The 144179-nt window shown below is 41.2% G+C and overlaps 1 protein-coding gene and 1 long non-coding RNA gene across 4 annotated transcripts; one reads left to right on the top strand and one right to left on the bottom strand.

The window, feature by feature from the left end:
• The first annotated feature begins 17692 nt into the window (after positions 1-17692).
• Positions 17693-112622, top strand: EPC1 (enhancer of polycomb homolog 1). 3 transcript variants are annotated; one of them, XM_060162697.1, is made up of 15 exons: positions 17693-17993; positions 83067-83226; positions 93802-93947; positions 94353-94559; positions 94937-95085; positions 96030-96189; positions 97198-97374; positions 97462-97551; positions 97634-97782; positions 99370-99722; positions 107527-107645; positions 107726-107812; positions 108643-108784; positions 108894-109257; positions 111255-112622. In XM_060162697.1, the coding sequence occupies exons 1-15, from the start codon at positions 17991-17993 to the stop codon at positions 111325-111327; spliced, it is 2379 nt and encodes a 792-aa protein (XP_060018680.1). In that variant the 5' UTR covers positions 17693-17990; the 3' UTR covers positions 111328-112622. The 3 variants fall into 3 exon arrangements, with proteins under 3 accessions (XP_060018680.1, XP_060018663.1, XP_060018670.1); XM_060162680.1 differs by lacking the exon at positions 17693-17993 and adding an exon at positions 44677-45169; XM_060162687.1 differs by lacking the exons at positions 17693-17993; positions 107726-107812 and adding an exon at positions 44677-45169.
• On the bottom strand, positions 37956-44386 carry LOC132527279 (uncharacterized). Its single transcript, XR_009542934.1, has 2 exons — positions 43238-44386; positions 37956-38123 (listed from the first exon to the last, which is right to left on the bottom strand). It is a non-coding gene; the product is annotated as an uncharacterized LOC132527279 (long non-coding RNA).
• Positions 112623-144179: the final 31557 nt, after the last annotated feature.

Raw genomic sequence — 144179 nt, forward strand, 5'->3', positions numbered from 1 at the left:
TGACAATCAAATGACTGAAGTCTGTGAAACCTCACTCTCTGGGAAACGCTATAGAGACTGGTGTATAATTATGGCTGTGCTATTGAGATTCCACTGGCATTTACTCTGTTCTCTAATGGTACTTCCTGGGCCTCCTTGTGATTTAGATCTAGGTCACAATGGCAAGAGCCAATCCTACACTTTCTGTTCTGCCTTAATCCAGCCAAGGGCTGACTTCACCACCCTCCGTCCTGGCTGGCGATTAGAGAAGAAATCCTATCACAGGTTTGCAACAGCCAGGGAATACATTGACAGGGGCCGAACTGGGTGACAGACTTCAAGCCCTGTAAAGGCCAGAAAATTAACCCTAATAAAGAAACAGGCAAGTTGGCCAGGATCAGGGAGCATAGATTCACATGCCACCTCACCCTTGAACCCCAGTCTCTGAGTTTCCCTCTTTGCCGGCTCTTTCTAGAAGGTGTCCTGGGCAAGTGTACAACCGTGACAAAAAGAGCAGTGCTCTGGGAAACCCTGAAAGTCCACTAAGGCTACTGTAAGCTGGGGACCATCTTTGCTGGATATTTGTGTTACTGCTGTCATAGCAAGTATTACTCTAACTAAAAAATGATAAATAGCTTATTTAAGCGGCAGATAGTTGGAATGGTAATTTTGTTCTTGGCAAAGCCATAAGAGGAAAAGCCCTGCGGTGGGGGGGCAGGGGTAGGGGAGGGGCGCGGGGGGCACAGAGGTGGGGGAGATGGATATAAAGATCTGGCTGTAGAAGAGGAACTGTGTGTTTTCGTTTAAATTGTTAACAATTTACAGAACCAGAAGTTAGAACAACATTTATTAACCTTGGGAACGTCTTCAAACTTTTATAAGCTTCAGTATCTTCATCTGAAAATAAAGACAGCAGTGACTGAGCGACCTCACACCAGCTAATGTGTGGATTGCATAAGATTGTGCATATAAAGCACCAGGACATACTAGACGCTAAATAAATGTGACTTCTCCACGAAGCCAAAAGAGCTCAGGTCAAGATCTGAATCTTACTAGTTACGTAACCGTGGGTCAGTTTATTGGTTTATGCTCAAAGTTTTCCAATATGGACATGAGGCAGATTATAAGAATTCCAAATAATAAAACAATGCATACATTTTCAGAATCAGAGAAGATATAAATTAGAATAGAAAATCAAGACTAGGAGAGAAAATCTAACATAGCTGTCCACAGCAATAAGTACTCTACAAGTACTAATGTGGACCAACTACGAAATTAGCTCTGGGCCTCCTAGCAACCCAAAAGAAAATGGGGAAAATGTTCAGTTACAAAATATTCCTTCATTCTCCATGAGGGAAAAAAATATCAAATGCTCATGGCAAACACGTTTTTCAGGGCATATCACTTCAACTGTCCAAGCTTTAGTCTCCTCATCTTGATAACAACAAAAAAAATATCATCTAGCTTCCAGGGTAGACGTTGAAGGCTAAGTAGAATAATATATTTGGAAAAGTTTTCTTATAAATGTGATGTGATTTGTAAGTGTTACTTACTATTTTATATACCTTAATTTATCTAATAAAGAAGGCTTCTCACACTGTTGGATCTTCACTTATTTCTGAGCTAAATTTTTTTTTTTTTTTTTTTTTTTTTTTTTTGGTTTGCGGTGCGCGGGCCTCTCACTGTTGTGGCCTCTCCCGTTGCAGAGCACAGGCTCCGGACGCGCAGGCTCAGCGGCCGTGGCTCACGGGACCAGCCGCTCTGCGGCATGTGGGATCTTCCCGGACCGGGGCACGAACCCGAGTCCCCCGCATCGGCAGGCGGACTCTCAACCACTGCACCACCAGGGAAGCCCTGAGCTAAATTTTTTTTAAATTTATTTTATTGAAGTATAGTGGATATACAATGTTGTCTTAATTTCTGCGGTACAACAAAGTGACTCAATTATACGTATATATACACTCTTTTTCATATTCATTACGGTTCACCACAGGATATTGACCTCAGTTCCCTGTGCTATACTGTAAGACTTTGTTGTTTATCCATTCTCTCTCTATATATAATCGTTTACATCTGCTCATCCCAACCTCCCACTCCCACCCTCCTCCCCCACCTCCCCTCCCCCTTGGCAGCCACAAGTCTGTTCTCTGTGTCTGTGAGTCTGTTTCTGTCTCACAGGTATGTTGATTTGTGAGATACTTTACATTCCACATATAAGTGATATCATCTGGTATTTGTCTTCCTCTTTCTGACTTACTTCACTTAGCATGCTAATGAGCTAAATTATTTTGACCATAGGAATACCTAGCAGGCCCAGGCACTATACTAATAATTTACATGCATTCAATTACTCCTCGGAATAATAGTAGGTACCATCATTATCCCTATTCAGATGAAGAAATTGGGGCACAAAGAGGTCCAGCCTTCCCAAGGTTACTCAGAGTTAAGACTGATATCCAGAAATTTGGCCCCGAGTTCATTCTCTTTAACCATCCCGGTCCTCACATGCAACTAGATGTAAACTCCTACTTATAGAGCTTATGTGACTATAAAAAATACCAGTCTAGGGCTTCCCTGGTGGCGCAGTGGTTGAGAGTCTGCCTGCCGATGCAGGGAACACGGGTTCGTGCCCCGGTCCGCGAAGATCCCACATGCCGCGGAGCGGCTGGGCCTGTGAGCCATGGCCGCTGAGCCTGCGTGTCCGGAGCCTGTGCTCCGCAACGGGAGAGGCCACAATAGTGAGAGGCCCGCGAACCGCAAAAAAAAAAATCAGGCTATAAAGTGAATATACACCAAGCAATAAAACCAGAAAGTTTTAAAAGTTTAATTTAATGTGACAGATGATATTGTTTTACTCACCACCAGTTGTAGCATGAATTTCCTCGTCACCAGGTGACGACCAGGTACTGTGAGATGACAATTCTCTATCACTTTTTTTTCATTCAAATCACTGTAAACCATTTATTCCTGCAGCCTGTTTTGATATTATGTGCCCTTCGCTTGGCATAAACACATCATTTGCATGTTAAATCTGCTTTGGTTCTTTCTCATTAGCTCCCTGATTAAAATAGAACTGCTCAGTGCTAACTGAATTACAAACAGAAACCCAAGACTAAACTTGCAGGGTAGCGCTTGGTTATAGGGAAATCATTTAGATGATCCAGAACCTGCTCATATTATCTTTTAAGTTATTATTTAAATGAAAATGAAAAATTTAAAATTTTCACGGTGAGCTCACAGACACCAGAATCTCTAGTTTGAGAAATCCCACTACAGAATATGCTTTAAAAAGCAGGTGAGCAGATGACTTCTAAATAATCTGATGTTCAATCCTATCCCAGTCTGTTGCCTGACAGGAAGCCCTGGAGCATCTCCAGCTAGTAAGAGTGGAAAGTCTCCCAAGTACCACCCACACTCCTTCAAGGTTCCAGCCCTTTCTCTCGTGTACCCTTGGCTCTCTGGGGCACCTGGAGGTGGGGAATCCAGCTAGAGTGAGTGCTAGTTTGATACAGACCACTGGGGAAAGAGAGGAACAGCAGGAAGAGATACGTGTACAATACATCTCTTCTGATGGTACCAGTAGCCACATGCTGGCCCAAGGGGCTCGGGGTTCCCGAAGGCTCTTTGGGGTTCTTTTGGCAACAGTAAATTCCCAGCATCCTAGTCTACTCAGAGTCCCAATCCTAACAGGTTGCAGCTCTCAATGAGAAATCCCACCACAGGGTATTCCTAAAAAGGCAGGTGACCTGAGGACCTCTCTGTACTTATTGCAACCCTATCCCTGTTAGTTCAGCCCCTATGCCTCAACTGGTCCAGAAGCACTGCTTCAGGATTGGTTCAAAGCAGAAAAGAATTTAGCCTTGTTTCCAATTGCATGTATCCCTCAAATTATGGTTTGCAAACTCAGGTTTGATGTACTGGTTTCCAAACATGCACAATGGACTCAGCAAACTGGTTTGAAAATACAAACAGCTTAAGATAGCTGTTAGTGGACATTACATTTTAAGACTTGTATGATGACACTGAATATATTGCAACAGTCACTACAAAGAGGCCAAGACAGAGTCCATAATGCCAGCTTCCGGCTTAAAATTATCATAAATAAAGAGCTAATAGCACAGGTCTTTACCAGCAGTTCTGAGAGTGAAGTCTGGACCCTAAAATAGAGGGACTCTAACCCACTCTCCTGACGACCGAAACCTGATCTTGGCTTTGTCAACCTTTTACAATAACTCCTAGAAAAACAATCTCTTTAAAGAACCCTCAGTGAGGGTCCATAGAACCCACCTGGCATTTCCTTCTGTTTGTGAAAATAAGAGGTGAATGGTGGGGGGTCAAATATTAAGGATGGTGGGACTTCCCTGGTGGTGCAGTGGTTAAGAATCCACCTGCTAATGCAGGGGACACGGATTTGAGCCCTGGTCCGGGAAGATCCCACATGCTGCGGAGCAACTAAGCCCGTGTGCCACAACTACTGAGCCCACGCACCTAAGCCCGTGCTCCGCAAGGAGAGAAGCCACCGCAATGAGAAGCCCGTGCACCGCAACGAAGAGCAGCCCCCGCTTGCCACAAGTAGAGAAAGCACAGCAACGAAGACCTAACACAGACAAAAATAAATAAATAAATAAATTTATTTTAAAAATTAAGGATGGTAATATCAAACTTGTCCTATATATGGTAAGAGCAGCCAACAGTTGACTGCCACCAGAGCTGTAGGTTTGTTTTTTTAAAGTTTACATAAAATGACCACATTTCCTGATTTACCCTGTATAATCCAGCCTGTTGTCCCAGTGCAATTATTGACAGTGCCCTTTTTTTTTTTAATTTTACTGTTTTCTTTTTTGTTTTTTTTTTTAAAGAAGATGTTGGGGGTAGGAGTTTATTAATTAATTAATTTATTTTTGCTGTGTTGCGTCTTCGTTTCTGTGCGAGGGTTTTCTCTAGTTGCGGCGAGCGGGGCCCACTCTTCATCGCGGTGCGCGGGCCTCTCACTGTCGCTGCCTCTCTTGTTGCAGAGCACAGGCTCCAGACGCGCAGGCTCAGTAGTTGTGGCTCACGGGCCTAGTTGCTCCGCGGCATGTGGGATCCTCCCAGGCCAGGGCTCGAACCCGTGTCCCCTGCATTGGCAGGCAGATTCTCAACCACTGCGCCACCAGAAAAGCCCGATGGTGCCTTTTCACACTTTTTTTTTTTTTTTTTTTTGCGGTACGCGGGCCTCTCACTGCTGTGGCCTCTCCCGTTGCGGAGCACAGGCTCCGGACGCGCAGGCTCAGCGGCCATGGCTCACGGGCCCAGCCGCTCCGCAGCATGTGGGATCTTCCCAGACCGGGGCACGAACCCGTGTCCCCTGCATCGGCAGGCGGACCCCCAACCACTGCGCCACCAGGGAAGCCCCCGTTCTCACTCTTGAAAATGTTCTGGGTTTTACTCTATCTGGTCACCCTATGTGGCACCGTCCCATATTATTTTATGCCCCAGCTCCCTCTCCAGACACGTCTTCTCCCTCATCCCCAAGGAATCCCCTATCTTCATTTTTGTCCATTGGCTATCTTTCTCTGTTTTCCAAGTGTTCATTGCCCCAAAATTAGCCCTGTCTTCAACATTCACTCCCATGTAACCCCATTCATTCAGCTCAGATGATCTTGGTAAATGATTAGGAAGCAAAAGAGCAATCTGATTATTTCTTTTAAAGTAGTTTGTACTGGGACTTCACTGGTGGTCCAGTGGGTGAGACTCCATGCTCTCAATGCAGGGGGCCTGGGTTCCATCCCTGGTGGGGAATTAGATCCCACATGTATGCTGCAACTAAGAGTCCGCATGCTGCAACTATAGATCCTACATGCCGCAACTAAGACCCAGAGCAGCCAAAATGGACAAATAAATAAACATTAAAAAAAAAAAGTAGTTTATACTTGTGATTTTACAAATGATTTAGAACTATAGAAGGGACAGTTCTTGCAAAATCTCTGCCCTTTATCAAGGCAGGGTGCAACTGTGTTAATTATGTAATCATTTCTGTCTGAGTTATTTTTGTGACTGCTGTTATATATACTTGTTCAATTATATAATAGGGATCTCTGATTCGGCACCCTTTATTCTGAAAGTTTGCCAACACAAAAAGAAGTACAAGGAAAGACACTGGAAAGAGACCCAAAGAAGCAGGACTGCAGGTGGTTAGTATGGTCTTCATTACACATTTCTACCTTTTCCAAATGGCTGGTAATGAGTTTATATTACTTTCACCATCTGGGAAAGAAAATAAATACAATGGAAGAGAATAATATGCAAAAAAGAGTAAAGGTCACTTAGACTGTTGCTTATTTTTATCAATAAGAAAATCTGAAAGCTAGATTTGAGATTGGATAATAGTCTGTTGAATATAAATATATATATATATTTATTTATTTACTTATTTATCTCACATATGTGTCAAATAATGATTCTTTCAAGGGTCAAAAGATTGAAATGAATTATCACACTAGCAATCCAGGTTTGCAAAAACTGTTTCTCTTTTACTAGTTACACTTAATTAGCAAAATCAAGGCCCCTGTTTCCAGTGTAAGGCCCCGTAAGGTGTTAACCCAGCCAGACAGGAATAAGCTTTGTAAAAGCACATTTTCTGTAAGAGGTGCTGGTCTCTTCACCACCTACTCTGAGCACCAGAATTTTGATTGCAGTTGTCAGTTGAGAGTTCTTCAGTTCCCAAATCTAACTTATGACGGTGCCTATCGTGTTCTTTTAATGCTATACAATATAGACAGTAGGATCCATTAAGAATAACTGACCAAATATTAAGATACAATAAACCCCCCGTGCAGATTCTGTCGTTAACATCCACCCTACTCCCTCCACATGAAGGACTCATAAGAATTCTTAGCTAGATAGAGCTAGGGAAATAATTTACAATTTGATCCTATTAAATTGCTCTTCCTTTGTCATCCTAGGCCTGAATTATTTGCTGACGCTTTTTTTATTCCAATAATGATTCATGTTCCATGACAGTGAATGGTCTTTCTTGTATGGGAGCTGTAGTGATCTCTTATAGAAAATTCTCGTCTCTCTCTCTATGATTGTCCAGGTTCATACTTTAATCCAGAGGCTTTACCAACTGTGTTTCTATTGCTACAGCTATTCCAGTCCCTTTTTGACCTCATAAATCCATGCAATGCTGAAATATTTTTAGTAAGTAAGACATTTTTTTGAAGAGTAGTTGATTTACAATATTATATTCGTTTCAGGTGTACAACATAGTGATTTGACATTTTTATAGATTGTACTCAATTTAAAGTTATTACAAAATAATGGCTATATTTCCCTGTGCTGTACAATATATCCTTGTTGCTTATTTATTTTATACACAGTAGTTTGTGTCTCTTAATCCCTTACCTTTATCTTGCCACTCCCCCCTTCCCTCTCTCCATGGTAACCACTAGTTTGTTCTCTATATCTGTGAGTACGTTTCTGTTTTGTTATATTCATTCATTAAAAAAAATTTTTTAGATTCCACATATGAGTGATATCATACAGTATTTGTCTTACTCTGATTTATTTCATTAAGCATAATACCCTCTAGGTCCATCCACCATGCTGCAAATGACAGATTTCTTTTTTTATGGCTGAATAATATTCCATTGTGTGTATATCGCATCTTCTTTATCCATTCATCTATTTTTGGACACTTAGGTTGCTTCCATATGTTGGCTATTGTAGATAGTGCTGCCATGAACATTGGGGTGCATGGGTCTTTTCAAAAGAGTGTTTTAATTTTCTTTGGCTATATACCCAGGAGTGGAATTGCTGGATCATATGGTAGTTCTATCTTTTAATTTTTGAAAAACCTCCATACTGTTCTCCATAGTGGCTGCACCAATTTACATTCCCACCAACAGTGCACTAAGGTTCCCTTTTCTCCACACCCTGGCCAACATTTGTTATTTGTAGACTTTTTGATGATAACCATTCTGACGTGTGTGAGGTGATATCTCACTGTGGTTTTGATTTGCATTTCTCTGGTGATAAGCAATGCTGAAGTTTTAAGCAGTATGGTCTCTGTAAATGTATGATTTTTTTTTTTCATCAGTAACCTGCAGTCCAGGGTGGGGTGGGGCAGTCAGGGAGGGAGTTCTAGACAGTCCAGTTTTTTAACAGCAAAAAGAATAACTTTCATATTGAATACTAGATGAAAAATTCCTTTGTTGTGTTTTTACTGTGATACTTCCAATACCATATACTACAAAAAAACTCCAACCTGGGGTTTTGCTGTTTAACCACTTCACTAGGTCCACAATAGGTCAGTTACCACAGAGCCTAGAATTCTGATAAGCCATACAGGAATAAGAAATCTGAGTGGCCCAAGACTTAGGGTTCATAAAATGAAGATGACTGCTGCTGATGGAGACATGTGCCTTGCTCTCAAAGAAGAATATAAGAAAAAGAATATTCAGAGAGGGAGTAGTGATGGAATATGTGGCTCTAGGACACTGTGTCAGCAACGTGGTTACAGGGAAACAAGTAGAAATGTAAGCTAACCATTTTTTTAAATTAATTAATTCATTTATTCTTTTGCCTGCATCGGGGTCTTAGTTGTGGCACGTGGGATCTTCGTTGCGGCATGTGGGATCTTTTTGTTGTGGTGCGGGGGCTTCTCTCTAGTTGTGGCACATGGGATCCAGAGCGCGTGGGCGTTGTAGTTTGTGGCACGCAGGCTCTCTAGTTGAGGTGCACGGGCTCAGCAGTCGTGGCATGTGGGCTTAGTTTACACAAAGCATGTGGGATCTTACTTCCCCGACCAGGGATTGAACTCGCATCCCCTGTAATGGAAGGCGGATTCTTAACCACTGGACCACCAGGGAAATCCCAAGAGAACCATCTTTTTTTTTTTTTTGAGAACCATCTTTAAATGAGGGAAATGGGTACTTGTCTTAGGCACTTGTATCAAAGAGATTATTGAATATTTTTTAAAAGAATTGTATCTGTCCAGCTCTTTTACAGTGTCTATATTCAAATTATCAGATCCCACTGATACAGGAGGGAAGGGGGTAGGGCACAACCCTTAAAGAATGACACAGCCATTGAGAAAAATTGGATACAACAAAAAGTGGTCTGAACAAATTAGGCCCAAGATGGCGGAAGTTTCGACTTCCAGCAGAACTTAAGCCTCATTATACGCTCAATGCAACACATCAGCACCTAAATGACACACCACAGGCACCATGATGGTTCCAAGGCTGATGATAAAAGGCCAAAAAGTGGGCAGTGGCCCAATTCCTGGAAATCCCCGCCCCTTCTCCAGAATAGTTGGAATACTCCTCCCACGCATTAGCCTGTGGAATTACAAAGCGCATAAAAACTAACCATCCCATATTTCAGGGCCGGTCTCACCTTCTGAGACAGGCTGCACTCTGTCTATGGAGTGTGTTTCTCTCTCAGTAAACCTGCTTTCACTTTGCTATGGCTCTCGCCCTTGAACTCTTTCCTGCACGAAGCGAAGGGCCCTCACTTGGCGGCCCACCCCAGGGGCTCACGTGAGACCTGAGACAGGACCATCCTCTTGTGCCCCGTTATCCTGCAAACTCTTTGCAAATGATACTGATAAATCCACTTCTTACCTATCAATCACTTTGCTCTTGCTGAATTCCTTCTTCGCCAAGACATAAAGGACCTGAGCTTCAGTTAAGTCCTGACACCAGGCGAGTGATTTTAATTAAAAGACGGTGGGTGGGTTCGAGTCCCAGCCCATGGGTTCAAGTCCGAAACTGAGTTTTGGCTGGTTTCAAATCCCATCTGAGGCGTTCGGTTTCAGTTTCACCTTCACTCTGTTACACATTAAAATAGCTTTCTTTAATTAAGGGATAACATACAATAAAACACATTCAGTGCACGCATCAACGTACAGCTCAATCATTTTTACATATATGATATACGTGTACATACATGACACATACATGGACATAGATAAATTCATATCTCATAACTATGTAATCACAACCCAGATTAAGACAGATTTCTTGCATTCCCTAAAGTCCCCTCATTCTCCTTCTCAGCCTGGTAGTACAAAGCATTTAAAAAGTAGATGAATATAGGGACTTGCCTGGTGGTCCAGTGGTTAAGGCTCCACACTTCCACTGCAGGGGGTGTGGGTTCGATCCCTGGTTGGGGAACTAAGATCCCACGTGCTGTGCAGCACGGCCAAAAAATGGAAAAAAAAAAAAAGTAGATGAATTTAACAGAGAAGATACTTTGAAGATTACTCACACTAATTGTACTAGGAATTGCATTTAGTTATGAGGAAGATACCCCACAAAGCAGTGCTTTAAACAGATTGGTGGTTTTCTTTTTCTTTTTTCTCTCATGTAAAAAAAGATGCAGATGGTAGGAAGGCTCCAGAGAGCCTAGCTTCCTTCTTTCTGTTCAGCTACCCTTGGCCTTGAGCTCTCCTCCCGGTTGTCAAATTAGAGCTCCTGACTTCACCCAGGTGTGGTGACCACACTCCCAGCAGGAAGAGGGCGAAGGTGATGAGCAAAAGGCACCTCCCGCTGAGTCAGCCCCCTTCACAGGCTTTCTCAGAAGCTCAACCAATGGACCTCTGATTAAACCTCACTGTTTAAACCTGTGTGGGAAACACAGGTCTGGCTGGCAAATCCAATATAAAATCCAATTTTAGGGGCTTCCCTGGTGGCGCAGTGGTTGAGAGTCCACCTGCCGATGCAGGGGACACGGGTTCGTGTCCCGGTCCGGGAGGATCCCACATGCTGCGGAGCGGCTAGGCCCGTGAGCCATGGCCGCTGAGCCTGCGCGTCCGGAGCCTGTGCTCCGCAACGGGAGAGGCCACAGCAGTGAGAGGCCTGCGTACCGCAAAAAAAAAAAAAAAAAAAAAAAAAAAATCCAATTTTATTAGGAAGAAAGAAAGGGAGGATGGATATTGGTTAGTCAGTGAGCAGTCTCGGCCACACTGATGGTCTACAAACTGCTCCCGGGAATGACCCTTCTAGAAAATGCCACCTGGCTTGCAGTGGATGAATGCGATCTAAAGTCATCCCACAATGGGCAAAGAGGTTTAAAGTAAACACTCTTAGCCTCTCTGCCAGAGACATATTCAAACATTTGGGAAAGAAAAGGTCTGGTGAGGTGCTGCTTTAAAATACTTTGCCAAAAAGGCATAACTTTCACTATTCCTTTTTTTTTTTCTAGATTGAAGTATAGTTGATTTACAATGTTGCGTTAGCTGCTTCTGTACAGCAAAGTGAATCTCACTATTCTTAAGGAAAATATGGGGGAAATCATCAGGGGTAAAATTTAGAGGATTTGTCCAAGACCGAACAAGTAACTAAAGTAATTTGTTAGTGCAGAGTACCTTCATTTATTAGGGCCCGCAAATGGAAATCTGACCATTTCCAAACTGTAATTTTGTTTATTTCTTTTTATTGGATATGTTTCCCTGTGCTATACAGTACGACCTTGTTGTTTTGTAACTCTGTTTATAATCATTAGGATTATGAGCTTTGATTTAAGCTAAGAATATCTTTTTTTGTCATTCTATTTATTTATTTATATTTTTTCTTCCAGTTTTATTGAGATATAATTGACACACAGCACTGTATAAGTTTAAGGTGTATAGCATAATGACTTGACTTACATACATCATGAAATGATTACACAGTAATTTTAGTGAACGAACATCCATCTTCTATAAATACAAAATAAATAATAGAAATTTTTTTTCCCCTTGTGATGAGAACTCAGGATTTACTCTCTTAATTTGCCTGCCACATGGGTCTGTATTAAGCAATCTGGCAGGCAGTATTCTCATGTTTAGCTTCCCCTTCCAGATATTTTTTCCCTTCTCTGAAGTCATAGTCCTTTATAGCATTATTTCAGACAGACAGAATTACTTTTGAACTCTTTTTTTTTTTTTTTTTTTTTTTTTTTTTGCGGTACGCGGGCCTCTCACTGTTGTGGCCTCTCCCGTTGCGGAGCACAGGCTCCGGATGCACAGGCTCAGCGGCCATGGCTCACGGGCCCAGCCGCTCCGCGGCGTGTGGGATCTTCCCGGACTGGGGCACGAACCCGTGTCCCCTGCATCGGCAGGCGGACTCTCAACCACTGCGCCACAGGGGAGGCCCTGAACTCTTTTTCTTTTAACATAATTTTTTTCAAAGCTCTTACTGAGAGAGCCAACTTTTGGTTTGGCTCAACCCTCCTGAAAATAATAAAATTTAATATTCCACCTATAAATATCTACCACACATGAAAATATTCACTATTCTAGGCCAGACTCAGGTAGGAAATATACAATTTGTTTCTTAAAATATGGAAACCCTTGACAAAAATTTTAAAGGGTCATAAGAATATTTTTTTAAGAAACAACTGGAATGGGATTAAAGTCCACGGTTGCACAATCCCTTATCCACAGTCAAGGATTCTCCAAATCTTTGAAAACTGAAAGCTTCCTCAAAAGTTGTAGTATCTGTTTGGTGACAGAAGCTGACCTGATCTAATATAGGGCTTCTTACGGTCTGCCTTTACCTCATTTAGTGTGACTGATCACATATTTCATTACAATATATTATTTTATTTGATTATGGGGTGATTATGATAATGCATCTATTACTATTTTTTAATTATTTAAAAAATCTGAGTTCCAAAACAAATCTTGCTTCCCCACACAGTTCTGAGAGGTAGAGATCTTAAAAACTGCATTACCTAATTGGTTCACAATTTGATTTGTTTACAGATTCCTATTACTATCAAAGCTCATTCAAGGGATTACATATCATTGATTTGACCTACTTTTAAAGTCTAAGAACCTGCTGTTCTAAGTCTTGGAATCTGAGAAATTGAACACATTGTTTCTGCCCATGTGTGCATAGGATTTTGTTTGCTAACAACCAGTTAGTAAATTCAAAAACAATAACTGTTTTTATTCCAACTATATGAGTTAAATTCTAGCTTTAATAATGCTTTGCCTCATTTGTTTAAAAAGAAGTGTTAATTGAGCTTCGTTCAACTGATATGAAATGTGAGGTTTTTTGAATAAAAAATACCAGAATTGGGGCTTCCCTGGTGGCGCAGTGGTTGAGAGTCCGCCTGCTGATGCAGGGGACACGGCTTCGTGTCCCGGTCCGGGAGGGTCCCACATGCCGCGGAGCGGCTGGGCCCGTGAGCCATGGCCACTGAGCCTGCGCGTCCGGAGCCTGTGCTCCGCAACGGGAGAGGCCACAACAGTGAGAGGCCCGCGTACCACCAAAAGAAAAAAAAAAAAAAAAAATACCAGAATTGACACTGTTAAAGAGAAGCACAAAACTGAGGCACACCGTTGCCTTAATTCTTCCTTTTGGTTTTCCTAGTAATGTATATGGTCTTAGATATTTGTTTCTTGCTCATATTTCTTTATGAACATAGTCATCATCAATGTCTATAACAATGCAAATGAAGTGTGGATTTTTAAAAATATAATACCAAAACACCGCGATACAGCTATGTAAATTCAAAATTAGCGTGGAGGTTTTTTTTGTCACTTCACCACAGCTTCGCTGGATCTTACCCACACTGAAGCCTTCAAACTCTCAAATTCCAACATTTTACTCTCTAAATAAGATTCACTTTCTTCAATGTGGAACTCCTCTCTGTAACTTAAAAACTTCGGCAGGATGTCACTCCATTTCTGACCTCCTCCGATGTCATTTTCCCTTTCTCTCAACATGCTGCAGGGCCATTGAGCTCATTTTACTTCCTGGAATACTCCAAGCTCCACTCTGCCGCAGAGCCTTTGCACACGCTGTAACCACTTCCGGGTCTGCTATTTCTCATGCATTTTTCTTCTCACCCTTTGGCTCCTTCTCTTCCTTCAAGTCTATCATCAATGCCATGTTCTTAGAAATAACTTTCCTTATCCTCTTATCTATGTCTTTCCCTCCCTGTTATTCTGGAAGACTGCACTTTGTTTATTTCTTAGTAGCAATTATAATTTGCAATTATGTATTTGTTTACTTGCTTGTTTCTTTGTGTTCCCACGAGACTGTGAGCTTCATGAAGGAGAGGAACTTCCTGCTTGTCCATTAATGTGTATGTAGCACCAAGCATCACGCCTGGCACACCCTAAGCTCTCAAGAACTATTTGAATAAACAACATGAGAATTATTTATCCTATGTCTTTCAGTGATAATTTTTCCAAAACATCTCACTCTACATTTGACTTTTACCAAAACAAAAGATGCTCAGATCACGTGTATAATGAATATTGTCTCAAAAACTCTGAAGAAAATTCGGCCTTTCGGAAGTGCATAACTTGAAATATGTGTATTGTGGAAAATGCATAGAATATTCTATGGACATGCACATCCATATACTTATATATAGATGTACATATATACTTACATTTACATGTATAACTGTATGTATATATACATATATGAATCTCATGCATATGTAAGGGTGGGGGAAGGGATGGGAGAGAAAAGGACAGGGCTGGGGAGGTGGATAGACAAAATAGTATATAGTGAAAATGGCCCCTAGCAATTTTTTTTTCTGTTGGAAGGACAACTGCGTAGAAATTTCTCAAGAATTGTAATCTACTCTCTTCACTAGATGACTTCTTAAGGATGTTTTCCTGACTGATCACATAAATGTCGTTGAAATCGACTCTCATCAGGTAACTACTGATGAGATTACAGAATAAAACGTTCGAAAAATGTCCTGGTTTAGACAATAAATTGTATAGTCACCCTAGCTATTGCTCTCTAAGAATGTTACCTATTTTTTTTAACATCTTTATTGGAGTATAATTGCTTTACAATGGTGTGTTAGTTTCTGCTTTATAACAAAGTGAATCAGTTATACATATACATATGTTCCCATATCTCTTCCCTCTTGCATCTCCCTCCCTCCCACCCTCCCTATCCCACCCCTCTAGGTGGTCACAAAGCACCGAGCTGATCTCCCTGTGCTATGCGGCTGCTTCCCACTAGCCATCTATTTTACGTTTGGTAGTGTGTATATGTCCATGCCATTCTCTCACTTTGTCACAGCTTACCGTTCCCCCTCCCCATATCCTCAAGTCCATGCTCTAGTAGGTCTGTGTCTTTATTCCCATCTTGCCCCTAGGTTCTTCATGACTTTTTTTTTTTCCCTTAGATTCCATATATATGTGTTAGCATACAGTATTTGTTTTTCTCTTTCTGACTTACTTCACTCTGTATGACAGACTCTAGGTCCATCCACCTCACTACAAATAACTCAATTTCGTTTCCTTTTATGGCTGAGTAATATTCCATTGTATATATGTGCCACATCTTCTTTATCCATTCATCTGTTGATGGACACTTAGGTTGCTTCCACGTCCTGGCTATTGTAAATAGAGCTGCAATGAACATTTTGGTACATGACTCTTTTTGAATTATGGTTTTCTCAGGGTATATGCCCAGTAGTGGGATTGCTGGGTCGTATGGTAGAAAAATGGAGCTGGAGGAATCAGTCTCCCTGACTTCAGACTATACTACGAAGCTACAGTAATCAAGACAGTATGGTACTGGCACAAAAGCAGAAATATAGATCAATGGAACAGGATAGAAAGCCCAGAGATAAACCCACACACATATGGTCACCTTACCTTTGTTAAAGGAGGCAAGAATATACAGTGGAGAAAAGACAGCCTCTTCAATAAGTGGTGCTGGGAAAACTGGACAGGTACATGTAAAAGTATGAAATTAGAACACTCCCTAACACCATACACAAAAATAAACTCAAAATGGATTAAAGACCTAAATGTAAGGCCAGAAACTATCAAACTCTTAGAGGAAAACATAGGCAGAACACTCTATGACATAAATCACAGCAAGATCCTTTTTGACCCACCTCCTAGAGAAATGGAAATAAAAACAAAAATAAACAAATGGGACCTAATGAAAGTTCAAAGCTTTTGCACAGCAAAGGAAACCATAAACAAGATCAAAAGACAACCCTCAGAATGGGAGATAATATTTGCAAATGAAGCAACTGACAAAGGATTAATTTCCAAAATATACAAACAGCTCATGCAGCTCAATATCAAAAAAACAAACAAACAGCCCAATCCAAAAATGGGCAGAAGATCTAAATAGACATTTCTCCAAAGAAGATACACAGATTGCCAACAAACACATGAAAGAATGCTCAACATCATTAATCATTAGAGAAATGCAAATCAAAACTACAATGAGATATCATGTCACACCAGTCAGAATGGGCATCATCAGAAAATCTACAAGCAACAAATGCTGGAGAGGGTGTGGAGAAAAGGGAACCCTCTTGCACTGTTGGTGGGAATGTAAACTGATACAGCCACTATGGAGAACAGTATGGACGTTCCTTAAAAAACTACAAATAGAAGAATGTTACCTATTAAATGCCAGGTGAGAATAGGGATACCAGACCGAGCGTGCATGTGTGCGTGTGTGGGGGGGGGGGTCGGGGGAGGGATATGTAGAATGCAGGCACTTGCCCACTCCTTTCTTCAGCCGATTTCTTTAAACCCGGTTCTACCCTTGGCTCACTAGAAATTTAGCTGGCAAAGAATTTTATACCGAATGTGTTCAATTAACACATGTATGCAGTATTTGACATATTTCCATATTTGCTGACTTTTGTGGCTTTACATTTGCAATCAATCATAGCCTAACGTTCATCTAACGTTAATCCTTTTTTAAAGTTTTCAACTTCGTTTTTATTTAAAAGCCCAGTTGCAACCACCAAATACCTGACTCAGCTCACTGCTAGACACAGAGCGTCAAATTTCCCAGCCCACTTAATTTGAAAGCCTGCCAAGATAGGTGAAAGGCCTTATAAATATGTAAAACAGGAAGTTCAAATTACAGTCAAGTAAATCTCTAGTGATTGATGTTCTTTTCAAAACAGTTTTTTAAAAGAACTAATGAAAAGCAGCACATTTCTAAGACACCCCCCACCCCCACCCCCCCCGCCCCAGACCCCCAAGGCTTCACCGGAGTTCAGCCTGGACAATGTACTTTTAGTACTGTATTTATTTTGGATTTTTACCACTTCCTGGAGGCCTGGAGGAACCACAGTGGGAGGATCCAAAAAAACTCAGTACCACAGCCATTTTGTTTGTAAGGCAGGCTGGTAGAATTCTATCAGCCGGCAGACGTTTCTGAAACAATTTTTAAGAAGGAAAAAAAGAAAAAGTATGCCTATTGTTTGTAATGTAGCCGCTAAAAAGTATTATTTTATTTTTATTTTCTTTACAAATGGAAGTTGTTGTGGCTAAGCAGTTCTATTTTTTTTTTTTTTTCCCAAGGAGTTAAAGCTGCAGACGACATGAATTTTGTGCAAGGCTTCCTTAGGTACCTTCAGGACGTCCAATGGGGAAAAAAAAAAATGTTTGATGGGAATCATTTTTCACCGGCCACATTGGTATCCAAATTAGACATCGATGTCGGTGAATGACCATCTGCTTAAGAAAAGCATGCTATTCCCTAAAAACCCACATGCAAGAAATAAGAGCGTTGCCGGTCGTCAAAGGGACATTTTCCTGAGCTCACGGGCGGTCGTGGGCGCTATTGTTTTGCAGTGTCACTTCGTAGCGAGCTCAGACTTTGTCAGTTGGGGGGCTGTGTGTTTAAAAGCCCAGTGTAAAATGGCACTCACACTGCATTTTTTTTCCGAGCTGCAGAGGCGGGAGGAGAGGGGGACACTGGCCTCCCAGCCAATCAGGGCCTGCCTGCTTGCCATCGCAAAGTTGTTAACCCCAGAGTCTTCTAAGGCTGCCTCGGCCTCCTCTGCTTTTAATCTTCCGCGGATATTTCTCCGATTTCTCCCAAACGCCCACAGATCCTTGAGAAGCCACCGCGAGCAGCCACCGATCAGGGAAGAAAGTATGACTTTTTATTTACCCAATATTGTGAAGATGTTGGAAGATCCGTGTGCCGCCTGGAGGCTGTTGTTTCTAGGGACACAAGTGTCCAGCCTATATTGTTACAATTCTTTTTCCAGAACTGGCTTCTTCTTCGCCTCCGCTGATGGTAAGTTTGTAATTTTAAACATTTATGTCATTACATCTTTGAACGAGCCGCCAGCTAAGAAGGATTTTCATTGTGTTTCTTCTAACAAAACCAATCTTTGTATTTTTCTTTAGCTTTGATCTCTGCACATTTCCAGCTAATCTTGTCTGGCTAATTTTTACCAGAAGAAAAAAAAAATTAGTGTTTTTTTTTTTTAACCCCATGACTAAAGCTAAATATTTATGATATAAATTATACTTTAATTACTGTGAGCTAAGGGAAACTCAGCTATTTCAAGATGGACTTGTTTTGTGCTAGCATGTTGGTAACGCCAAATATGTGCACATCCTCCTTATAAAAATGATGTATTACCTAATTTGTCCAGGACTAAATGATTAGCAGGCGAACTATGGATGTAGTTTGGTTTGAAACAGGCCTATTGTGGTTTTCCTGGTGGATTACTTGGATACAAACTACAGAAAAGCTGCCCTTGGTATAATGAAGGTGGAGATTGACATAACCGGGTTTATATTAAGTTATGGCTGTTACTAAATAGTGGATCTTTTATTTGCTGATCAGATCTAAACTTGTGCTCCATGATAGTAATTCTCTGAGGCTCCTCATTAGATAATCTTTGCAGATCTATCTTGTTTTTTCTCCAAAAATGTATATTTGGGAGACATTTTGTAATTTGGGGCATTTTTCTAATTTTTTTTTTCTCTTTTTGCACACGGTGGGCGATCTTTTTTGTTTTGCATGGATCTGTGCTGGTGGCGCTGTATAGCTCTCAACAATTTACGTCAGTTTCACTAAAAGAAAAAAGGAGGAAAAAAAAAAGAGGTGGGGCAAGATTTGATCTATTATCCTCTCCCTTTATTTCCTAAAAGAAAGTTCAATTTGGTCAGAGGAAATTATTCAGTTGTATTAGTTTAATGTTTTCTGTGAACTGTGAAGGGTGAGAACAGACACGTCGTCACAGCCCGTCCGGGGAGCAGCAGGGCCGAGCATGCAGTTTGCAGTTGTGTTTTTTCTGATCTGATTATCTCTAGATCAGAAAATTTTCGATAGTAAGCTGTCAGCTTACCCTCTCTTTCCTCAGTAACATTTTGCATTTTCCTTCTATTACAATATCATCCATTGCTAATGTCTTCAACTGAACAAAACGTTTTGCGTTTTAGCTCACTGAACGTTGTAAAAGTTGAATTTCATTTTGAACCTAGGAATTTCTTAAATAACTATTCTAAGTTTCTCCTGGGAATTTTCTAGGAGTTTGACATATAAGAATGCCTACATTGTTGTTTGTTTTATTTTGAAGTGATACTTCAGTTGGATTTATGTACATCCTTGCTTTAAAAAGAGCAAATATTTTGGAATAGGATAATTTTTTTAAGAATATGGATACAACTGCTTTTAACTTTAAAAATATTGGTATTTGTATATCTAAATGCAGGGTAAATCTTTTCCATCTTTGTTCTTATTGGGAGTTATCTGATTAGAGAATATGGGATTTAGGCCCAAAGCCTCCCAAGAACAGAAATGTATATTATGATATGACATAGTTTTTACTGGTCTCTGTGAACATTTTAGTTGTTTATGAAGATAGTAAGTATGTCCTTAATTGAAAAAGAAAGTGGGAGAAATCAGTCATTGTACCTAAAAACACATCATTTTGCCAAATAAAACAAACAAAAAAACTGAAATAGTATCCTAAACCACCTTTTCATATGATTGTAGAGATGATTTCTTGAGTAAAAATTTCTGGAGTTATTATTAAGTGTTGTTATTCACTTTGAAATATGTAAATGCTCATTTCACTAATCATTAAAATTTTGAAGTAAAAGAATGTGTGAAAATGACTAGGAATAGTATTTCCAATTTCTGTGTCCCTATAATTTATTTATCTGTGTAGGACCCTTTCCTTGAACTTCAAAAATATTTATATATTATGCCTATATTTTGTTTATACTCTGCTATAAAAATTTGAAAATGTTCACTGTAACATTTTATCTCTTCATAAAATTTAAATGCCGCCATCAAGACTGGTTTTGACGTTATAGATTATTTATAGAATGGAATACTGCAGGTGTAAATATATTATCTAACCCCTGATTGTGCTGGAGTTTAGTTCCCCGAAGTTAATCTACTGAATAAAATATACTGCCCAATATGTTTATTGCTAAAATATTCTGTTATTCGGCTGGTGACGTTTTTCATTTTAATTTGTGAAAACTAAAAATGTTTATATAATGTAGCCCCTCTTTTAAAAACAGACTGATGCTGTGAAGTCCATATGTAGCTATGCAATGTTCTTTGTTCTCCTATATCATTGACTATTACATCATTGATTATGAGTAACCATTATAGTTACATCTTCACTTTTTAAAATCACCCATAGATATTTATGTTAAAGATATTCTTCTATCTGTGACTCTTACATCACTAAATAAGGAGGTTTAAATCTATGAGGCAAAAACAACTCATTGTTTTATATTATTCTCCATTTTTAAATCCACCTTGGGCTTCATTTTAGCTCTTCATTCTTTGGACGTTAATTTTTTTTTTTTTTTATTGACAACATTTTGTAGGCATTTAGTTTGAGTTTGGTGAGATTATGATTAGAATGATTATAATAAACTATGTTTTATCAGAAAAAAATCTTTATTTATTAAATTTGGTGTACAGGGAACTAACTCAGTTTTTCATAGTAACAGTTGCTAGATCATGAACAATAAAGAATTATTTTTTTAATCTTGAAATGTCATTTCAGTCAACAATTACACACTTATTTTTTTCTTGCACACCTTTTTATCAGAGATAGTAGCAAGTAGCAAAATTGACTATGTTAAAATATCGTTATCATTTTTTTCACCCTGCCCATCCCTCTGAGGGAGGGGGAGGGGTCAATGAGTAGTGAAATGGCCAAAAAACAGTTTGCAGAAAGAAGAAATAAATAATGCCAAAGACACGGAAAATCTGTAAATCAAATTCCAAACAATAAACCTCAGAAATACGAACTTGAAATTATGAGCTTGGTCAATAATGGAAATAAACTGAAAATTTTATTAAGACTTCATTTAGTGAACCAACATAATTTCCTAATTTATTAATTTGTATGCATTAGTATTGCTAAAGATTGGGGAAATTTTCAGGTTAGCAAACCTATTAGGAAAGATGAAGTAACAAAGGGAAGAAACATTTGCAGTGATATCAAGATGACATCATAAAATGCTGAAAATATCAATTAGCCAGAACCAATCTAATACACCTTGGAATAAACTTTTTTAAAAGAAGGAAAGATAGCTAAAAATTTTGCCCTCTGAAAACCAAGTTCAATAGAGACCTGAAACTATATATTTCTAATTCCACCCTCTTTTTGTGCGTACTTACCTGTGCTATTTCTTGGACATATCATTACATGTTTTGCAAAGGAAGAGACGGGGAAAGAAAATAAGAGACCAAATGGGTGTTTGTGTTATGACTTTGTTTTTTATCTTTCCCAAAAGATTCTCAAATGGAGACTCTGAAGGGAAAGTAAAGCAAAGATAATGATTTCTTGAAGAAAAAGATGAAAGGAGTATCCTTTATACTTGATTTATTCAGCATTTTTTTCTTTTGGGGGTTTGTTTGTTCTAGTTTTTCTTCCTATTATGTGCTATGATGCTAAAGGGCTGAGATACAATATTAAGACAAAGAGGCAAGGATCCCTGCTCTCAGGGAGTTTACAGTCCAATGTGGTTCAACATTTTAAAGATACTTAAATCTAAGGTCTTGGATGTGGGAGGTTCCCATCTGAGAATAAAGGCAAAGTAAGATTTCTGGGGTAAAAACTTAAAAAAATTTTTTTTAATCTATTTAGATAGGATTTAACAAGTGTCCTTCTGTCCTTCTACTAAAGGACCATTATTTGGGACACAGTGAGGGGAAGATAGCCCTCAGCTTTTAGATATAGCCCAAACAGATGCTATATAAATAGCTGGTTAGCTAATGCAAATTCCTATTGCAAAGTGAGAAATAAAATATTAACTTATTCGCTTGAGAAGAAAGGAGACGGGGATCACTCTGGTTGTAGGAATTTTGGATGTGTCCTTGTGAGGTCCATTTAATGAAAACTTTGTTCTTAACGTGGTGAAGCCTCATTTTGTACATTTTGCTCTCCTTGTCATGAAATAAATGTCAATGTCAATAAAAATTGTGAGATGAAGCAGGGAAATACAATTACAGTGTTGAAGGATTACATCAGAATTAAGATATTTATTTTTATTTTGAAACTGAAAATTTTAGTGATATTTATGTAACAGAAATTTTTATAATAACCTTTGTATTTTAATTTATGAAGGTAATATAATTAGACATTTAGCTAATGGGTAATTAGTTAAGTACATCAGATATGGAGCAGGAAAGTAAGACTGCTGTTATATACAGATGAATTGGAAGGGAAGGAACTCTTCATTAAATCTCTACGTGTGGTTTAAGATCATCTCCAGAATAAAGTCACCAAATTAGTTTGTCATACAGCCAATTAAGACACTAAATGTATTATATCATATAGTTTGCTTTTGTACTAACGTAGGATCCTACTGATAATGGTGTGAAAAAATGAGGAGATTTATTATTTCAACTAAATTAATATCAGGAGGCAAGCCAGTTCTAGGTTTGGTTCAATAGCTCAACAATGTTATCAAGTTCTTGGTAGGTTCTATTCTTTTACATTGCCATAATGTCAGCAGTGTCTTTCCTCATAGTCACAAGATGGCTGCTGCAGCTCCAAGCATCATATCCTGATATTACAATTTCCAGAGGGAGGAGAGTTTCTCTTATGTATCTTTTTAGAAGGGAAGAAATTCTTTCCCAGAGGCCCACAGCACACTGCTTCTTACAGTTCTTTGGCCAGGTTTGTAGGAAATGCTCATACCTAAACCCTTCACTGACCGGGAGATTGAAGTTACCTTAATCGGTTTAGCTAGGGAGGATCTTTTGGAAAGGTGAACACCTGCTGAGTAGCCAGTGCTCAATGTGGCTAGCTCCCATTTGCTTTGTATAAACTTTAATGGCTTTGTAAAAACATTCTTCAACGATAAAACATGAATATCTGTTTTCATAGAGAGCAGACTGCTCATGGATGCAGCTAATTTAGAAAAAAATAAACATTTAATTAGAGCTTACTATGTCCCAGCCTCTAGGTTAAATGCTACCTTTATTAAATATCTCCTTAAATCCTCACACAAACTTTCCTCACAAATGAGGAAACTGAGGCTTAGAGAGGTTTGGCCCAGGTTACACAGTAAGTGAAAAAGGTGGAGTTTGAACCTGGAAAGTCTGAAATCATAGCCTGTATAACTACCTATTCTTCTATACTGTCACACTGGATATTTGTGAATTTATGTTCTGTAAATTGGCATATTTTAAATGCACTGTATGATACCCCTGTTTAAATGAATCCTCTAGTGACTAATTTTATAAATCTAATAATCTTTTCTTAAGATGAGTAGTGCTTACCTAAGTTATCAGTTGTACATATCTGAATTTTTGTATTGAATTTGCAGAAGGCACATGTACTGCATCTCATCTCTTCAGGAATATCTCTGAAATTCTTTTAGAAGTTGCATTTCTATAGGGAAAAAAAGATCAGAGAGTAGAGAGTCAGTGAGGCTTTGTTGAAGTGGGTAAATTCATGATTCATAGCACTAGGTTGAAAGAGAATACTGGCTCCTATTTCACAACTTACAAGGTCGATTTTATGTACAAAATGTTTCCATCTTTGGGATGTATGGAAGTTTTCCCCTCTGGGATATTTTTGGGGGATTCAGTGTACCTCAAACTTGAGTGTGCACCAGAATCACCTAAAACACAGGTGTCTGGGCCCACACCTGGGGTTCCTGGATCAGTGGGTCTGGGGTGGGGCCTGAGAAGTTGCCAGCCCCCAGGTGCTGCCGATGCTTTCAGTCCAGAGACCACCCTTTGAGACACTGCTCTAGAGGATCAGATGGTACCTGCCATGGTAAATATTCTGGCTTGAAATATGCCAAACTGTAAAGGATGTCATTTCATAAATGGCGAATATATGAATAAATACATATGCAGGTTGAATAGGTGGTCAGGATATCCTGCTTGAGAGCTGAGCGATGACTTGAAGGAGGATTCCTCTTATCCTCAGCATGAACAACACATTTGAGACTTATTTTTCCATCAATTCATATATGTGTGTGTTTTTAACTTCAAAAAATATTAGTCCATAATTTACCAATTATTTTTAAAACCAAGTAAAAATAGAACTTAGTTGTACTCGGTAGCAAGTTACATCTGAAAGAGACTTGTGTATCTGTGGCATTTTGATGGTTTTTCTCAAGATTTTATCCCACCAGCCACTAAAGCCCCACTTTCATTAAAAGGACACAGTTTTGATGAGACTGAGAAAGAGAGGCCGTCATGCCAATGACCTATATTTAGCTCTGAAACTCAGGCCGCTGCCCCAATGCACTGGAAACCCTCCATCCTCCCAAGACAGAGGTCACAACCTCCAGCTGAAAAACACTCTCACGTGCCAAGGAGCCAAGAGGGCCTTTCCAAGAGTTTAACTGCTTCACTGCTTTGAGACATAAGAAACAAGTTAGGGACTTCCCTGGTGGCCCAGTGTTTAAGAATCCACCTGCTAATGCAGGGGACATGGGTTCGATCCCTGGTCCAGGAAGATCCCACATGCTGCGGAGCAACTAAGCCCATGCCTCACAACTACTGAGCCTGCGTGCTCTAACTACTGAAGCCCACACGCCTAGAACCCGTGCTCCGCAAGGAGAGAAGCCACCGCAATGAGAAACCCGCGCACCACAACACAGCCAAAAATAAATAAGTAAATAAATAAATTTTAAAAAAATAAATAATTTAGTTCTGGAGGCTTTTGCTCATTTTTCATTAAAGTATAAAGTCCAAGAAACAAACCTCCCACATAAATGAGTAAAAAACAGTCAGCCAATTCAATGTCCTTAACATTTCCAGAAGCCTGTGTAAGTGTTGAGTTATCCCTGTATCCACTGGAGGCCTTGGCAAGAAGCTGGGATGAAGTACCCCGAGGAGGCAGCTTTGTACTGGTTTTGTCCAGTATCAAAAAGCGTCACTTAGCACCTATGTAATAACAGACACACATCATTTAAAATGGCCAGGACTGCCAGAACTGTGCTGTCCAGGATAGTGGCCACTAGCCACACGTGGCTATATGTAAATTTAAATTTGAGGTAATTAAAATTAAACATTCAGGGCTTCCCTGGTGGCGCGGTGGTTGGGAGTCCGCCTGCCGATGCAGGGGACACGGGTTCGTGCCCCGGTCCGGGAAGATCCCACGTGCCGCGGAGCGGCTGGGCCCGTGAGCCATGGCCACTGAGCCTGCGCGTCCGGAGCCTATGCTCCGCAATGGGAGAGGCCACAATAGTGAGAGGCCCGCGTAACGCAAAAAAAAAAAAAAAAAAATTAAACATTCAGTAGCTACACCTGGCTGGTGGTTATTGGACAACAGATTTGTGGAATGTTTCTGTCTTAGTCGTTCAAGTTGCCGTCACAGAATATCATAAACTGGGTGCCTTATAAATGACCGAAATTTATCTCTCACAGTTCTGGAAGCTAGGAAGTCCAAGATCAAGATGCCAGCAGATTCTGTGTCTGGTGAGGGTCCACTTCCTGGTTCATAGATGTGTCCTCGCACGGCAGAAGGGGAGAAGGAGCTCTCTGGGGTCTCTTTTACAAGGGCACTGATCCCATTCATGAAGGCTCCACCCTCGTGACCTAATCACCTCCCAAAGGCCCAACCTCCAAATGCTATCACATCGGACGCTAGGATTGCAATATATGAATTGGAGGGTGGGGGAGGACATAAACGTTCAGTCTGCAGCAATGTCCATAGTTGTGGAAAGTTCTCTTGGAACTTCAGACCACGGTAGGCTCACAATGTAGACCAGTGGTTCTCAACTCTGTCTGCACTTAGAATCAACCAGAAACTCAAAAATAAAATGCCTGCACCCCATCCTCAGAGGTTCTAGCTGATCTGGGTGGAATCTGGGCGTAAGTATTTTGCAAAAGCTGTCCACGTGATTCTATCGATATTACATAGCCAGGGTTGAGAATTGCTGAGCGACACTACGGAAGAGAGCCACTAAACCAAAAATTGGGGTGGTCAGTAGATAGTGTTGCTACTTCTCATCTCAATCTTTCAAAAGCTACAATCCATCTTCTAGGAAGTGAGGAAGGTTCAAACTGAAAGAATAATTGGACAGTCCAACCAGTTCTGTCAACATATTCTGATTGCCTAATGAACAACTTTAGTTGGAAGAAAAATGGATCAACTGCTAGTCTTCAGTTACAAGTTACTTGATGCTCTCAAGGGTGAGTCTTGTATATTGAAAGACTATAGATAGTCTTGTATATTGAAGGACTTTTGGTCTCATATAAACACCTCCCAACTTTTTATATACATTTATACATTTACTACATCTGATTGCCTACTTTGGTACTTTAGCAGACATTTTTAAGTTAAGAAAGTCTTACCTGTCTCATAAATTGAACTTCTAAATATGTTGATTCTTAAGTTCTCTTTAATGTTTATACTTCATATAACTTAGTAGGCGTTCTACTTAAATGTGTAATAAGCTAACCTCTTACTCCATTAGGTCAAATGTTCTGAAACAGAAAAATTACATAGACTAAGAAAACATTTCTGTACTTATCCTAAATCTTTCTGAAGTTGAAAGATTCTTACCTACTAAGAAAAGAGTTATCCTACCAAACAATTTGTGGTGTTGCCTTCTCAAGTTTATTTTTTGTCTGCCTTCTCAGCTAATTGAAGTTTCTTGATGAGCAGAGATTTTGATTAGAACACAATTAGATCCTTGTCTGAGACACTGATGTGACACAATGAGCCTTATTTATGTTCACTGTATCAAAAAAAACAAAAAACTATTCTCAAAGTCTACTTCCCTGAGATATTGAGTCATATCTTTACTTTTTTTCAAGTCATGTCAGAATTGTTGGTCCCCGTACAAGTGGCTACATCAACTGACAAATATTTGGATTTCGCATTCTTAATCTTTTAGAATATATAACTGTCCCTTAGAGACCTTTGAACTTGGCAGGCTTCTACATTCTTTGTTTTTTTTGTTGTTTTTTTTTTTAGTTCTCTTAATAATTTTATCTTCTGTAGATACAAATAAACATGTTTCAGATTTAAGGATTTCAGTTTCCCCCACCACATAAGAACACTCCCCATGGGGACAATCTTGTTTTACTTCCCATCTGCCAAAAATGGAATTTGATAATAGACGTAGCTCAGTAGAAAAGGCAGACGTTACTTATAACTATTCAATTACAATTATGAGAAAACTTAAGAGCTGGCTACTTATACCCATTCCTGTAAAAAATAACAATCATCACAATAATAGAAATAATAGCTACCATTTATTGAGTTTTACTGTGTTTCAGGCACTGTGCTAAGGGCTTAAAGTGAATTATGCTGTGTAACCCTCAAAGCCCTGTGAATACTACCGTCCCCCCAATTTCCAGAGAAGAAGAAAATGGAGGCTTAGAGAAGTACTGTCTCAAGAGCCACAGAATTAGGGAACAGCGGAGCCAAGGTTGCAAGGCAGACAGTCTGCCTTGGAACCCCTGCTCTTAATCACTGCTACAAGCTACAAGCACTCAAAGAAGTCAAATAGAAGTCCCTCCCGTCCCAGGTTATCTTCATAAAGTAGTATGAAAAAGTGGAAGATGTAAATGAAAAAGGCCAAAAAAACCTCCGGTTATCCTATTATGGGGGGAAAACACAAAAACCCAAAAAACCCTTTACTAGTTGATGTTACTTTTCTTTCTTTTTTTTTTTTTTTTTTTTTTGTGGTACGCGGACCTCTCACTGTTGTGGTCTCTCCCGTTGCGGAGCACAGGCTCCGGACACGCAGGCTCAGCGGCCATGGCTTACGGGCCCAGCCGCTCCGCGGCATGTGGGATCTTCCCGGACCGGGGCACGAACCCGTGTCCCCCGCATCGGCAGGCGGACTCTCAACCACTGCGCCACCAGGGAAGCCCCCGTGATGTTACTTTTCTTAATCAAGAAAACAAAATGCCATAGCGTACAGCTCAGAGCAAGTCATATAATAAAAATACCAAGAAACAAAATAAATAAAAATGTACATATAGCATCATTAGGCTCACTTTAGTCTAAACAAATATAGAACATTCAAGAAATCAATAATTCTTGCAGGCTCCTACATTCTTTCACGTTCTGTCTTGTAGGGCAATCAACTCTTGCAGATATTAACAGATTTAACTGACACTGAGTCTCTCTCATGGCTTTGATCTGACTATGTGGTCACAGTTTCCAAGGCGATTCTATTGACAAGGTTTTTTTTAACTTCCAGATAGCTGGCTGGAAGTCTCTCCATACACATTTCTGTTGAAGACATTATGAGAACACTTTAAATACACAGCTTTGACCAATCTGAGTTCCTCGGTCTGCCCTTTACGACGTGTGTAACCTTTGGCCAGTTACTCAACTGTGCAGAACCCCAGTTTTCTCTTCTATGAATCGAAGTGCTATTACTTACTCCCCTGGCTGCTGTGAGATTACAGTGGGGTTCATGCATCTAAAACACCTAGAATGGTGCCTGACATGACATAAGCACTCAGTGTGCACTTTAAGTTCACTTTTTCACAGTCACTCCTGATTTTAGGGATCAAAATCAGTCTTACTTGGTGTGATGGGAATTAAAAAGACCACTCTATTCAGGTGTAAGGTTGTTGCAATATTAGAGAGGCTCCCTTTGTCCTCCCCCAGGTCCTCTACAAAAAGTCAGTGAATCAGCTATCCTCTCCAAGAATTAAGATTCCTTTGCTAACTGCTCTTCACTCATTAAATAAATCCTTATTGAGCTTCTACTACATTAAAGCAACAACTATATTGTGCAGGGCCTTAAAGGATTAAAGGGAGAACAGAAGAGAAAGATCTGGGAATTGGGGTAAACCTCGTGGAGCAGGTACTTTTGACCAGAACCTTGGAAGGTGGGTAGGCTTTCAACATGTAGAAATTGAGAGAAGACATGCGGGTAAAGAAAGCAGTGTGAGCATAGGCAAGGAGGAGAGAAAACTCTGTGGCACTTGGGAATACCAGCTAGAAGTCCAGTGTGGGTAGACAGTAAGCTGTAATGCTTGGGGGCTAGAGACTGGGGGGAGATAGACCCATGATGGTAGCTGGGAAACAGCACAGGGAGGACTTGGGAACCTGGATGTTGGTCATTGCCCATCAAACATCAGTTCAAGTGCTTGTAACTGGCCAGAAAATGGTGATGGGTTAAATAGGGAGGAACTACTTCTTTGATATATAAACCTGTTTACGCATTAGGCTGGTAGAGGAAAACTCCAGTGGTCTGGATCTCCGGCCAGATAAGTTTTGGTGGGAAAAGTAAAGAGAAGTAAAATAGGTTGAAAGTTTGGGACAATTTTCAGTTAAGTGTGAACACTGGGCAGCAGGGGGCAGCAGGGGGCAGCACTGAAGAATTGAAAGAATGCATAAGGGATTTATTTGCTTTTGTTTACTATTTCTTGGCAATTATGAGTTTGTATCTATAAGGCTACTTGTATTGATAATAACTGAGTATTCTTTTTCCCTAAATGAATAGACATGTAAAGAGAAAAGAAGAAAAATAACAGGCTAGCTGATGGCAGAATGACATTACTCTTCATTTGAGACCATAAAAATAGACGGTTGTCTATGTATTATTTCCCTTCAAATGTATGGGAACTCAAATTTCGTATAAAATTTAAAAGTATACATTTCAATTGCAAACACATCTTTATTTGACTCTTTAAGATTTTGTGCTGTTTGGAAGCACACTTGTTCAGCCATACTATGTTAAAGGAACTAGTGAAACAGTGGCGGAAATCTTGAAAATAAAATTTGAGTTAAACAATGAATAGAAATTTTAAGTACACATTCTATTTGACATACCAAATATATGGAATTTCAAATTTTGGTTTTTATGATTATGAAATTTTATTTTAAAACTGTTTATTCTTTAGATCTAAAATTCAAGATTAGCTACACTAAATTTCCTAAGATTTTTCTGGCGTAATTCACCTCTTACTAAACTTTTTAAAAGTTTGGATGGTTAGTGATGTTAAGAGTGGAAAATTGGAAATTTCCAGGTAGTTTCTTTTTAGCTCTGGAATTTACCATTGCAAATGCTACATTACACCCAACAGAGAAACTCTCTCTCTCTCTCTCTCAAGTGTGTGAGGAAGGTGGTATCACGCTGCTTCACACACTTGGGGAGGAACTTTCTTCTCTCTGTTCCTTCGTGATTCTCTCATTGTCTATCATAGATGTTTAGGAGGTCGTGATCCCTGTGTGGGTTCCTCATGTACTGCTCTTTGCTCCCTCGTTTCACCTTTGCTGTAGGTGCTTCTTTCCATGTACTGCCATAACACCATTGTCACTTTAATAGATACATAAATTACTTACTTTACAAGGTTGTGTTAATTTCTGCTGTACAGCAGTGATTCAGATATATATATATGTATATATATATATACATATATATATATATAAATTCTTTTAAAAATATTCTTTCCATTATGGTTTATCATAGGATATTGGGTATAGTTCTCTGTGCTATATAGTATGTGTTGTTGTTTATCCATTCTGTATATAATAGCTTACATCTGCTCACCCCAACCTCACTCCATCCCTCTCCCGACCGCCTCTGTCTGTTCTCTATGTCTGTGAGTCTGTTTGTTTCGAAGATAGGTTCATTGGTGTCATATTTCAGATTCCACATATAAGTGATATCATATGGTATTTGTCTTCTCTTTCTGATTTACTTCACTTAGTATGATAATCTCTAGTTGCATCCATGTTGCTGCAAATGGCATTATTTTGTTCTTTTTTATGGATGAGTAGTATTCCACTGTATATATGTACCATATCTTCTTTATCCATTCATCTGTCCATGGACATTTAGGTTGTTTCCATGTCTTGGCTATTGTAAATAATGCTGCTATGAACATAGGGGTGCATGTATCTTTTTGAATTAGAGTTTTGTCTGGATATATGCCCAGGAGTGGGATTACTGGGTCGCATGGTAGTTCTATTTTTAGTTTTTCAAGGAACCTTCATACTGTTCTCCATAGTGGCTGTATCAATTTACATTCCCACCAACAGCATAAGAGGGTTCCCTTTTCTCCACACCCTCTCCAGCATTTGTTATTTGTAGAGTTTTTCATGATGAATAGTCACATAAATTGATGACTGACTAGTCCATGATGGTTGAATATTGATTTCCAACTTCATTATGGAAAATCTGAAATGATGAATAAACTTTCGGTTTAAGATAGTTAACCTGAAAAATTAGTTCTTAAATATCATGAAAAGAGATGAAAATAAACCAGTTTGTAAAGTAAATTTATGAAACATTTCCAGTATATTTTATTTCAATCATTTGTAAATCTGAAAATATAAAGATATAAAATTATTTTAAATGTTCCTTTCAAACCAGGGTATCCCAGAATATTCACACAGGACATACCCTGTTTGTTTTTACACAAATTAAGTTCATTAAGGACAATGCCATCTTTTTCTTTGTATCTCCCATGGTTCAGAATACAATGCTTGCACAGAGATGGAGTCCCATAAATGAAACAATGTTAGGAAAACTTATTAAAGTATATAAAACGTAACCTAGTTTTTTGATGTAAGATTTAAACGTACTCTTCATACTTTCATCATACTTTTCAAATTGTTATTGGTTAAATTGTTACTATTATTGTTGTTATTGTTGCTGTTTGGTATTTTTTTTCTCAGTGCTTGAACAATAATATTGTGTTAATTACTTTCTTTATTACATAGAAATTCCCTGCCCTTTTCCAGTGGTAATATCAGACTAACTGCAGACGTTTTATTACCAGACTTAATTATTTTGACCATTTCTGCTTCAGCTTTTGTTCCGAAGTTTGTATCTTTCTTTCCATATTAATTCTGAATATTTATTTTCCAGTTTTAATGATATATTTGTAAGCTACATGGATTTCTCAGATCACATTTGACCACACTTATGGCAAGACTACTTCTACTAAGCATTCTTTAAGAACTTTTTGTTTAATCATCAAGTGTTACTAATTACCAACTAACACAGTATAACATCTTGACTCACTCATTGAAATTACTCTCCCTAAGGCATATCTTCTAGGACTTTATTAGCTCTCATAACCTTCATAAGGGCCTTCTATACTATGTAAACATAGAGTCAGGAAATGCTGAAGGCATAGTTTCCATGGAAATCACATATCTCAAATTTAATTTTCTTTTCCTAGCGTTTTACATTTAGAAAATTTCATGTATCCCCATTTTTGTCGACCAACTACAGCAATGGGGAGATAATCATAAAATTTGAGTTGGAACCATTGGAAGGGATCAGTAAGTCTTAGGCCTTTTTTTCAAAGTCGAAGATACTGAGGTCCAGGGAAATTAAGATCAAGATCACACAGCTAGTTGGTGGCAAAGCCAGGATTGGAACCTACATCTTTTTTTTTTTTTTTTTTTTTTTTTTTTTTTTGCGGTACGCGGGCCTCTCACTGTTGTGGCCTCTCCCGTTGCGGAGCACAGGCTCCGGACGCGCAGGCTCAGCGGTCATGGCTCACGAGCCTAGCCGCTCCGCAGCATGTGGGATCTTCCCGGACCGGGCCACGAACCCATGTCCTCTGCATCGGCAGGCGGACTCTCAACCACTGCGCCACCAGGGAAGCCCCTGGAACCTACATCTTTTAAAGTAAAATGCTAATAAATATTTAATACAGATGAGATAGCCTAGTGTGAATTATTTTTTAATTCATTGATGACTCAATTATAAAAATGTAACATGGCTTAAAAAGCTCTTTGCTTTTAAAAACTAGTCCTAAAAACTCACGTAATGGAGACAATATTATTATAAAATTAGACTATTTCCTGTATACTTAAAATTGTTTTGTTTTTTTATTCCCATGGGGAATTAAGAAAGACCATTATATAGAATATTGTTAAAAATTAATGCTGAAGAATCATTGTTTTTCAAGGAGAGCATGAAAGTTTAGTTATTCAAAAAAGGCACAGGTTATGGAACAACCCAAGAAAATAAAGGCAAAGAGAATTCTCTTAAGGTGGAAGGAGGGTAGGGGCTTCCCTGGTGGCGCAGTGGTTGAGAGTCCGCCTGCCAATGCAGGGGACGCGGGTTTGTGCCCCGGTCGGGGGAGATCCCACATGCTGCGGAGCGGCTGTGCCCGTGAGCCATGGCCGCTGAGCCTGCGCGTCCGGAGCCTGTGCTCCGCAACGGGAGAGACCACAACAGTGAGAGGCCCGCGTACCGCAAAAAAAAAAAAAAAAACAAAAAAACAAAAAACATGGAAGGAGGGTAACGAGATGCTGGATAAACACGCAATAGTGTCCCCTACAAGCCTGATGTGAAAAAGTGTGTGTGTGCATGCATGCGCACACAGGCACTGGTATTTTTGTGAAGGGAATGAGAAAGGATGGGGTTTGGAAAATTATTCAAGAGGGAACACTTTTTTATTTAGATAGCATTTCTTTTTTTTAAGGTTTGGGTTTTGAATGTTTTTGTTCAAGAGAAAGGAGGACTAAACAGCTAGTGTAAACCCAGTGTAGCATTTATGTTAAAATGAAAGTAATTTGGACCTGGCTCACCCTACCTGAGCAACCAATTTTCCACCCTCCACTGGAAACTATTTCTTAGTCTATAAGAAAAATACTCAGGTTTTTTTGTGAAATAATATCCAACACTTATTGGAATCTTACTATCACGACAGGAACCGAAGCCATTGTAAGATTTTGTAAGGATTAAATGAGATCGTGCAAACGAAGCACACAGGCCAAAGTAAGAACTCAGTAACTTTGTTTATGTGGCTTATTGATCTATTCCAAACAATACTTGGAAGTATGCATTATCTCAGTGTAGTGTAGAAGTTAAGAATTTTATACAGGTTCACAGAGCTAGAAAAGAGCAGAGTTGAGATTCACACCCAAATCGTGTCTGACTCTGGAGCCAGCACTTGTAACCACTATATTACACTCTTTTAACAATTGTTCTTAAATCTCCTCCGTATCATCATCTGCCAGAAACCTTGAATGCTGTTTTAAAGGTAAACTAGTGAACGAAGTCAAGAAAACATTTTTATTTTCTGTTCTAAATGTGGGTTTAGATAAGGAAAAATTTGAGAAAACTATAAAAATTTATAACCATAAAAAATATAATACAGGTACATTTTTTATCTCAAAATAATTCAAACTTATCATAGATTTCCTAAATTTTTATCTTGCGCTAGACACTCTCTCTAGAATAACTGAAAAAATATGGCAAGATAAATTAAAAGTGGTGAAAGAAAGACTATTGAAAAATAAATAAAGTGGGTGAATTTTGGTGTTGTCTTGAAGATTTCCTAAGAAAATGTCTAAAGGGCCCTAGACTAGCGATAAAATCTTCTGTGATCAACTGCACGATTTGAACAGCTGACAGATGTTCTGTTTCAATGTGTTATTTGGGGGCAAATATACCTATGCCCTTCCTAACCAACTATGGTGAAATGGAAATTAAACAACATATTCTTCCTCATTATATGGCATTTTGCAATTGTCAAAGATTTTTCACAATACTATCTCTTTTTTTTTTAAATATCTTTATTGGAGTATAATTGCTTTACAATGGTGTGTTAGTTTCTGCTTTATAACAAAGTGAATCAGCTATACATATACATATATCCCCATATCTCTTCCCTCTTGCATCTCCCTCCCTCCCACCCTCCCTATCCCACCCCTCTAGGTGGTCACAAAGCACCGAGCTGCTCTCCCTGTGCTATGCGGCTGCTTCCCACTAGCTATTGGTTTTACATTTGGTAGTGTATATATGTCCATGCCACTCTCTCACTTTGTCACAGCTTCCCCTTCCCCCTCCCCATGTCCTCAAGTCCATTCTCTAGTAGGTCTGTGCCTTTATTCCCGTCTTGCCCCTAGGTTCTTCATGACCTTTTTTTTTTTTCTTAGATTCCATTTATATGTGTTAGCATACAGTATTTGTCTTACTCTTTTTGACTTACTTCACTCTGTATGACAGACTCTAGGTCCATCCTCCTCACTACAAATAACTCAATTTCGTTTCTTTTTATGGCTGAGGAATAGTCCATTGTATATATGTGCCACATCTTCTTTATTCATTCATCTGTTGATGGACACTTAGGTTGCTTCCATGTCCTGGCTATTGTAAATAGAGCTGCAATGAACACACAGTACTATCTCATTTGTTCTTCATAATGGTCGAAGAGGGAGGAGAAAAAGTGTTCTCTTAGATCAGGCATACAAGAAGCTGAAGGTCCAGTAACGAAATCATTTCTATAGGCTCATGCTGCTGGTAAATGGTAGGACTTACATGAGCATCTGGATCTTCCAACATGGAAGCCAGCGTTCCTTCCAGTACATAATGCTGTGTCTCACTACACTATGTTGCTACTTTGAATGCAAAATGTTACATAGCATTGGACTCTTTTTTCACACAGCACTCACCCTGAGAGAAACTGTAGCAACCTGTGCAGAGAGGCCCTGACCCCCTGGGGAGGTGGCTTGACCAGATTTGGAGATTAAGCAGTCACTGGGCAACCGCCTGGTGAATCAATTGGCAATGGGGGGAGGGGGTACTGCAGAGGTCCTTGTAGATTTCAACATAGGAAACAAAACTCCGAAATGGAAACGAAACAAAAAGATGAGTGTAAGAGTTTACATAGATTAGTTTATATATGTATCTCGGTCTCTGGTTTCATTTGAGGATTTCTTAGTTTTGTTTCCTTAGCTAAGAGTTTTGAAGCCTTTACAATGAATGTTATGTTTTAGACTGTATGTACAAAAATAAAGCTCAGAAAAGTAGAATGACCTATTCAAAGGAATAGAATAAAAAAATCCTTAAAAAAATAGCTCGGGCTTCCCTGGTGGCGCAGTGGTTGAGAGTCTGCCTGCCGATGCAGGGGACACGGGTTCGTGCCCCGGTCCGGGAAGATCCCAAGTGCCGCGGAGCGGCTGGGCGCGTGAGCTATGGCCGCTGAGCCTGCGCGTCCGGAGCCTGTTCTCTGCAACAGGTGAGGCCACAACAGTGAGAGGCCCGCGTACCGCCAAAAAAAAATAGCTCGTGGGGGTTGATCGTGACTTTTGTGTCAGGTCCCTGCTAAACTCTTTGCATTAATGATTTCATTGAATCAATGTAACAACATAGGTGATAGATTGTATCATGATTCCTATCTTATGGACGGAGAAACTGCAGCTCCAAGAGCATAAGTAAGAGTAAAAAATAAAATTAAATTAAATTTAAAAACCTCTCTGAATCAAAGTTCAACATGCCCTTTTTAGTGGAGACACTTTTGGAAGGAAATGCAGCTAAATATTTTAGTTAATTTAGTATTAAACACCAAATATATTGCCAAAGTATAGCAGCCTGCTCTGTTCTAGTGCCTGTCTTATTTGCACTGTTTTTACCAGGATAAAAATCTTAAGAAGTGTTAATAAAGATACATTTATAAGAACTTTATGTTTTTTCAAAGTTCACATGTGAGACTTCTTAAGTAATTAGATAACTTGATCAGATAAAACTTCTATTTCCTTGAATTGCCTAGGTTAGAATTTCCCAAGGTGTGCTTTTATAAAACTAAAGGTAATAATTGATAGTATATGCATGGTAAGGGGTTGCAAGGTGAGATAACTTTGGAAAATACTGTTCTAAGTAAATAAATTTCTGCAGGACTTCTTTGAGCCTATACATTGTGAGCCTGTATGTATTTTAAAGAGAAAGATATAATTGGCAGTATTTCCCTCACTTATTGGTTTTATATGGAACTCTCATCTTAGAACATAACTTCTGGGATTAGTGTTTTATGAAACATACTTCTGAAAAAAACGCTAAGCTAACATTTGGGAAGAATATTTAATGAGGTGGTACTATCTCAAATTACACTGAGAAGTGAGGACCACAAAATAATATACAGTATTATTCCAATGTTATAAAATAAGAAAGTGAAAAACAGAAACAAAGCCAGAAAGACTGGAGGGAATAAAAACATCAAAAAGTTAACTGGCTAATGAATAAATCTATTAACACCAAAATATATATCCAAATATATGTGTTACCACAGTGTCCTTGTGCTGCTTGTAGCTAATGAGCCTAGTGTTTGAGAAACCTAATTCAGAAGAAATTTTAAGATCTGGGTGTGGCGTATGCTCTTGTCAATAACTCACTTCAACAAGTCAGGTTGGTCGTTTGTTTACTATTTCTGCAACTTTAAAGATGGAAGATGTGGTTCACTTCCTCCTGTCACCAGGATTTTGTGAGGACTCGAGAAATAACGCAATATATTCTCTTCTAATGGGTCACGTGGTGGCGCGGTGCTGCTGATATGTCCCTAGGCTAAGCTGTCCTGAGGCTAAGCTGATTTCCTTGCCTTCAGGGTGCTCTCACTCCTGTGAGCGAGTACCTAGAAAAGTCTCGTAAGGAGGCACTTATGAGGCACTTGACCTCGCTTGACTTGCCTGGGAAATGACTGATGAGCACGTTTCAGGCACCACTCAGCCCGTGACTCCTTCAGTTTTCCGCCCACGTTGTCCTGTGGCAATCGGGATTGCTGCGTCTCCAGGGACCTCCTCATCGATCGCCGCCTTGAATAGTCATCTGGCTTCTCCCAGCCTCCTCTGCTCTTCTCCTGGCCCTTCCGCCTCTGCTGTCTTCTAGATGTTGGTGTTCCCCGCGGTTCCATCCCCGGCCCCTTCTCCTCATTCCATGAATCATTCTTCACACCCATAACCACACTCCTCAGGTTTGAAACCATTCACCTGCCCTTCGCATCTCTGGAAGAGAGGAGGAACCGGACCCGGAGTGCTTATCTCGGCAATCGGCACAACGTTACTCAAAATGTCATAAAGAAGAATACATGTAGTGAAAGTAAAAGTTTTATTTCGCTAATATTACGTTTCAGATGAGTATAGCAATAAGTTCCTTCCTTGGGTCATAGGAGCAAAGGCAGTTCACGCAGTCTCTCTCTTGAATGCCTTCCTCCCTGTCAACGTTTCTTTGTCCATCACCCACTGGTAACTTTGACTTCAATCTTTCAACATAAATTTCGACTTCATTAAACAGCTTTTTTTCTTGTTCCTCTAAGTTTCATCCCTTCACCCCTCACGTACCATTTATACCATACTGATCTGTGTAACACTCAAGTAGTATGTTTCATATGCTCAAGACTGTAGGGCACCTAAAGGTTCCTACATTTCCCTCTCTCCTCCCTCTCGTTTATGTCCTTCTGCGCCTTACATTGGACCTACACGTAGGCTACAGACAGTGTCTATCAGTAAGTGCCAGTCACTGGATTAAATAAAGCAACCGTAATTTAAGGGGCTTCCCTGGCGGCGCAGTGGTTAAGAATCCGCCTGCCAATGCAGGGGACACGGGTTCGAGCCCTGGTCCGGGAGGATCCCACATGCCGCGGAGCAACTAAGCCCGTGCGCCACAACTACTGAGCCTGTGCTCTAGAGCCCCCAAGCCACAACTACTGAGCCCATGAACCACAACTACTGAAGCCCGTGCACCTAGAGCCAGTGCTCAGTGACGAGAAGCCACCGCAATGAGAAGCCCACGCACGGCAACAAAGAGTAGCCCCCGCTCGCTGCAACTAGAGAAAGCCCGCACGCAGCAACAAAGACCCAACACAGCCAAAAATAAATAAATAAGTATATTAAAAAAACAGTAATTTAACAAAATCCAGTTTAGATAAATACTACCAAATACATATTTATTTTTTATATTTATTTATATAAATACATATATATATTTATTATGAGCCTCCGGACGCGCAGGCTCAGCGGCCATGGCCCACGGGCCCAGCCGCTCCGCGGCATGTGGGATCTTCCCGGACTGGGTCACGAACCCGTGTCCCCTGCATCGGCAGGCGGACTCTCAACCACTGCGCCACCAGGGAAGCCCCCGTTGCAGCATATTTAATGGGGGTCACAGAAGAAATATCCGAACTGCTGATTTCTCTACAGAGTTGATTTATGCATGGAATTCTGTACATACTATTTAAGAACTATGTTTTGTATAACATAAAAACAGTTCAGAATATATCCAGAAACAGTCTGCCTCTACCTTAAAAGAATAAAAGGCGAGGGCTTCCCTGGTGGCGCAGTGGTTAAGAATCCGCCTGCCAATGCAGGGAACACGGGTTCGAGCCCTGGTCCGGGAAGATCTCACATGCCGTGGAGCAACTAAGCCCGTGCACCACAACTACTGAGCCTGCGCTCTAGAGCCCGTGAGCCATGGCCGCTGAGCCTGCGCGCCCGGAGCCTGTGCTCTGCAACGGGAGAGGCCACAACAGTGAGACGCCCGCGTACCGCAAAAAAAAAAAAAAAAAAAAAAAAAAAAATGCTGCAACGCAATTTCAACATTTACTTTCTAACATACAACACATCATAAAGGGCTCCCAGTTTTTATTTTCCTAAATGTTATTTTGGAAGAATTATTTGATGCCATTTCTTTATAGCTTATTATGAAAATAGAAAGTGAAGGAAAATGATTACTGCAGGTGAAGATGTATTTCGTACTTTTGCACAATGCTCTCAATTACAGCACTGTATCATTTTTTTTAATGTTGAGATCATTGTGCATCACACGTCTTGAAGAGATTAACTGCACATTTCCCAAGTAAATACAAGCGTGGTATCTTACTTTATTCTTAGCTCTGTGAGGCTACAGGGATCATGTCTTGTTTATTATTGTTCTTCTGCACAAACGGCTTTGCCTAGCTGTCTGTAACCATCCAGGAAATATTTGTTGAATGCTTGAAGGAGGGAAGAATCTGGACTCCTGCTACCCAAACTGGTATCAGGATTTATTATTATTATTATTTTTAATCTTTTGGCCCATCAATGAGAGTTTATCTTCTTTGGAATTCTTCTCTGAGAGTTTAACCTCAGAGGAAGTCGGTCCTAAAGTTAATCCATTTACATGATTCTTTGCTGTCAGCAAACAAATATGCCCACGCCTCTCCCACCCTCAGAAACAACGCAATCGGTGGCCCAACACGTCCCGCTTTCCTTCTCTCTGCCTCCTGCCCCGATTGCCAAGCCTCTCTCTCGGCTCACTCCCAGTTCATGCCTCACTTCACTTTATCATCTGGTTTCTGGGGCTCCACTCTGGAGTCAGATCCCAGGGATTCTGGTCTCAGCGTTGCCTCTCACCAGCTTTGAGAGGCAGAACTTGCAACCTCTCTTAACAGGAGGCACCTCATAGATATTGAAAATTAAGTGAGATGATGCATTTAAAATGTACTTCAGGGCTTCCCTGGTGGCGCAGTGGTTGAGAGTCCGCCTGTCGATGCAGGGGACACGGGTTCGTGCCCCGGTCCGGGAAGATCCCACGTGCCGCGGAGCGGCTGGGCCCGTGAGCCATGGACGCTGAGCCTGCGCGTCTGGAGCCTGTGCTCCGCAACGGGAAAGGCCACAGCAGTGGGAGGCCCGCGAACCACAAAAAAAAAAAAAAAAGTACTTCTGCGCTGCCTGGCACATAGTAAATGCTCGATAAGTGGTAGTTACCGTTCTTGCTGATTGAACACTCTAATAGGAGTTCAGAGATGAGAAAGATTGGCGAAGGCTTAAAAATTAGTTTGAATTCACCTAACTACTTACTCATTCTTCAGATTAGGAAATTAGAACCCAGAGAAGTGACGCCGTCAAAATTTCATGAAGGAAGATCACTGAGTTGCATTTTGAAGGATAACAGCAGTAGCTTACATCTATTGAATGTTTACTGTGGACCGGAGACCGTATGAATGCTTGACATGGATTGTTTCATTTGATCTTCAAAACATGCCTGTGAAGTAGCATTTCAGTAGCTAGAAGTAGATGGTCTGAAGCTGGACAGGGAGAATAGACAGAAAGGAATAAAGAAAAGACCTGGAGACAGGAAAGACTTGGCCGATTTCTAAAGCTGGTGATGAGATGTAAAATCCAGAGTGAAGAGCTTTTTTGTCTTACGCAGTAAGGAGAAATGATGTTGGAGAGAGTGAGGCAAAACTATAAGGCCTCGACAGCCATGCCAAAAAAAAAAAAAAAAAAAAAAACTGGCTCTATCTAATGAGCAAGATGAATCAGTGAGCTGGGGAAAGGAGGATACAGATGGAAGTGGGGCTTCAGGTTCACTGATTTGGGGGCCTGCACTGCACCGTGAATGCCTGAAGGGCAGTCTGTTCTGTATCGTCATATCCCCAGGGATCCACAGCCTCAACAAGCCACCGTTGGTTCCCAGCAGCCACCGTTAGGAGAGCATTAGCCCCGTTGCCTATAAAGTAGGAGTTGCATCGAGGCTTATTGAAGGAAGGAGCGAAATCAAGGAGACTTGGACTTGGAGGTTGTTTCTAGGTGGGACGTGATGAAAGCTGAGGTGATGGTGAAGACAGTGGGAAAGGAAATAAGGAGGCAAATCCTAGAAACAATTTCAAAGAGCATTTAATGGGACTTGGGCACATACTGGGCATAAACTAATATCTAGAGCTGCATTTCAGGTTTATCATCTATAGCAAAGTGCAGCGTCAGCGCTCTAGCATTTGACATATTCTCGTTGTTGTTTAAGCAGACGTTTTGTATGTGAGATCAATCGCAATGAATCACGTTGCAAGGTGATGATCTTATAAGCGATTATTATTACCGTTAAAACGTATGTCTCTTTCCTTTCTACTCCTTCTCCCTCCACCCAGGTTCTTGCCAGTTTTATCTTATACCTGTGTTGTTATCATCTCCTACTGAACCCTGGCCAAGTCCACCTTCTCATCTCCACACACACCTGGCAGTAGCCTCTGCCCCGCTTTCTGTCCATAGAGTTGCCCTCTCCCATGAAGACCTTTTCCTCTACCATTTCACTCCCGTTACCAGTTGGAATATTAGCCATCCTTCAGAACCGAATCACACGCTATCTTCCCCATAATGTCTGATCAACCCACCTGGAACTGACTGCCTTCTTTCTGAACTCCCAGAGCACTGCAGGCCACCATCCTGCCTGGTCATGGTCATTTTGTTAACGGGGTGACCCCTTAGCAGGATCTTATTTGTATCCCCGCCATGATCGTACTGTGTGTTGCCTACTTATTCAATAAAGATTTGTGGCGTGAATCAAAACTGTTTTAAATACTGCACGTCCCTTCCCAACCCAAAGCTTCCCTTTGGGGAAAGGCTAGTACATACAGCTTTACATTAGTATGTATCTTTTGCAACATGGCGAATGTCATCTCATTCTTGTTGTGGGTACTTAGAAAAAAAGGGAAGTTTGAGTTGGGAATAGAAAAAGTGAAAGGCAGTGCAGGATTAGCCATTTTTGCAAGGGACCTTTGGGTTGGATAAAGGATGCTGAGGAAAATTAAACCAGAGCCTTTATTGCTGCACTCCTGCCCCATAGGAGGGAGGGAAGTGAACTGAATGTAAGAGGCTTGGGACTCCAGCCTGTGGGTCTTTGGGAAGCAAGTAAGACCTACAAGTCAGAAATCCAGGGCATTGAGCTGGATGGGGACCGGTGGCAGAAAGAAAATGTCTCTCGGCAGGCAGATCACCTGCAAAAGGCAAGCAGAATTGGAAAGCATGTCTCTGAACCTGCCATGGAGGGTGAGTCTAGAATTTCTAGAGAACAGGAAATTAGTCGTATAGTGCCCATTATTACTTGTCTAGGATATGGAGAATGTTATCAATAGGCTCTTATTTTAATGAAAGTTTTATATATATATATATATATTCACTTTCTTGGTGGTTCACTCATGACTTAAGACTCTATTTTAGTTCTTAGGTTCCTCAATCAACCGAATTCTACTACTAGGATTTTCAGAAATCTAATATAGTAGGCTGGCGAGGACTACTGTACTAATATCCAGCCAGTATTTTCGGAACTGTTCAACCTGGCTAATTAAGTGTCATGGTCCACGGTGCGGTGAGGATCCCAGAAGGTGACACACCCACTCAGGGCTCTGGGTTTTCCCACGTGCTGCTCCCCTGGCCCAAGATACCTTTCTCCTCTTCATTTTTGCAACCTTGGCCCATACTTACCCTACACAGTTTTTACCCCGATATCATCTCCTCCAAAAAGCCTTTCCTGAATGCTTTCATTAGAGCCACTCACTCCCCACGGATTGGGTGCCACTTCTGCCTGGTTCCAAATAGCCTGAGCTCTCGCCCTCACACTTACCCCAGGTGTGGCAGTTGCCATCCGCCGGTCCTGCTCCCACCATGTAATCTCCTCCGGGAGTCCTGTGGGTGCTGAGTAATTAGCAGCATACTTAGAGGGCCGTGAAGTCTCAAAAAATGTTTGTTCACTGAATGAATAAATGCATCGTCTTAGTATAGGACATGTAGATGAATGTCCATCTGCTGCATGGGAGGTGAGCTGTCAGTATTAGAGTTTGAGGATAATTTTGGCGACCTGCAATCCGTTTTCTCCCCACCCCAGAGGGTGGTAGCGAAGCCAGCCTGAAAGATAGCACTTTGTTTCTGTGCCTTAAGCCAATAACAGTTCCCATCCAATTCAGTAATTAAGAATAGTGATCATTTTTACTAGGTATCCCCCGGGGAGAAAAGTGGAGATACAGGACATTTTTGTATCTTGGCAAGTATTTGAAAATTTGCTGTCAAACCTATTAAAACCACCGCAACAGTCTTCCGGATTTTTAAAATATTCTGCTGCAAAGAGCTCTCTAGATACTCATTTTCGTGTGTAATATAAGCCACATGGTAGCCATCACATCTATCTAAATCTCTTCTAACAATACATCTTTTCCTCTTTTTTTAAGTCTTCTTTTTTTGGTTTGACAGGAGCATTATAGGTCTTCATATAATTCAATTGTATAAAGTTTTTCAGAGGACAAATTATAAGTGTCAACCCATGGCTATGTTGAAGCAGCATTTTCTTCCAGTGTAGAAAAATCATCCGGCTCTCAAATTTTGAAGTGTCTTGCTTTAAAAAAATTTTCCCTGAAGGTTACGGTGTCCAATAATAATTATTCTCTTTGCTTCGATGACAATAAAAGAGTGCGGGTCGATAAAATGCAGGATGAAAAAAAAAAACCCACCAAAGCCCTACTTTGGAGCAACGTAGGACGCCTCCTGTTTACACGGAGCGCAATGATGGGAACTGACACAGGATCCACGCGGAGCCCATCAAATACAATCCAGAGTTTCATTAGACGTAAAGATAATGGCTGGTAAAAGTTCCGGCAAAGTAGCATCCTGCCGCGAATGCCGTCTGCATTTTCGTCATAAGACCTGAAGCGCCGCGCCGGCCCGGGCTGGGGGCGCCCGCTCTCCCACTGCCGGGCCGGGCCGCCGGGCAGTGACAGGTGCCCGGGCCGCCGCCGCCGCCGCCGCCGCCGCCGCCGCGCCGCGCCGAAAGCCGGCGCGCGAGGGGCGGTCGCTTCCCTGCACCCTCGCCTGTCAGCCAACGGCGCCGGGCGGGAGCGAGCGCGGGCGGCGGGTAGCGGGCGCGCAGGGCGGGGAGGTCGGCCGTGGCCCCCGGCGTCCGAGGGCCCCGCGCGTCCCGGCCCGGCCTGTTGGCGGCCGTGGGGGCGGGGGCCGGGCGGCCCGGCGCGGGGAGCGGGGCCGGGCGCCGGGGGTTGGCGGGACGCGCGCTCCGTGCCGGCGCCCGGCCTCGAGCCCGCGCCCCCCCCCCCGCGTGCCCGCGCCGCTGCGCGATGCAGTGTGGGGAATGGCTGGGGTTGGCTGAAGAGCGCACAGTGGAGTTTTAATGTCCGCCATGTTGGCCATGGCGTATTGAGGAGAGCGAGCGAGAGAGGAGCGGAGCGGTTCGGCCTCCCACCTCCCGGCGGCTCTGAGTGCCCGGACGGCGGGCTCCGCGCTCCGCCCCTCCAGTCCCCGGCAGCGGCGGGCGAGTGGGGACCGAACCCCCGGTTCTCCATGATCCCGCTGGCCGGGGCCGTTTCCCCAGAGCGGAGAGGTATCTGCTGCGCCTGAGATGAGTAAACTGTCGTTTCGGGCGCGGGCGCTAGACGCCTCGAAGCCGCTGCCGGTTTTCCGCTGTGAGGATCTGCCCGACCTGCACGAATACGCCTCGATAAACCGGGCCGTGCCGCAGATGCCCACCGGAATGGAGAAGGAAGAGGAGTCGGTACGTGTTAACTCCCCTGTCCGACCCACCGCCGGGCCCCGCTCCCTCCGCTGCCTGCGGCGGCGGCGGCGGCGGAGCGCAGACCCACACAAAATGGCCGCCATCTTCTCTCCGCCGCCGACTCCCGTCGCCGGCGGGGCCTTTACCTCGCCGCCCCCGGCCTCTCCCCCCGGCCGCGGCGGCCCGGCGGGGCCTCCTGTTGGGCCACCCGCTGACCCCGGCCCCTCGGACCCGGGCCCCGCGGAGTTCAGGCGCCCGCAAGGCACAAAGGGGTCACGTGACGAGGCTGCCGGCAGCCATTTTGTGGTCGGAGCGCTTGGGCTGGGCCTTGTGCATCCGGAGAGGGAGCGAGCGAGCGAGCGAGCGGGCGGGCGGGCGGCGGGGGGTGCGGCGGCCGGGCCGCGGAGGCCCCGCCTGCAGACCTCTCCGCGGGCCGCTGGGTGGCGCTCTGGGGCCGGCTCGGCCTTCGCGCTCCGCCGGCGCCGGCAGCGCAGGTTCCGGGCGCTTGGGGGCCGTGCTCTCCCGGCGGCCGAGGAGGCTGGCGGGGCCGGCGCGGCCCACGTGGAGCCGCCAAGGGGCCGGGCGGGGGCGGCGGGAGCGCTGCCGCGGAAGGTCGCGGCTCCCGAGCCGCCCGGAGCCGACTTAGGTGCTGCGTCCTCTTTGTGGGACTTGTACCTCCATCCCTCCCCAGTCCTATCTGGTCGGACTCCTCCTCCTGACTTTTCCTTTGATCCTTGAGAATATGTTGCGGGTTTGGGGGAGGGTACTACGTGGCTCTTCTGGAGCCTGTAACGTTATTAGTTGCTTCCCTAATAAAACCTGAGTCCGCCCGATGGCTGGGTTTCTCGAGCTAGGGGAGAAAGGACCCCATGTAAGCAGGTGTTAACAGATCTACCTGTTGGAAGAGGGCTTGCTTTCTTACCCGCCACCGAACTCAGGTTAAGTGAACCCCTTCCTAGAAATCTTAACCTGGAGGTGTTTCGGTTGGGTGGGCTTCGGCATGTAAGTGTCGACGGCTCCCGAACGCCGTACCGCAGCGGCAGCTCTCCCTGGTCGTGGAAGTTGGGCTCAGACCCACGGATAATAGGCTCTTCCCCTCGTTCCCCCAGGTCCTTGGCAGGGTCACTTGATGGCTTCTCACCCTAAGGAATTGCATACCTTGGTTTTCAGGTACAGCCACTTAAACAGGGGGCAGTGTGTTGACAGTTCCAGGAAGTCGAGGAGTCGCTGGATTGGTGCTACAGTTTTGTGGTGGAAAATCGTTCTGTCATACCTCTGTTTGGTGCTGTAAGAATTTTCTAAATGCAGAAATCCTGCTCTGTAATGTCGATTTCGAAAAATAAAGCTGTTTATACTCTTTGGGTTGTTTGACCTTTCAAAGTCAAATAGTGGTGACCGTCGCGTGCTCCTTCCGAGAGTAGCGTCTTAGCGTGTGGAGTAGTTGAGATTGTCCAGCGCGGTCCTGACCTTTAGCACGTTGCCTGTGAGACACCACCTCTCAACGTTTTCCTTGTATCAGCGGCAGAGTAGAATGGTGCCGCTTGTTTATTTTTAAATAAGTGATTTGTTTTTAAAAATTAAAGTACTTGTGACTGCAGAATCTCGTCTTTTGGTTTTATTTTTGTTTCCAAGTTTTGCAGGTAATACTTTCAAGTGGGGGTGTCGTCGTTACCACTGCCCTGGAAATTAATTGGTAGTTCCTGTTTTGCAGCCGAGGAAGGGGAGAGCTTTGATAAGAACAGATAACCCTGCAGTACACTTTGAAATTCAGTGAAGTCTTGCTCCTCGGAGCACATTGGACTGTCCCAAGGGCCCCAACCTGAAATCAGAGCTGAGCTCAACTGAAGTATCAAGGCTTATTAGGTTTTTACGGATCATTTCTGTTCACTGAAATGATTTTGACATTTTGTAGTTCATTGTTTTCTAACATGTTGAGTCCCTATTTTTGAGGGATTGTTTTTTTTTCCCCCTTCAGACTGACTTTTCCCATTGTCCGTGTAGAATTTGTTTCACTTCACATCCAACCAAAACTATGACCAGTGAAACATAGACTTCAGGAATAGACACTGAACTGAACAGAAGAATGTAAACAGTCCCAGGCAAACAGCTGCTGTCCAGTCCTGCGGTTCGTGCTGGCCGGGGGTGGGGGTGGGGGGAGGCTCTGTAGATCATAGGATTGAAAGTAGCATGTTAGCGCTGAAATGTATGCCAAGCACAATTAAAGGTAATTGAATTCCGGGTTAGCCTGAGGAGAAGAAACTTTTTGATAATTTGCTGAAGAATGATGTGCTTCTTATAAAGGCGAACTCATGCCTCCGATTGACATGTCAGGGTCAGGAGTGATCTAGAAACCTGAATTGAGTGTCTGGTTTAGAAAATGTGTAATCCTATGTTGATTATGAAAGATAGGGCAGAATTAGATGAGGACTGTATTGTATATATGTCACCTCACTAAGAAGGCATTTTATGATCAAACATATCTGGAAAATTGTCATGTGAACTGTACCTGCTAACTGTTACCATATTTTGTTTCTGTGGTAAACGTGGCAGAAATGCTAGGTCTAAACACAGGGAAAATAACACTTATTAAAGTATTCCCATTTAATTTTAATTTAAGCTGAACGCACTGCCTTAATTAGGCATGCCTCTTAATTTTTAAGAAACAACTTTCAGTAGAAGTCCCCTCCTCCCCTCCAAACATGAATTATACTCAACTTTAGAACTTAGTTGTTAGTCCTTTTTTGATGAGGATTGAGAAATAACTCCAGATTGTAATAAACTGAAGGACTTGACTGCCAAATAGATGTTAGAGATTCAGTGTCTCAATCGGTATAATGTGATACATTGTAACTTGCTGTATCAAAAAGTAACAGTTGATAAAGGCTTTGATTTAATGAATAACAAGTAATTTTCAGATCATGGGAAATCAATAGGATGTCAGCTCTAAATATGAAATAAGTCCCTTAATTTAAACACATGGGGGTGCAGAGGTTGCACCATTTTAATTTTTTACCATTTTAATTTTAAGATTATAATCTTAACTTTAAGGTTAGAAATGTTGAAATATCCTACTTAGTGCCATGGCTTCACCTTTAAATGAAAGGGTAGTTTTTCCAAGATATCAGTACAATTGAATGTTTTCGTTACAATTGGAGCTTTACGTTTTCCTTTATGGTTACTTCTCACTTCAGCAAAGACATTCTGAAAAAGTTGGTTTTAAAGTGATACTCAACAAAGTGGAGCTGCTTGGTTCCTCTAGTAGTTTAACTTTTTTCATTGGGATGCCAGAGTGTGTGACTCCATATACTGTAAGGGGTGGAGGCTTAACCTCTTCTCCAGCCGAGGAGAAGAGAAGGAAGTGTGACGGTAATTAAAACGTTAATGATGATACCGCCTTTAATGATGATACCGCCTTGTTACTGCCCTACGCAGCCACCTTTGGGACTGTTGGGTGTAGGGCCCAGCCGTCGCAGTCCAACACCTGGTTTTAATAGTGTTCTAATCAGACGTATAGTCCCAGACCCCTGTCTTTCCTCTGTTCAAACTGTATCCTTCATTAGTGGCCAGTATACAACGTTATGAAAACCAAGTTTATAAAGTAGACAGGTAGGTGTTTTTTGTCTTCAATTAGGGGTTAAAGTGGAAATACGTACATATCTCTGTTAAGAGGAAAAGTAGTTAAGCACTACATTTTCAAAACGATAAAAATCTAGTTCGTTTTATAAAAAGCTTAAATCACTTTAAGTGATACGTTTAAAAGTCCGATTTTTCTGACAGAAACTAAGAATCCTTTCTTTCCTTTAAAATTTTGTAAACCAAGATTTCTTAGTCCTTAATCTAGATTCCTCCATTCTGTCCACCGCATTGGAAGTGAAAAGAAATATGTGAAGTCGCACCTGTACTAGAAGCAAAGCTTAATTTTTACAGCTAGTTTGAATTAGAAAGGAATTGAGGTTATTTGGGGTTTTCCATTAAGTAGCAAATAATTTAAGTCAAAGATAATTGAGAAGCAATAATGAAGTCTAGTTCCAACTTTCTGTCCTGCCCAAGATATTTTTGAGTGTATCAGCTGGGTTCTGAGGGTTATGTGGAAATGATGCTAGAAGTAGTGAATTCCCATGATACGCATATACAGTTTTGTGACAGTATATTTTTCTCGGGACAAAATTCATGTTTGTCATGAGTTTCTCAAGGTATCGATAAAGGCAGAAAACCCAAGGTTAAGATTTGCTGTTCTAGAAATTTCAGCAGTCATTTTGGTTTCATCAGTATGGAAGTTATTACATAGACTTAATCAGAGAAGAAAAATTAAAGGCAAAAATTAATCGGCAACTCGGGAAGACTGAGGGCTCTTACCTACAAAAGGAGCCTCTTGAAAACTGTAGGGCCTGGTGCCTAAAGTGTTAATATTAGCTCTTGTTTCGGTGTGCTGTTTGATATTTATTATTTTGGATTAGTACCATTTGTACTTAGACTTCATTTTCTTATAAAACAATAATGAAAACTAATGGGCTTATGTGTCTAATGGTGTTTTGTGGGTGCTTGTGATCTGTAATGGAATTTATGCAGAACTACCTTTTCTTTCTGTTAATCAACAGGACTTAATTAAAAGTGCCATCTAAATACAGGAGAGCTTAAATCTTGTAAATAAAGAATAATAATCTGTGCTTACAGGTTCATGAATTTGTGGATAGGATTAAATATTAAACTAGCCATTCCTAATAGAATCTACGACTAGGTTTGGATAAACTGGAGGTGTAGGTTTTAGTTTAGTCTATATATTGCATTCGACCATATTGTGGTCTGTAGTAGTAGTAATGGGAGAGAAACAGATGGAAGATGTATGTGTATCTATGTACATACATAATGGCAAGAGATGAAGGTGTGGATTCTGACTATGTGATTCCATTTTTCTGAAAAGTTAAGGGTAGTTGTTATCAGCAATTGGTTAAAACGTAATTTTAAAGTAGAGGGTAGCATTTTATATAATGGAATGATGGTATGGTTTGTGATTCTATTTCTTAGAAGAAGACAACCCACAAGGAAATGAGAATTTTATATTGTAATTTGGGAGTAAAATGACTTCTGAGTCTCCAAGTGCAAAAGTAGTATGAAAGTATGAAATAAATACATAGGCAGAACTAGATAGTGTCTTTTACTTTTAAAGTAAGCTTTTGAACCCTTGAAGTGTGACTTATATTAATATGTTACAATAACTCCTCTGTAAGAATAAATCAATTTACAGGGAAATCACCGAGAAAAGAAGTGATTCAGATGTTTTAAACAACTTGCTAGAACTACTTTCAGTGAATTACTTGAAGCTTAACTGTTGACTTCTGCCCATTATCTTGGTCAAGTTTACTAAAGCCTCTGATAATAGTTAATGATTTTGAGCAATTTCGGTATTTTAAACAGAGTGGATACTTAACTTTTCACCTTTAAATATATGAATTGAATTTCATCCACCAGCCCCACTGTAGGTAGATGAAAATCAAAAACAAACGTGCTGTTCATAAATCTACTGTGACCCATGATCTTAGTTGTCTCTTTGATGAGTAGGGATATAATCAGTTCTTTAAAAGATAAAGCCCTTCTTCGATTATTTGTTGTCATGGAGGTTATCCTTAAGAAGTTGGTTCAGCTTCAGATACGCCTGGTGACAGTTTGCTGAGTTTTGCAACACATTATTAAAGCAAATCATTTTGGTTGAATTTCCTTCCGTATAGCAAGTGCTGGCTGAAGAAGTATGACGCAGCCTTAGGGTAAAGCCAGGGGCAAAGGTAAACTGAGGTTTGAAATATCCTGTGGGTGATTTACTAAAGGTTCAAATCTTCTTTCTATATTGGGATGAATTATTTTGATTATCTTAGAATCACAAGTACCAGTTGTATATCCTCTGAGAAGAATGTACTTTGGCATTTGTGGCCTTTGACAAGTCAGTTAAGCTTACTGGATGAACTTTAGTTTCTTCCTGTGCCAACGCTCTCCTGACCTACCTTATTGAGGGAGGTATAGCTCTAGGGAGTGAATCAGACGGTATCCGTGAAAATGCTGTACACATGCATTTCATTATTACCAAATACTAAGTGAATGTTCACGATGGCCTTGCTTTTTGTTGCTGTTCAAAACTACTTACATTTGTACAATCCCTTGTATTTAGGATTGTCTGGTATAAATTTGTTAGATGTGTTGTCTATCCTCAGAGGATTGTATGATGTAGTTGTGAAACGTTGTGTCTTTAAATTTAGGTAATTATTAATTGGGAAGAGCATCAAGTTGGGAGTTACTAGACCTGAGACCTCAACCAGCTTCTGACTGTGTGTGCACACGCGTGTGTGTGCGTGCACACGCGTGTGTGTGCGTGCACACGCGTGCTTGCGTGCTCTCACACACCCGGATTTTCTTAACTGCAAGATGAAGTAGGGCCGTGATAGTTTCCTGTAGTAGTGAGCATATTATGTTACCAGTGCATTTAGGTCTGTTAACTCATGTATTTTATGTGTTTTTAGAGTAATCATTACATCTTTAATTAGTTGATGGCTTCATTTGCACTCTACATAAACACAGTTTACACAGAGGTAAAGGTAACCTGGGTGCATGGATAATTGGTTCCAGTTTAGTCTAGAAGGCTTGTGTTTTTTAAAGCACTTAAAGAATATAAGTCGGCTGCAGTAGTCACAGAATGCTTTTACTGTTATGAGAGTTTGAAATTAGAATCAGAATATTGTATTGAAGGTTGCAAATTTGTGCTTTACATATAAGATAATAAGAGTCTGAAGGGGAAACAAAATATAAATATGGCTGTTTTGAAGTCTAAAGCAAGAATTTGATCATTGTTCTAATGGCTAAGTGAAGATTTTTGAGGTATATTGTACAAAGACTAAGAAAATATAGATAAATCCAATTTCATTCACTTTTGTAGCAAATATTTATTGTGCACTTACAGTGAACTAAGGCCTCCTGTGGGCTCTGTGGATCCGACAGTCAGCAAACAGCTCCCTTTTTCATGGAGCTCACATTCTAGCACCTAGGCTCTATGAGGGCAGGACTTTTTGTTTGCTTTGTTCACTGGTGTTTTTTCAGCACCTGAAATAGTGCCTGGCACATAGTAAGTGTTCAGTATTTGTTTAGTTGAATGACTGAATTCTAATGGGAAAACAGACAAAAAGCGAATGAATGAAAGTGGTGGTGGATCAAGACAGTATAGAATTTCAGGTGGCAGGAGGAGGATAGAGATTTCTTTGTGCAGAGGGTCAAGGAACGGTGGCTCTGAAACTTGAAGTGGGAGGAGCCAGCCCTGCGAAGGCTTGCATGGAGAACGTGCCAGGCAGAGAGACTGCAGATGCAGGGAGCCCAGGTGAGGGACAGAGGCCAGTGTGGCCGGAGGGCAGCGAAGAGGGTTGAGCAGTACGAGGACCCAGAGGACCCAGTCAGGGGCCTGTATCTGGTGAGGTATTGCAGGCTACTGCACGGAGCTGGGGTAGTTTTGAGGCGAAGTAACAAGCCTTTAGAGAGTTTCAGGCAAGGCAGTGACATGATCCGATTTATGTCTTTTCAAGGTTATTCTCTCTACCATGTGCAGAATGAGTCGTACTGGGCAAGAGTGGCTGTAACTAGGGTGGTGGTAGGGAAGAAGAGAAATGGATAAACTGGAGGTATAGTTTGCGGGTAGGACCAACAGAACTTGGCTGACAGATTAGAATGTACTAGACGGAGAGAAAGAATCAAGGATTAATCCCTGATCTTTACCTTGAGCAGCTGGGTGGATGGGTGATTAGGCCCCTGCTTCCTGATGTAGGGAAATTTGGGGGAGGGAGGGTTTATAAAGGATGGATTTATTACTCAGTTTGAAGTGCCTCTTACTCATTTGTGTTTAGCTGGGTACGCAAGAATGTAAGCATTAGAGCAATCTGCACTAGAGGTGCACAATTCAGAAGTCATGGGCTCTACGATAAATTTGAAGGTCTTTGGGTTACAGGTGTTTCTAAAGCTGTTCATTGAGGCTCAAGAAGAGGAGGAGCTGTTAGAGAATTAGGAAGAAAGTGAGGGTAAAGGTGTCTCAAGAAGGAAGGACATTGGTTAAGTCCGTCCACGGAGAAGATGAGTGAGGGGAGAGGGACCGTTTGATTTGATTAGATATGTGCCATTGGCCTATTTTGACAGCGTGGTGGGAAGGAAAGCCTGAGTGGAATAGAAGAAATGCTGAAAGATAAATAAAAGGGTCAGAGCAAGTATAGACGACTCCTTGGAATAGTTGTGCTGGGAAGAGGCACTGAAAAAATAGCTGGGGGGGATTGGGGGCATCAACAAATCATTTCTTTTAAAAATTAGTTACAAAGTTTAGGCAGACGCAAAGTAGGGAAGCAAAGCTGAGTCCTCCATTGCCCAGGCCGCTACCTAGAGAGTTTCCAGGCTACAGGCGCAGGTAGGGGAGGCCCCAGATAGAGCCTGCCAGCCTCCTGGAGTTGAAGAGGCAGAGAATTCAGTTTGGGGAGGCTACAGTGGCTTCAGGGCTAGGTACCAGAGATGCACCGAGGTCTGCAGAGAGGTCCCCTGGAGTCTCTAGCCAAAAACTGATCTGAGCCTGTCTGGGGGCGGGGGGGTGGGAAGCACCTGGAAAGAAGTAGGAGGGACATTTCTGGGAGCTCACACAGGGCTGGGAATATGTTATGTCCTCAGTGACCAGAGTGGAAAGACCTCCTAATGCAGAGGGCATCAGATAAGAGTTCTCAGAGGGTCATTTCCTTAGTGGTAGGGCCAAATTAGCTCTAGACTAAACTGTTCTGGACTTACCCTCATAAAGACTAAACGCTGGCCTCAAAAGGAGCCAACTAATTTCGGATAACTGTGTCCCAGAGTAAAGCCCCACAGCGTTTAGAGGAATACTAAAAGATCCTACGACATAAAACTTAGTGCTTGGCATCCAGTTAAAAAAGAATCACCAGGTATGCAAAGATGCTGGAAAATCTAACCAATAACTAAGGGAAAAGTTAATCAACAGAAAGAGATGTAGAAATAACCCAGGTAATAGAGTTAGTAGACGAAAATGTTAAAATGGCTATTATAAATAAACAAGTTACTAGAACTAGTGTAATCGTTGGAATGATGTCATTAAAAAGGATGAAATAATCCTGTTTCCTCTCCTACTCGAGGACTTTGTTCCTAAAAACTGTTTCCTATCTTTTCCTGGATTGCTTTCATGGAGGGCTTGGTCACTGATTTAAGCAGAAGTACTTTTTCCTTTTTAGAAGTAAGGAAGGATATGATATGACCAGTGGTAGAGTTGGCAGTGGGAGGGTGGGGTATTTATTCTATGATTCTATTGCCTGTATGCAGTATGAGGTGATGTCATCACCTGAGAGCAAGGGGGGGCCTTGAGACGAAGGTATGTGTGGGAAGCTCACCTACTAGAGAAGTGTAACAGGACTGATGGGCTAGCTGGGGGCTCAGGGTTTGTGATCATTTGAAGTGAGACCAGTCTGCTCACTTGGGCAGTTGAATGCAAGCATTCAACTTGAGTTCAAGAATAAAGCAGGTATATAATAAGGTCTTTCTAGGGTTGAGGTTTGCCCAGCAAGTACAAAGGGGGGAAAGAGGGATGAGGGCATTAAAAGTATGTGTGAGGTAGATGATCATGATAGACCTGGATCCAAACTGGTTAAGCAGGGAAAGGAAGGCCTCAGGGAGCTGGTGTGGACCGGGGAAGTGGTCGGACACACTGGGATGGCTCTGCGGGGGAGGGGTGCCGTGCTGGAACAGGGGAGCCTGAGCCAGGAGGGTGCCAGTTAAAGAGAGGGATGCTTGAGTTTCGATTTCAGCGGTGGGTCGTCCACGTAGACGTCGTTACTCAGGGTGATGCCGAAGGTGTGGGAATAGTTGAGAAGACGACCGTGAGCTCTGCCTGAGCAACAGAGTGGATACGGCAGCTCCGGGGAGAGGGAGTGAGGGTGTGAATAGCTGAGGGGTTAGGGTTTCTGAAAGGACAGTGGAGAGGAATGGTGTGGCCTGGCAGTGGCGGGCAAGGAGGACACTTAGCCCATCTGTAAGTGTGTGGGATGTGGGAAGATACACAGCTTCTCCTTGGAAGGGCTCCGGGAGTGCTGCTTCTGGAAGACACTGCCAGGCTTAAAATAGAGCAAGGGGATGAGGGAACGTTGAAAGAGGCTGAGACTGTGGAGAGGAGTTTACTGATACGTCTTATTCTAGAGAACAGAGTGGAAGTGTGGGGGAGGGGGGAAGACCAGAAGATTGGGTCAGATTAGGGGACGTTGGGTCAGAGTGGTAGTAAGAGCTAGAGTGATGCTGTCAAGTCGTGAACTCTGGTAATGGGTGTGAAGAACAATGGGATTTATCCGGCCAACCTCAGATGCACAGATGGTTCAGAATCCCTTCCTGCCGCTGGGGACGGGGGGAGAGCCCAAAGGAGGGGCGGCCCCACCAGACAGACACTGGCCCGATGACCTCCGAGGCCTGTCACTCCTGCCGCTCAGGTGTGTAATAATCTGTACAGAGAAGAGCTTTTGTTCAGCGCGCCTGTTTCAGGACCCAGGAAATGGGCCTTTACGGTTGTTACTGAGCGCCTGAGAACTCTCCCTCCTCTGCAGTGCTTCTCAACACTGCACCAGTCGCTCACCCTCAGAACATTCTGGAAAATGGGGGGGGTTTGATTGTCACAGGTTTGGGGGAGGTGCTTTGGGGGACAGAAACAATGCAAGTGCCACCACGCAGAGCACAGCCCGGCAAAACAAAGAATTGCCTGTTTGACTTTTTGACTGTCCCGCAGAACATCCCAGTTGGTGAGATTTCCATTTACAGATTATCTGAGTCAAGAACCTAATTCCATTTTACTTGTACAGTGTTTTTTGTGTAGTTTTGGTATACGCTAGCATTTCCAGGGCTGCAACTGTATATAAAGTAAGGGAATGTTGTACTTTATGTTGTAGAGAACTTTTGCAGTCACTGTTACCGTTTTGGAAATAGTAATAACTTTATCAACACTGTTAGTGGTATTTGAGTCAACAGTAGTACAGGCCTGCAAAAAGTCTGGTTTTTTAGCTCTCTGTAGACATCTCAGCTTCTGTAGTTACTTCCTTTGGTCTTCCTGGGTACATATCCCAATTATTTACATGTTGAAACACATAGTATTTTATTATAACTTACTTTCCTTTAATTTCCACTTGGTTTTGCAGTTAGATCTTTGGATTGATTATATTAAAACGTGCATAAATAGAAGAGTGGAGTAATGTGAAAAAAGGGAGCATTGGGTCTGACAGGGTTGAAAACAGCTGTTCTGCTGGGTTCAAAACACGAGCTAAGTTGTGGTCTGTGTTACTTACATTTGCCGCAGGTCTCTCTAAGTGTGGTATGAGAATGAAATGAGCCTGTGTAAAGTGTATAGCGTGGTGCTTTACTTACAGTAAGTGCTTGGATCTTTTTTTTTTTTTTTTTTTTTGCGGTACGCGGGCCTCTCACTGCCGCGGCCTCTCCCATTGCGGAGCACAGGCTCCGGACGCGCAGGCTCAGCGGCCATGGCTCACGGGCCCAGCCGCTCCGCAGCACGTGGGATCCTCCCGGACCGGGGCACGAACCCGTGTCCCCTGCATCGGCAGGCGGACTCTCAATCACTGCGCCACCAGGGAAGCCCGGATCTTTTTTACTTATTATTTTAGTTTAATTTTTGTCCTTGAAGGATGGAAATGTGTTTTTTAGGTAGGATTTTAAAATTTCAACAGATTTCCATCATAGCAAATGATTTTTGATATGGAGTGTTTTGATAGTGAGTGGGTATGTTTTTTATACGTATCTAGTTGTATTTATGTCAGAATGTGAGATAATAAGCAAGGTATCAAAAAACAAGGTCTTAAGTCATGTCAAGGAAGTCAACTCAAATGGATTATTTTCTCAACTTAAATACATGCTTGGTTTCCCAGCCTCAAATGTATGAAATGTGTTTCAAAGAATTTGCTGGAAAAAAATGTTTTCTGTACTTTTTAACAGGTTCTGTACATTTTAGTGATTTTTGGTTCTGTTTTTAAAAGATGTTTAAACGTTTTTAATCAATTTTTTTATTGAAGTATAGTCGATTTACAACGTTGTGTTAATTTCTGCTGTACAGCAAAGCAATTCAGTTATATATATGTGTGTGTGCGTATGTGTATATACATAAATATATATATACACACACGTACACACACACATTATTTTTTAAAATATATTCTTTCCCATTATGGTTTATCATAGGATATTGCATATAGTTCTCTGTGCTGTACAGATTTTTAGTTCTGGAGGCTGCTCTTTCACGTACATCCGTGCGTTTGGGTCTAAGAATTTCTGTTAAAAGATTAGGATGTGCTCTAATTCTGAAAGGTTTATAATTGCTTTTTAACCAGTCTCTGTACTCTAGTTTTCAATTTTACACCCCCCTCAAAGTTGTCAGGATGATATTTTTGAGTCTGGTTGTTATTTTGCTATCTAAAATTCTTAAATTGCTCCTTTTTCTGATAGAATAAAATGCAAAAACCTTTCAGTGGGGTTCCCTGGGCCCTGCAGGATCTGACCGCTGCCTCCATCCCCAGTTTTTCCCCTTTCCCCTCCTTCAGCCCTGTATTCGTTGTTTGTTGCTGCATAACAGATTACTCCCAAACTTAGTAGCTTGAAACAACGAACACTTAACTTTCTCACACGGTTTCTGAGGGCCAGGAACCTTAGGAGCAGCTTATGTGGGTGATACTGGCCCCGGATCTTTCACAGAGTCCCAGTAAAGTTGTTGGGACAGCAGCCCAGTAGGGCTGCAGCAGGCTTCCCCCAGAGGAATGGGTCCAAAAGAGAGAGAGAACACACAGTCTTCTGTGACCTAGTTTTGGAAGTTACACGTCGTCACTTCTATCTCTTGCTGTTGGTCACACAAACCAACCCTGGTAAGTGTAGGGGGCGCCTCACACGGCTGTGCATGCCAGGAGACAGGGATCATTGGAGGCTGGCTACCACAGTTGACCACATGCAGAATACTCTCCCTCCCTCCCAAAGCCCCCAAAAGTCTCGTCCCCTTACAGCGTAAGGATCTCATCCAGATTGGTTTCAGGTACAGCTGAGGCGTCTCAAATGTAGTTCATTACGTATAGCTTCTCAGGTACAAATTCCTCTCAACCTGTGAAGCTAAAGAGACATCTGCTCCCACCCTCTGCCACCACCAGTATACAGTATTGGGTCAGGCTTGGGATAACTGCTATAAAACGTTCCTATTCAAGGGGAGTTCTTGGGCCACAGCATTTCTGAAATCCCGCCAGGCAAATGATGGTAATTCCTTGGCTGAGTGTCAACTCCCGGGTATAATTCACGCAAGCTGTCAGTTTTGCCCTTTGGGCATTCGGTTCACCCTTCCTTTTTCACGAAGGTAGAACCTAACCTGTTTGCTACTGGGTTTTCTTAACTTGCTTCCTGCCAGCAAAGCCCTTAACTTGTTTTTAGGACTTTGAAGGCCTCTTCTCATTTTGTATTGTCTCTTATCTCCATTAGTTCAAGCTGGTAATGTTTCTGTCTATATAATTCTTTTAAAAACTTTGTGGGTCTTCCATGCGTTGTATTGGTCTTCTATTTAATTTTATTCCACTAGCCAAAAGCCACGCCCATGAACCTCTTTGAGGTAAGCCTTTTACTACCTCGAGCTCCTGCTGAGACAACGCCCTTAAGCTTCCTCACAGCCTTATTGTTTGAGTGAGAGAATCTTTGAAGCACACAGTTCTGTGTAGCAGCCTTTGGTCTGACGGAAGAGTACTCTGAGACATCATCTTGGATCTTTCTGAGGTCTTACAGAGGACTTCCTAGTCACTCCCTCAGCGTAGTGTTTAGGCCGTGTTTGTCTGTCAGAGCCCTGGATTTGATCTTAGGTCAGAATCCATTCCTGAATTTGAGCACCGTCTTCAGTCTGGTGAGACTGCAAATCGTCCAGACCTTCGCGTCCTGGCTCCTCTATAACGGTTCTTCATTTCATCTTCTCATTTTTTACCATATATGGCAGAAGAACAGGGCAGCACTTGCAGCTCTCTGGTGGAAAGCCTCCTTAGCTAAGTCGCCCAGTTCATTAGGCAGATTGCCCACTTTTCACACACCTGACGGGGTCGGTGTCAGTAAACCGTCTGCTCCTTCCTGACGGGGATACCCCTTCCTCTGGTTTCCAGTAACGTTCGCCTCACCTTGTGAAACACCGCAGGGCTTTTACTAACAGCTTCTTCGCTGACAGTGTCCTCAGAGACCGGGGCCCAGTGCCAGACCATTCCAACAGCTTAGGGTTGTGTTATTCAGTGAGGACTCTCCGTACTCACGTATGTGCGCGTTGTCCGTCGCTGCGTGACAGCTTATCCAGAGTTGCGCCGCTCACGACCGCAAACACTGATCCCGGCTTCTGAGGATCCGGAATCTGAGAGCGACTTTACCGGCTGGCTCTTGTCGGCAGAAGCTGTTGGCGTTGCAGCCATCACCGGGCCTCTCTGTGACTCCCTCCCGTGTGTCCACACAGCCTGACACCTGCACCCCGCCCCCCCCAGCAGGCCAGCCAGGAGCAGGTGCGCGCCCGCCCGACACGGGAGTGCCCTGGGCGTGGCCGCCATCACCTGTGCCACAGCCCTGGGTCACACAGGCCAGCCCTGGTACGTGCGGGAGGGCCGCCCCGGGCTGTGAGCACCAGGGGAAGGTGTCTGCATCGCTTGGAGCCTGGCCGCCCGCCGGGAGCCCGCCGCTCGGTAAGGCGGGCTCCCCGCCCTCAGCTCTCGTAGCTCCCCTGTCCGCGCGTGCTCGCTCCACCCCCCTGACCCCACGTGCCTTTCCAGGCGCCATGCGTAGTCAGCTTTTCTGAAGCCCTTCTTGACTTAGCCTCCCCGAGTGACATCACCGGGAGTTTTAGAGAACAAATTCAGTTATACGGCGGTTGCTTTCACCGCGCTTGAAGCCCTCGGAAAGCGAAGCAGTGCTGTAGCGCGGGAACTTAGCGCTGCTCTGGTACGGATGTTTCTGTAATCAGTGTTCATGTAGCTCTGGAAAAATCGAGGCACTTTCTGATTATCTGCACTCTAAAATGGTGGTCAGTTACCTGCTTTACCTGCCTTTGAGCTTTTGGAGCAGGCTGGTAAAAGTAGGATTTAAGCTATGGCTTTGCATGTTTTTCTCTGCGATCGCGAGGGACATGAGACATTCTAATAATCAAAATTTTAAGCCAGAGAAAATGTCTTGGCCTTTCCAGTGGTAAGTTTTGTGAAATGCTCTGCTAAAAGCACTTATTTTATATGGTGTTGATGTATCAAATATTTGTAAACTTACACTTACAAAGTATAATGCTAAGTATTATAGGGTCCACAGACATGTCTTTTCCTTTAAGGAGCTTAGACTTCATATGGTAAATAAACCATAATCTGAGGCAGTCGTTTTAAGTCCTGGTTGTAAAGATCAGAAATGTCTGTTTTTACTTTGGGTAAATTTGTACGTTATCACTCAGAGTCTAACAAAACTGTGTAAGCCAACTTCTAACGTTGAGTTCCTGAAAAGTCATCTCTTTTTTCGCCCCCCCCCATTTGAAGTAAATATAGGTAGAATCATGCAAAAATCAAAATCAATTATTTTACTGAAAGTTTTTACATTAACATTTTTACATTAAAGATTTTTACATTAAAGGTAATTTTTTACATTAAAATTCTTTCTCTCTGATCTGAAAGTGGCTTGAAAACCAAAATTTTGGTTGCAGTTATGTTTTTATCACTGTCTTTGAATTTTCCTTTTCATCTATCATAGTGGTATCTTGACACTATTTGTGAAAATTCTGTATGAACTTTTTTTGCCTTAGTGAATTTTTCCTTTGTAATGCAATTCCAATGAAATAAAAGCCATCTTTTTTTTTCTGTCTACCGGGAAATATCAGAATCAATTCCATAAAAATATGTTCCTTGATTCCTTTGTCTTGAGATTTTCTATGCACCACTTTAGAACATCTGTTGAGTTCTACTTTATGTATCGTCTGAACTTTTATGCTGTGGTTTTGTGGAATATACCTCAGAAATTCTTCCTATCTTTTTGTAGTGATGAAACATTTTTGTTCTGTTTTTTTTGAAGATGGACAGAAGAAAGAAATGCTTGTGGCAGGATTAACTTTTTTTTTTCCTCATCTTTCTATTTTTAGGGCTTATTTTTTTCCATATAAAATTTCTCAGTTGAACCTTAACTCTTATTCATATCTAAAACTGTTTCTCAGGGGTGCCTTATACATTGTATCACTAGCCAGAGGCCAATTTTAAAACTATAATGTCCCTTAATTTCTGGGCCCAGCCATTTTAAGTCCTTCCTGGAATAAATCTTACATTTGAACTTTTAAAATCTGTGATTTCTAAGATCCTGGTCTAGAAAGTTTTCAGTAAGTAGCCTGCCTTACCATGTGGGAAGCAATGGAATATACTATGTGTATCTTTTTAAAGTGTTTCTGGGGTCTGTTGGAGAGGTATCTTGTGATATAAATGTGTTTGCCAGCCGTATCATGTTGGTGTCATGCTGTCCTTTCACTCAGTTTAATGTATTTGGGTTTACTGTGAATCCGAGTGGAGAAATTAGAGAACTACGATAAAAGTTCAGAGAGGCTAGCAAGAGTTTAAAATATCTTGAATAAAAATTCCAGTGTAGTGGTATTTAATTCCCTAAATAGTTCGCACGTTATCATCTTCAGTGGCACTTCCCTAATTCAGGGTACTAACATCTCTTGCCTAGATTTCAGTACCTTCCTAACAGGTCTTCCCAAGAGTACAGTTGCTGCTTCCCTGATATTCTTAGCACAACCAGGGGTCCTTTGAAAACTGAAATCTCATTGTGTCACTTCCTGCAAAAGACCTGTAAAGGGTTTCCACTGCTCTTCAAGTGGCTTATCTGTGAGGCCTTACGTAATCTGGCCCCTGCCTCCGTTTTGTTCCTCCAAAGCCTTCAGGTTCCCTCCAGCAACAGGATCATTCCTCATTTATCCCATGTACCAAAACGTTACTCCCCTGCGGGTTGGCTTAGTACTCTCCCAGTGATCCCTCACATCTCCTCTCAGGGTCACTTGCTGAGATATCTACCCATTAAGATAGGTCGGTTACATGCTCCCATAGTATCATTCTTAGCAATTTACTTTTGTGAGCTTCGGGTCCATTTATGGAGATGTTTGATTAGTCTTTACCGCATGACTCGGAGCTCCCAGTACCTTTCAGCATTGGAGCTTGATGCCACCATTACTTGTTGAGTGAATGACTGGATTGGCCTATTGCTAATTTATTCATATGTTTCTAGTTCAGTCTATCCCAGAACTGTGTTTGGAGATTAGAACATAACTCACTCTGTAATTTAGAATTCCATGAGGATAATGATGGTTCCATCAAATTCTTGTACCATGTGATCACTCTGTGATCAGACAAGTCACTTAACGGTAGACCTCATGTTTATCAGTTGTAGAAGGAACCTGACATAGTTGATCTGTAAGTTTGCCTCTGACTCACGTGTTCAGTGGCGTTAAGGGTTTCCCTCCATTTATCAGACAGGGTACGCAGGGTTGTACTGTGAACACACAGCCGTGAAACCTTAGTGGCATTATAACAAAGATTGGCTTCTAACTGCACTGTCGCCTGGGTTGATTTGGGGGTTCTGTTTTATGTGCCCCCATTCCAGGACCCAGCTGACAGGACAGCCTCCATTCTGAACCTTGCTGGGCACTATACTAGAGGGAAGAGCTCTGGGAGGTCTCCTGTCTTGTATCAGTTACTCACATGCTCTGGCCAGAAGCCAGACACGAGGGTTTCATCACCTCAGCTCACAACTCATTGGCCAGAGCAAGTTACATGGCTCCACCTAACCGTATCTTTGACCAGGAGATACAATTCTGCCATAATGACCAGATGGCAAAGAACAAAAACATTTGGCAAACAGCAGTTAATGACAGACCTGCCCTTCTGGTCAACCAGAGATTTGCATCACTGTCGTTCCCACAGACAAAGTGTACTCATCTCCCCCGCAGTGAACCCAGCCTGAAAGAGACCAGCTAGACAGCATCAAGCTTGGAATATTAGGATTTCCAGGTGATACACATATTTCCCTAGATCAGGTTTGGATGTGCTTCCCCTTGACCTGGAGATCTGTGAGTGAAAATATTATCTGCCCCCCCGCCCCCTATCCAGTTTACTTTGGAAAAACAGAGGCCTGATCAACGCAGTAATGCTCCCCTTTGGACAATGGAAACAGCAGTTCCTGATGCATAGCAACTCAAGACTCCCACCAGGCTGGCTTTATAAGGGTCTCCTTTCCCTGGATGTGAGGAATATTCTTACGTAGGTACCAAGTGCAGGCTCCTGGAGGGGCTCCCAGTCCACTGGTTTGTGTGGCTCTTGACATTGATACCCAGGAGATGCTTCCTTTCTTTCCATCATCTTCTTAGCCTCATCTGAAGTAGGTATTGGGGGCCAAAGCCCTTCACAGCCTGCTCCCTTCCTCTAGAAGCTAGGAGACCTGAGGGTACTTGTAAATCAATCTGGGCTGTTGATTTTTGCTTGCTTGTTGGCAGCACAACATTGTAGGCTTGTAACGTGGTTCCGTTTAGCTCAGTGTGCAAGATGGCCTGTCCTCTCAGTTCTTTACAGCTGTCTGTCTGTCTCCTAAATGCTAATCCCAGAAGCCTGTTAGCTTTTGCTGGAAGAGCTGCATCCTTAGTGTCTGTCTCTGTCTCTCTTTTTTCTCTGAGCATTTTGTTGAACTGAAAGCACTTAACTGTGTGTCCAGTTTTATCTGGGTCTCTGCTCTGAGACTCTAATCCATTCGTGTGTTTTAACCGTGGGTATCCGGGCCATACCTTGGTTTGAGAGGACAGGCCATCTTGCACACCGAGCTAAACGGAACCACGTTACAAGCCTACAATGTTGTGCTGCCAACAAACAAGCAAAAATCAACAGCCCAGATTGATTTAAAAGTACCCTCAGGTCTCCTAGCTTCTACAGGAAGGGAGCAGGCTGTGAAGGGCTTTGTTAGTCAAAGGCCTTCTTGATTTGTTAATTTACGGGTTGAGTTGAGAAGCACTTTTCAAGCACTGCAAATCCTCAAATATTTGGCCTCTTCTCTTTTATTCCTGCTTACAAACTAGTCAATTTTTAAAATTTGTTTCTTTCTTGTAATATCAAACAAAGCAACCAACACACCATTTTAATATCCAGGTTTTTTAACCTCTTCTAGAGCTACAAGTTTATTAATTACATGATCTTTCCAAGATCATGGTAACTGACTTTTACCAAATATTTTGTACTACCTACTATGGAATGCCACCCTTTCAGCCTCTTGAGAAGTTTCCTTGCTGCCTGACCCCCAAGCTAATGGCATGTATTTTAGTCTTTGTGTTATAATAGTACCCCACTTCTGGGACCAGTTTATGTCAGTCAGGATAGCCAGGTTATGATGAGTGATTACAGACAGTCTCAAAAGTTTAGTTCTTGTTTGTGTCTTGTTTGTTTATCATGGATCAGCTGGGCAACCAAGCTAATGCAGCAGAGGTCTCAAACATGGTGACAGGTGGGAGGAGCGCTTTGAAAACGTTGCATCTTCCACCGGCAGTTAAATACTCTGGTCCAGAAGTAACGTGAGTCGCTTTGACTCATAGCTCAATGGCCAGCATTAGTCACCTAGCCCCAGCACCTACAGGAGGCCAGAAACGATTTGGGGACCAAAACTAAAGGCTGTTTATTACACGTTCAGTGTTCACCTTTGAAGATGAAGAAAAGAGGGTATTTATTGTAAATTACATCCTATAACTCCCTGCATTTTTGTCGGTGTGCTGGCTTCTCATGTTTAGAAGACATTTGTGAAGACAGAGGTGTAACTTCAGCAGTTAATTTGCCTTTATAGGGTTTAAAACACACACACACACACACACACACACACACACGGTAAATTTGGAATTCGTCTTATTAATTGATTCATGTATATAGCTACAGTAAAATAATTTCTATTAATAATTTAAGTTGTTATTATAATTTGCCTGTTAACAATAATAATACCCCAGGGCTTTATGGATATAACTTCATTTAATCCTCAGTGCAACCTGATCAGGTAGGTAGCTTTTTCTGCCCTTTACTAGTAGGAAAAAAGGTTAAATTGGTTTCATTATTTATAGTACAAAGAGCTAATAAGTGGGTGCTGGGTTCTGTGTTAAGAGGTTTCTCTCCATGTCTTATCTCATTTTATCCTTATAATGGCAGTTACCTCATTTCACTAATAAGGAAATTAGAATTTACAGATGTTAAGTCACAATTAGTAAAGGGCAGGATTGGGATTCTAATCCAGGTTTCTGACATAGAAAAATGTGTGCTCTTAAATAGTATGACTTCTTATATGTCTTTTTTTTTTTTGATAGAGTATTCTTTCCTTTTTTTTTTCTTTTTTGGGCTGTGCCGTGTGCCTTGCAGGATCCCAGTTCCCTGACCAGGGACTGAACCAGGGCCCCCTCCAGCAGTGAAAGCACTGAGTCCGAACCACTGGACCGCCAGGGAATCCCGAGAGCGTATTCTAATAAAGTCAATTTTTTTTTCTGTACAGTATGTTTTATATAAGAAAATAATTTATGGTACCAAATAACATTAAATTAATCAAAATCACTTGAAATTATGAAATATTTATTTTCGTCTATCAATGTGTTTGTTCCTTTAAATAAAGGAGGAGTGAGTTTAAGTGAGGGAAACAAACATTATTAAACAAAAAAGTTTTGAGATTATCAGAGCCCCTTCTATTTTTTAGCCACTCTAGAAGACACAACTTCAGAAATTACACAGGAGTTTTATGGTTTTGGTAAAACCAGGGGACTTGATTTCAGTTAAGAAAAGGAAGGAAATTTTGTAAGATTATTTTTAGCTTTGGTCCTAAGTGAATAATAAGTACAACATATGAACTATCACCTCTTCCCGTACTAACCATGTTATAGTATTTTCCACAATTACCTTAAACTTGGACAAATCTTAGCATTCCTACAAGCCCTAAAGTAGTTTTACATATGTTTTTTTAAACCATTTTTTAAGTTGAAGTATAGTTAATTTAGTTTCAGGTATACAGTAAAGTGATTCCGTTTTGTGTGTATATATATATATAATGCATATACTTTTTCAGATTCATTTTTATTACAGGTTATTACAAGATACTAAATATAATTCCCTGTGCTATACAGTAGGACCTTGTTGTTTATGTATAGTAGTGTGTATATGTTAATCCCAAACTCCTAATTTATCTCTCTCCCCTCTCCGCTATCCCCTGTGGTAACCATAAGTTTGTTTTCTATGTCTGTGAGTCTATTTAAAGTTTTACATTTTTGATGGGTAAAACAGTATTAATAAAAGTGTATCAACAGCCGAGTCTTGATTGCTACATTGACTGGTAGGAAACTACAATAGGTAAATCTGTTATTTTTGATAGAATAACAGGGGATGGTGCAGTGTAGTCTAAACTTGTGACTTTATTTCAGCCTTCTTAATTCATCACAGAGTCCTTCGCTCTCTGGAGTGGTAAATCATTTGGTATCCTCTGACTATTTTTATAGTAGATTATATAATAGTACCTAAATAAAGTACTTCTAAAGCCAAGTGAGTCCTTCATAATTTCCTTTTAACTAAAAGCTGATTCCCTTCTTTGAGGGAAACTCATATTACTAATTATTTCTATAAAAAGAAGATTATTTTGGCTCCGCATTTGGTGTATGTGGTGTCGAAGATACAGTAAGCAAAAGTGTTGGAAGTCCAGGGGAAGAAATAACAAATTTTAATGCTTTTTCTGTTGCCCATACAGCAAGATAAAACAATACTTACTAGAGAAGACTATACTTTACCCTTTACTATGAACCTCCGTCTTTGTGGGCGATTAAGAGTAGTTAGTTACACAGGGGAGCATATGTACCTGGCCTAGGCTCTCCTGTGACAGTAATCTTCCTCCGCTCCATCCTGCATATCCAGGTGCCTGGGTGTTGTCAGCAGTTAAGCTTTATGAGCTGTCATCTAGTAAAGTACTCAGAAGAGAATCCTGCAAGAGAAGTGAGGAAATCTGCCCTTACTTCCTTAACTTACCTGGTTGTAGCTTCCCCACGCTCCTTGTACCCACGATGCTGTCAGTCAATTCTTCAGCTGTTTAAAGTCCTTTCTGCTTCTCTCTTAGTATTCTGAGTCCTCCCCTGAGTACCAACCAGAGCTCAGCCATTCATGGGAAAGGCAAAAGAAGGCAAGAAGGAGGAATTAAACTACAGTAGAAAGACCATGGGGTTCTGGAGTCAGACCTCAAGCCAAATCCTACTTCCACCACTCGGACAAGTGACTTACCTTACTGAGCTTCACTTTCCCTGCAAAATAGGTATTATGATAATACACCTTCAGAATGAAGATTAAGTGTCTAACGTAGGGTCTAATACAGTGATTTTTTTTACTTAATGAGCTTCCTCTTTTGTCGTGTTCATCGTGTAAATAGCAGAGCGTGCTCTGTGTGTGCCAGTGATCCGCCCGACTGCTGAATCTCAAGCATTAAACAGCGCAAATAACTATCTGCATGAAGAGTCTGCAGACTTTCTGTGGACAGTCGGATAGTAAATATTTTAGGCTTTGCAGGCCTTACAGTCTCTGTCACAGCTCTTCTGCTGTTATGGAGCAAAGCAGCCGCGGGCAGTATGTAAATGAGCACGTGCGGCTGTGTTCTAATAAAGTATTTACAGAAACAGGTGGTGGGCCAGATTTGCCTCGCTGGCAACAGCTTGCCAAACCCTAGTCTGTATTATTGTCCGTACAAGGGAGACCTATTGCCAGAGATTTCATAGTCTTACATCGTAATACAGCCCTCCTTTTTAAAAATAAATTTAGTAAACTTACCTCACTATGAGTTGAACAGTGGAGTCAGGAGGTTATATTTCTCCAAACGGATAAAGTCTGTTATTGTAGAAGAGAGTGTTTCCTGTACCACTGTTTAACTGCAACTTTATTTTAATGTTTGCCTTACTCTTTCTGTTTTTTGAATTTTATTTTATTTATTTTTCTATAGCAGGTTCTTATTAGTTAGCTGTTTTATACATATTAGTGTATACATGTCAATCCCAATCTCCCAGTTCATCCCACCACCACCCCTCAACCTTACTTTTTAATACTGAAAATTAAAGGCTTGGTCCCACCAAACATTTATATAAATCACACTAACAGTGGTCAGTACATAATTAGGAAATGTTGACTTCTATATTACTCATTTGGAAAATCATGGTGCATTTCAGCAAATGCAAAACCACTGAGGATGCTTCTGTAAAGAAACTGTTCAACGTTGTCTGTTACTGTCTGTGCGTTTTCCAAAATTATTTAATCACAGAACTCATAGAACAGCTAATTATGTCCCTAGAACTATATTCAGAAGACGGTATTCTGAGGCGCTCTGGTCTCACTGACTTAGGAGATCATGCAGTTACTTAGCAATTCTGGAAGAAGAATTTACATCTCTTGCTCTTGAGTATACAGTCTACTATTTCCCCCCTCACCATTTCGTTCTGCTCTTAGCTTAAAGAAAACAACTATTACAGTTGACCCTTGAACAACATAGGTTTGCACTGTGCAGATCCACTTATACATGGATTTTTTTCTATAAAAACTACACCACTACAGGCCTTCCCTGGCGGTCCAGTTGTTACGACTCTGCGCTCCCATTGCAGGGGGCACGGGTTCGATCCCTGGTCAGAGAACTATGATCCCACATGCCGTGCCGAGTGGCCAAAAAAAGACTACACCACTACAGATCCGTGGTTGGTTGGATCCATGGATGCAGAACCGCAGATGCAGGGAGCCCACTGTAAAGTTATACTCAGATATTCGACTGACGGGGGGGCAGGGTCTATGCTCCTAGCCCCCGAGTTGTTCAAGGGTAGTCAGCTGTATTTGGAAATAATTTCAAACTTACAGAAAAGTTGCAAGAAAAAGGGGAGTACACCCATGTATACTGATTGTTACCATCGTGTCCCATTTGCTTTGTTTATGTTTTTCCATACACCCATTCTGTCATACATACACATGCACACGCATGTATTTTTTTTCCAAACCATTTGAGATTAGTTGCCTATATCATGGCCCTTTACCCCTAAATATTTCAGCAAGTGTTTCATCTTTTATGATGTGGACATTTTTAAAGATTAGAGTCCCTTTGATTTTTTTTGAATAGGGTGATCCCATTTTGGGTTTGTCTCATGTTTTCTCGGTTACATTCAGGTGTTGCATTACCAGCTAGCACATTATATAAATGATGTTATATTCTCATGGCATCACATTCAGAGGCACATATATCTCTCTGCCCCTCATTGGTAATGTTCTTTTTTTTTTTTTTTTTTTTGTGGTACGCGGGCCTCTCACTGTTGTGCCCTGTCCCGTTGCGGAGCACAGCCTCCGGACGCGCAGGCTCAGCGGCCATGGCTCACGGGCCCAGCCGCTCCGCGGCATGTGGGATCTTCCCGGACCGGGGCACGAACCTGCGTCCCCTGCATCGGCAGGTGGACTCTCAACCACTGCGCCACCAGGGAAGCCCCGGTAATGTTCATTTTGATCACCCAGTCAAGGTGTGGCCCAGTGTCTCCACTGTATCATTGCTAGTTTTCCCTTGAATTAATAAGTAATCTGTGGGGAATCTACATCCTTTTGAGAGTCGATGTAGTAAAGTTGTTAAGAGCTTATACTCAAGTCACAGCTGGGTTCGAGTCCAGCTAATGGTATGAACATAGGCAAGTTTATTATCTGTGAAATAGGGGAGGTAGTTGCCATCTCTTTATCTGTCTATTTATGAGCTTTAAATGAAAAAATGAAATAAGAATGTGAAGCTCAGGCCTGGCATGTAATAAATGCTTCGCAAATGTCAGCTATTATTTTAGTTCTGGAAATATGAATTAGTAGGCATAGTAGTAAAGCCTAAGGCTTTGTAACCCAAAGCTAAAAAAGACTTCCCGAAGTCATTTCTTCCACGAAGATTAACATTTTATCCAAGATGAATGTGTTTTTAAAGTATCTTCTTACTGAGTTTGTTCTTTGTCTTGGTGTTCTTTCCTACCTGCTGTACCCTGTCCCTTCTGGTATGTGTGAGACAGGTAGTTAAGGGGTGAAACCACTGTCAGGAAATATTCTTTCTGGATTCAGAGTTGTTTGGTTTCCAGTTTCATAAAGATCTTAATTGAACAGACAATTTAAAAATCAGCTGTACCTGTTTTCTGTGTTACTACCACTGTGATAGTCTCCTGTAACTGTCGTCAAAGACTTTCTAAAAGAGGGGTAGACATGCTAGTAGAATTAGAAAGAAATGAAAGAGGTTTAGATGGACTTAAAACACAGGGAGCAGCCTCACATGTAGATATTATTAGAAGGTGCCACTAGGTGCTCCCTGTGGCTGGCGTGTGAAGTTCAGGGTAGAAAGTGGTATGGTGGTGGACTGACAGAATTAGCTAGAGCTCGACCATCAGGTACCCCATTTTGCCACGCCAGGATCGTAAAGGCAATAGAGAGCCAAGGATTAAGTGTGAGAGTATCGTGATCAGACTTTTTTTTTTGGCCATACCATGTGGCTTGCAGGATCTTAGTTCCCTGACCAGGGATCAAACGCGTGCCCCCTGCAGTGGAGTCTCAGAGTCTTAACCGCTGGACCGCCAGGGAATTCCCCATACTTTTTGAGGAAGACCACTGACGGTAGCTGCAGAAGGGAAGTGGAGAATAGTGTGATGCTAGAGGTGAGAAGGCTAGCTGCAGCCTGGATGTGACAGTGGGATGAGAAAGCACTGAATAATTTCTAGACATGAAGGAGAAGTTTATAAGATCTGGTGCCTGATTTGGAAATGGGGACGTAGGAAGCAAAAGGGAGCTGGAAAAATCAAGGCTTCTGACTGGGTGACTGGAGGTACGATGGTGCGATTCACTGAAATTGATAAGACACAAGGAGGAACAGGTTTGGAGAGTCGGCAGATGGGGACGTTGATGTTAACACGAGATATGTCAGTGGAATATAGAGTAAGAGGTCTTTCTACATGTGCCTAACGTTCAACAGAAATCTGTGCTAGAGAGTAAGATTTTGAATTGTGTCATCAGCGTGCAAATGGTAGTTAAAGCCATGATAGTGGATGAAATTGCAAGAGTGAGTATGTGCAGGGCTAAGGACTAAGACTTGGTATAGCATTTGTTTGTATTAGCCTATAGAAACATGTTTAGTTTTCGATAAGTTTAAATTAGATGTTCAGTTTATTCAGTGCTGTGCTTTAGGGTCTAACCCCCCAAAATGAGAAACATGTTTGTATTTTATTTGACTGCATGGGTTAAAAGGTATTAAATAACGGCAGATGACTAGCTCTCTGGGGTACATTGGAGGTGCAGAAATCCTCAGCATAAAGATTATAAACAGAAACAAGAGCTTTTTGAGCTGTTTTAACTTTAATTTTTAGGGAAACATTCTGATTAGATTGTAATTTTATGAGAGTAGAAAGAAACTAATTTCAGTCCCTTCCCTTTCACATTGCCAAACATCACACTGGGCAGGCAGACTCTTAATAAGCACAGCACTAACAGCCCACGTCCAAAGGGATGTCAGGGGTACAAATAAGGGACATGAGAAGGTGAGGATCAAAATTAAACTGAAGGGCTTCCCTGGTGGCGCAGTGGTTGAGAGTCCGCCTGCCGATGTAGGGGACACGGGTTCGTGCCCCGGTCCGGGAAGATCCCACATGCCACGGAGCCGCTGCGCCCGTGAGCCATGGCCGCTGAGCCTGCACGTCCGGAGCCTGTGCTCCGCAACGGGACAGGGCACAACAGTGAGAGGCCCGCATACCGCCAAAAAAAAAAAAAAAAAAAAAAAGTAAAAAAGTAAACTGAATTTTGCCTAGGGCTGCCTTTCCTGTGCTTCTTAGCAACTTTAAGTCCTGAATATGTTATAAGTACCAAATTGACAAATACTTCACACTGACGAGAAACAAGAAGACTGGACAGTTTTACCCATACCTTAGCAAAGGTCTTCCTTTACTGTTTTATAGTCTAGAAGTAAAATAATTTCAGAGTACTGAGCTTTAAGTGAGAGGAGTAGAGAGTAATAGAATCTTCTACCATTTATTTCTTGTAGAAAATATAAGTATCGAACTGCTCTTTTTCTTGCCAAGTAGTCTAATCTGTCTTCAGCTATTTTAAGTGTTTACCCCGAGTATTTTAAGCACAAAAGCAAAATGCGTTTGTCTTTTTTTATTTTTTGCTTTTATGAAATTTAATCGTATTTTCTTTTAAGGAAGTCCATTCCAAACCAGAACAGTTTGTGGACCTTAAATAACTGTTGTAGGGCTTCCCTGGTGGCTCAGTGGCTGAGAGTCCGCCTGCCGAGGCAGGGGACGCTGGTTCGTGCCCCGGTCCGGGAAGATCCCACATGCCGCGGAGCGGCTGGGCCCGTGAGCCATGGCCGCTGAGCCTGCGCGTCCGGAGCCTGTGCTGTGCAGCGGGAGAGGCCACAGCAGTGAGAGGCCCGCGTACCGCAAAAAAAAAAAAAAAAAAAAAAAAATTGTTGTAGTTTCACTGGCACATTTGTTCAACAAACATTCATTGTATACTTGTATGTGTTAGGCACAATACTGGATCTGGGGTAGACAAAGCAAAAAAGAATTCCTATCCTTCGTGCATCTTACATTTTGGGGAGAAGAGACAAGACGATGAACAAAACAATAAGTAAATTCAGTAGTCTGTGAGGAGGTAAGTGCTACCCAGCAAAATAAAGCAGGGTAGTGGGATAGAACAGGGTTGAGGGGGAGAGATTCCGTATTTTTTGCAACATTTTACTATGAAAAATTTCAAACGTACTGTGAGGTTGCAAGCATTTTATAGTGACCACCCATGTACCCCGTGGCTAGACTCCACCATTAACATTTCACTCTACTTTGCTTTATCACACATCTGTTCATCTCTGCATCCATCAAGCCTTCTTGTTTTGATGCATTTCTAAGTAAATTACAGACATCAGTGCATGTTTCCCTAAATACTTCAGCATACATATCATTAATTAGAGTTCAGCATTTATTTACTGGTTTTTTTTCTTCTGAGGTAAAATTTACATGCAAAGAAATTCACAAATACTTGGTGTATATTAGCTGGATTTTGACAAATTCGCCTACTTGTCTAACCCATCCCCCAACAAGATATGGAACTTTACCATCATCCCAGAAAATTCTTTCATTCCCATTCCAGTCAATCCTTGCCCCCAGGCCTCAGAAGCAGCTACTGTTTTTCTTTTTTCTTTCTTTTTTTTTTTTACCGTAGATTAATGTTGCTTGTTTTGAAACGTCACATAAATGGACTCAGAGTGTGGACTGTCTTGTGCAGAGCTATTTTCCCTCACCCCAGTGTTTTGGGGACTTGCCTGTGTCATGCCATGCGTAGGTGGTTTGTTCCGCTGTGTTGCTGGGTGGTCCTCCGTTGTGTCACCGAACCGCAGTTTGTGCACCAGTCCTGATGATGGACGTTCGGGCTGTTTCCACTTTGGGGCTATTACGAATAATAAAACCGTATGAACATTCTCATTCAGGTCCTTTTGTGGGCTTGCATCCTCATTTCTCCTAGGTAAATACCTAGGAGTGGGATTGCTGGGCCCTGTGCAACGTGTATGTCTGGTTTCATGAGATCCGCTGCCCCTTTTTCTCACTAACCGTGTCTGAGAGCTGGAGTTGTTCCTCATCCTCATAGTTGTTCGGTGTGGTCAGCCTTCTCAGTTGTAGCCATTCTGGGGACCGTAGAGTGGAAGAGCTGGTGAAGAATGCTCTGTCTGCAAAGGGGACTTTTGAACCAAGATTTGAAGAAAGTGAGGAAGCGCAAGCCATTCTGAGTTTGACAGAGAGCAAGGAATCTAGTATGACAAGAGCAGAATGGAAGTAAGGGTTGCCTGGGCACAACGAGGAAGGGGAATGTGCACATCCTGTTGGACCTTGTAAGCAGTTTTAAGAACTTTGGCTTTTATTCTGAGTGAGGTGGGAAATAATTGGAATGTTCTAACGGAAGAATGGCATGGTCTGACTTGTATATTAACAGATTACTCAGATTATTGCATGAAGACAGACAGAAATGGAAGCAGGGAAACCAGTCAGAAGGCTGTCGTAATGAGCCAGGCAAGAGCTGGGTGTTCGGATGCAGAACCTGGGAGCCCTTGCTGGAGCACTGTTCCTGAATAGGCATGGCTGTCTGGTTCTCAGGAAAGTCGTCAGGAAGCAGCTGAGAGAGTGATTCGGCTCAGCCCTTCTGTTGTGGTGGCAGTGGAGTCTAGCCCTCCCTGCATAAATGAGCAGGGGTTCAGTAACTTCTTAGGTGGCTTTTTACAAATTAGTCCTCACTTATTTACCCATAAGAAATCTTATACAATATTGTTGCTTTCAATAACCTGTTTTTAATTCAGTAACCCAAAAGGTCTAAATGTGGTCTTAATTGTTGTTATGGCTGACCGTTAAGGCCATTATTTTCTTAAATAAATATACTTAATGAATAAGTTGATATAATTTAATCTTTGTTTAGGAATTTGCCCAGTATAACCTTGAATAACTCTTTCTGGTTTGGTAATATTTATTAGAACTTACTATAGAGCAGGTAGAAATACCTTTTTCATTTTTTTCATTCAATTTAGTCTTATCCTTATTTTTCTATAATGATATTTTTTAGAATACTGGGTACCTGCAATAAAGGAAAACATAGTTCTAGCTGCTAAGTAGATTACAAAGATAATCTTGTTTATCCCTCATCCTTAAAAGAATTGAGAGTCCCCCATACTACAAGAGAATACATCTTTTAAAGGAAAAGATATAAAGGTTAGTTAGACATAGCATCTAATCTTAAGGAGCTTAACATTTTGGAGATCAGTATGTAGACAAATAAATGATTACAGCACGATTTCTTACGTAGAGGATGTAGTGCTGTAAAAGCACAGATAGGGGAAGCAGAGGGAAGATCGTTTTGTTTTATTTTTTTTAATAGATCTTTATTGGAGTATAATTACTTCACAATGCTATGTTAGTTTCTGTTGGCAAAGTTAGTTTCTGTTGGCAAAGTTTCTATGGCAAAGCGAATCAGCCATATGCATACATATATCCCCGTATCCCCTCCCTCCCACCCTCCCTATGCCACCCCTGTAGGTCGACACAGAGCACCAAGCTGATCTCCCTGTGCTATGCAGCTGCTTCCCACCAGCCGACTATTTTACGTTCAGTAGTGTATATAGGTACATGCCACGCTCACTTCGCCCCAGCTTCGCCCTCCAACCCCATGTCCTCAAGTCCATTTTCTGTGTCTGTCTCTTTATTCCTGTCCTGCCCCTAGGTTCTTCAGAACCTTTTTTTTTTAGATTCCATATATACGTGTTAGCATAGTGTATTTGTTTTTCTCTTTCTGATTTACTTCACTCTGTATGACAGTCTCTGGGTCCATCCACCTCACTACAAATAACTCAATTTCATTTCTTTTTATGGCTGAGTAATATTCCTTTGTATATATGTGCCACATCCTCTTTATTCATTCATCTGTCGATGGACACTTAGGTTGCTTCCATGTCCTGGCTATTGTAAAGAGAGCTGCAGTGAACATTGGGGTGCATGTGTCTTTTTTTTTTTTTTTACAAACCCACAATTTATTGTTATATTGTTGCTTTAAACAGTCACATGCATTTTAAGAAAAGGGAAACAATCTTTTATATTTACCCATAATTTGGTTCTTTGTTCTCTCCTGATAAATCTGTTTCCATCTGCTATTGTTTCCCTTCCATCTGAAGAACTTCCTTTAGCATTTCTTTTTTTTTTTAATTAATTTATTTATTTTTGGCTGCATTGGGTCTTCATTGCTGCTCACGGGCTTTCTCTAGTAGCGGTGAGCAGGGGCTACTCTTCGTTGTGGTTTGCGGGCTTCTCATTGTGGTGGCTTCTCTTGTGGAGCACGGGCTCTAGGCACGCGGGCTTCAGTAGTTGTGGCGTGTGCATGTGTCTTTTTGAATTATGGTTTCCTCAGGGTATATGCTCAGTAGTGGGATTGCTGGGTCGTACGGTAGTTCTATTTTTAGTTTTTTAAGGAACCTCCATACTGTTCTCCATAGTGGCTGTATCGTTTTACATTCCTACCAGCAGTGCAAGTGGGAATTGCACTGCAATTACATTCCCTCTTCTCCACACCCTCTCCAGCATTTATTGTTTGTAGATTTTCTGATAATGGCCTTATTGTGGTTTTGATGTGCATTCCTCTAACGATTAATGATGGTGACGGCAGAGGAGGCAAGAGCATACACGGGAGAAAAGACAGCCTCTTCCATAAGTGGGGCTGGGAAGCTGGACAGCTGCCTATAAAAGAATGAAACTAGAGCACTCCCTAACACCAGACACAAAAATAAACTCCAAATGGAGTAAAGACCTAAATGTAAGGCCAGACACTATCAAACTCTTAGAGGAAAACATAGGACAAACACTTTTTGACATAAACCACAGCAAGATCTTTTTTGACCCACCTCCTAGAGAAATGGGAATAAAAACAAAAATAAACAAATGGGACCTAATGAAACTTAAAAGCTTTTACACAGCAAAGGAAACTATAAACAAGACAAAAAGAAAGATCATTTTAAACCAGACTTTGAAGAACAAGTGGGAATTTCCTTGGGAGTGGGGCTGGCGTATGGTCCATCTGTGTGAGCAAAGGCACACAACAGATGTTTAAGACACAGTACTGTCCCTTCAGATGGGTCTTATCTACCGATACCTAATGTCACTCTTAATCAATAAAAATGATATTTTCTGACTTCTCAAATTTGTGATATGCCCTGTTTATAACCAGTTAACCATTTTGCATTAATTACCAATGTTTTTATCAAAGAGACCATTACCACCTGAAAAGGCAGAAATTTTCTAGGGGTAAGCAAAAATAACAAAGGGGAAAGTAAAAGAAAAAACATTAAGTGCTGGAAAGAAAAGAGGGAAAGACGGGTAAGAAAAAAAAGAGATATGTATATAAAACAAATAATAAAAATAAGTAGCAGAGTGACTTGCTGGACTTAGGGTCTGAGGAGGAAGCTAAGATTCCTGCCTGGGTCTCTGTCTCTAAAGCCCACGCTCTTCCAGTGCGCCCGGTGGGCTGAAGTAACAAAAGTGAATATTTGGAGCCTGCAATTGCAGGGTTCATGGGGACACGAAAGTGCGCCTCTGAACTTTCCGAAGATCATCGTTCAGTCTTTTCTGATCCTCTTCTTTATTGTTCACATTGCTATGTATAGAAAACATTATCATTACTTGTAGCGCAAGAGGCTTTTAAAGTAATTTGCCTAATCGTAAGTTACGATTCATCTGATTCCATTTTATGTAAGGTTGACTATCTTAAAATTCTTTAGATTATTTAATAGTATTTACTTTTTCCCTGTAAGATCAGATTTGAGAGGGTATACCTTTGTTATTTTATGAAAAATGGGAATTGATCCTGGTGTTTTGATGATTAACTCTTAAATTGCACCTGAGCCTAGTTATTATAAATATTCTATGATATAAAGAAACTTTACCCTCCCAGGGTGTCAAGCTAGTAAGTGGTCTTCACACACAGCTACTTCCTTTTCTTAAAATAATCTTTTAACTCCTGTTCTAGCTTAAATGTCACTTGGCACTAGTGAAAGTGATACTGTCCTTGAAATCCCTTTCCTATTTATATTTCCCATTAACACATTGTTCTTTTCCTTCACAGCACTTATCACACTTTACAGTTTATTTTTAGGGCTGTTTTATTAGTGTCTGTCCTCCCTACTACAGTGTCAGGAACCGTGCTATTTTATTTACCATTGTGTTCCCAGGAGAGGCACATAGTGGGCAGTCAGTAAATATGGACTAAGTTAATTAATGAGAAGCTTAAGCCCAGCTGTTCTGCCCTGTATCTCCAGTTGTTGTCCTATACCAGCATTTCCCAAACTGCATTACAAAAGTTCTCCATGAGCTATTAATGGATACTTTCTGAAAAAATGATTCTGTGGTCATAGATTTGGAATGACTGAACCCTCTGTCATGAGCAACCACAGTTTACATTGCCGTGTTAAAAGCTTTCATTCCAAAAGTTTAAAAATCCAACGTTCTCTCTTTTTTTTTTTAACTGTCAGACTCATTATTGGACTACCTATTGATAATTTGAAATTAAGTATTCCAGTGAACACAGTTTGGGAAGGCTGGCTTATTCAGTGCTGCAAGTAGATGTATTTAGAAGTTTCATTGACAGATATTATCTTCCAGGAACATCTGGCATTTTATATAATTGTAATTTAGGATCGGATCATCTTAGTTATTTAGTCAAGGCATTCAATAAGTAATTATTGAATTGAATTCATAGCTCATCTTATTCTAATTTATTTCATGTATTACTTGGCTTCACCATTTCACAGCTTCCTACTCAAAGCAAAAATTTCATTTTCACTTATAATTTAATGTTACTTTAATATAATTTAATGTTTTTTTCTTGGAAGTAGATGTATATAGTTTGGGGTTTTAAAAATACGTTCTTTACCTGGAAAGCTGCAAGTGTAATGTTTTACTCTGGAACTAAACTTGACTTAAATGGGAAGGGTTTTACTGAACTAAATAAATTGTGTCTTTCAGAAATTACCTTTGTTTTAGAAAATCATGTAGTGAGATGTACTCAAATATTTTTTGTCAAAAAGAATTACAAAGAATTTTAGAAAATAAGGGAAATAAAATTATAGAAGAGTATTTCAAAATTATATCACCAGGAGGTGATCTGTTAACTGGTGTACATACTTTGAAACTTGACACATATGTGTGCCTGCTTGCATCTGTGTGGTACGTGTGTGTGTACATACACAGATACCTACATACATATTCATTCAACAGATATTTAAGCACCATGCTTTGTACTCGGCACTGTTTTCGGGTGGTTATTTAGCAGTGAACAAAATAGACAAAAATCCCTGCCCTCACGATGCTTAGATTGCGGGGGGGAGGAAGGGGTGACAACAGTAAACAAACCAAGGATATGACATGTCAGAGGACTGTAAGAGCTTTGGAAAAATATAGCAGTGAGAAGAATAAAGGAGCATAGAGAGAAGGACTGTTACGTGTTCAGCTGCTTTTAGACTTTTTCCTATATTTGTGTGTGTTCAATTATGTCTTTTGCTTTTAAAAAAGATTAAATACAAATATCCTGAACATACAATTTTCAGATCTGTCTTTTTACTTAATAAATTGATGGGTTTTTCCATTTCATTAAATATTATTCTGAACCATTTAAAGGCCATGCATGTTCCATTTTCTAGAATATGGTCCGTTTTCTAGACAGCAGCCAGGCTGATCTTTAAAATCCTTCAGCCACTGTTGCTCTTAGTACAAGGACAAGTCCGTAACATGCCCCATGTCCCTGCGTGATTTGACCCTGACCCCCTTTGCACTCTCACCCCCTGTGCTCCAGCCACACCGGCACCTGTGTGTGGTCTCCTTCCCATCCTCGAGTCTTTGTACATACACAGGGCTACAGTAAATAGGAAGGTTTAAGGTTATAGTTACACACCAGTTGTTGAGTGATTTTTAAGGCTTAGAAGAACATATTTGTTGTATATTGTACATATCTTGGCTCCTTATGTTCCTTATGAGGAAATTTTGTCGAATATTTTATAAAACAAAAAAACACATGGAAGATTTTTTTAAAGCAGTATTTACTATAATATTGATAAAAAGTTTGATTTCATGATTCTAGGAAAATGGATATAAAGATAAGGAAGTCTTTCTACAGAATGCTGTTAACACTAGGAAGAATAGGAATGGTAACAAGCATATGGTAAATCTTCGGCTTCTCTAGTAATGAAAGGTACACATTTGCTACCATGTTTTAGGTAGGTAGTGTGTCTCAGCCATTTTATCTTAACCACAATCCCATATGGTAGGTACACAGTATACATTTATAGGTAATAAAACTTGCTGGTATGAATATCTTGTCCCAAGTCCCAAAGTCATGGAGCTAGTAAACGGTGGAGCCAACCTTCCAATCCAGAGCGCTCCCGATTACAAATCATGTTCTTCACCACCACACTACAGTGCCTGTAAGAAATCTAAAGCCTTAGTGGTCCCATTTCACACCTAGAAAGTAATTTTCATTGTGGTTCATCTAGAGAAATGAATGAAATAGCCAGGAAATTTCTGAAAAAGAATCATGAGGAGTGAATTTAGTATCTAGTCAGCACTAGATAATAAAATGTAGTCTGCGGCTGCACTTTGAAAAACACGTTAAATACTAGCAGAGGAGGCAGTTGAGTAGAGGAGGGCAAAAGAACTTGGAAATACTCCCAAGTGCAAGTGGAATTCTGAGAAAGGCACATTTTTAGTCATTAAAATAGGGAATAGGTGATTTTATGCATGACGTTCATACACCCTTCGAGATGGCTTGCTGTCTCTCCGTATACAAAAAAATAAACCGTCTCTCACATGTTCACCTACACAGAGAAATGCTAATGGATTAAGGACAAAATGCAAATGAAGAATAGTGTGCCTCACTCCCCCACTCCCTCCTTGAGTTTGATGTAAGTAGGGGGCATAGGTCACAGAAAATTTCTCTTGCTCTTTGAGGGTATCTGAGAGGAGAAGAGTACACCTGTGATTGATTTCCCCCCTGGGGCTCAGAAGCACCCTGTGTCAGAGGGCACAAGGGCCAGTACACACGCCCATAGGCTGTTCGGAGTCACCCCTCCCCCCCTCACACTTAGTTTCTACCAGCTCCCAGGAGCCACAAGGCAGCCTGAATCAAAGATAAGTTGAGTTATAAAAATGAAAGGTTTTGTTTACACATCCTAGTTTGTGACTATACGATTTATACCTGTTACTAAGGATGACAGAATCATAAAGGAAAAGGTTAATAAATTTGACTAATAGAACTTTCCTGTGTGGAAAAAATCCTCTAAACAAAATCAGAAGTCAAACTTCAGGAAAACAGTTGTCAGTTTTATTACATGGGGGCTAATTTCCTTAATATTGAAAAGGAAAATAATCCACATATTTAAACATCAATGAGAAAAAGAAAAGCAGCACTTTTGAAAATGAGCAAACAGCAACACGTAAGGGAAGAAAAACTCATTGTAAAGAAATTAACCTAAAATAAAATGGGTCATTTTAAAATTGAAAAGAGATGTTAAGGAGTTACTGCAAGGAGTGTTAGGAATATGCGCTGTAACTTCATATACCCTTTGAGCGCTTCCGTCTCTTGTCCTACAGATGCTTTCACGGGCTCACAAAGGTGTCTCATACATATAGTAGTACAGGATTGGTTTTTGCAGCGTTCAGGGAGAAGGATAGGCATTTAAGTTGCTTCCAGGGTTTTTTCCCTATCAATTCGTGTCTGGTTAAATAAGTTACGGTACATCCACATAGTGGAATACAATGCAGCTGTTGCAAAAATGGTAGTGTAAGTATCAGTATGGAAAAATCTCCGAGGTATGTCAAGGGACCAAAGCCCTAGGGATAAAGCTCTGTATGTTGCGCAGCAGAATCCTAGGTGTGAATTGATATATACGTATATGTAACATTAACAGAGGCTACGTATGAAGACTGGAATTTTTTGTTTTCATAGTGTTGGAATGTTTTTCATCCTTCAACGTGTACTTTATATACAGTATTTTAAAAACTAGCTTAAATTTAATGAAATGTTTATCAAAATTCAATGATGATGGGGTGGGTGAGAACAGGTATTTCTGTGGCAGCTGGTAAAAATCTTTCTGTGTGGCACCTCAACCAAAGCTTATTTTGAGCACCTGTAACTGCCAAGCATTGTACTAAACATTTAATGCACATTTAGCTTACTTAAATCTCCAGCCATCCGTGGAAGATTCTATTTTTCTTTTCCTGGAGGAAACAGATTTAGAAGAATGAAGTGTCTTGCCGGGAGTCACAAACTCTGGAGCCTTTGCCTTCAATCCCTATACTTTACTACCGTTCAAAAAGGGCTCCGGAAATTCAGAAGAAAGGTTATTACTCGAAACACAGACCAGGTTTGAATCCGTGTCAGCTTCGTGAATGAAAAATGGAGACAATAATCTGTACCCTTCTTTGGAATGATCATATTAGTTGATTTGTATGACGTTTATGAAACACTGTATGAATAAGCAATTAGAATCGATAAAATATTTTTTATACAAAGCCTGCTTTCGTCATACAGTACGTTCGAATGTTTTAACCCTCTTTTTAAAACAGTCTCATCTGTAGAATGCAAACTTCTTTTTTAAAAATAAATTTATGTACTTATTTATTTTTGGCTGCGGTGAGTCTTCGTTGCTGTGCATGGGCTTTCTCTAGTTGCGGCGAGCGGGGGCTACTCTTGGTTGCGGTGCGCAGGCTTCTCACTGCGGTGGCTTCTCTTGTTGCGGAGCGTGGGCTCTAGGCACGCGGGCTTCGGTAGTTGTGGCACGTGGGCTCAGTAGTTGTGGCTCGCGCGTTCTAGAGCGCAGGCTCAGTAGTCGTGCTGCACGGGCTTAGTTGGTCCGAGGCATGTGGGATCTTCCCGGAACAGGGCTCGAACCCGTGTCCCCTGCATTGGCGGGCGGATTCTTAACCACTGCACCACCAGGGAAGTCCCTATAAAATGCAAACTTTAATAACAGTTTTAGTCAGTTTTTGGAATCTTTTGTATAATTTAACTCTCAATTTCGGTGTAGTACCTTTTCTTAAATTGAGGAAATATACAGTGTATCTGACAAAATCTTGTTTCTATTCAAAATGTTTTTACCACAACTGTATTGTTAGCATCCTTGCAAGGCTACTAAAATTCCTCTATTTTAAAAACAAATGAAAACCTCTTCATGAGGCTACATGTTCTGTTTGCTAGTTTTTTAATACGTAACTTTACCTCTTTTTCCCTCTTTTTAGGAACACCATCTTCAGCGGGCTATCTCGGCACAGCAGGTGTATGGCGAGAAGAGGGACAACATGGTCATTCCAGTCCCGGAGGCAGAAAGCAACATCGCTTACTATGAGTCCATTTACCCCGGGGAGTTCAGGATGCCAAAGCAGCTCATTCACATACAGCGTAAGTAATTCCTCTTCTGGTAACTGTACTGTGCATTCTCTTCTTCTGTAACTCTCGGCAGGTTTTTATCAGTTCGGGGCCATTTTCAGTACCCACTTCACTGACCAGAATCAGCTTGAGAGTTATTAGAGCCCATTTTCACCTTTTATAATTGTGCTTGAGCTCTCTGCCTGACAGAAAAGACAGCATTTTCATCCCAGATTTTTAGCTTCATCTCAATATGGGACCTTATGCTACTGTAGATGAGTAGGATAAAGAATATACCTTAGATGTAGAGATCATTTTCTTACTCTTCAGAAATAGTAATGTTAATTGCCTTAAAGAATTTCTTAATAGAAGTCAGAGGTCAGCAAACCTTTTCTGTAAGTATTTCAGGCTTTGCGGGTCATTCAGTCTCTGTCACAGCTATTTTACTCTGTGTTCCAATAAAACTGTATTGACTAAAACAGATGGCAACCCAGTATTGGCCTACGGGCTGTAGTCTGCCAACCCCGTCTGTGTTTCTACTATTATTTTTCGTTTTTTTCTTTTTTGGCCGAGCTGCGCGGCTTGTGGGATCTTAGTTCCCTAACCAGGGATCGAACCCAGACCCTTGGCAGTGAAAGTGCTGAGTCCTTACCACCTGACTGCCAGAGAATTCCCCTAATTTTTATAAATATAGCATTTTTAATTGGTAACTTCTCTCACTTGGTACTGATAGGCTCTTCATTGGAAATGATCCTTTGATAGCTAATCACATATGATGATGAACAGCTGAGAGCTTGTAGACTTAGGCAAATATATTTCATTCACTCAGTCCCCACATAGTGGACAACTTAAACAGATAATTGAAAGGTTACTAAGGTAAAATTGCTACAGCTTTCATTGTGGTCTTGCTGACCTTTATGATCAAGAGGTTTTTCCAGGGGCCTGTTTCAGCTTTTTCTCAGGACAATATAAATCTGTTTTGTTTTTATTGTTCTTTCTACGGACAGAGAGAAACTAGCTTTAACCAGTGTCCAGCTTATTAACTACTTTTCTGACTCATTTAACCTCTCTCCAGATGATCTAGTTCCTGTCCTGGATTCTAAGCATTTTTTTTTAACTATTTCTTGAATATGAAAACTAAAAGTAGACATAATGCCTGTATTGACTCTTATCAGTTCTGTATTGGCATTTCATAGTTTTAACTTGTAATGTTTTTTCATCTTTACCTCTGACTTGTACCTAATCTTCCTGACTTCCTTTAGAAAAAAAAGAAAATTTTCCAATTTATTAAAGGCTACTTTGAAGTGAACCAAACAAGCAGCATGTGTTTTCTTGCCCACTCACATGTTTAATAACATGTCAGACACAGACATTCTAAACAATTTTGACCAATATTAGGACCTAAAAATTAGTTCTCTGGAAAATCATGTCAGTGTGAAAGTACCAGAACTGATCCTTCCTCTACACGTGAACTAGAGCCACACTGCATTCCACAGCCACAGGCTGTATTATCTCACGAATACAGGCTTTTAGGTTAAAGCAGCACTGAGCAAGGTAAAATTACATTAATCAATTTACATTATCATTACTATCAGAAAAAAAAATTTGAATGCATGTTTTACAAATAGTTGCTTATTGATGACCAAAATTCACAAACCACATTTTATTCGTAGCTCATGGATTAAATTGTGGTCAGAAGAGTCAAAAGGGACTATATTTAAAAAGGAATTGACTTTGCTGACATTGTAATCAAATAATAGTAATAAAATGGGAGCAGAATTGTAAATTATTTGGGGAAAAATTTTTTTGCATCGGTACAAATTTGGAAAGATGTATTACATTGGAATGTTAATAAAGACAGCTAAATTAGTGTTAGCTGCCTTTGGATTTCTTTTAACATTTTGTCTTGGATGACTAGAGATTCACAGAACATGTGAAGCCTTGTATAATCACCACCACAATTAAGATAATTGTACCATCACCCCAAGACTCCATCTTGTTGCTCCTTTAAATGCACCCCTAGCCCCTGGCAACCACTAGTCTGTTCTCCATCTCTGTAATTATGTTTGTTGATGAAGGTAACATAGATGAAATCATGCAGTATATATCCTTTTGAGACTGACTTTTTCCTCTTAGCATAGCCTCCTTGACGTTCATCCAAGCTGTTGCATGTATCAGTAGTCCTTCTTTCCTCTTGCTGAGCAGTCTTCCGTGATCCATGTGCACTGCATGTTTCACTGCTCACCCACTGAAAGACATTTGGGTAGTTTCCAGATTTTAACTATTGATATTTCAAATAAAGCTGCTATGAGTGTTCATGTACAGATTTTTGAGTGAACGTAAATTTTTATTTCTCTGGCTTAATTACCTTAAGAGTAGTTGCTGGGTCATACATTTTTAGTTTGACAAGAACGTCTACACTGTATCCCAGAGTGGAGGTACTGTTTTACATTATCATCAGCAGTGTGTGTGTGATCCAGTTTCTCCTGTATCCTTGCCAGCATTTGAGGTTATCACTTTTTCATTTTAGCCATTCTAATAGGTGTGCAGTGATATCTCATTGTACTTTTTTTTTTTTTTTTTTTTTTGCGGTACGCGGGCCTCTCACTGTTGTGGCCTCTCCCATTGTGGAGCACAGGCTCCGGACACGCAGGCTCAGCGGCCATGGCTCACGGGCCCAGCCGCTCCACGGCATGTGGGATCTTCCCAGACCAGGGCACGAACTCGTGTCCCCTGCATCAGCAGGCGAACTCTCAACCACTGCGCCACCAGGGAAGCCCTCTCATTGTACTTTAAATTTGTGTTTCTCTAAATGGCTAACATGTTAAACGTCTTCTCATGTGTTTGCCATCTATATATCCTATTTGGTGAAATCATCGCACAGGTCTTTTGCCCATTTTCTAATTAGATTGTTTATTTTAATGTTGACTTTTGAGGATTTTGTTTTGTTTATATATTCTAGACACACACCTTTGTCATATGTGATCTGGAAATATTTTCTCCCAGTATATAATTTGTCTTTTCATTCTCTTAACAGATTTTCACAGAGCAGAAGTTTTTAATTTTGATGAGATCCATTTACCAATTTTCCTCTTACAGTTCATGATTTTGGCATCAACTCTAAGAATACTCTTTGTTTTGCCTGGGGTCCAAAGATTTTGTCCTATGACCTGTTCTGGAAGTTTCACAGTTTTACATTTTACATTTTTTTTAAATTTATTTATTTTATTTGTTTTTGGCTGCGTTGGGTCTTCGTTTAGTTGCAGCGAGCGGGGGCTACTCTTTGTCTAGTTGCAGCGAGTGGGGGCTACTCTTCGTTGCGGTGCACAGGCTTCTCACTGCGGTGGCTTCTCTTGTTGCGGAGCATGGGCTCTAGGTGTGCGGGCTTCAGTAGTTGCGGCACGTGGGCTCAGTAGTTATGGCTCGTGGACTCTAGAGCACAGGCTCAGTAGTTGTGGCGCACGGGCTTAGTTGCTCCTCGGCATGTGGGATCTTCCCGGACCAGGGCTCGAACCCATGTCCCCTGCATTGGCAGGCGGATTCTTAACCACTGCACCACCAGGGAAGTCCCTTCCTTTTACGTTTAAGTATGTGATCAATTTTGAGTGTGAGGTTTAGGTCATGGTGTTCCCCCTGCCTCCATTCTGGGTATCTAATTGTTCCAGCACCATTTATTGAAAAAGTGATCCCTCCTCCATTGATTGCTTTTGCTTCTTGGCAAGAAATTAATTATGCATGTTGATGAGTCTCTATTTCTGGCTTCTGTTCATCCACTATTCCACTGATTTCTGTGTTTATCCCGAGACAGTACCACTGTCCTGATTACTGCAGCTCTATGATAATCCTTAACATCAGGGAGAGTACTTCCTCCTTTATTTTTCTCCTTCAAGATTGTTTTGGGTATTCTAGGGCTTTTCCCTGTAAATATTACAATAAGTTTGTATCTGCAAAGAAACCTGCTGAGGTTTTGATAGAAATTGCACTTAACCCTATAGATCATTGTAGGGAGAGCTGACATCTTTCCTGTGTTGAGTCTTCCAGCCCACGACCACTGTGTGACCCTCCAAGTATTTAGGTCTTCTTTGATTTCTTTTATAAAGTTGACACTTTTTAATTTTCATCATAGAGAGCCATGGTTTTTTAGTACTTTTTTTTAGATTTATACCTGTTTTCTTTGGAACAATTGAAAATGGTATTGCACTTTTGATTTTGGTTTCCACTTTTTCATTGTATACAGAAATACAGCTTAATTGTATGTTGAGCTTATGTCCTGTGGCCTTAACTGAAATTACATATTAGTTCTTGGAGATGTTTGCAGATTCTTTGGGATTTTCTGAATGGAAAATCATGTCGTAGTCTGCAAATAGAAATGGTTTTGTTTTTCCTTTCCAACCTGTATGTCTTTAATTGCTCTTTCTTGCCTTAGTATAGTGGTTAGAACTTGAATATGATTTTAAAATAAGAATGGTGAGAGCAGACATCCTTGCCTTGTTCCTGATCTTAGAGGGAAGGAATCTAGTCTTTCACCATTAAGTATTATGTCACCTGTAGGGTGGTTTCTTTTTGTAGTTGCTTCTATGAGATTGAGGAAGTTCCCCTGTATTCCTAGGGTACTGGCAGTTTGTGTCATGACTGTTGAATTTGTCAAATGCTTTTTCTGCATCAATTGATAAGGCCATGTGATTTTTTTTTTCCTTCTTTAGCCTTTGATATGATAGGTTGTATTGGTTGGTTTTCAAATATTGAACCAGCCTTGCATACCGGGAATAAATCCCACTTGGCTGTGGTGTATTATTTTTTTCATACATTGTTGGGTGGGATTTTATTGAGGAGTTTTGCATCTAAATTCATGAAAGATATTGGCCGGTAGTCTTTTGTGTTTGTGTGTGTGTGCTCTGCCTTGTCAGGTTTTGGTATCAGGGTAATACTGGCCTCATAAAACAAGTTGGGAAGTGTTCCCTCTTATTTTCTGGAAGAAATTGTGTAAAATTGATGTTAATTCTTTAAAAATTGGTATTGGCTTTTAGTATACTACAATACACAAGAAAAGGCTAGTTATACTGTAAATTTCTGCAAAGTTAAAATTGAATCTTGAATGCCAGGTGGTCTAAGAAGTTGCTTATGAAGGGTACATTGCCTTGAATTATGTATGTAGACCGGTTCATTTCAATTCTCATAATTTCTATTTTGTAAAACTCTTAAACTAATTTACACAAACTGCTCCTTGGAGTTTTAAAGATGATAATTAGTATTGCCTAAAAAAGTAATGATAAACACGTTTGAGAATTATTGCCTGTTATATTCTCCTTCCACCCCAGAGTTACAATGCAAATTACTTATAGGCTCTGGGAATTGCGCAGTTAAAAAAGAAAGTTTCTTTTAACCTAGCATTTTCAAAATATATTCATTACATGTTATCTGTTAACATTTCATTGACCATTTATTTGGAAAATCTCAACGTTTTTCTTGTCTTTTAACAGGCTTAGGAAAGAGAGCATAATTTTCTCCTATCAGAGCTGTAAAGGCAGAAACCTGTATTAAAACCATCATCCCCTTCTTATAGTTCCAAACTGTGGTTACTTTTCTAAACTATTTCAGAGTGCTATTCAACATCTCCTGCTCCACAGGGTCTTAATGCTGTTTCTCTTTTGATTGGTGATCTGGAAGCCTTCTAGACTGTACAGCTAGGACTTCTCCTTTCCTATTCATACTGGCAGAAAGGACAAAAACAGTTCTGACCAGGATAGGCAGGAACAATTCTCTCTCCCCCTTCCCCTTTGCACTCGGGTCTCAAGGTTCTCTCCTGTTAATCCTCAAAGGAAATCTTTTTTTATCAGGCAGTCTTGGTGTATATTTGAATATGTATATATGTGTGTGTATAGATACAGATCTGTGCATTTCCGGTTCTGTCCACTGGTAGAGCCAAGAAGCAAAAAATACTCAGTAGCAATAAGCACACCTAGCACCTATTCCCTGATCTGTTCCCTGCTAAATAGGGCCAAGAATATGCAGAGAAATGGCTGATCCCAGGGCTGGGGCAGGATAAGTACAAGATAAACCTGGAACATCTTGTTATGCCAGAAATTAAGAACTCACAAAAATGGCAGAGGCATATTCCACTGGCTAATTTAGGGACATTTTAAGCAGTGAAATAATTGGGTACAGTGAACGACTTATAAACATGGAAAAAGTAGGAATTCATTATCACCACACTGGTAATAAGCCGTGCTAAATGGGGGCTTGTTACTGTTACCAGAAGTGTAGTCTCGTGGTTTTACAGTACAGAACGTCAAGAGCTGAACGGTGCTGTGCGAAGAGACTGCTGGAGAATCATCTTCGCACTAAGTGCGACCGAGATTGAGCACACAAGAATCGCCAGTGTGTGCTCTCTGTAAGGGGAAATTCTCATGAGGGTCAGGACATTTCCATGGCCTTAAACTCTCCCCACAAACTGCTCATTAGTTACGGCGGCAGGTGGGGGCGGCAGTTATACGGTGGGGTAATGGGGCAATACCTTGACTGGTGGTCACAGTTATCACCACTTATGAGAAACAGATGAACATCGTGTGCCTCTAGGTGTGAGACCCTGGGAAGGACTAAGAATAAAGTCAAGTGGTGTGGCAGCTAAGAGAGTATAACCTAATCACAGTGGGGAAAATCCCACAGACACAGAGTGAGCAACCTGCTAGTAGTGGGAATGGTAATACTGCTGAAACAGACATCATCAGCGTCCTAAAAGACAGCGAAAGGCTGTGGAAATGTTCCAAAGTAAAGGAGGCTAAAGAGACGTCAGGAAAAATAATACCTGATCCCAGAGTGGTCGTGTACTGTAGTGGGAAATGTTATGAATTATTGGATCAGCTGGCAAAAGTGGAATATAAAGTTGATGACTGTACTGTGATTATGTGGAAACACACTCTGAAGTATTTAGCAGGAAAGAGCCATTATGAAGGTAATTTACCCTCTGGTGGCTCAAAATAGTGTGTGTGGGGTGTGTGCGGTGTGTGTGTGTGTATACACATGGAGGGGGAGAGGACACACACATGCAAGTGACAAAGCAAATGGAGTACAATTTTAACAGCAGGTGAATCTGGGTAAAGGATATGCAGGTGTCCCTTGTGCTGTTTTTATTTGGAGGCTTTTATAAGTTTGAATTTATTTATAAATAAAAAGATTTTTAAAAAACAGATCTTTATAGAGCCTCCTTTTGTTTATTACCTCTCAGAACAGATGTGTCCTTTCTTTATGCCCTGAACCTGAAAGATTACATTTTCTCCTTCCCTTTCCCCATTATTCTTCTGGTTTTACTTTCTCACAGATAAAATCTATAGCATCAACCAACCGTGCAGATATAGCAGAACTTTATCTACAAAGGACTTCATATGTAGGATTTCAAATCTTTCAGATCTGGGATTCTCTGTTTACTGTCCCCAGGTACATTCTAGAAGTGACTCAGTAGTTTATAAATATAAAGAAGTTGAAGAATTTCATGATCTAGCTAGCCAGTGGTCGCTTTTGTCTTCTTAGGTCCAAGCAAGGATGTCAAATACCTACCACCGCACAGTAAATACCACTATTATGATGGTCTTTTCTGCTGCCCAGAATTTATTCCAGGGTCTTTGCAAGTAGCTGTTACCAGTCATGGGGAGCTAGTGCTTGAGCGGAAACCTGTGTGCCCTCCCTGCTGTGGGAGGTTTCTCCTCAGCCTCGAATACTGTGCCTTCTTTTCCATCAGGAGTTCTATTCTGTTCCCAGTCTACGTTTTGTGCCATTTTGGGGACCTAAATACCCTTTCACTATTTGCTTCCTGTAATTTAAAAATGCTGCTTGGAGTTACGGACATACCTACCTATGCACACTTAGTATGAGCTGTAATATGGCATTTGTTACATAGACTTTTATATGCATTTCACCTTTACTACTGGACTCTAAGCACAGTGGTTTGTACCACTTTGTATCTCCTTTAAAATAATCTAATCAATTTACGTGTACTGTTGTGTTCTTTTTATTAGGTTTATTTTCTATAAAATTTTCTCCTCCATCTCTATAGAATACTGTATTTTGTTTACCCGTATACATATCTGGGTTTATCTCTAGCAGAATGTTTTAAACAGAGTCAGCTTCTACTGTATGTCTCCCATAGTTAACAATTATTGGCTAACTAGGGCTCACTGTAATTGGTAGAACTCAATTAGAAGAGGCAACTCATTTGCCTGTTTCTCTTTAGACCTTGTTTTTTGCACTCAGTAACATGGCCCAGGAAATTTGAAGATATTCCTGTTTCTAGAACCATGATACATATGTTACATCTTTTTTTTTTTTTTTTTTTTTTTTTTTTTGCGGTACGCGGGCCTCTCACTGTTGTGGCCTCTCCCGTTGCGGAGCACAGGCTCCGGACGCGCAGGCTCAGCGGCCATGGCTCACGGGCCCAGCCGCTCCGCGGCATGTGGGATCCTCCCGGACCGGGGCACGAACCCGCGTCCCCTGCATCGGCAGGCGGACTCCCAGCCACTGCGCCACCAGGGAAGCCCCATATGTTACATCTTTATCAGCTGCAGCTGAGCTATCAGTTGGACATTTGGCTGAAGCCAAATTACACTTCAATCATTGGCTGTGGTTTTTTGGTCACATGAAATCCTAAAGTGAGTTTTTACATGTTAGCTTTTCTCTAGGGTTTTAATATTTTATATCTGAACAAGATTTGGTTCTCCTCTTCTTTGAAGGTCTTAGATGTGTTTGCATTAACTGAAGAAAAGCTTCTGGCACAGGCAAGAGCAGCCTCTCAGGTACTTGGTCACTTCAGTGGCGAAGACATAGAGCTCCCTAGGGCGGGAATCTTCCTTTCCCATCTCCTGAGTTTGTTGCATGTGACTTGTCATTGATGATATAAGGTATGCCAGAAGTATGTCAAGTGTATCTTGATAATGCATAAGTAAGGTGATACTAGGTAGGCTTGTTTAGTTTTTATGAATAATTAAGCTTTGTAAATGTGATTTGCTCTAAAAGAAAAATAAATTTTATAGTGGAGGGTGCCAAAGCAATGTATGAACGAGACCCTACACGCGTATAAAGTACACCCTTAAGTAGGCGGAACACTGATAGTTGGGCCCTGTCGGTTTGGCTTTCTGGATTATCTGGATCGCCCTCTTTAATAGAACTTCCAGTGATGATGGAAATGTTTTTATAATCTGTAGCGTCTGGTAACAGCAGTAACCACTAGCCACATGTAATACTTAGCGCTTGAAATGTGGCTACTGAATTTTGCATTAATTTAATTTAAATCTAATTGGTCATACGTGGCTGGTGGTTACTCCACAGATGTGGATTTTTTTGGTTTTTTTTTTTTTGCGGTACGCGGGCCTCTCACTGCTGTGGCCTCTCCCGTTGCGGAGCACAGGCTCCGGACGCGCAGGCTCAGCGGCCATGGCTCACGGGCCCAGCTGCTCCGCGGCATGTGGGATCTTCCCGGACTGGGGCACGAACCTGTGTCCCCTGCATCGGCAGGTGGACTCTCAACCACTGCGCCACCAGGGAAGCCCATTAATCCAACAGTTTTAAACCACTTGGGAATCTCCAAAATCTCTGTTTACATTGCAACAGCAAACAGAATTAGATGGTGGAAAATCATTGAAGGGCTGATGGTACAGGAAACATGGGTGCAGAGAGGGTAACTTATAGAGATTTTTATGAAGGATCTGAATGTTCATTTATTTTAATTAGGAATGTTACAGAAGTGTGATACAGGTCAAAATGAAAATGAAGCATAACGTTATAGTTGCACAAATATTCGTTGGGTTCCTATGGGCCAGATACTGTGTCAGTCTTGAAGCAGGGATGGCACATGTGGGGCAGGCAGGGTCCCCCTCCTTGTTCCTGTCACAGGTGTCACCACGCTGACTGCAGATGTTTTCAGGGTTTTTTCCCACTTGAATAGAGTCAATATCCAAATGCTTTTCAGTAGAGTACTGCGTGCAGAGTTGGTGTACAAGATGAACATGTTTACTGCCTCTGCACTGACGTACAGAGATGGATAAGACACAGTGCTTCCTCTCTGGGAGATCAAGCACATTCGAGTGCTTAACAAATAAGATTGTAAAGTAAAAAGGGGAGTGATCTAGAACAGGCTTTTTTTAAAAAAATTATTTATTTATTTAAATTTGGCTGCATTCGGTCTTTGTTGCTGTGTGCTGGCTTTCTCTAGTTGTGGCGAGCGGGGCTATTCTCTGTTGCGGTGCACGGGCTTCTCATTGCGGTGGCTTCTCTTGCTGCGGAGCACGGGCTCCAGGCGCGTGGGCTTCAGTAGTCGTGGCATGTGGGCTCAGTAGTTGTGGCGCACAGGCTTAGCTGCTCCGCGGCACATGGGATCTTCCGGGACCAGGGCTTGAACCCGTGTCCCCTGCATTGGCAGGCGGATTCTTAACCGCTGCGCCACGAGCGAAGTCCCTTCTTTCTTAAACTTTAAGTGTGGGAAGCTTAGATTGTTTGTGAGTCTGAAAACACAGTCTTTAAAAACTCTTTCCTGTTTCTTTAGAGATTGTCCAAACACCCGCGAGAGGCTTTGCCCGTGTGTTCACACAGTAAATGGTTGCTTGTGGTTTCTTCTGTCAGCTTTTAGTTTGGATGCTGAGCAGCCCGATTACGATTTGGATTCGGAAGATGAAGTCTTTGTGAATAAACTGAAGAAGAAAATGGACATCTGCCCACTGCAGTTTGAGGAGATGATTGACCGTCTAGAAAAAGGCAGTGGTCAGCAGGTACAGCTTCATTGTATATATATTAAGTGTGTGTATATGTCTATATAAATCTCTCTTCCATATGGAAACAGTGTAATGCTGGGGAGAGGGTAAGCAAGCAGGCTCCGGACAAGCATGAGTTCATGTCTTATCTCTGCCCGTTACTGGCCTGTGTAATATTCAGCATGTTTAAATTTCTCTGTGCCTCTCTTTCCCCATCTGTAAAATAGATGGATAAACATTGCAGGATTGTTGCAAAAATTAAATAATTTATATACAGCATCTAGCTCATGGTCTGACATGTACAAGGTGCTCAGCATGTCTGTTGTTACTGCTGTTGTTTTGATTATTGTCATTTAAATTTGCAGGTACTTTTGAGCCTTTTATTTGTATTATGTGAAAATGACGTAATGATTTTACATTTAGCCAGTCAGCCTGCAGGAAGCCAAACTACTGCTGAAAGAAGACGATGAGTTAATTAGGGACGTTCACGAGCACTGGGTCAGACGGAGAAGAGACTGCCGAGGGCCGGCCCTCATCCCAGCAGTGAAACAAGAGAAGCGGGATGGCTCCAGCACAAATGACCCTTACGTGGCCTTTAGAAGACGTACCGAAAAAATGCAGACTCGAAAAGTAAGAGAACCTGGGGAAATTCTGTAGTAATGTTTTTGATGTAAGAAAATTTATTTATAATTATCAATTATCTCAGTATCTCAAGGCTGTGTTTTAATTTGTGTTTAGACAGACTTTCTATATATTGTAATGAAAAATATTAATTTAAAATGTCAGCCTTAAAATTCATTAGAGTTATTAATGATATATTTTAATGTTAATCCATTAAAAACCATATTCAAAATTGATTTCCTGGTAATCCGTGTTCCATTTCAGTGTCTTTAAATTCTCATCTCACCCTTCAAATATATATATTCTTATATATCACTAGCTATACTCAGAATGCCAGTAGTCAGAAATGCTTATTGACATTAAACAAAGCGAATTCACATTTACAGAATCGTAAAAATGATGAAGCCTCTTACGAAAAAATGCTTAAGCTGCGTCGAGATCTGAGTCGGGCTGTTACTATTCTAGAGATGATAAAAAGAAGAGAAAAGAGTAAAAGGGAGCTATTGCACTTAACACTGGAAATTATGGAAAAGAGGTAAAGTATATTTTAATAGCATTAGCAGCGTGGTACCATTAGAATTTTGTGTAGAGTTAATTTATGTCCTAAGCAATTATCTGTAACTCCAGAAATATATTCTTTTAATAATAGAGACTACTGAAATGTGTGCTGTGGTATGCTTTGTATATTTTTACATACGTTCCTCTCTTTATTTTCACTTTTAAAGTGACTGGGTTCAGTAAAATTAAGTTATTAAGTTATGCCAGGTATTTACATTTTGGAATCATATTCTTTTGCCCTTACTTGAGTTGTGTGCAGGGCTGTGAGGGAGAGAACATTTGTCACTTCTAAAGCTTTTATTTTATTTACTAGATGGTACTGAATTTTTTCTTAACACTTAACTGAGCTTTTTAACAGGGAAGTATAAAAAGGGGAGAGGGCAAGGCCCATAATCTTAACACTCAGGTAATCCTTTAGCAGGGAGCACAGTGAAAACTTCAAGCCTCACTCCCCTATTTCGTAGTCCCTACTCCCAAAGAAAACCACTAATCAGTTTATTGTGATTCATTTCAGAAAAGTTAGTTGTATAGCACAGGCAACTCAAATTAGCAGAAAGTTCCTCCGCACCATTTTAGGCATGAATTTCAACATCTCCACCGAATCTTTCACCAAAATTGCTATGTTAAAATTTAAACCTTTGTTTTCTTTCCCACAGTTACCTATTAATGGTGCCAAGATAAAGCTATAAGCCAAAAAGCAAAAGAAAGAATAGGAATTATGTAATCTTTAGTTTTAATAAGCATTCAGCAAATAGTTTACCTGTAATGTTACCTTATAATATAATATAATATATATAATATAATATATATAATAAATATAATGTTACCTTATAATAGTTATAGTTCAGTTAGTTATTAGTTGTCACGAGGATGAGTACTTCCTGAACTAACTTTTTCAACTTCCTTTCTTTGCCGTTTCAGGTATAGTCTGGGTGACTACAGTGGCGAGATCGTGTCTGAGGTCATGGCGCAGAGACAGCCCATGAAACCTGCTTACTCCATCCCCGTTGTCCCCCTCACCAACAGCGGCCAGTTCAAACACCAGGAAGCCATGGACGTGAAGGAGTTTAAAGCTAATAAGGTGATAAAAATTTCTGTGGGCGGTAGTAGCTGATAATGTTGAGTGGTATTTTATCACTAGATTCAGAGTGAAAAAGAAAAAATGTGTATATAAACTCTACCGTGAAAGCCAGCTTTTGGTTTAAGACTGGCCTTTAGATATAGCAGTAGAACTTGTAAAGAGAGATACCTTATAGTTTAATAATTAACTTTTCTTTAAAAACCGTAATGCCATAAACTGCATAAATCTTGGTATAAATATTTATGTCAGCCGTGATACCTGCCATAATCTTTTTCTTCCTAACAAATATCATTTCTGCCTCTGATCTTTCTTGCCTGTTGCCTGTACCTCAAATTCATACCTCTCCTAGCCTCTGCCCTCACCTGCCATACACATTTCTAACATGCACTGTGTTCATTGCTCTGTCACTCTTGCCTCTGTGTTTTATTCCCATGTTGTTTCCCTATATAATGATTTCATATCTTTATCCTCTAAAACTGCTCGCAATTCTCTCTCATTGTTTAGCTAGCAAGTCCTTACTACTCTTTATTTTTTTAATATCTCAGCATTATGGATTTATTTTTCACTATGTTAACAGTTATCTGAAGTTTGCTTTGTGTATATGTTTCATTATTACTTTCCCAATATTGATTTGTTAATTCTTTAGAATAAAGACTAGACATCCCTTTTTAAAAATGCTCCCCTAGAATTTTCATAGAAAACTAAGAAACAGATACAGGAGCCAGCAGTAAATACTAATTGTTGTTCAAGGATTTCAGCAGCTGGAGAACTTCTGTTCTCTTCTTTTACTTGATTATGATTATGTTTAGGTTGTAGAAACATATTCCTGTTTTCACAGAGACCAACCTCTAAGACTTTACAATAGAAGATGACAGAATGTTAAGGGTCTTGTATCTCTTATGAGTGGGAATGCCTTCATTTTAGCAGTAAACTTATTTTTAAAACTCCCCCCAAACTTTCAGTTTGTTGAACATGGTTTCTAGTGTGTAATTCATGACTGTATTGCAGCAAGATAAGGCCGAGCTTATCCGACCTAAGCGTAAATATGAAAAGAAGCCCAAAGTCTTACCTTCGTCTGCTGCCGCCACTCCTCAGCAGGCCGGCCCCGCCGCGCTGCCTGGCTTCAGCGCTAAAGACCTGAACCAGTATGACTTTCCCAGCTCAGACGAAGAGCCTCTCTCCCAGGTCAGTGTAAGCATTTCTGATTTCTCATGAACACACACGAGGAATGTGGGAAGGCACATGTTCTGACGCACTTCCTTTTATTCAAAGGTTCTGTCTGGCTCTTCGGAAGCTGAGGAAGAGAATGACCCCGATGGTCCTTTTGCTTTCCGTAGGAAGGCAGGCTGTCAGTACTATGCTGTAAGTTTCGGGCTCTCTTTTTAAGTAACAGACTGTTCACCTGGAGCCGACAAAAAAAATAATCCAGAGTTTTCTTTTTAAGCCTCACTTAGACCAAACTGGCAACTGGCCTTGGACTAGTCCTAGCGACGGAGGATTAGGGGATGTGCGATACCGCTACTGCTTGACCACCCTGACCGTGCCCCAGAGGTGTATCGGATTTGCACGAAGACGGGTTGGGCGCGGTGGAAGGTAAGGTGCTTCTGTGTTCCTAGCAGAGGGATGTTTTAGATGGTGGGCAATGGGATCTAAAGCTTAAAGTGAGGTGGTCCTTCTGAAGAGCTCGTTTTGTTTGTTCCTGTCTGCTATTCTTAACTGATTTTTTTGACTGAGATACTTCACCACTTTGTTACCTGTTTCTTATACAACCGTAGCTTTTAATGCATAACTAATGGTTCCCTAACGGATCTGCTTTTCTTCCCAAGATTGAAAGCCTCCGAGATAGATGAAGGCAAGTGTAAATCAGGATTACAAAAAATCGTTTTAGGAGTTCTGAGAGATATTGAGAAAAAGGATTAAATAAGCTCAGAAGTGTCATATAACTGGTACCCTGAGTTAACTCGCCAGTGGAAAGGCTCCAGGGCCCATGCAGGACCTGATCTTTGTTTAGACCTGATAGAGCCCTTCATATTCTGGGTGCCTTTATGTGTGAAGTTGTTTGTGGGATGGGGGAGGAGTTGCAGAACACATGAAAGCGAAGGAAAAGAAAGGCACTCGTATAATATTAGTGAAAAAAAATTAAAAGGCAAAACAGGTAAATCATCAAGGTGCTTTGAGGAAGAAAGCTAAGGGTATAATTTACAGTCAGTTAATGACTTATACACATTTCTTTCATTTTTGAATCTTTTTTTGTTTGTTTGTTTTTTGGTTGTTTTTTTTTTGCGGTACACGGGCCTCTCACGGTTGTAGCCTCTCCCGTTGCGGAGCACAGGCTCCGGACACACAGGCTCAGCAGCCATGGCTCATGGGCCCAGCTGCTCCGCGGCATGTGGGATCTTCCCAGACTGGGGCACAAACCCGCATCCCCTGCATTGGCAGGCAGACTCAACCACTGCGCCACCAGGGAAGCTCTTATTTTTGAATCTTGATTGCAGTTATTATCACTTCACCGTTAGTTTAGAATTATCCAGTCACTAAAATACATTTTATTAAGTGCTTTTTCAACCCCGTCATTATGTTGACATCATAGTAGTGAAAATTCTCTACATTGGCTATATTTTATTTGATACTAGCATGAGTCAGTGTTAACATCCTAAGATGGAATCATTTATAAGGTTTATATAAATAAAATGAAAATATATCCTCTCGAGTGGTAGCTTCAAATATTTTGTCTATAAAAAATTTTAATAGTGTAAAATATCCAAAGATCACATACCTTGTACTGCTTTTCTCCTACCCACCCCCTCCAAAAAAAAAAATGAAGTTTTTGCTTAAATAAAGAACAGATATGTTAGCAATATTTCATGAATGTTTTGGTGCTTTATAATGGAAGTGAAAAATCAAATTCACTTGTATGCAGTAAAGCCAAATGTGGAACTGTTAGAAGACTCCAGCTGTGTAAGATGGGTCGTATACCTTATTCTTTAAGGCGGATTACTTTCTTCTTTAATCGAATCATTATAAAGTGAAAGAACCTTAACAGAAATTGAGATTTTAGCCCATAGAGCCAAATAACGAAATAATCAAATTTATAGCTCTTAAATATTCAGTATGAGGTGGCTTTGGGGGACTTGGGGGAGTAGCTGTTTTACATGTCTGTTTGTGCCTTATTTTTAACAGGGTCTTACTGGACAGAGCTCACTCGGACTATGACAGCATGTTTCGCCATCTGGATTTGGAAATGCTTTCCTCACCACAACATTCTCCAGTCAATCAGATTGCCAATACCTCAGAAACAAATACCTCGGACAAATCTTTCTCTAAAGACCTCAGTCAGATACTAGTCAATATCAAATCATGTAGATGGCGGCATTTTAGGCCTCGGACACCATCCCTACGTGACAGTGACAGTGATGGAGTCTCCTGTAGAAAATGGTATCGGAGTGTAAGTCGAACAGGAGCAGCACAGCCCGGGACCCAGACATGCAGCGCCTCTGCGCAGAGTAAAAGCGGCAGTGGCTCAGCGCACTTTGGTATGTTCATTTGTTACAACGTGCGTTTCTGTAGAAGCACCGGGTTCATCAGTTTTTGGAATATGTGGTCTATTATACTTACAGCTAAAAGTCCTTTTCTCTTAAAATAGAACTTTTTAAAAATCAAGGTTTAAGTATTTATTTGAGTCCTGATTGTACGTGTGTCTTCGTTTAAACATTTCCACATACATAAGATGTTTACTGCTATTTAATATATGACATTTGTTTCCTGGAAATACTTTGTGAACTGCCAACCAAGACCCAACTATTATGTTTCAAATAATAAAAAAAAGAAAATGGACCATAAGTTGATAGTGTTTTATATTTGGATACTTTTCTGGTCTTTTACTTAGACTGCTTTAAAGTAAGCCAGCAAGTCGATAGATATACAAGCTTTCTGTGCTTACACATTCATTCAGAATAACTTGTGAGAGGGAAGCTAATTTTTCAAAGAACAATGTTTGTGTAAGGATTATTTTAATAATTTTGGAAACATTTTCAGGTAATACCTACTTTAGCATTAGGCCTACATTGTGAAATGTGTCTAAAATAAATGCCATCTACTTAAAATATTCTTCAAAGTTTAGTTTTCTGTTTTAAAGCAAATATCTGTTGTTTGAGGCTTGTAGATGATAGAAATTCACTGTTAAAATTGTCATACAGATTTTTATAAAGATGTTTATTCTGTCCCCCTAATTATCTGGTAAGGCTACAGTTAAACCTAATAAATATGAAAATGTGCTGCTTATTCTTGAAGACCTTCAGAAAAGGTTCCATAAACTAATTTACTTTGTGTTTAGAAATAAAGTACTTCTGCGGAGCGGAAGTCGTTCAACTCATAAGAAAAATAATAACATTTCAGAAATCAAGTAGAAGATAATCTAACTTAGTCTGAGGCCTACCTAACAGATTATTTATAATCCCATTAATTTCAGAGTCTATATCATGAAGAGTCAGTTTCTCTCTGCTTTTATAGTCTTAAAAATCAAAATGAAGAATTTTTCAGTATGAAGGAGGACATATATTGGTGTGAGTGTAGAGATTTTAATAGTATAAACTTGTAATATGTTTCCCTGATAAAGATTTTTCAGTTGTTTAAAATTCTTTTGAGACTAGACGTAGGAAATAGGCTTGTTCTGTCAATTCCTCGTCTTCTCCACCTCTTAAAATAAAGTCATATAACTATCCTAAGGCTCTTACAGTGATTTTTTTTAATGTAAATTGTTTGCCATACTACTTAAGTAGCGTTGATACTGTAAAACTTACTTGATTTGTGTTCGCCGAAGCATATTAAAAGGTGAACATGGAACAGTAGTATTACCAAAAGTATAGCTGAAAAAAATCTTTAATAACCGTATAATTTTCTTTTTAATCATTTCCTCCCCCTGTATATGTGATAAAATTAAATGGGTTTATCAATTTTTTCCTGTTGCATCTAATTGTTTTCAATTTTCCCTTAAATTTTACTAGATCTTCCTGTATAGTTAGAGAATAGATACCTGCAGGTTGCTTTAGGGTAGTGCTTCATTCTTTCATGTTTGTGGATATTCCAGAAACCTAAAGCTTTTCTCTTTGTGCTCTATAAAGTATGTAACAGTGGACTCATATCATGTGTAGCTTTAACTTAAGGGAATTCAGCTATAGGCCCCTGGGGAAAAAAATAAAATTTTAGCAGTTCAGATATTATACAGGATTCTAAATAGAGTTGAACTAAAAGAGTGAGCCACGCTGGCAGCGGGAGAAGTGAGTCTATTACTGTTCCTCTTGCAGCGTCAGTGCCTGCATTGCTGCCTCGCTCTGTTAAGCATCTCATCTTGTCGATGTAATTGTAGTTTTAAAGATTTTTTTTTTTCATTTGGTGTAGCCCCCAGATACAAACCAAACTGCTCCATCCGGCATTCAGCCACAGAAACTCTGATCTAGCGTGATGCCAAAGGAAACGCGGCTGTGTCGGGCTTGTTGAAAGGAGGAGATGGACCCGTCGTGGTACACGCTAAAGGAATTTTTAAGGCTTAATTTTTACCACACTGACTTTAGAACTTAACCAGTCATTATATGACCTACGAGTCAGCTGATATACTTGCCTGCCGCCTAAGCCAAATATGTGGGTTTTGATTTAGCCATTTTTGATTATTCTATCATTGTTTTAAATATTAATATTTATGTGTATGCTGTGACATAGTGATGCCCTCTGGACTGATTGTCCCTTTTCTAATAAATAAGCCTCTATAAGGGCCTGTTCTCACTTTGAAATAGGAAATTCTAATGAGGCCGTCAGGAGCCATGTTTTTGGTAAAGGCCTGAGTTCTAACACGCCAGCTTTCGTAGCCTCTGTGTCAGCTGCTGCTTGGAGTCTTTTTTGCTTGCTTCCCTGTCTTGACCATTTTGCAGAGTTATGCAGTCAGACCAGTAGCCTGGTTAGTCAGTGCTAGAGTGCTTGGGCCTCTGGGTACTGTACAGCAGAATGACACAGTGTTAGAATTTTTAGGACTGGATTTTAGTACATAAGGGTAAATTGTGTATTTTAAATAATCTTTAGTTAATATGTGATTTGGACAGTTTCCAAATACATTTTTGTATTTTTTTTTTAATCTACAAAAATATCTTTGGGGAATTCCCAGGCGGTTCAGTGGTTAGGACTTCGCACTCTCTCCCTACCGAGGGCCCGGGTTCAATCCCTGCTCCGGGAAGTAAAATCCCACAAGCTGGGCGGTGCAGCCAAAAGAGAAAAGAAAAAAAAACTTTATTAAAAAAATCTTTGAAAGCTTAGTGTTTGTTCAGTGACTAAGTATTCATTTGCATGTGTTTGAGGGGATATCAGATTCAGAATTAATACCTTTTTTCATAATTAGGAAGGACTCTGTAATTCAGAAAGACTGAAAACAGAAAAGTGATTTTTTTTTTCCCCAGAAAAGTGATTTTAAAACCATTATATGTTCAGGATTTGAATTCCTAGTTCCCAGTGAAATTTCATCAGCATTTTAAGTCATTTTCCCAAACTCCCATATCTACAGTATAGATTTGGATTATTTTCATAAGTCAATAAGAAATTGTAGCAAGAATGATAGGTTCTAATAAGTCTCAACATCTGTAGCTTACTCAGCAGTGCGGTTTACTTCTATTTGTAGCATAAATTTTTAAAACATTTTTATTGGAGTGTATAGTTGATTAACAATGTTGTGTTAGTTTCTGCTGTACAGCAAAGTGACTCAGTTATACATATACATATATCTACTGTTTTTTTGTTTTTTTTTTTTTGCGGTACGCGGGCCTCTCACTGCTGTGGCCTCTCCCGTTGCGGAGCACAGGCTCCGGACACGCAGGCTCAGTGGCCATGGCTCACGGGCCCAGCCGCTCCACGGCATGTGGGATCTTCCCGGACCAGGGCACGAACCCGTGTCCCCTGCATCAGCAGGCAGACTCTCAACCACTGCGCCACCAGGGAAGCCCCTATCTATTCTTTTTCAGATTCTTTTCCCATATAGGTCATTACAGAGTATTGAGAAGAGTTCCCTGTGCTCTACAGTAGGTCCTTATTAGTTAGCATAAAATTTTAATATTACGGTAAAAAAGGAACTCTAGATTTGAACACTGAAGATTTTCATTGTTAGATTTTGTAGATTTGTGGGACCTTATCCTTACCTGGATGTGTTTCAAAACTCAGAATTACTTCCTCAGCAGATTCTGGAGTAACACCCATAGTGAAATACATTAATAGTTCTACAGTCGTGTAGTGAAGTGCGAGAATAGTCACACTCAGTGGAAAGTTTGACCACAAATAACCTCACATTCAAGATGTTTGCAGCCAAATGAATTCAGGTTTGGTCGTGTTTTGCCGTCATATGAATTACAACAAACTTTTGTTTTCAGATTGGCTGTTTTAGGTAACTGATACGTGCTCACGAACCTCCAGTCTGTCAGTTCAGGCTTACTGATGAGGCGGTCGTACTGTAATACTGTCTGGAGTCATTTCAGCTTATGTTTATTTCTTTATAGCTACCCTTCTCTACTGTATTAAAATAATTTTCTACCTGTGTACTGCTCAGAGAAATTTCTAATTGAGGAGTATCTTTTAAAGCAGGTGTTTGGGTTTGTTGGTTTTTTTTTTTTAACAAAATATACATTTTGGTAATCTAGAATCCATCTTCTCAAACTGAATTTTCAAATTGTTTACTTTTTCCTAAGTACCTGTCACCTCCCTCTCCCCACAGCCCTGCCGCCCCCTGTCATTCCATTGATCTGCTCCAGCTACAGGAATGTGACTTAAAGGCCAGCAGGCTGAGCACTAGGCCATTCCTGGCGCTGGTGTACCTCCTACATGATAGGTCCTTGCATAGGACGTGGACTCGTAAAGTTTTAGATTATTTCATCTAAATTCCTACCCCAGAGGATTGTTAGAAGCTACCCACAGAGCAGTGGTTTCTGGCCTCTGCCTCGGCACCTCTAGGGACAGATTAAAATTCAGCAACTTTCTAGATCAGGTTATTCTGCAGTTGGGAGTCTTGTTTAGAAAGTTTGTCCATATATCGAGCAAAAGCTGCCTCCTTAAATTTAAATCCGCAGGTCCTGTTTGCCCTTGGAAGCACACTGAGTATGTTTTCTTGCTCTCCCACATCATAGTGTCCTCCAGGTATTTGAAGTCCTGTCGTGCTCCTTCCCTGTTCTCAGCTTTTAATCTTGTCCCTCCCGTGACTCTGCTCCGCTCCCTAGACCCCTGTCTGTCAGATGCTCTATAGATGAGATTTCTTTTAAAGCATGATGCACACTGTTGGTACATAAAAAGTTTGATTATTTTTTGTAAATCATATTAAATCTAAAACAAACTTTTGTCTATTTCTTTTTATATTTAAAATCTCATTGGTTTGGGGGTAGTTTTGTTTCCCCTTCCACTACTAAATATCTTTGTGACCTCGGATGAAAGTTTCTTCATCTCTAGTGTGAGATTATAGAAGGAAATCACCAAGAATCCCTCCTGATCTAAAATTTTTTGGTCCTTTGAAATGATTCTGATTCTAGGTCTGGTGATCTGTCCACAAAACCACCTTGTCCATCTTTATGTGAATTGCAAACTTGACTACCACACAATATCTGGAGGTAGACATACAACCTAAAAACTTTACCTTGATAGAGATACAGGGAAATATGCTCATTTTTGTTTATTTCCACTTAGCATTTGGTTAGACTTTGCTCAGTTTCCTGTGTAAGTAATAGTGCAAAACCCAGCTCAGATTTTATTTGCCCAAATTTACTGCCTTACCTTTGTCCAAGCTTTCCTACTCATTCATACAGCCTTTTGGATTGGAATTTTATTTCTCAGAAGAAGTATAAAATCTTAGCATCTCATGGCTTGAAAAGGACTTTAATGATGACCTAATTTAATCTCGTGTATTTCAGATGAACATACTGAGCCCCAAACGATTAAATAACTTGCTTAGGTGAACTCAGCCAGTTATGACAGAGCTGAGAATGAAAGAAAAATCAAGACCTCTTGGCCCCTAGACCCATGGTTTTTATTACCATCACTTCTAGCTTATGTTACTCTGTGCATTTCTTCTAGAACATCTATCAAAAATGTCCAGGGGAAATTTTGATAACTAGACTCTGGAGTATAGAGATATGTAAGAAATAGGCTAACATAGGGATCTCAATGAGCGTTAGTGATCTAAAATGTCAGTTGCATTTTTATTTCTAAATCTGTATTTGGAGGAAGTTAACAGTTGTTAAAAAAAAAGTGAAATTCACAAAACCCTCAGAGACTGAGGACTGAAATGTTGATTTAAATAGGGAAAAAATATTTGGAACCTTTATTCAAATCGATTTCCAATTTAATATTGCCAATGTTTAAATTAAAACAAATACCAGCAGAATTCTGCAAAAGAATATTTTCATTCATATAAATGGAGTTTTGTATATAGATCTTTACAGTGAATGCTAAATTATTGTTTTCTAGATGTGTAATGACGTGACCTTCCAGAAATGGTCCTTTTTTTTCTTCTTCTTCTTTTTTTAAGTTTATTAATTATCTCCTACCAGGAAATTCAAGATTTAGGCAACGCACTCAAGCTTAGGAAATTAAAGTAGAAATCACAAAAACATATTAGCGAACCTGTCTAATAAATTAAGGATCTTTAGTTTTAAACAGTTGCTTTTATGGATTTTTTTTCAACATAGAGATATTATTTTAATTATAATCACTCTTTCAGGGCAGCTTTTTTTTTTTTTTTTCAAGTTCTGGTTTAACACGTTTCTGTTATATGGAAATGGTCACGTTGACAGAAAGTTTATGTCAATATTTAGGGATTATCCTATTATCAATAAAAGCTTTTTCCGGTAGAATTCAGATCTGAGAATTACAAACATAGTAGGAAGAGAAACTCATCAAAGGACATATATCAACTAAACAGATTTGTAACACCCAAAATAAGAAAATGAAAAGTAGAATTTTTCCAACAAGAAATTATTTTTTGCCTTTGTAACCCAAGAAATTAGTTCAGCGCAAGTATAAAAGCCTGTGTAACTTCTGAGGTTTTCTTAAACATTATTTCACAGTTTTCTGATTCGTTCAAAACGTGGTAGAATTTCTACTTAACAGCTATCTAAGCATTTTGTAGGTGTCCTAGGCAGAAGCCGTATCCTGGGGGATAAAGATTCTTATGAGTTATAAGTGAAAATTGCAAAACTTGATGAAGTAATACTCTAAAGAAATTTTCAAAATGTCTTTAACTAAAGACAACAAATTAGCTGACAGTATTTTGAAAACATTAAACTTTAGATTGAGGAAATATGCATGATTATATAGATTCCCTAGTACCCAGGGATGCATGATAACCCTTTTTTTTCTGTTTTAAATAGTTCTTACGCAACCATCACAGGCTTCTTAAAAGAAGCCTTAAAGTCAGATGTTGTGATTGTATGTGCTTTTTTTTTTTCTTTTTTTTAAATTGGCAAAAAAAAAAAGGAAAAAGAAAAAGAAAAAGGTTTCCTTTTTAAAAACTGCACACACTTTTTGGGGGAGTAATAAATGAACATTTTTTTGTTTGTTTTTTTTAGAACTGAGCTCTCCATAGACAAACATAAGTAGCATAACACAGTGTCTTTCCTCAGACATCATTCTGTACAGTAAACCAACATAAACATCTCCGTTCTTATTGACTGGATTTTTTCCAGGTGGGTTAATTGGGTGGGGAAAATTAATTAACCTTTGGAGCCTCTTTTCTTCCTGTTAAACTTAAAGGATGGGTTCTTTAAAAAAAAAAAAAAAAGTAATAAACCAACAACCTTATATTTCATATGAAGGAAATTTTTGTAATGACTAAAATTAGAAAATATGTAGAACAGTTAGTATTTCTACACAGAACTGCTAGGGATCATCTGAATGCATTGGGACAGTAGTATGAATAAACTAGAAACTAAATGGTGATTATCAGATTTCTTCTCAAGCTCAGTGCAAAGTTGAATTTCAAATAATGTGGATGAAAAAAGCTGGTATTACCTTTTACACTGTCTAGCACAAGTGTCACAGCTTACAAAAAGTAATGGTTTTGAAACTTGGGAAGTGAGCACTTCTCTTTCCTATGTGCAGCTCGGAAAGTTTCATTTTGTTTTCCTTTAAACTCAAGCCACTCTCGTTAAGTGTGGTTATAAAAATGCCGAAATTTTCATTCAGAAGTGATCTTTAACAGGATGCTAAAATGCTTTAATTCTGCGCAAATTTTTTCTTAAATGCTAAACTTTGTTTTAGTGTACTGTATGGTGCGCGTGATGGCTGTGCCTTTTTATAAAGTGTTTCTCATCTCATGTTCAGCGTTTACAGCCGAACAATACCAGCAACATCAGCAGCAGCTGGTACTCATGCAGAAACAGCAGCTTGCACGAGTTCAGCAACAGCAAGCAAGTAGTGATTCCTCCACCACCACGCCACAGGTGAGGGACTTGCCTGTCTTATGATTATCCCTCATGGTTTCCCACCAGAGTTCATCTCTAATTACCAACTGTTGTCATAGAGCCTTGCATCTAACCAGCAGGAAAGTGGCTTTCACCTGAACCTACATCATAGCCATTCTGTACAGGGTTTAGAAAGAACGTTCCAGGTGAGTATAGAAGCTGTTGCCCTCTGCTACCTATTTTAAAAAGTAAAACTAAAAAGCATAGTCAGATGAGATGAAGACCCTGTCTTCAAGTCTGACCTGTAGTTTGTGAATGTACCTCTTTCATATACAACCCCACCCAGCTCTCTATGTGGAGAGTTTTAATTATTATTAAAATTTATGCTAAAATAACCTCTTTTACTATTAAATCACTTTTGAGCTTAAAGCATGATAAATGTTTGCCACCTAAACATATTTAAGGCTTAACTAAAGGCTGAGATTCGTGTCTCTAAGCATCTTAGAGGAAAAATTCATTAAAAAAAATTCAAGACGCTTCTTAATTTCTAGGCTGAGTTAGAATGTGATGTTTTGTTCCTTCTGTTCCAAAGGGATAGTTATCTTACTGTCCCAAAGGTGCCTTTGGTCACGTGTGTATATGTATGTGTAAGTTAGATGAAGGAAGTTTTACATACTTATTCAGATTATATGAATTGATTCATTCATTGACTCATTCATTGCAAATCACTGAAATGTTTTACTAGCATATTTCGTGTCCAACACTTTGTGTTGGAGGTTTACTGTTTCCACCTTATAAAAGGTTTATTTTGGTAATTCCATATTATATATTGTCACATAAGAAGATCAAAATTCATAATCCTTGAGTTACAAGATGATTTGAACATTAATCCAATTTATGCCTGTCAGAGAGATGAAGATATTTCAGTGGTTTGCAACTTTCATTTATATTCAGACTGATTTTGGTAACCTGTGTAGCTTATAATAATTTGAGACTAAGTGATGCTGATTAGATTTGTGTTGTATTTTCTTTTTAGGGTTTTGTTTCCAAGACTTTGGATTCTGCCAGTGCTCAATTTGCTGCTTCTGCTTTGGTGACATCAGAACAACTGATGGGATTCAAGATGAAGGAGGATGTGGTGCTTGGAATCGGGGTGAATGGCGTCCTTCCAGCCTCAGGTAAAAGGATAAAGACGTTTGAGGTGTTTTGATAGTGTTTGTAACGTATGTCTGTAGTAAACAAGGAGCAGAGTTGCGGTTGTTCAGCTGCTTCTTTCCTTTTCCTTAGGAGTATACAAGGGCTTACACCTCAGTAGTACTGCACCCCCGGCACTTGTCCACACGAGTCCGTCGACAGCAGGGCCAGCTTTGCTACAGCCTGCGAACGCGACGCAGACAGCGGGTTCCCACAGTGCACCGAGTCACCCAGTGACTGCTGCCAGTTCTGCAACAACTCAGGTTCTGATTGGGAACAACATCCGATTAACTGTACCTTCATCAGTCGCCACTGTAAACTCTCTTGCCCCCATAAACGCACGACACATACCTAGGACTTTAAGTGCTGTCCCATCGTCTGCCTTAAAGCTGGCTGCCGCAGCAAACTGTCAAGTTTCCAAGGTCCCGTCTTCATCCGCCGTAGATGCAGTTCCACGGTGAGTAGTTATTTAAACCCAAAGTGTTTGAAAAATATGAAATCTGACTTAAATTCTCTGGCATTGCTCTCTACTTATTTCTTTGTGTTTTTTGCTCTTTTCCTTATATACATTAAAAATGTATAGATGAGAATTCCTTATTTATGTAAGAACTAAACAGATAAATGTTGTAATTCAATATTGCTGAGAATTTGAACTTTCAAGGGAGTATAGTGAATATTGCATGTATGATTGGGACATGACTTAGTATAATAAGAGCTTATAATAGTCTCACTCTTTATTTCACCTTTGGATCGAAGGAGTTCTCTTCAGAATGTTTCTCTTGCTTATGATTTCTTCCACAGCTTCTCACATAAAACCCGCCGTGGCTAGTACACTAATTAAGCCTCTCTTAATAGTGTAAATAATGTGAAGGGTTACAGTATTCATGCCGGGTCAACTTTTAATCAGACCGTTATTTTCTATGCTAACTTGTTTTCTTAGGTTTCAGTAGACAGTTTAGAATGTTTGCTCAGGCTCTATTCTGTTTTAAATATTAACGGGAATTAAAATCTTGCTGTCTACTTGAGGGGAAACAAAAAGAGAAAGACAGGAGTTTTCAGTTGAGGTAGAAGATGAGCATAAAAGTGTGAAAAGTTAAATAATATTACTTGTAAGTAATAGCTAAAAATTGTTCTAGAGGTATCACAAAATATAATATGCTTGTCAAATTAGCACGTATAGAGTGTGGCTGTAATTTCCATATAAGAGATATTTTTTACACCAGGGATATTCTGGGAATGTTCTACCAAAAAAAAAAAATCAGATTTCATCTTGGCTGGGCAGAAGGGAGGAAGAAAAGAGTTGGGGAAATACGTATGTGTTTCAGAGGTTACCAAGTAACCTAGTTTGTCTAGAGATTTGGGAAGATTAGTGGTAGAGGTTGGAGTGGTTGGCGGCCGGACTGTGAGGCGTCTTGGCTGCCGCTCTGACGCGTAGACTTCCTCAGCTGGCAGTGGCCCAGGGCAGGAGCAGGCTTCGTAGCAACAGACTGCAGCTATTGGTTTCTGGACCCGTGCATCCCTTCTGCTTCTGAACTTATGTGGTAGTCACATCTGCTCAGTGCTTATCCATTCTTAATATTCTGGGTCTAGTCATAGCTAGCCAAACAACTATAGCTCTTACTTAAATGTATAATACGTGGTTTTCATCATGACAGAATTATATAACCACGGGAGACTCGAAGTGTAAGGGAAATGTTCGCATCACTTACTTTAGCCCCTCTGTTTAAAGATGAGGGAACTGAGTTTGCAGGGCAGAAGTTGAGACACATGTAGAGAACAAACGTATGGACACCAAGGGGGGAAAGCCGTGGGGGGGTGGGGATGGTGGTGTGATGAATTGGGCGATTGGGACTGACATGTATACACTGATGTGTATAAAATGGATGACTAATAAGAACCTGCTGTAAAAAAAAGTAAATAAGTAAGTAAGTAAATAAAGTAAGTAAGTAAGTAAGAACTGAGACCCAGAGGAGGAACTGAGCTCCCAGAGCACGTCAGCAGTCGAGGGGCAGGGGCAGCGGGGACCCTGGTCTTCTGATTGCTCAGCTCCATGTAGAGAAAAAACTCGGACTTAAAAGTCCTGACATAAATGACCTTCACTCACATTGTTCCTTTTTAAAACTCTTAGGAAAGGTTTAATAGAGGAAGAGATTGAAACTATAAACTGAAGCTTGGTTATTCTTTATGTGTTGGAACATCTAGCTTGCTTGGGTGCTATTACAGGTTTGTTGGTAATGTAGCTGACCATGGAGTGTGCAGCGGACCCAAGCCTGACTTCCGGTTGTGTGTTCCTAATAATAAACCGTAAAAGTTCAATTCCTCTACTTGCTATCCTGTCCCAAAAGAGTCAGATCTCTTTCTATTATTAAAAACATGTAAACTTTTTATTAGGAAGATCCTCTTGATTTGTTAGATTGATTGCAGATAAGTAATTTATGGAACTTTTTTCAACAGGGAAAATCACGAATCAGAAAAGCCAGCACTAAACAACATAGCAGACAATACAGTAGCGATGGAGGTGACGTAGCTTCCTCGGGATGGAGCCGCAGCCTGGGGACTTGATTAGGTGCTATGCATCAGTAGCATTTTGAATGCAAGGGATGATGGGATGCAGCACATGCGTTTCTGTGGCAGCTGTGGGGACTTGACAGCAGCGCTCATCTCTCGTGCTTCAATGTTTCTTTTCTTACTGTTAATAGGGAAAAAATCAGCATCTGTAAATTAAGAATACAGCAGTTATCTGTACAGTACTGCATATTTGTAATACCCTGTATATATGTTACTTGAATACAGAGATGTCCATTTGTGATGCTTTGCACTTGGGGGTGGGGGGGAGGGAAATAAATTGCAACAAAGAGTGTGAGATGTGAGAGTGTGTAGAGATGAGGTGTCATCACATCATGTGCATGGTGCAGAACCTGCTGTTTTATCTATTTATTGTGCCGTGTTTACAGTTTTGTACACTGTACCTTCATTGGTTCCTGTGCTGTAGTAAATGTGTTAGGTAGCTGTGGACTCCTTGGTATTTTGTAAATGGTATAACATAACTTGGTTCCCCTCTGGGTCCCTGAGTTTTCTGTGTATCATGTGAAAAAAAATGGTGACATACATACAGAATTTTACAAAAAAAAAAGGCATCAGTTTTTAAAAAATGGGGAATGTACTGTTAAATGGGGATCTTCCTGGTCTACTATCATTAGGACAAGTAACGAGCTAAAAATGAAGTCTCTTGAATCTTCCCATCCCCACCTGCCCACAGAGCTGTGGGCAGTTTCTGGTACTTAAAGCACTAATGTTATGTTGCTGCTCTGCAAACAGCCCAGTAGTCCCATTTCCTTCCACACCAGAAAGTGTTAAATCAAGTATGCAAATGGAGTCCTTACAACTGGAGTTTATGTTGTCTTGCCCTTTTTTTAGCACAAGAAAAAAAATGTACTTTTTTATTGTCGAATTGTTTCAAAGACTTCATTCTTTACTTGTTCTTACAAAAAGGATATAAGGGAGAAGAATGCAGTAATTGCTGTACGTGTATCATCATTCCAGTTTCTAAAAACAGCCAGCCAGCTTTTTTCCTTCTAAGATTCTCCAGAAGGCTGCGAGGCCAGAACCACAAATATCGGGTGCCTTCCTTTGGAAATATTTGACCTCTCTTCTGTGAAGAGAATGGTACTTAACAGACTACTACTAGTGCTTTGTCAGTACCGAAGTCTGAATGCCCAGTCCAATGGCATACATTATCCTTAAGGTTTTTAATCCCACCTGGAAAAATTGTGATAGAATTCTCACAAAATAAACCCAGGGCATTACATGTTGACAAACTAATGTGTAGTGGTCGTTTGCTTTTCTTTTCAACCCAAGAACTTTTGTGTGACTTTAATTAAAATCATTCAGTAAAGGCGGGGGCAGGGCCGATCATGGGAACGTGAGCAATTACTTTCCAGTTCATTTTTTTCAACAATTATTTATTGAATGATTACCCAGTATGCTTGGGACTGTTTTAGGTCCTACTACAGTGAAAAAATTTCCTGCCTTCATGGAATTTATAATTTCATTGAGTGATAAAAACAAGATGAAGATGTAAAATTTAAATTGTATTAAGGTAAGTATTTGGGAGGAAAGTAAAGCAAGGAGAGGGGAGAAGCAGGGCCAGGATGGGGTGGAGGTTGCCGTTTCCGGTAGGGTGGGCAGAGAAGCTCCCACAGAGATGATGGGGAAGGGGAGGTGGAGAGGATACATACAAGGGTCGGGGTGTGCCTGGTTTGCTGAAGGAACAGCAGTGTGGCTCTGGCGCACAGGCAAAGAGGAGAGGAGTAGGCAAGGTAGGTCAGAGGGCATCGGGGAGGCTGCTCGTGGCGGGCCTGATAGGTGACTTTAAGGACTTAGGATTCTGGAGCAGAGGAGTGATGTGGTCAGAACAGGTCACTCTGGCTTAGGTGTTCAGAATACAGTAAAGGACCAAAGTTTCTCCAAATGTGATGAAGACAATCCACAGACCTCAGGAAATCAACGAACCACAAGCACACACACGAAGAAAATTGGTTAAAGCATATAATCAAATTGCTAAATGTCAATGATAAAGAGAAAAATCTTTAAAATAATTTTTAAAAAGACGTATTACAGAGAAGAAAAGAGTGACGGCAGATGTTCACTGGAAGACATGCAAGCTGAAAGGCAGTGGAGCAATATCCTTACTGAACAAAAAAACTCTCAACCGAGAATTCTAAACCTAGCAACATTGTTTTTCAAAAACGAAGGTGAAATATTTCTTCATACATACAAAATCTGACAATTCATCACAAGCAGATGTCCGATACCAGAAATGTTAAAGGATGTCCTTGAAGCAGATGAAAATGGTATCAGAGATCTGGGTGCACACAAAGACCATCAGAAATGGTAAATATATGTGTACGCATTAAAATTCTTTTCGTGATGTTTTAAGTCTTTAAAAGATAATCAGCTTTTTGAAGCAAAAATAAGTGTATTATGGCATTATAACACAAGGAGAAGGAACATATATGAGAACAGTAGCACAAAAGTCAGGGAAGGAAGAGGGCCTAGGGGCCTGATCCTACACTCAGAATGGTATAATATCCCTTGAAGGTAGACTGTGCTAAGTTAAGGTTGTATACTTAAGTCCTAAAGCAACCACTAAAATCACAAAAAAGAGGTACGGCTAATAAGCAGGAAAGAAAATAAAGTAAAATCGTAAAAAATATTCTATTGACCCAAAAGAAAACAGAAAAAGAAGAAAAAGGAAACAGAGGACAGTTAATAGAAAACAAACATGAACATGGTAGATTTAAACCCAGCCACATCAATAATAATATTAAATGCTAATGGTCTAAACAACCCAAGTGAAAGGCAAAGATTGTCAGATGGTATAAAAAAAGAAAAACCCGTCTATATATACTGCCTTCAAGAAACCCACTGCAAATTTAAAGACACAAATAGGACAAAAGTAAAAGGATGGAGAAGGATATACCATATTAACACTCATCAGAATCTAGAGTGGCTATATTAATATCAGACAGTACATTTCGGAGCAAAGAATATTACCAGGAATTTTAAAACGTCATTTCATAATGATAGAAGGATCATTTTATTAAGAAGACATAACATTCTTAAACATTCACCTAATTACAGAAATTCAAATATACGTAAAACAAAAGTGATGGAATTAAAAGGAGAAATAGGCAAATATGCAATTAAAATTAGAGGTTTCAGTATTCCCTTTCCAATACTTGATAGAACAAGTAGACAGAAAATCAGTGAGGGCTTGAACCACGTTATCAACTAAGTTGCCCTAATTGACATTTTTAGAACATTCTATCCAACAAATGCAGAATACACATTTGCTTCAAATGCACATGAAATGCTTAGCAAGGTACACCATACTGTGAGCCATAAAGCAAACCTCAATAAATTTAAAAGGATTTAAATCATACAGTGTGTTTGCTCTGACTAGAATAGGATTAAGTTAGTAGTATTAACAGAAAGATCTAGAAAGCCCTTAAATATTTGGAACCTAATAACAAACTTCTAAATATCATATGGGTCAAAGCAGAAATCAAAAGGGGCATTAGAACATATTTTGAACTATGGACACTGAAAACTATGGAAAATGGAAGTATACATATCAACAGTTGTGAGATGTAGCTAAATCGGCACTTGAAGGAAATTTATACCAAAAATTAAGAAATAAATCAATAACCTAAACTTCTACCTCCTTACAAAACTAGAATAAGAAGTGCAAATTAAACCTACAGCCGAAGAAAGGAAATGATGAACATCAGAATGGAAGGAAAATTTAAAAAGTGAAACAGAGAAAACCAGTGAAACCAAAAGCTGGTTCTCTGAGTAGATCAATAAGATTGATAAACCTCTAGCCAGACAAATTAGAATAAAAAGAAGATACAATTGACCAATATCAGGAGTATAAGAGGAAACATTACTACAGATTCTACTGAAATTCAAATACAAGGAAATATTAAAAACTATATGCCAATAAATTTGACAACTTAGGTGAAATGGAAAAATCCCTTAAAAGACACAAATTACCAAAGCTCTCTCCAGAAGAAAGATTTAAAAACAACAAAAACTACAACAAAAGAAAACTACAGGTTAATGTGCCTCGTGAACATTGACACAAAAAATGTTTAACATTTTTTAGCAAGTCAGTTGCAACAATATATACAAATGATATGACATTATGACCAGTAAGAATCAAAAATGACTGTGTGGCATATCTAGGTGACTAATGCCTGAGATAACTACATAGTTTCTCATAGTCCAGGAGTGGCATTGTAAAGCAGCTGAAATTTACCCCATGCTTCTAAGGAGGTGTGGATAGAGCTTACTTAGACGGAGCCAGAGCTGTAGAGAGTCAGCACCAGAGGACAAGGGACACAGTTCTGTATCAGCAACCAAGGATCAGATGGGGCACCATATATCCTAGCATGTGCCAATGTGTGTTCAGATGACAAATGAAGCCCAGGCAGCTCTAGTTCAAATTCTGGTTGTACGCCTAACTGTGTGACGTTGTGTAAGTTACTTAACCTCTCCCAGTGTCTTAATCTCTAAAACGAGGAAAATAATAGCGCCTACATTGTTGGGAGATTTAAATGAGACCATGCAAGTACAGTACTCACTCAGGCCAATGTTAAAAAAAAAAAGATAAAAGAATGTAGTCCCTGTCCCTAAAAAGAATTAAATTTCATTTTATCAAGATGATGCAGTCAGGTGGGAACTGGGAAAATAACTCACAGCTTAATACTTGTTCTGGGGTTTTGTTTTTTGTTTTTATTTTTTGCCAAATAAGTTGACACGCAGAGGTACCCTTCGTTTCTTGCCCTTCCTATTATTATGAGAAATTAAGTAAGTCTCTCAATTTACTGTGGCCTAAATTGCAAAAGGAAAAGACACATGAAAAGTCGGGACAGTAATATGCTGGAGCCAGCTCACATTGACTCATGAGAACCAACTGTTAAATTTTCGGGAATTTTATGAACTGGTTGTTAAACAGCCATTATTAGAAAGTAAATTACATAAACTTACAAGTAAATAAATTATACAAAGATAATGATACAAAAAAGGAAAACTACAGAACAATATCCCTGATGAATATTAATGCAAAATCTTCAACAAAAGATGAGCAAACAGAATTCAATAGCACATTAAAAGAATTATACACTGTGACCAAGTGACCTGAAATGCAACGAGGGTTTAACATACAAAAGTCAATCAATATAATGCACCACGTTAACAGGATGATGGAAGAAACACACGTGATCATCTCAACTGATGCAGAAAAAGAATTTGACAAAATGTGACACTTTTTCATGATACAAACACTCAACAAACTACAAATAGAAGAACACTATCTCAACATGATAAAGGCCTATAGGACAACCTCAGAGCAAACATCGTACTCAGTGGTGAAAGACTGAAAGCTTTTCCTCTAAGATCAGAAACAAAACAAGGATGCCTGCTTTCACCACTCCTATTCAACATAGTACTGGAAGTCCTGGCCAGAGCAATTAAGCAAGAAAAAGAAATAAAAGGCATGCAAATTGGAAAAGAAATAGTAAAACTATCTCTGTAACAGATGACATGACCTTATATAGAGAAACCCCTAAAGATTTCTCAAAAACACCTGTTGGAACTAATACACAAAAGTAGCAAAGTTGCATGATACAAGATCAAAACACAAAAAATAAATAGTGTTTTTATACACCGACAATGAACAATCTGAAAAGGAAATTGAAAAAAAATTCCATTTACAATAGCATCAAAAAGAATACAATACTGAGGAATAAACATAAACAAGGAAATGAAAGACGTACACTGAAAACTACAAAACATTGCTGAAATAAAGACATCAATAAATGGAAAGAGAGGCTGTGTTCATGGATTGGAAGACTTAATATTGTTAAGATGTCAGTTCAACCCCAAACAACCTACAGATTCAAAGCAATCCCTATCAAAATCCCAATGGCAGTTTTTGCAGAAATAGAAAAAATCCATCCTAAAATTCATACAGAATCTCAAGGAACCCTGAAGAGCCAAAACTATCTTGAACAAAGTTATAGGTCTCACATTTCCTGATTTTAAAACTTACCACAAAGCTCTGTGATCCAGCAATCCCACTCCTGGGCATATATCTGGAGAAAACCATAATTCAAAAAGATACATGCACCCCAATGTCCATTGCAACACTATTTACAATAGCCAAGACATGGAAACAACCTGTATGTCCATCAACAGATGAATGAATAAAGAAGATGTGGTATATATACAATGGAATACTACTCTTCCATAAAAAAGAAGAAATAATGCCATTTGCAGCAACATAGGTGGACCTGGAGATTATCATACTGAGTGAAATAAGCCAGAGAAAGACAAATATCATACGAGATCAGTTATATGCGGAATCTAAAAAACTGATACAAACAAACTTATTTACAAAACAAACAGACTCACAGACATAGGAAACAAACTTGTGGTTACCAAAGAGAAAAGGTGTCGGGGGGAGGGATAAGTTAGGAATTTGGAAGTAACATATACACACTACTATATATAAAATACATAAACAACAAGGACCTACTGTGTAGCACAGGGAACTCTACTCAATATTTTGTAATAACCTATATGGGAAAAGAATCTGAAAAAGAATGGATATATGTATAACTGAATCACCTTGCTGTACACCTGAAACTAACACAACATTGTAAATCAACTATACTTCAATTAAAAAGTATTTTTTAAATAAAAGAATATATAGAGAACTCCTATAACTAAACAACAAAATAATCCAATAAAAAATGGGTAAATGATTTGAATAGACATTTCTCCAAAGAAGATTACAAATAACCCCAAGCGTATGAAAAGGTGCTCAACATGCCTATAACCATTAGAGAAATGCAAACCGAAACCAGAATGAGATGCTACCATCTCATACCCATTAGGATAATGACTCAAAACAAAAAGAAAGAAAAAAACAGAAAATAACAAGTGTTGGTGAGGACACAGAGGAATTTGAACCCTTGTGTACTGTCGGTGGGGATGTAAAGTGGTTCAAATGCTAAAGAACAGTGTGATAGTCCCTCCAAAGACTAAACACAGAACTACCATATGACCCAGCAATTCTACTTCTGGGCACATATGTATAAGAAATTGAAAGCAGAGTCTAGAAGAGCTCTTTGTACACCCACATTTACAGCAGCATTATTCACAATAACCAAGAGGTGGAAACTACCCAGTGTTCATCAACAGAAGAATGGATAAAGAAGACATACTATAGACATACAGTGAAATACTATTCAGCCTTTAGAAAGTAGGAAATCATGTCATATGCTACAACATGGATGAATCTTGAGGACATGCTAAGTGAAATAAACCCGCCACAGAAAGACAAATACGGTATGATTCCACTTACATAAAGTATCCGAAGTAGTCAAACTCATAGAAACAAAGTAGAATGGTGGTTGTCAGGGGCTGGGGGAAGGGAGACATGGGGAGATATTCTTCAATGGGTACAGAGACTGGGTTTTACAAGATGAGAACAGTTCTGGGGCTTGCACAGCAATGTAAATATACTTAACGCTACTGAAATAAATGGTTAAGATGGTAAATTTTATATCGTGTTTTATCACAAAAATTTTTTAAAATCAAAGATAATAAACAGACCTCATCATTTCCTAGTTACTTTGCTCTATCCAGTTTACACTCTTGAGCTTACTTCTGCTGTGTTTATGAGGTAGACATACTATGTACAGCTGGGCCTCTGCACATCACTTCCCAACTTGACGTTCAATGATATCTCGTTGATAGCTTGGAATCGGCCATGATGGGAGAATTTACCCCCGCGGAAACCGGGAAACACTAAAAATTGTTTGTTTGTTTGTTTGGAGTGCTGGTTGCTGAACATGTACCAGCCACCACTAGGCTCAGCATAGATGTTGGTCTCAGTCCTGTCTGCCACTGAACGATAAACTCACCACTGGGACAGTTCTCGGGATAATGAGGGTGAGTGTTGAGACATGTGAAGAGCTTTGCTTCTGCCACTGGCCCCAGGGGAAAGGGATGTAAAAAGAAAAAGATCACAAGGACCTGATGGGGAGAGTGTGTCGAGCCTGCAGTTCTGTGTCTCAGCCTCTACACAACTGCTGCATTGCTCACAGTGGCCTTGCTGCGCAGGACAGCCCAGATCAAACCCCTGCAAACGGGACCAAGCCTGCACACCCAACTCTATGCAAATAGATCTCTCTATTATCAGCAGAGAGACAGCCCAAAGCAAGTGGTTCTGGATTCACCCTAATGCCACCAAAGGCAAAAAGATCCAGATCATTGAGGACATAGGTGGTAAAGTCCGGCTGATAAGGTGTCCTATGACTCTTTCTTCAGAGACTTGCTACTTGTTTGCTAATTTGGCAACTTGGACGAGCACTATTATTATATTAGCACTAGGAGGAAGTCACTGGTGCCCCCTTGTGGCAAACTTTGCAAAAGAGCAAACCCCCAACTGCCCAGAAGATGCGGAAAAGGAAAGGTGACAACACCAAGTGCAGGACAGGGCGACCTGCTGCTCTGGTACTTGTGTTATGAATGGGGTCAGTGGTGGGACGCAGGTCTACACTGTCTCTAGGAATGTGCTGAGGCAATGTAACGCTTCAGAAAATGTTTTTAAGAAATAGAGGCAGCTTGTCCTTGTAGAAGGAGGATTGCACTGCAAGTGTTAACTGAAGCCGTGTCAGCCTCACCTGGGCATGTTTCTCAGCGTCTCGTCCTCCATCCGACTGCCTGCATCATAGTTCCCAGTACGCTGATAAAAAATCACATTCCCGGGACTTCCCTGGTGGTCCAGTGGGTAAGATTCTCGCTCCCAATGCAGGGGTCCGGGTTCAATCTCTGGTCAGGGAACTAGATCCCACATGCATGCTGCAACTAAAGACCCCACACAGCCTAAATAAATATTTTTTTAAAAATGCACATTCCCAAACGTCACCCAAGCCCTACAGATTCAGTTTCTCTTGGAGTGAACGTGCTAAACCAGCTCCCCAGGTGTTTCTTATGAACACTGATGTTTGAGAACCGCGTGAATTCAAAGATGAGCAAGAAATTCAAGTGGGTTGTTAATGTTGTCATAGCCACCTGTCACTGAAAGGCTCTCATTGACTCTCTCATTGACTCATTCCTTCCCTGATCAAAGGAAACTGAAGGGGCAGGACAATTAAGTATGATATGTGCTCCTGGATGGATCCTGGTCCAGGAAAAGGATATTCGTGAGGCAACGGATGACATTCGAAAAATGTCTGGGGCTTCCCTGGTGGCGCAGTGGGTGAGAGTCCGCCTGCCGATGCAGGGGATGCGGGTTCGTGCCCCGGTCCGGGTGGATCCCACATGCCGCGGAGCAGCTGGGCCCGTGAGCCATGGCCGCTGATGCTGCGCGTCCGGAGCCTGTGCTCCGCAACGGGAGAGGCCGCAGCGGTGAGAGGCCGGCGTACCGCAAAAAAGAAAGAAAGAAACAAACAAAAAACATCCAAACCGGGTGAGTAGAGTCAGCGCCACCTAGAATCCCGCCTGCACAGTTTCACTTCTCCCTCCCCCTCCCCCAATCAGGAGACCTCACATTCTAGAACCCCGTTCCCAAAGGGGAGGGCTGGGCTGCTTTTGGGGGAGAACTACAGCAACAGTTCTCACACCGTTTTGCCTAAGAATCATAAGAGGTAATCCTCCTAGTTCTTGGGCAGGATCCAAAAAGGAGCATTTAAAAAAAATTTTTTTTTATCAGAGTCTAGTTGATTTACAATGTTGTGTTAATTTCTGCTGTACAGCAAAGTGACTTGGTTATACTTATATATACACACTCTTTTTCATACTCTTTTCCATTATGGTTTATCACAGGATACTGAATATAGTTCCCCTTGCTATACAGTAGGACCTTGTTGTTTATCCATTCTCTGTATAATAGTTTACACCTGCTAACCCCAATCTCCCACTCCATCCCTCCCCCATCCCACTCCCCCTTGGGAACCACAAGGCTGTTCTCTATGTCTATGAGTCTGTTTCTGTTTTGTAGATATGTTCATTTGTGTTGTATTTTAGACTCCACATATAAGTGATATCACATGATATTTGTCTTTGTCTGACTTGCTTCGCTTAGTGTGATGATCTCTAGGTCCATCCATGTGGCTGCAGATGGCATTATTTCATTCTTTTTTATGGCTGAGTCGTATTCCATTGTATATATGCGCCACATCTTCTTTATCCATTCCTCTGTCCATGGACATTTAGGTTGCTTCCATGTCTTGGCTATTGTGAACAGTGCTGCTGTGAACATTGGGGTGCATGGATCTTTTCGAATTAGAGTTTCATCGAGGTATATGGAAGATGCATTTTTAATAAATATTCCCAGGCAGGTTGGCTGAGGGGCGTCTGAAGAGCACCCTCTGAGGAGCAGTGCTTCTCAAACTTCAACATGCATTCCTAGGGAATTGTTAAAATGCACATTCTGATTCAGTGGGTCTGGGTGGAAGGTCCTGCATTTCCAACAAGCTCTGAGAACATGCAAATATTGCCTGACACAGAACCTGCTCAGAGAAGCAGGTTTCCCTGGTTTTCAGTGTTGGTCTGTGGTACCCCTGACTCCTGTGTTCTCTGATACCCTGATACCATGGGCTTTGCTCTGTTCTAAGCTTCCTGAGTTCTCAAAACTACAACTCAATCTAGGAAAGCTATGACAGTAATTTTGTGTAGCCTTCTCCCCGCTAAAAAATAAATAAAGTGTTGTGCGGTGGCTTGAACTTAGATAAAATTGCGTTAGACGACCAAACAGAATGAAATCTTGCCAGTCAGCTCAGAATGAGCCTATTTTTGAAAGCCATATAAAATTCAATAGAAAGTCTGCTGGGACCAGGTGCCTTCCGGTCTTTGGAGACAAAACTGCTAATTCAGGCTCCAGCTGCGAACATAGTTTTCTTCTTCATTTTTCTTTCCCTCTTGGGAAAAAGGCTTTTCAGTTCAGTGACAGCGGAGCTCCAGAGCCCATTCAGAAAGAACTTAAACGGTTCTCCAGTTTGCTATCTGCTGAACTGTGTGCCTTCCAGAGGCCCTAGTAGGGGGGCACCTTCGCTGTGTCTATGGCCATGGGAGAGATGGCACCTTGGCCTTGGATGATCACACAGAATCAGGGTTTCAGAAAGGCCACAAGAGCCCCCTGAGCTTCTTTAGTTGTTAAGGTTGTTGGAGATTTTCCTCTTATTTAAAAAAATTTTTACTTTTTTAATTGTGGCAAAATATACATAATAAAATTTACCATTTTAATTATTTTTTTAAGCATGTAGTTCAGTGGCATGAAGTACATTCACATTGTTATGCAACCATCACCACTACACAGCTCCAGAACTTCTTCATCTTCCTAAACTGAAACTCTGTACCAATCAAATGAGAACTCCCACTTCCCCTCCCCCCAGCCCCTGGTAACCACTGTTCCACTCTCTATCTCTATGAATTTGACTACCTAGATACCCCATGTATCTTTGTCAGCTCAGGCCACCATAACAAGTGACCACAGACTGGATGGCTTATACAACAGACATTGATTTTCTCATGGCTCTGGAGGCTGGAAGTCTGAGATCAGGGTGCCAGGATGGTTCTAGTGAGGGCTCTCTTCCTGACGTGCAGATGGCCACCTTCTCACTATGTCCACACCTGGTAAGGAGTGGGAGAGGGAAGGAGAGAGAGAAGGAGAGAGAGAGAGAACTATCTGGTGTCTTATAAGAACACTAATCTTATTGGATTAGGGCCCCACCCTTATTACCTCATTTAACTTTTTTTTTCTAAGGCCACGCCATGCAGCATGCGGGATCTTAGTTCCCTGACCAGGTATTTAACCCATGCCCTCTGCATTGGGAGCGTGGAGTCTTAACCACTGAACCAACAAGGAAGTCCCGTTTTTTCTTATTTTCCCCCTCATTTAACCTTAATTACCTTCATCAAGGCCTCATCTCCAAATACAGTCAGATTGGGGGTTGGAGCTTCAACACGAGAACCGTGGGAGGACTCAGTTCAGTCCATAACATCATGAAAGAGGGATCAGACAGTATTGTCCTTTTGTGTCTAGTTTATTTTGCTTAGTATAATGTCCTCAAGGTTCACCCGTGTTATAGCATGGATCAAAACTTCATACCTTTTTAAGCTCAAATAACATTCCATTGTATGTATATACCACATTTAGTTTATTTATTCATCTTTTTAAAAATATTTATTTATCTTTGGCCGCATTGGGTTTTTGTTGCTGTGCACGGGCTTTCTCTAGTTGCAGCGAGCAGGGGCTACTCTTTGTTGCAGTGCGTGGGCTTCTCATTGCGGTGGCTTCTCTTTTTTTTTTTTTTTTTTGCGTTATGTGGGCCTCTCACTGTCGTGGCCTCTCTCGTTGCGGAGCACAGGCTCCGGACATGCTGGCTCAGCGGCCATGGCTTATGGGCCTAGCCGCTCTGCGGCATGTGGGATCTTCCTGGACCAGGGCACGAACCCGTGTCCCCTGCATCGGCAGGTGGACTCTCAACCACTGCGCCACCAGGGAAGCCCAGAGGTGGCTTCTCTTGTTGAGGAGCACGGGCTCTAGGTGCATGGGCTTCAATAGTTGTGGCACGCAGGCTTCTGTAGTTGTGGCATGTGGGCTCAGTAGTTGTGGCACACAGGCTTAGCTGCTCCACAGCATGCGGATCTTCCCGGACCAGGGCTTGAACCTGTGTCCCCTGCATTGGCAGGTGGATTCTTAACCACTGCGCCACCAGGGAAGTCCTATTTATTCATCTGTTGAGGGACATTTGGGTTTTTCCCATCTTTCGGCTATTGTGAATAATGAACACTCTGTACAGGAATCTGTTTGAGTCTCTGCTTTCAGTTTTTTCTGTGTATACCCAGAAGTGGAACTGCTGGATCAAATGGTAATTCTGCGGTTATTCTACTGAGAAACTGCCATATGTCCTTAGACTCCTGAGGATGGGCACATGTTGACTTGTGGTTCCAAGGCCCCATCATATCACCTCAACCCAGGGCTGACCCTGGCAGAATCATAATGGGAGAATTTTATCCTTCTCTCTCTGAAATGCGTTCAGCATCTCTAGTGCTTCGTAGTTGTTTGGGGTCTAACCTCTGGTCCCCGACCTTCCTTCAAGGCACTCAAGAAGGCAGCTAGTTACTTGTTATTGTTGTTCATTTTTTTTAAGTCTTTATTGAATTTCTTACAATATTGCTTCTGTTTTATGTCTTGGTTTTTTGGCCGTGAGCCATGTGGGATCTTAGTGCCCCGACCAGGGATCGAACCTGCACCTCCTGCATTGGAAGGCAGAGTCATAACCACTGGACCATCAGGGAAGTCCCTTTGTTCATTTTAAAATGGAAACACGCACTTCTTATTTAGAAGACAACGTGACAACGTCTCTCAAAGCTGGAAACTCAGGAGGAGTGCAACCCAGTGGTGCCATTTCTTTCACTGACAGGAATATTGTGCAGGACGTTTCACCCTCAGGCCTGTCAGCTTTTCCTTTTTGTCTTATGGGTTTCATCTTTCTGGAAAAGTGCTTTCCGTCCCCAAGATTCTACATTTTTTCTCCAACAATTTTTCTAATATTTTTATACTCATTTTACCAACTCTTCTGGAACTTGCTTTACGTAGGGATTTGTTTGTTTTCAAATTGATACCCAAATGTCCCCCAAACAATGTATGGAATGAACCATATTTTCCTCACTGATTGAGGTGCTATCTTTGTCACAGACTAAACTCCCTCATGTACCTGGATATGAAATGACAAAAGTGAAGGAGAAGAACCCTGTCTGTCAGGTTTGAATGGTATATCAGTATAAATTCATGATGTGTGTGTGTGTGCGTGTGTGTGTGTGTGTGTGTGTTATTTCCCAGCTCTGTCCACAGAAAGGGTCTAAAAACAACAAAATTTCAGAACATTGAACATATCTAATGTCTAGCTCTTGGTTTCTATACCATTGCCCATTGGAAATAATTCAGGATCTTTGGAATTCTCCAGCTGATTCCAAAACCCAAGTCAGGGAAAGTCCAAGGTAACATAAACAAGGTAACATAAAACATCAAATGAGATAATGTCAAAGGGACATAGAAGTCAGTTTGAAGGAGATCCCGCAAACCAAATCTGAGACAATCTGAGAAAAAGAAAAGATAAAGAAAGAAAGAAAAAAGAAAAAAAAGTTAAAGTTATGGATTATAATCTATTGAACTTTAAAGGTCCAGGAGTCCATCGTGATCGTCACAAAAGAGATACAGAAAAGAGAAGGAAAGGAAGAATTTTTCTTTTTTCTTTACTGACATCCAGCTAATAAAGGTAGAAGAAAGGATAAAATAGAAAATCACCACTTTGTAACTCCCAGTGTGATATCAGTGGATGCTAAAACCATCAAGTAAAAAGTTGAGAAACAGGATTCACGTGGCTTCAAAGACTCATTCCCCCACATTATGTATTAGTACAAAGGAAAAAGATGTGTCTTATGGTAGATTGTTTCCACATGACCACTATAATCCCCCTCCCTGTATTCAACTTACACTGCCGCTCCCCTTCCACGCAGGTCCTAAGCAGAGGCCCCACCCCACGCTCAAACGTCACCCCCCCACCAGCCTAGGTCCTGCCCTACCTTAAACCCCACCCCTGCCTAAGTTCCACCCCTGCCTAAGCTCCGCCCCCATAGCCAGGGCTTTTTTTTTTCCCTTTCTTTTTTCCTCTTTTAGATTGGGGTTCTATTTTACCTTGTTGATTCATTGTTGTTGATTCTTTTATATTTTTATTTTTCCTAATAAATCTTTATTTTTCTAACTTTATTTTATTTTTTATACTTTGTTAGTGATCTCTCCTTTTGCTTGTTGCCGGACTCCCTCCTGGCTCGCAGTGGCGCACTAGCCCCTTCAGGCTGTGTTCATGCAGCCAGTCCTCTCCCTGCGCTCCAACTGAGCCTCAGCTCCCAGCCCCGCCCGCCCCGGCGGGGGAGCAGACAAGCCTTTCGGGCTGGTGAGTGCCGGTCGGCACCGATCCTCTGTGTGGGAATCTCCCCGCTTTGCCCTCCGCACCCCTGTGGCTGTGCTCTCCTCCACGGCTCCGAAGCTTCCCCCCTCCGCCACCCGCAGTCTCCACCCGTGAAGGGGCTTCCTATTGTGTGGAAACCTTTCCTCCTTCACAGCTCCCTCCCACTGGTGCAGGTGCCGTCCCTATTCTTTTGTCTCTGTGTTTTCTTTTTTGTTTTGCCCTACCCAGGTACGTGGGGAGTTTCTTGCCTTTTGGGAGGTCTGAGGTCTTCTACCAGCGTTCAGTAGGTGTTCTGTAGGAGTTGTTCCACATGTAGATGTATTTCCGATGTATTTGTGGGGAGGAAGGTGATCTCCACGTGTCACTCCTGTGCCATCTTGAAGGTCTCCCCAGGGTCTCAACTTTTAAGAGCTCATGGAATTAGATTACGTTCATTCAGATAATCCAGTTTAATCTCCCATTTTAAGGTCTTTAACCTTAATCACATCTGCAAAATCCCTTTATCCATATAAGGTAACATATTCACAGGTTCTGGAGATTAGCATTAGGACATCTTTGGAGGGTCATGATTCTGCCTGTCACACAGAATATATTTCAAATGTTCAATAAGTGTCTTTTTTTTGCCATAATTCTTTACAAGTGTGAGAGTGTACCACAGTGGGTCCAGTTCACTAGGAGAACTGTTATGTCAGTGACCACATGTTAAACCCAGATAGAGCTAAAGCCAAGAGGACTTGTTCCATCTATTCAAGCTATCATTCCAGAATTAAATCTAAAATCTATGCACTAAGAGAAACACAGAGAAGCCCTCAAATGCCTGGAGGTAAAGAGAAGTACTTAGATATTTAATCAAGATGTTTAAATGGTTAAATTTGTCCATTTTAACTGAATTGTCGACTTTTATTTTTAGCTTTGTGTAGAGATGGGCAGTGACTCCAAACAGGTACTGGTTCACATTGAAGCTTTTGGGTTCTCCCAGTGTCCATCCAAATCAAAAAGAGAAAGTCATTCTGAAAGATACCTTTTTTTCCTCTGAGTTAATATGCATGATTGGATGACTTTGCAGATCACCATAACCTGCAGATACATCTGCTCATCTGAACAACTTGAATTGATTCCTACGAAGCAGTGGTCCACAGGTGAGGCAAGGTGTACACAGCGGCCCGAAAACTGGACCCAGGGAGGGGCACTCTGACTGCGGTGTGCTTGATTCCCCTTGGTAGTTGACCACACTGGTTTTGAACTCAGCCCAAGTTCAAATCTCAGATCTTGCTGAGAAAATTTTGAACTAAAAAGAGACTCTAACAACTTAATAAAAAGAGATTCTCACAAGTGTTTTTCCAGTCCCCTTGGCAGCCTCAGGTGAATGAGGAATGTGTTTTCCATCACTTTGGGCGTCATGACCAAATAACTCTACACAAGTACAAATTTTGGCAATCTCTTCATGTGGCTTCTTTTAACTAAAATTTGTTGAACAAAAATCGCTTTCATCACTTTTGTTAGGAACTGTCAAAAGAGTAATTATGTGTGATCACCTCTCAAACTATGAATGCACGTGAATGAGAATTCTTGGTGCAAGTTTACCTCAAAACTGAAACATTGCTGTAGATCCTCATACTTTTTTCTTAAGCTAGAGAAACTGAGCTGAATATTTATTTCCTGACTGATCTTAAACACTTTTCTTCTTCTCATTGGAGAACATTTTGACAAATTGATTAAATACACGTCTGCTTATATTACGTGGCTTATTTCTTTGTTTGTTTACGGCAAGTGATGCGATTTTTTCACATGTGGTAGTCATACACGTTTTTCTTTTAAAATACATTTATATTAGTAAACATGAGTCAAATTAAAAAAATGTATACATTGAAATTTGGGAAACACTGACAAAACAAAATAAAAAGTATTGGGACTCCCCTGGTGGCGCAGTGGTGAAGAATCCACCTGCCAATGCAGGGGACACGGGTTCGAGCCCTGGTCCAGGAAGATCCCACGTGCCTTGGAGCAACGAAGCCCGTGCGCCACAACTACTGAGGCTGCGCTCTAAGGCCCGTGAGCCACAAGTACTGAGCCTACGTGCCACAGCTACCGAAGCCTGTGCGCCTAGAGCCCGTGCTCCGCAACAAGAGAAGCCGCCGCAATGAGAAGCCCGCGCACCGCAACAGAGAGTAGCCCCCGCTCGCCGCAACTAGAGAAAGCCCGCGTGCAGCAATGAAGAACCAATGCAGCCAAAAATAATAATAAATATTTTTTAATATGAAAAAAATAAATAAACAAATAAAAAGTATTTACCCAAGTGCCTGCAAATAGTAAACACACAATGAAAGGTAGCTACTATTTTTTAAACATTTTACCTTATGTTTTTAGTTAAATTATGGTGAACTTATACATTTATACTATTTATTTACAATTTAAAGTTGACCCAACAAATAGATATTGCCTGCCCGTAGCGTGCTAGGCCATGGGAATTCAAAGATGAAAATGAAGGAGATAGCCCCTGCTTTCAAGAGGCTTTCATTTTAGTGGAGAGAGAGACACTAAACAACTAGTGACGTCACAATGCTTTATTTCTTATTATGGACTATGTACTCTGAAAGGAAAGTACAAATGGAGTGAGTATTGGCAAGAGAGCTCTCTAAGGCGGAGCCAGGAGGCCATCGAGAAAACGTGACCTATGCGTGTCTCAGGCTGGATGGAATCTGACCTTTTGACCTGGTGAGGTCATCCAGAACATCTGCCAGAAACCCGACAACCTATCAACTTATCAGACACTTACCCTAAAATAATAACTCATGACAGTCTTCCTATTTATCAGACACCTACCCTAAAACAACTTGTGATTCCTTAAGGACAATGTATTTTTTGACTTACGTCACAGTCCATCACAATTATTGTCAGGCAACTTTTAACAACTTTGCGGCTTTTTGCCTTTATAAGCTCCTGACTCTTTCGCTTCCCCAGAACACTCTTGGGGTTACCCGGATCTGTCTTCCGAATTGCAGTTCTTAAGATCCCCAGGAAACTCTTCTGATTTGCAGCCTCCCGCGTTATTTTTTTGGTTGACATTACAAAGTGCTGTAGGAGCACAGGGGAAGTGGGTCTGCCGGGGGGTCTGGAACTCTTTCAGGAGGAAAGCAATTGAGCAGAAAGGTGACTAGAAGAAATGAAGTTTCTGGATGGGGACAGAGGGGATAGAGGCTTCGCAGGAAGGAACCCTGAGCACCTAGCGTGCCAAGCGCCACATTTTCGGTTGCCTCATTGTGGCTAGCGGAGAGCCGCTGAATGATTTTGTTCTGGGAGGTGAAACAATCTGCATGTTAGAAAGCTCACTCAGGCAGGAGCCATGTGGAGAAACCACTGGAGGGAACGAGGCTAGAAGCAGGAGTGGCAGGCAGCTGTGTAACAGCCCACGTGGGAACTGATGCGGCCACACCAGGGCAGAACGAGGAGAGGGTGGGCAGATGGTGCGCTGGGCCAATGGAAAAGCTGGCTCCGTGGCGGCTGGGAGATGCAGGGCAAGGGAAGGCCCTCTCCAGCCCTTCCCACAAACCTACCAGATTTCTAGAGACTCCTGCAGTCAGTGCCGCTTTCTCTTAGTCAAAGCAGAACAGCATTCTTCGCAGCTACAGGATGGCACTGTCATGCAAAATAACAGGAACTGTTGGGTTTCCAAATCAGGCAACTGTTGATTGCCTTGTCTTTGGAAATCAGTATTCCATTCACAATACTGCAAATGCCTGCTAATGAATGTGACTTGAACAGATGTTAAAATAATGTTTTGGGCAATGAGAGTGCTCTGTGAACAAGGTTAGAATCTTCCCATTACAATTTTCCAACACCACACACCTGGCATCTTTGCTAATTGATGGATATCATTCGCCATGAATCTTCCTCATAGGGCTAATGTAGCATGAAATTATGCCAATCGAAGCAAAACAGAACGCATAATAAACACTGGCAAAACCAGTGACTGTGACAGCAGCTTGCATATGGAGAATAAAATCAAGTTTTCTTCTTGGAACACGTGGCCAATTCTTTTTTTTTTTTTTTTTTTTTTTGCCGTACGCGGGCCCCTCACTGCTGTGGCCTCTCCCGTTGCGGAGCACAGGCTCCGGACGCGCAGGCTCAGCGGCCATGGCTCACGGGCCCAGCCGCTCCGCGGCATGTGGGATCTTCCCGGACCGGGGCACGAACCCGTGTCCCCCGCATCGGCAGGCGGACTCTCAACCACTGCGCCACCAGGGAAGCCCTTTTGTTTTTTCTTAAGTAGAATGCACAAAGCAAAATAAGGAATGTTTACTAAATTGCATTGTAAGGTAAAAATTCACTGGTTATGGAAACAGCAATAGGATCACAAAAAGGATTCTACTCAAGATTTTCTCTGGTTTCTGGAAGGTGTTTGTGACAACCTGGTGCAGCTCTTGCACGTTAAATACTCAAGGCAAATCTGGCTGTTTAGGGCCCAATCGCCAAAGACATACAACTCTCCCATCAGCTGCAGTGTTTCTCTGTTTCTTTGCCCTCACCTAAGGGTCAGGTAAACCTTAATAATAATAATAGTAGTAGTAACATATTTACTGAGTGTGTGCTATGAGCCAGATATGGCCTCAGAGCTATGCATATATTATCTCAATCCTCTAGACAATCGTATGAGGCAAGTACTATTATTATTCATACTTTTTAGCTGAGGACACCAAGGCACAGAGAAGTTTACTAATTTACTGATTTGCTGAAAGTCAGACAGGGCAGAGTCAGGACTCAGACCTGGGGACTCCTGACTGCCTCCTGCACTGCCTCTAACTGAGAGGAGAGCTTGGTGTCTTATCTTGGGTTTATACCTTAAGCAGAGTCTCCTGCCTGTGAAACTAGAAAACCTATCACACAGTCTTCATGTCAATGAAATACAGCTAAAAGACATAATTATAAGGTAAGATTTCATTCGCAGTGATGACCTTACTGCCACCAAAATGAGACTCAAAATACTTGGGCATTCATGTAACTTAGGAACCAAGAGAGCTAATCAATGAAAACTGCAAAATCAAAGTGGAGACTTCTTAACCTGAGTCCATCCTCATTAGAGTATTTAAAAATATTTAATATTCTTTCTTGTTTTTTGCTGGATAAACCTCATCACAAATTTATAAAGTTCTAGAAAACATTCTTTGAGAATTTTAATGAAAATGAATACTACAAAGAGGAAAATCACGTCTTCTCTCGGTATCTGGAGGGATTGGTTCCAGGACCCCTCGGAGATACCAAAATCCATGGGTGCTCAAGTCTCTGATATAAAATGGTGTATATTTGCATACAATCTACATACATGCTCCCTGATACTTTACATCGCCTCTAGATTCCTTGTAATAGCTTATACAATGTCAATGCTATGTAAATAGTTGTCAGTGCACAGAAAATTCAAGTACTGATTTTTGGCATTTTCTGGATTTTTTTTCTGAATACTTTCAGTCCACAGTTGGTTGAATCTGTGGATGTGGAACCTGAAGATACGAAGGACTGACTGTACTTTAAAATCACAATGAAAACTAAACAAGGCTCTCCAGAAATTAACTTCAACCATTACTTGGATGTAGGGAATTATAAACCCAGGAGTACCACAGCAGAGGGGAAAAGGAAACTAATAAGTACTGTTGGAACAAGTCTACAGCTGGGTAGCAGATGGACAAATCTGAGTCCCCAAATTGCAAACTATTATAAGTGGATTTAAAAAAAATTTTTAAATATAAAATCTATAAAGCACTAGCACAACCAGCTGGAAAAGATAAATAAACTTATGAATGAATAAGTCAAAGTTATCATCAGTTCTAAGATGTTTGGATATTTTAAAAATTTATAATCGCATAACGGAACATATTTTGTACATGTCAAAAAGAAAACAACAGTCAAGAAATTACATGTGAGAATACAAGTGACATAAGTGTCTGTTAAGTACATGCAAATAACAGAAACAAAAGTATTTATTAAATGCCCATATTTCATTCCAGGAGTGATTCAAAGTAGATGAATTCAGAGTGTACAAGGAGGTAAATCAACTATACTCCAATAAAAATTTAAAAAAAAAAGTGTACAGGGAGGGAAACAGAAAGATAAAATCAGTACTAAGTAAACTATAAGCATACATTTTACTTTTTCATAAGATTTAGGTTTTTTTCATTTTTATTTTATTTATTAATTTTTGGCTGCGTTGGGTCTTTGTTGCTGCGTGAGGGCTTTCTCTGGTGAGCGGGGGCTACTCTTCATTGCGGTGTGCGTGCTTCTCACTGCGGTGGCTTCTCTTGTTGTGGAGCTCGGGCTCTAGGCGCACAGGCTTCAGTAGTTGTGGCACGCAGGCTTCAGTAGTTGTGGCTCGCAGGCTCAGTAGTTGTGGCGCACGGGCTTAGTTGCTCTGCGGCATGTGGGATCTTCCTGGACCAGGGCTCGAACCCGTGTCCCCTGCATTGGCAGGTGGATTCTTAACCACTGTGCCACCAGGGAAGTCCCTCCAGGACTCTTTTTAATCCATGCAGACGTACCTATGAAAGCAGATTGCCGACCCAAGACCCAGCCACATAAGAATCAATTCCATAGGACTGAACTGAGGGAAATCTCACTCTGGTATTTTGTTTAGAATATTGCTGGTATTAGTTTTAATACTCTAATTTCCATGCAAAGACTAGGAAGTCCTGTCTCTGTCTTTTTAAGTTATAGCTCTCAATTTAGTATCGATGCTTTGGTAAACTGAAACATTTGTACATTTTTATTTTATTTTATTTTATTTTTTTAAAATATATTTTCATAGATCCAGGGAGTTTTTTTTTAATTAATTAATTTTTAAATTTATTTTATTTAGTTATTTTTGGCCGTGTTGGGTCTTCGTCTCTGCGCATGGGCTTTCTCTAGTTGCGGTGAGCGGGGGCCACTCCTCATCGCGGTGCGCGGGACTCTCACTGTCGCGGCCTCTCTTGTTGCAGAGCACAAGCTCCAGATGCGCAGGCTCAGTGGCCATGGCGCACGGGCCTAGTTGCTCCGTGGCATGTGGGATCTTCCCAGACCAAGGCTCGAACCCGTGTCCCCTGCATTGGCAGGCAGATTCTCAACCACTGCGCCACCAGTGAAGCCCCATTTGTACATTTTTAACGTACAAACTTTTGTACATTTTTAATGGTATCTGATTCTCACTGCTCAGAATTCAGAAAACACTTTTACTGAATCACCTCTTTTTACACTATCATTATTTGTATAGGTTTAATAATAATTTGTCCTCCTTTTTAGCAGAAAATAATGGAAAGCTCACTTGTGCGATCAGGATCATATCCAGAGTGCTCTATTTGAGAACGATTCTGATTCAGTCAGGTCTAAATAGGTGTTGCTGGTGAAATCTGGTATGTAGAGTGTCTTAGGAGTGGTAGTTGCCCAGTAGTGTATGGTTCTGGGTTGCAGAGTAAACTCAAGTTGGCCTGACAGGTAATTAATTTTCTCACTACACGCACGTAAATAATTAAGCCAAGCAAATCTAATGAGACCAGTTTTCTCGGATGGAAAACAATCTTTGGCGATTATTTCTGATTGCAAGTGAGGGAAACTGTCAGAATATTTATGCAAAACTTGGAAACAGACAAAAGAGATTTCTGGGTGTTCTTTCAGTGCAGTGCTAGGTTTGCCCTTTGATTTTCTTTCTATTGATTGGGTTGTTTTGCAACTCTTTAAAGGTTAACCTAAAGAGGTCTGGTAGTGATGCAAATAATCTGGTGGAAGAGATAATCACGAGTTCCCGTCTATTGCCCTGTAGCATATTAAACAGTTTTTAATCTAACCCAGCAATTTCATCCTAAAAATCCTTTATTAAATTGCCTCTAAGTGCCCCACTCTGCAAATGTTCCTGGAGCCATTATTAACATCTTCCCGGATTCTTCATTAATTAATGAATTGGAAAAAATCTTTGAAATGTGTTTTTATATATTTGCATTAAGGTCATGATTTTACCTATTTTAGCAGAGATTCAAAATGTTTGTTAAATAAACGCACAGCCGCACAGATGAAGAGTCAAGCTGTGCACTTTGAAGATGGGAGAAACGAGCTGAAGTCTAGCCCAGGCTTCCACCACTAATCCTGTTCCCTGTCATGGGGCTGCATCCATCCACAGGAAACGCATCTTTTTCTTACACAAAAGTGTGCCTCTGGGGATGAACGTATACACACTACTATATATAACATAGATAAACAGCAAGGACCTACTGTACAGCACAGGGAATTATATTCAATACCTTATAGTAACCTATAATGGAAAAGAATCTGAAAAAGAATACATATATAATTGAATATATATATACATACATATATATAAAGCTGAATCACTTTGCTGTACATCTGAAACTAACAAATAAACTGTAAATTAACCATACTTCAGTTTTTTTAAGAAAAGATATGCCTATAAGGCTGTTTTCTCCTAATTTGCACAAAGGCACCGATAGGCCAGTGGTAGCCCTAAATGTATCTATCAGGGTAACAAAAATATTTTAAAACCCAGTGAAGTAGGTACTGCATGAAAACTAGTATAACTAATTTGCGGGTAACCTGGAAATATTTTCATTCTCTGAAAGGAAATCGGTCAATATGTAATAAGCTATGAAACTCACTATAACTTAACTCAATGATTCTATTTCAGGGTATATAGACTAAAAAGATAGATTCTCCCCTACCCTTCTCCTCCTCAAATAGATATGTGTAACAATGAGGTACCACCTCACACAGGTCAGAATGGCCATCATTAAAAAGTCTACAAATAATAAATGCCAGAGAGGGTGTGAAGAAAAGAAATTCCCTCCTACACTGTGGGTGGGAATGTAAATTGGTGCAGCCACTATGGAGAACAGTATGGAGGTTCCTTAAAAAACTAAAAATAGAATTACCATATGATCCAGCAATCCCACTCCTGGGCATATACCTGGACAAAACTATACTTCAAAAAGACACATGCACCCCTATGTTCATAGCAGCACTATTCACAAGAGCCAAGACATGGAAGCAACCTAAGTGTCCATCAACAGATGAATGGGTAAAGAAGATGTGGTACATATATACAATGGAATACTACTCAGCCATTAAAAAAAAGAATGAAATAATGCCATTTGCAGCAACATGGATAGACCTAGAGATTATCATATTAAGTGAAGTAAATCAGACAAAGACAAATATCATGTGATATCACTTACATGTGGAATCTTAAAAAAATGATACAGGGCTTCCCTGGTGGCGCAGTGGTTGAGAGTCTGCTGTCTGCCAATGCAGGGGACACGGGTTCGTGCCCCGGTCCGGGAAGATCCCACATGCCGCGGAGCGGCTGGGCCCGTGAGCCATGGCCGCTGAGCCTGCGTGTCCGGAGCCTGTGCTCCGCAACGGGAGAGGCCACAACAGTGAGAGGCCCGCGTACCGCAAAAAAAAAAAAAAAAAAATACAAATGAACTTATTCACAAAACAGAAATAGACCCACAGACATAGAAAACAAACTTACGGTTATCAAAGGGGATAACGGGAAGAGGAGAGATATAAATTAGCAGTTTGGGATTAACTTATACACACTACTATATATAAAATAGACAAACAACAAGGACCTACTGTATAGCACAGGGGACTATATTCAGTATCTTGTAACAACCTATAATGCAAAAGCATCTGAAAAAGAATATAAATACATATGTATAACTGAACTTTGCTGTACACTTGAAACTAACACAACATTGTAAATTAACTATACTTCAATTTAAAAAACTAAAAGAAAAGATATGTGTACATAACAGCACATTAATAACATCAAAACATTCCAAACACTATATGTAGTTACACAATGGACTGTGTCAATGCCTAGGAGTGTTTCTATAAACCAATAGTACATGAAAAAGAGTAGAATAAAAAAAAATGCAGGGGCTTCCCTGGTGGTCCAGCGGTTAAGACTCTGCGCTTCCACTACAGGGGACGCAGGTTCTATCGCTGGTCCAGGGAACTGAGATCCCCATATGCCGCAGGGCGTGACCAAAAAAAAAAAAAAGTAAATTACTTGATGGCAAGATCCTGTGGCCCCAGCCCTACAGCCCCTGGCACCTGGCAGGCATGGTGCTCCGTGATAATAGAATAAATTTGTACGGGATATACACACTAAAGAGAGCACTGTAAAATTATGATGTGTGTGTAACAATCCAACTCCAACGAGGCTGGAGAGGATTAGAGCTGTGCTGTCAAGGCTGATACCAGACTGTGGCGTTTGAACTTCACGCTGTGTCTAAGGAGAGCTGCAGAATGTTTTTCAAGAAACAGTTTGATGGCAACAGTATTACTGGAAGTCGTGGTGACCATTTGGACAAAGGTGAATGTGGGATAGAGTTGGCTCCAGCATTCCCAGTCTTGAAAACTGGCGGAAGATTGAGAGTGAATGATTCTCCATTTACACAGTAAAGGGGAGTTTGAAGTAATGTAAATAGCAACAAGATTGACGTTGATTCTTTTTCTGTAAAGTTGAGTAAATTTCTAATTAATTTGGTGGTAACAATCTTTTATATATATATATTTATTGAAGTATAGTTGATTTACAGTGTTGTGTTAATTACTGCTGTCCAGCAAAGTGATTCAGTTATATATATTGATAGATAGATTAGATAGATGGATAGACACATTCTTTGTTTAAAAAATAAATTTATTTATTTATTTGGCTGCGCCGGGTCTTAGTTGTGGCACATGGGATCTTTAGTTGCAGCATGCATACGGGATCTAGTTCCCGGGCCCCCTGCATTAGGAGTGCAGAGTCTTAACCACTGGACTACCAGGGAAGTCCCCCTTTTTTATACTCTCTTCCATTATGGTTTATCATAGGATATTGAATATAGTTCTCTGTGCTATACAGTAGGACCTTGTTGTTTTAACAATCTTAATTTAAAAAAAAAGCAACACCTTGGTTGACCTGGTTCTCTGTTCAAGTGGCCTTGCACGGGATTATCGCTAGAGGGCAACCTCATCACATGCACTTGACATCTTTAGAGCGTGCCTGGTCTAGTGCAGCCCTCGGACCAGCAGCATTAACCCCATCAAGGTGCTTATTAGAAGTGCAGGCTCTGGGGCTCCCCCGAGACCCACAGAATCAGAATCTGTACTTTGACAGGCTCCCCGGTGGCTGGGGTGCACGTCAGAGCACGAGAAGCCCCGCCCAGGGCACACAGGTCTCTCCCACCTTTTTGTTAATGGTGTGCCCGCCTCAGTCACTCGTTTGCTTTATCTTTCTCATCCCTGCCCTGTTCCTCCACGCTTTCCTGTGGCCTTCGTCCACGTTCACTTTTATCCCACAAACGGTGGCATATGTCCACGGAAAAGCAGGACAGGAGCAGGTTTAAGAGCTGAGCCAGCAAACCCCACAGCTGTGCAGCCCTTTACGAGGACCAGCGCTTTTTTAAGGCCAACACAGAACAGCTGTTTCCACCCTCTTGCATTTCTGCGGGATAAGAAGATCAATTCTGTTTTTGATTTACCAAAACAGAAATAGACAACAGCTGCCTTTTAAAGCGTGTTTACCACGGAGGTCACATTTTAAAGTCAGATTTAGCTCTTGAAATCCGGAAAACCAAACAGCATCATCAGCCAACCCCCCACTCTAAGGGCAGGGCAGGAAGGGGTCTATCTCTGGATGGGTCGCGACTGGGTCTCCGTGCACGGGAGCCTCACGTGGGACTGGCTCGAGGTGTCTCTGCCCTCGTTCCTCTCCACCAGAAGCTGCCAGGTTTAGGGCAATCAGGTAACTCTTGGCTCCATGTCTGCCTCTTATGCTAGTGGAATCCTACCAGCCCACATCCGTGTTTCCCCGCATCTTAGCTCTCAAAGAGGCAGCCTTGCCCTCAACGCAGGGACGTGGCCTTGCAGCGAGGGGTGGAAACAGCACGCTCCCAGGGCAGCAGCTAGAGCCTTGGCCTGTTCCCTCCGCTACAGTTCAACTCCATTCTCAAAATGGAACACAGCAGTTCTCAAACTTTCCAGGTCATCAGAATTCCCTAGAGGACTTGTAAAAACACGGGTTGCTGTACCCTACCTGCAAAGTATCTGATTCAGTGGGACCTGGTGCATTTCTACCACGTTTCCAGACTGGCGATCACACGTTGAACACCTAAAGAATCTTTTTTTTTTTTTCTTGGACCCATCTCTTGGTTTGTGGGATCTTAGTTTCCTGACCAGGGATCCCACCCGGGCCCCCGGCAGTGAAAGCGTGGAGTCTTAACCACCAGACCGCCAGGGGAGTCCCCGAGATGCTCTAAAGCATCCCAATGCACTACTGTATGCTCCTGCAGAGAGCTGAAGATTGTTGGGTCAGGCCTGGGGGACGCGGGTAGACATGAGCCAGCAATTCTGGCTTTTGGTCCCCACTGAGAAGCCCATTTAAAACTCTCTATAAGAAATAGAGACACAGACGCAGAGAACAAACGTATGGATACCAAGGGGGAAGGGGGGTGGGAGGGAGGAATTGGGAGACTGGGATTGACACCTATACACTATTGATACTGTGTATCAAGTACACAACTGATGGGAACATACTGTAGAGCACAGGGAACGCTACCTAATGCACTGTGGTGACCTACATGGGAGGGAAGTCCAAACGGGAGGGGATATCGGTATGTGTCTGGCTGATTCATTCTGTTGTGCAGTGGAGGCCAACACAACAGTGTAAAGCAGCCATACTCCAATAAAAATTAATAATAAAAAAAAGATCACCACTAAAACTGTCTGTAGAACTAAGTACAGATCCACTATGACCGGATTTAGCCCAAGCCCACCAAGGGCAGGATTACTCTCTGAATATTGGTCTTGTTTCCAGGTAAACAGGCCTCCTGCTAAAGAACCTGCCTCTGGGGCTTCCCTGGTGGCGCAGTGGTTGAGAGTCCGCCTGCCGATGCGGGGGACACGGGTTCGTGCCCCGGTCCGGGAAGATCCCACATGCCACGGAGCGGCTGGGCCCGTGAGCCACGGCCGCTGAGCCTGCGCGTCCGGAGCCTGTGCTCTGCAACGGGAGAGGCCACAGCAGTGAGAGGCCCGCGTACCGCAAAAAAATAAAATAAATAACCTGCCTCTTGCCTCTCCCTCCATAGCCCACAAGGTGGGACTACTGGGCTGCCACAAAGAAGGCTGGGAAAATCCCCATGATATGAGGGCATCCATCATGGTTCTAAGGGCACCAAAGGCATCTTAGCTTCAGCTTACAAATGTAACTGTTTCAGGTTACCCTTAACCAAAGCACAGTGTGACTCCAAGAACTACTGATGGCCCTTCTTGCATCAGGAGAAGGGTAACTGAGTGATCTGAGGTCAGCAGTCTCCCCAGCATAATTACTTCAAAGAATATTTTCCTAAAAAAAAAAATATATATATATATATATATATATTCCTGCAAATACGGTTAGCTCTTAAACCTGAAATAAGCATTGTCACCAGTTAATGCTGAAGACATTGTGAGATAAACAGACATTTAACATTCAGTAAACAGTGATCACTCCTCCCGTGCAGAGTTATATGCCTGGTACTGGCTGGGGCATAGCTTTAGACAGTTTTCCCACCTAAAAGCTCTTTGCTGCCCACATATTTACGTTTGCCATTATTTGGGACACAAACAAATAGATTTATATTACTTCAGCACATTAAAAGCCACCATGTATTACAGGTAGGGAGAACCCAAGAAATCTTTTAAGGTATGAATTCGTCAGAGTAGGTTTTAGGCCAAAAGTCTGCCATCTAGTGGCATCAATGATTAGTGCAGACACAGCCAAACCAGTTGTAAGAAAAAGAAAGGGAACTAAAACATTTTAAGGGCCTAAGTTTTGCCAAACATTGCGATAAGCAGTTCATTTCTTTACATCTTCCAGTCTCCCCCAGTCTTCTTTGTTATGACTATGTCACTGCTGTAACTTGTCTTCACGAGCAGAGGATGAAAAGCAAAAGAGAAACTTCTTGTAAATTTATATGTAAGTAGAAGAGAGAAAAAGCAAGAGAGGGATACAGAATTAGGGAGTTCAAAGACTCGCAGATGTGAGAACCTTTTTCCATGACCATGTAAATTAAATGAATTAACAGATATAAACATTGTCTGGAACATAAGAACTTCCCAAAGGGTAGCTATGATGTTGATGATGTTGGTGATGATGATGAATGATGGTTCTATAATAAGCTTCTTTTTTAATACAAATTTATTTATTTATTTTTGGCTGCGTTGGGTGTCATTGCTGCGGGCGGGCTTTCTCTAGTTGTGACGAGCGCGGGCTACTCTTTGTTGTGGTGCGCGGGCTTCTCATTGCGGTGGCTTCTCCTGTTGCGGAGCACCGGCTCTAAGCACACGGGCTTCAGTAGTTGCAGCACGCGGGCTCAGTAGTTGCAGCAAGTGGGCTCTAGGCGTGCAGGCTTCAGTAGTTGTGGCGTATGGGTTTAGTTGCTCTGCAGCATGTGGGATCTTCCCCGAGCAGGGCTCGAACCCGTGTCCCCTGCATTGGCAAGCGGATTCTCAACCACTGTGCCACCAGGGAAGCCCCTAAAATAAGCTTCTTGAGGTAGAGACCACATCATATATGATTGCATCCTTTACTCTCCTCCCTTGAGCCTAAGCAAGACAGGTGTGGGTTTTCCTCTTGATAAAGCTTTAGCTGAAAGTCATTTCTTCCCTGACCTACTCACATTTCCAGCAGATGCTCAAATGACGAGCCTTTCATCAGAGGGAACAGTGCTTATTTTTCAGGACAGATTTCTGAGGAATTTTTTTCCTAAAGTCACTATTACTGTAGCCTTCTCCTTCCAAATCAAAACCAGAAATTACATCACAGTCTACCTCCCTATTGTATATTTAGCTACTTTAGACATATAGATATTTGAGATGATTTAATCTAGTTTTCTCATTTTACAGGTAGAGAATGAAACCCTGAGGTTAACTTAACTCCAAGGTACCACAACTTATCAGTGGTTCCTGCCTCTGGGCCTCCAGCTTCATGTCCTGCCCTGTAATCCACACAGCCTCCCCTGGGATGGTAAGAGCTGGGATGGAACTGCTATCCTGGGCCTCTCTCCCTGGTACAGTAAGAGGGTTCTGCTGCATCTTGAGTATTTATTGATGGATTTGGAATCTTTAGGGGTAAAACTGTAATGGACCTGGCAAACGTCCATCCTGGAAGCCAGGATCTTAAATCCCTTTGACTTAAGTTTTTTTGGAGCATAGATTTTTTAAAAAGGTGTTTGAAAAGGGCAAATTAAAGGAAAGAAGGAGAAAAAAATCCAGGAAAATAAAGTCAATTAGTTTAACCTCAGGAGCTGGGGAAATAAGATATTGATTCTAGAATCACCTTGACAGGAACCACATGAAATGAAGGAGACAGCATTTTCCCAATTAGACGATACATCGTGTTAAATTAACCAGATTTCTTTGATAGGATTACAAAGTACCGCATAGAACAGCGTAGAACAGCATGTTAGATACTGCACTCCTGTACGTGGTGGATTTCAGAGAAATGTAGGCGATTCTCATCTCATGTCATGTGGATTTCAGCAGGTGCCTCAACTCAGACCTAGATAGGAATTGCTTGTAATCAGATAATCCTTCAAGTACAACCAGGTGGCTGCCCCCACCCCCCAGGGTTAGGTTAGTAAGTGATTGGCAGTGAGGAGGCTGGCCTCTCCTGGGCTGGGCCCCGGAACACCATTTCTGTGGCCTTGTGGCCACAGTGGGAGAACTAACTCCTCTTGTGCCCCTGCCCCCAGCCCTGCAGGGGCTGCCTGAGCAGTAGCTGAGTCTGTGGATGTGAAGTTTCCAGCTGGCATCTTTCTACCCACCAAGGGCTTCTCTCCTAGCAACCATTTGGGTTCCTCGTCCTGCAGTTCCCTGACGGGCTGGTGTGGGTCACCCCACGTTGGGAAGGTATTCTTTCTTTCTTATTTAATTAATTAATTTATTTATTTATTTTTGGCTGCGTTGCGTTTTCGTTGCTGTGCACGGGCTTTCTCTAGTTGTGACGAGCGGGGGCTACTCTTCGTTGCGGTGCGCGGGCTTCTCATTGCGGTGGCTTCTCTTGTTGCGGAGCACGGGCTCTAGGCTCGTGGGCTTCAGTAGTTGTGGCGCATGGGCTCAGTAGTTGTGGCTCGCGGGCTCTAGAGCGCAGGCTCAGTAGTTGTGGTGTGCGGGCTTAGTCGCTCCGTGGCATGTGGGATCTTCTCCGAGCAGGGCTCGAACCCATGTCCCCCGCATCGGCAGGCGGATTCTCAACCGCTGCGCCAGCAGGGAAGCCCGGGAAGGTGTTCTTGATGCCGGGAACGCCGCTGGAACCCTTAAAGGTAAACCACGTGTGATGCTGAGCCGGGCAGGCTCTTTACATCATGATGTTTGGTCGTCTGCTTCCCAAGTCTCACAGGTGAATACTCAACGATACACTCTGAGGTTTTCATTTACCAGAAGCAATATGACTGTGGATCCTAGCTTTTCTTAGGTTCCTCTGTTTTTTTGGCCACGCACACGGCTTGTGGGATTTTAGTTCCCCGACCAGGGATGGAACCCAGGCCCTTGGCCATGAGAGGGTAGAGTCCTAATCACTGGTTGGCCAGGAAATTCCCACAGGTTCCTCTTTTCGATATTTCAAAGTGAAAAAGATCTCCCCTCAGGAACCTTAAATTCATATTATTAAGTGAAAGAAGCCAGTCGGGAAAGGCTCTATCCTATATGATTCCAACTATATGATGTTCCTGGGAGAGAAGAAACTATGGAAACAGTAGAAAGTTCAGGGTTGCCAGGGTTTGGTGGGGCAGGGATGAATCGCTGCAGCACAGGGGATTCTGAGGGCAGTGAAAATGCTCTATGTGATGCTATTATGGTGGGTACGTGTCATTATACATTTGTCCAAACCCACAGAGTGTACAACACCAAGCGTGAACCCTAATGGAAACTATGGACTTTGGGTGACGGTGATGTTCAGTGTAGGTTCATCCTTAGTAAAAAAAATGTGCTTGCTGGTGAGTGACGTTGATTGTGGCACAGGTGGCACGTGGGAAATCTCTGCACCTTCCTCTCCGTTTGGCTGTGAACATGACGCTACTCTTCAAAAAAAAGTAACCCCCCCCAAAAATAATAATAAAATAAATAAAACAGAACCTTCCTCGATCCCAATTTCCCCCCAAATCAGGTGCCTTCCAGGAAGCCGGAAATGAAATCTGATCGTGATGGATAATCTGCCTGTTTCCCGCGTCCCTCGCTCCCTTCTCACCACCCGGTACATTTTCAGGCTGGTTCCCTGGGCACGTGGGGACCATCCCCGCAGACCAGCCCGGCAGGTTCCCCCAGGGCCGCATCTGTGCCGAGCTCTGTGCTTCCCTCCGGCCCACGGGTGTGCCCAACACCAGGCTCTCAGATTCCCTTTCCCGACCCTGGCGGGACCTCCCCATCTCACACTCACGCGCGCACACGCGCGCACACAATCCGCAAACCCCAGGGGTCCCTTACACACAAGTTCCCTACGACAGGGCTTCCCTGCGAGCCTTGCCTCAGAGTTTAAGCCCAGCAGCGACCCTCAGCGCATGGCGGGGTGGGGGGGGATGGCGGATAAACACACCACCTCCCCCAGCCCTGGGGGCGGGAGGTCAGTTCTCAGGCGTGGTCCACAGCCTCTGCAGCGTCCCCAGCAGTAGGGCGACCACGTTGCCCACAGCGGCCCTCCGGCCGGTCACTGTACCCGGATCCTCGTCTCAGGGCCTGTTTGGGGGGAAACTCAAACCACAGTGGGCCTCCCCCGTCCTCCCCAGACACCGCCCAGTCCCGTCCCTCCCGCCTGCGCCTCGCATGA

Source organism: Lagenorhynchus albirostris, chromosome 1 (assembly GCF_949774975.1).
Source record: "Lagenorhynchus albirostris chromosome 1, mLagAlb1.1, whole genome shotgun sequence".
NCBI lineage: Eukaryota > Metazoa > Chordata > Mammalia > Artiodactyla > Delphinidae > Lagenorhynchus > Lagenorhynchus albirostris.

Excerpts from the sequence above, each read along its gene's own strand:
- EPC1 (XM_060162680.1), top strand. The coding sequence starts at position 45,017 with ATGAGTAAACTGTCGTTTCGGGCGCGGGCGCTAGACGCCTCGAAGCCG. Across the intron at positions 107,646-107,725 it reads CCTCCACCACCACGCCACAG|AGCCTTGCATCTAACCAGCA; the intron begins GTGAGGGACTTG and ends CTGTTGTCATAG. Across the intron at positions 107,813-108,642 it reads GTTTAGAAAGAACGTTCCAG|GGTTTTGTTTCCAAGACTTT; the intron begins GTGAGTATAGAA and ends TTTTCTTTTTAG.